General features: G+C 37.0%; 2 protein-coding genes across 5 annotated transcripts; one reads left to right on the forward strand and one right to left on the reverse strand.

Moving 5' to 3' along the window:
- The first annotated feature begins 13,055 nt into the window (after positions 1-13,055).
- On the forward strand, positions 13,056-53,700 carry PFKP (phosphofructokinase, platelet). Of its 4 annotated transcripts, none has more exons than XM_030446499.1 (23): positions 13,056-13,551; positions 21,963-22,036; positions 27,226-27,303; positions 28,494-28,683; positions 31,078-31,243; positions 31,843-31,887; positions 32,066-32,174; positions 32,604-32,699; positions 33,704-33,796; positions 34,062-34,187; positions 34,772-34,836; positions 35,502-35,571; positions 37,315-37,461; positions 38,224-38,294; positions 38,702-38,789; positions 39,716-39,868; positions 48,261-48,425; positions 49,488-49,549; positions 50,510-50,621; positions 51,751-51,850; positions 52,156-52,161; positions 52,473-52,578; positions 53,164-53,700. In XM_030446499.1, exons 1-23 carry the CDS (start codon positions 13,467-13,469, stop codon positions 53,315-53,317), a joined length of 2,361 nt encoding a protein of 786 aa, XP_030302359.1. In that variant the 5' UTR covers positions 13,056-13,466; the 3' UTR covers positions 53,318-53,700. The 4 variants fall into 4 exon arrangements, with proteins under 4 accessions (XP_030302359.1, XP_030302360.1, XP_008502095.1 ...); XM_030446500.1 differs by lacking the exon at positions 39,716-39,868 and adding an exon at positions 45,500-45,652; XM_008503873.2 differs by lacking the exon at positions 52,156-52,161.
- Positions 53,701-54,016: 316 nt separating this feature from the next.
- Positions 54,017-81,194, reverse strand: PITRM1 (pitrilysin metallopeptidase 1). The gene is made up of 27 exons (XM_030446498.1): positions 81,096-81,194; positions 80,655-80,757; positions 79,791-79,897; positions 78,709-78,860; positions 78,164-78,278; positions 77,972-78,068; positions 77,346-77,506; positions 75,839-75,965; positions 75,035-75,123; positions 74,338-74,466; positions 72,640-72,753; positions 72,119-72,215; positions 68,928-69,062; positions 66,915-67,053; positions 65,694-65,810; positions 64,390-64,522; positions 63,546-63,666; positions 62,657-62,733; positions 62,165-62,330; positions 61,939-62,039; positions 60,931-61,051; positions 60,063-60,134; positions 58,653-58,765; positions 57,987-58,112; positions 56,604-56,749; positions 55,011-55,113; positions 54,017-54,416 (listed from the first exon to the last, which is right to left on the reverse strand). Exons 1-27 carry the CDS (start codon positions 81,140-81,142, stop codon positions 54,323-54,325), a joined length of 3,102 nt encoding a protein of 1,033 aa, XP_030302358.1. The 5' UTR covers positions 81,143-81,194; the 3' UTR covers positions 54,017-54,322.
- Between the last annotated feature and the right edge of the window lie 62,985 nt (positions 81,195-144,179).

A 144,179-nucleotide genomic window follows, 5' to 3' on the forward strand; every position in this document is an offset into this window, starting at 1 on the left:
CTGTCTCATTTTCTTACCATTCTTGAACATAATTTTTTTAATGTTGTTTCAATCTTCACAGGCAGCCCAGCACCTCACTTCAATATGATTTTCCCAAATCCCCTCAACTTTCCTTTCAAAATGTCTCAGGATAAAAACCTTACATTTTACAAGGAAAAATGAGCTAACCAGGCAGTCAATAATAACCCATTTAGATCTACCACTTTGTAACCAAGTTTCAGAGCAAATACAGTTTTCTGGTTTGATAATTTTTCAGGCCTTCATGGTTACATTGCCTTGAATTGGCTCTTTGCCATTTGAACTGGAACCTATTCACTCAGCTGAGACCTGGGTCTCACATCAGAGTGCAAAGAGAGGGTTGACTCTTTAGTAGAAAAAAATAACCCCTTGAAGTTACACAGTAATTAATACAACAATCAAACTTTTTCAATGAATAAGCTTTGCTAAGACAAATAAGAAACTAAAACAATAAAGAAAATTCCCACATCTCTGAACTAAAGAAGTGCTATTGCACCTACCACATTGCAAGACAGATATTGAGATATATATATATGTTATTTACAGTTCCACCATAAAAGGTAAATTGTCAGTGTAAGCACAATGTATATACTGATACAGGCATTAAAAACCTAAAAAAAAAATTTAAAAATTGTCCTACCCTTACCTTTCCAGTGTGTTCCCTTGAAAATAGTTCAAATATATATAAATTTACACTATTTTATTCCTTAACATGTAGACATCTGTAAACTGAGTTAAGGTAGGATTATTATGCTAATACATTTGTCTGAAGTATTTTAACATTCATAATCTACTTTAATCAGATTAGCAAGGGCAATAATTATTTAAAATACTGCAGTAAACACAAGCATACAAAACCAACTTTGCAAAAATAAAGGAGCAAAGAGATGGCACTAGGCTTTACAGTTTCAGCTAGTGAATCATTTGATGAAAATATCATTTTACAATATCTATCTTAGTCTCCTGCCATAGAGAAAGATCTATTAGGATCTGTCAGTATTTAGTCCTCTAGCAGTGCTACTGTTGCGTTTCAAGGAAGAGATATAAAAATACAGAATGACCATGTTAAACAGCCTACACTTTCAGAAAGCTGTAGGTATAAGATTAAATATACATTCTTATTTATAAATTATTTATAAGGTTTTTTTACTTAAAATATTTCAGAATTTAAAATAAAGCAAGCAAACGGTAAACACTATGACACAGCACTTTTGGAATAGACTAAATTTATTTTTCTTCCTTTTGAAGTCATTAGTATGCAAGACCTTGAAAATATTGGTTTCTATCACAACTATTTGAGTCTGACAAACTTGACTTTATCTCCAAGTTTCATAATAGCAACATTTAACAATAATTAAACCAAAAAAGCATCTGTGTAAAATCTCATTCCTGTGCAGTAGCCTTGATAAATACAAGATGTGTGTGTGTGCATTCTAATATGTACTAAACACAATTTTTTAATTAAAAATCATACTTCAAGGAACAATACTGAGTCAGCATTTGTACTAAATAGCATTTTTACCAAGTCTGGATTTATTAATGAGTCTCCAATTTCAGCCTGTGGAAGAGGCAAGATAGCTGTAATTCTTCCCAGTACACATGCAGCTCCATGATGACCTTGAAGACTGTATGCTTGCATTTTTATTTTCATAGGCTTTCCCCAACACCATGCCATGTAATTGTATCTTAAATTGTTCCTCATTGTATATCAGATAACCAATACCACGTGAAAAGTCTAATGGAATACTCCTTATAGCCTGAACTGATTAATTTAGTGAAGCACATTACCTCACTGGGTTCGTCACTTGGATTCAGTGGGTGTATTTTAGAGTATCCAATTATGTTAAGAGTTTGTAGCTGTTCTTGATCCATCTATCAGGAGAAATGGACCTGGTGGCAGGCATACAGGAGCAGCAAGAATAGCAGGCACAAGTGAAAATCTTATTAGCATATGGCAAACAAAATACACACTAGTTATTTAAAGTTTGAGGTTTTCAAACATTCCATTTGCACAGAGGAGGATGCAAATTCCATTTGCATTTTCCTCAAGAGGGTTGTGGGAGAACATTATGAGGCCAAATCATGAATGGGAGACATTTTCCTATTGATAGTTTTATCTGGCTACAGCAACTAAGCTGTTTAGGTAGTATTAGGAAGACAGTTGTGTATCATCTTTTTAACATGAACTTACAGCTGAAAAGGAGAAATGAGCACCACAAACCCATTTCTATAATTTAATAAGAATGCATGGCTTTCTGTTTAAAGACCCATGTGATGCTGTGAGCATTCTGAGCTAACCACAGCATAAGAGGAAAGAAGTCCTACATTACCATTTTATGTGATCTTTACTCTGAAACATACTCACAAGAGAAAAAACAAAACCAAACAAACAACAAAAAAAACCCCCAAAAAACAAATAACAAAAACCCCAAACCAACTAAACTTGGTGTTGCAGGGACTGTCACAAACTTGGAAAGCAATTTGTAACTAGTAAGATAAAATTAGATGCTCTGTATAACACTCCAGAGAACCCTTCTTCTCTACCAGTCATAATGGAGAGCTTGTAATTTAGCTTAAGAAGTTTACATTTGTGTGAGTTGGATTCCACACTGCGTATCAGAACTCTAATATTCTATGGTAATTTGATGAAGGATAATTTTGTATTGTTTTATTGGACTTTGTTGATGATATGTTTTTGGGTAACTCTAAAAGATTTAGACAAAAAGATCTTAAAATTTTTATAACAAGCATGTTGCTCCTTCCAATTTACTTTTACGACTTGTAACTACTTTTACTACACTGTGATACTACATTACTAAATTTCCATTTCTTGAAACACCACTCAAGTTCAGTGCAAGTTCTGTTCCATGTAGCTAGTTTGGAATATCCAAGTGCTTCTTTTTAATGTAAACTGTGGGCAACACTGTTTCCAACAAAATTAGCATCAGTTCTGCAATAAGGAGGCTTACTTCATGGTAAAAACTCTTTCCTGTCTGGTTGTGTTTTTATCTTTTCACTCCATCTTTCTTCCTGCTTCACATATATTTTTCCCTGCATATACCACAACTGCATATCATAAAAACCTAGATAAGCCTAGCTTAGATATCAAATCTGTTTCCAAGCAAGGCTTTTCTTTCAAATACAACTTGAGAATGTGGTACTGCAACACTATTTCCATGTTTACATTTATATCTTATAAAGAAATAATTATAATCCTTGTCACATTTTATATACAATCAACACTACAAATTAACAAGGTGACTTAACAGGTCAACGAACCTGTCTTGGAGTGATTCTATAGGGTCAAGAACATGGATGACAGTCCTGGTTACTGACACAAAAATTAGAGAACAGAAGTGGACAAGTGTACTAGAAATAGTAAAAATAAATAAATAAACAAACAAAGCCCAGTATCACTAACTGGTTACAATACTACTAGCATTCACACACACCTTAAAATAACAGTAACTGACGGGTGGTGGTGGTGAAAGATTACTATCAGTTTTGATAGTCAGTTTCAATAGTTATGCTTGTTGATGGAATACTAAGTTACTAGAAGATAAAGTATAGAAAATAATTTTGCATTATGGTATCAGTTAGGTGGCCTAGCCAACCATTTCTACCCCAAACTTCTGTGATCCTGTTAAACTGTTCTATTATGGGTGGCAAAAAACCAAAACAAAAACCTGCCAGGTAACTGCTATCTCCTGCAAAGGAAGTTAAAGCCCTAAGCAACACCAGAGCAAAACCTAAGCTGCAAACACATCAACTCATTAGAAGGCTGTAATGGTTGTAAAACTGAATTAGGTCTATTACAAAGGTACAGAGTACAAATCTCCCCTATATGACCTCTTAATGTGATCCATGTGCTGGACACGTGCTCAGCTCTCTCTCCCTCCACCAGCCATTTTATGTATTTGCTATTAAGGACAGTTATTTCACTTTGTCCAAGTGTTGGCTGACTGACAGCTGCTCAAGGATACAATATTAGAAACTACTGCTCTAGACTTCTGCCTACTGTCAGACCTACTCTACAAATTAACTATCTTCAGTTCCATTTTTGCTAATGACCTGACTCCACAGCAATATCCTACCACTTGATCACATCATCTGTAACAGCACAGGCTGTGGCTTCTTGCTCTCTTGCATGGCTTTCGGGGAAGTTCTGGCCCTAACAATGACAAAGAAAATGTCTGTACTTTCACTTATTTTTGCCTCTCCATCCATCTAATGATTATTTACCCTTGACACCTAAGTACCCTCCTGGGTTTGACTTTCTTCAAACTATGAATTGCTTCCTGTTTGCTCATTAATCACAATCTTGCACTGACTCATGCTACTCACACTCTTAACTGCACAGTAAGAGCTTCCTCTCAGGATCCCAAGTTTATAAAACTACACTTGTTCTTTCTAAAAAACAAAAATATTTTCAGATCAGCTGCAACTTGGATGGTAGTCTAACAATATGTGTAACACCTTTCAGATGTTTTCAGACTGTGACACTCTTTCTTTTATCCGACATTATTCCATACCTAAAGCTACTCTCACATCCTACATTGGGACTTAGACTCTTAGAGGAAGAGGTCAGAGTCACAATTCCTTGAGAGAAAAAGCTGAAGATAGCTGTACTGTCACATTTGAAAGCAATGTTTTGAGATCTATGCCTTTCCTTCCTCACCCCTACACCCCAAAAACAAACAAAAAAACAAACAAACAAAAAAAAAATCAGAGCTTCAAATCTGTGGCACTGGCAGAGAAGCAACCTTTTTCTCTGTCATCCTAGAGGAGGCTACTCTGTGCTATGGTGTTGCAGCACAGGACCTGATCCATGGCACTCGACATCTCTGTTACTGAAAGTCACTAGAACTACGTTTGCACCTTTTACAGGCACAAAGCACTACTTATTTATCTTGTGTATAGGATTGGGGACTTGCTTCTGACAATAAACACCTACTGAAAATTTTCTGTGAAAGCACTGAGTCCAGTGACAGCTACAGACTCAAGACCTGCGAGAAAATAAAAAAAGAAAACTATTTTCAGAAGGAAAGTACAAATGACAAGCATCATAAAGAATATGACTATGAGCAGTAGTTTTTTTGGTTGTCTTGGAAAAATTAAGTGCAATACTGCTTTTTAGAGCTTGGAATTTCCTAGCAAAATAAAAGCCTTTTCCACTGGTGTTTTGTTCAGGCTTAGTGAGCATCACCTTGTGTCATTAAAATGAAACAAAGCTTCTCAGGAGCAGCCCCTGTCCTCACAGAGAAATTAGACTGACTAAGGACAAGTGTAGCAGAGAGGAAGACTAGAATATCTAAGACCATAGCTACACAGAAGTAGCTAAAATACTGCTAACCCTGTGGGGATCATCCTGCTCTTGATTCAATTAATGCCTTTCTAGCACACCACACATTATTTCCTGAACAACCAATGGCTTCTCCTGCTCCTGTCTACTCTTTAGAATCCATTCCAGCATGTCACAAAACTGAGCTAGCTGCTGCTGAGAGCTAACTAGCCTTTTTGGTTTTGATAATAAACTGTAATTTGATGAAGTTCTGAACTCATAAAAGCAATAATGAAGAATAAATACCATGACAAATAACCTCTTACATCATGTAATCAAAGAGTCAACTTATCATCACTTAGAGTATTCATTTTTCTTTTGCAGTAAGAAGAACTTTCTTTTTAATGTCTCCAGTGAGCTGCTGTTATTGCACCTGTTCTTTCAGAAGTTGTGGATTATTTTTGTGTGTGTGTGTGTGTGTGTGTGGTCTTTTATTCTCTTTTTTCCTTTCTTTTCTCCTGCCTTCTTTTCTTTTCTTTTCTTCTCTTTTCTTCTCTTTTCTTTTCGCTTCTTTTCGCTTCTTTTCGCTTCTTTTCTTTTCGCTTCTTTTCCTTTCGCTTCTTTTCGCTTCTTTTCTTTTCGCTTCTTTTTTAGAAGTAACCATTTAATACACAATATTAATATTTTAAAGGCCAGGTATTGTGTGAGGCATTCAGTCTCAGCAGCAAACAGAGGCATTCAACGTCAAAGAAACGCTGCCTTCATGGAAGGGACAGTATGAGCCCAAGGTAATCGACCATAAACACTAAACATGCTCCATCTTTATGTCTGATTACATCACCCTTCAATTTATCCACAACATACTGATTATTTTCACGTAATGGTCCTAAAGGCATTACTCAAACATATCATAAAAGGACTTTGCTCATCTGCATAAACAAAGATATAATTTTTTCTTTATTAGACTTCTAAGGAACTCCAATGAATTATAATGCATGTAGAGGAAAAAAAATGTATATCAGACAACAGATACATAATATTCTCTTAGCATTAGCATATATTCTCAAATACTACCCTTCATATAAATTTACAACATTATTAACTCTATAAATAAAAGGAAAAATAATCTGTTATTTTTTTTCTCAGCTCTTTTCCACAGTTTAAATATGTTACTAAAATATGTTACAGCTGTGCCTATCAAAGTATTTCTAAACTGTAAGTTTTGGTATACCCAGTTTGATTTTAGTTCAAGTTTGGGGTTTTTTTTTGTGTGCTGCAGAATGTGAGACCACGCTTCTGATGTCACTCTGAACAAAGGAAATCAAAATTAAATATATCTCTGCTAACAATTTAAATTTCACAGACCAGAATAAATTAAAATATATTATTAATTCCACTCACAGGAAGAAAACAGACCATATTGCATAATGCAACCAAGAGTGGCTTATTCTAAATGAAAATTACTCTGCTAGTCATTAAAGGCTATTTTTTAAATTCCATAACCAGAAACATTCTGTATTTTTCATCATCAATTATAAACTTAAATCAATGTCAAAAATATTCAAAGCAAGAATATAAAACTTGTACCAGTTAACTACTACAATACTAACAATGGGAGTGAATAAATTCTCTTGAGGATTAAGAAGAAAAGAAGAAAGAGATGGGAAGGAAGCTGCAAGTTGTGAAAGCATGACGGAGTAAAGGAAAATACATTGTAGAAAAATAAAGGACAAAAAAAGGGCTGGAATGAGGAGGAGAAAAAGAGAGAGAGCAAGCACATGGGAGGAAATAAATACTGAGTGACAAAGAAACAGTACAAGTGAAAATAAAGATGTTTTCTGGAAGAAGAAATCTTTGCTGTTATATATTAGCCACAATGCCATAACAACACAACAACAAAAAAATCAACAACAATAAAAAACCCCACAAAAAAAAACCAACCAAACAAACAAACAAAAAAAAACCCCAAAAACCCAAAGATAAAGACTGCTTCTTGAATTACTCAAACGAAATACCTATCTTTATTGTTTTCCTTGTTACTCGTAACCTCTCTTGGAAACTACTGACTGCTTACAGAGAAGCATTAATGATGTCCCCACTACCTGCTTTACTACCAAACTTGCTTTTCTAGACAACTTCAAGGCACTGTGCTTCCCAGATAGTTGAGGAGGAAACAGAGGTGGCTTGTACACTTTGGAATACCTTACGTTTTGACCAGTTATGCTCTCCTCCATCTCACAGTCCCCCAGTATTAATGTTTCCATTAGATCCAGGTATTTTGAACACTGAATCTGCTTCCATACCAATTGTAAGACCAATTGTAAGAGCAAGGGTCACAGAAGCTGCAATAAAAAGTCCAGACATATATCTTTCTATCTTTGTGAGCAATCTATCACTAATGGCTGCCTGGAGTGCCCACAGCCACCTAGATTATTTTAAGCATTGCTGGAGCTTCCATTTCTGGGCAAGCCACAAAAGTACAAAAAAGATATGCATAACCGCTACTGTAAAGAGTTAAATCTATCCTCTTTGGGAAAAAATCCCATAAGAAATATATATAAAATCCATAGCGTATCTCTACTAATAAAATTACTATAAATACTATAATTTAATGGGTGCGTGTCAAGAGGGTGAGGTCAATCTCTTTTTAGAGGTGCCCCATAATAGGACAAGGAATAATGGGTTTAAAAGAAATATAAGCAGTTCCACCTCAGTAACTTCTTTACTGTGAGGGTGACAGAGCACTGGAAAAGGCTGCCCAGAGGGTTGTGGTCTCCTCTGGCTTTCAAAACCCACCTTGATGCGTTCTTGTGTGGCCTGCCCTGGGGTATCCCCGGGGGGTTGGACTTGATCTCTAAAGGTCCCTTACAACTCCTACCATTCCATGATTTTATAATTTATTTTAAAAACATACAGTAAGTAGGAATTTAAGTATTTACCATGTAATGGAGATCAAGTTCACTTATTTAACTGTAATGTATTATGAAAGGTCTAAAGATTGCAAGTCATAAACAACAGTTGCAATTAGCTTAATTTTACATAAACTAAAATTATCCTAGATCACGGAAACCACTGAATATTTGGGGTAACTACTGCGCATGGAAATATCAGGGGGGCCCTATATTTTTAATTCATCCAATCAGCAACTGTGTAACTGCATTTATATTACCCTAATTATACAGTCATGTTAATTCCAGATTATAAAATTCAAGTCTTTGTAGAAGGCAACAACTATAGTGATGTTTATAGAACATCAGACCTTACACTTAGGAATGAAGTTCCACTTACCAATCAAATAGAATTAGGTTAGATCATCATTAGTGGTACCATTTGTTGAAGTATAATTAAAGGTAAACAATTTTAAGTTAAAAAAAAAAGTGCTTTTTCTTTTGTTTTTATTTTCCACATAAAAGTAATCTCTGAAGCCATAAAATAGAAGATGTTATTCTTTTCTTAAGCAACCCCAGTACACAAATCATACAAATTCTTCCTCGTTCTTCCAGGATTTTTTTCACTTGCATTTACTTGCATCAGTCTTGCTGAGGGAAAATGTCAGAGACTGCTTCAAGCCAAATTGTCCACTTGGCCCCAGTCCACATAAGCACTTAATTGATGTTTCCTGTATTCATGCCTTTTTGGAAGCAAAGGACTGAGCATTTTTCCAACCAAACTCTGCTGAGGAATACGATATAAAAAAATCTTCAGAGAACTCCTTATTATCATCCACACTTTAAAAGATGCAAACTTCATGTAAAATTCCACGCTGCTCACCTTTTATAAAATTACAATTACAGCACTCCTGAGACCAGGAGTGCCCAAGATTATTGAAGCCTTCTTCCATAATATGCCTTATCTGTCAGGAGAGTATTTTTCTGGACGAGGACACTACAATACTCCGGCTTAAGTTTTTACAAGGATTCAGTAGTCCAGAATTACCATACAAAGGATAGTACTACTTATTAATCAGGTAATTAGGGCACTTGTCTATCAGAAAGATGTTCTGCATTCTAGACAGTATTCTAAGGTTTTTGTTCATATTTTCATTCTAAGCATTGAAATAAACAAACATCCTTCACATCACATAATCAGTAAGAATTCTCTTCAATATCTTAAGATCATTTGTACTACTTAAGTGCAAGCTCCAAAAATACCACATTCTGAGAACACTAGGATTATTCTATATGCTTTTAATGCAGACTATGAACAAGTATACATGGCCATTCCCATTTCCCAACCAAGCATAGATCTTTTGTGGCTTATAGTACAGCGAGCCTACAAATGATCCTCTGGCGCCAAATGATGGCTCACAATGGAAGTTTTCTAGGTGAGAAAGCAAGGCTTACATATTCTTCACCCCCAAACCAGGAGAAACAACTAAGTCAATTGTATGATTCATTAACTGCTTAATTAGCACAATGTTTCCTTTTAACAAAGTGTCTTAGGCAGGTTTTTTTTGATTCCGAGTTTTTTAAACCTCTGAGCAATTGTGTTACATGCATGACTAGCATGGCTCAATTATTTAAACCTAGGATATCTGACACAACACATCTTTCACAGTAGCACAAATCCTCTTTGATCTGCAGTATTCTTGGGTGGTGCTTAGCTCAGTCATGAATTTTCCTACACATTAAAACAAGAAAAATATACTTAGAAACTGCAAAATGGACTCACGCCTAACCACAGAAAGATGCCTTTTTAGGGGCAAAGAACTTTTTTTTTCCCAAGAATTAAGGGTAGAAAATTAGATGGCCTAGAAATACTATGCTAAAATATATGGTGGTGGCACTGAAGAATGACCTTAGCAGCTGGCACCAGGAGGTATTAAAAAAAAAAACATATCATGAACCTGCTAAGCAAAAATTTTTTAAGAAAATTTATTATGTGTCATTTAAGAAGAGATACATGAATTTACCATGGAAGAAACAACTATCAGGCCTAAAGATCAAATTGACACATTTTCCATATTACTATTTATAGAAAATTTTCCACTAAGGTGTGGGGGCTTCAAATGTAGTAACAGCTGAGCAATATTTCACAATATTTCTTTGTCATTAGTAAATAAAAACACTCCCAGCCAAAATACTTTTACTATTTTTACTCATCTCATGTAAACTGATTCTATTTAGTATTACAGTAAGAGAACAATTAGAGCGCTTAAGGTAGTGTGCAAATTACCTGCTGAGGTTTTATTCAAATATGCAGTTTCTTTATTAGCATTCTCTGTGTATCTCAAAAGAGCCTACTAATATAGCATTGGTGTGATTTACACAGGTACCTAGCTGCATTGCATCTACATACCACAAGGTTAAATAAGACTTTCCTCCAACAATCTTCAATACTTAAGCCAAGAATTCACTCCTTTTAAGACTGTAGGCAATTATATTGATGAAAGATATGTAAGTATATGAAGACAGCTTCAGGACCAAACAGTTCCACATTCTTTCCTCTCTTCCCACCTCTACTTCAATGACATGACACAGACAATTACAATTCCTTCCTGAGAGCTCTGCTGAAGAACAATGAGTAGCTACAATAAATGATGGAAACAGTGAAATCACAAGCAACTTCCTAGTTAGACAAAGGTGGAAAAAAAGTAATTTGTAAGTTCATTATGTGCAATAAGGCAATTGGAGAAAAAGTACTTCCAGAAAATAATAGCTCCTTAACATCAAGGTGTAACTGGAAGCAAGAGAGGCAAGTCTGCTTCCAGGCAAAGTGAAGTGAATGCTTTAGCTACATTGAATAAAACAAATTAAGCCAGTTCTAGAGAATAGCTAAGTATCTGCACCAAACCAAACAGAACCAATGCAAAGCTTCCTTAAAATGTTATTCTGATGACAAATTATAATTGTTTCATGATCTTAAAAGTAGTCACAATAGATGATAGTAGCTGAAGACATGATCTGTTTTACAGGCTTTCAAGCTTCAGATCACTCAAAGAGTTCAATTTAGCTTTACCAGATCTATTCTCCAAGAAACTAGTAAGATTCAGATTTAAACCAGAACCCTTTGAAAAGAGCAGGACTTCACTGTAGTTTATATATTTCTGTAACAGAAGTTCACCTTTGTTATAAACTGTGATTCAGAGCTCTCTTCAGGAAATAATTCAGTAAATTCCTTGTAGAACCACTATTGCTGAGGGTATGCAAACTATTCGGTAATGTGTCTTTCCTGTTGTCTAACCACACTCATTTTAGCCTCGGAGCAGACTGGCAAACATGAGCTGCCCACCAGGTAGAGATAACCTATTTGCAGATACAGTTTCTTCAAAGATTTATCTGAGTAATTTTGACTTAACTACTCAAATGACTACTTCTGTGTCTGTGTGAAAGTCGACAGGATGAGCATGTGCATTTTTATAATGTGTTAAGTCTAGATGTGATGAAGTTGTTGAATAAAAACAATAATTACTACAACAAATAAAATTTAAGACTTGAGTCAGCATTTTGCTGCTCTTCCTGACTCTCCCTGACATGCTTTAGTTTCAGGCAAGTAATTTAGCCCTGATTATGCAAATACTTAGGGTAATTACCACAAAGAACTGTATATGGGATAATACAGCTTTTTTTTATTAAATGAACAAAATCCGGGTCGTAAGCTGTTTCTGTGATTACACACACTATTCCATTGGACTCCAAATGCAGTGTTATAATACAGAGAGTTCAAGAGAGCACTTCTCTACCAGTACAAAGCACTCCCTAAGAAAATGCATCAGTGTTCAACCAGAGAACAAAAAAGAAGGCAGAAAGACTGGGATTCCTACCTTGAGGATTCCCTCCCTCCTGCTTTACCTCTGTTGTTCCTTTAGATTCAACCTTCATCTCTAAGCCTTAAATACTTACAAGAAGTCACCTCCTTTTCCTACGTGAACCCGAACAGCCCCTAGGGTTTGGGGATGCCACACAAGGGTAAGACATACCTAAGAAGGAATAAGAGAAGCAAAAAGGGAATGAACGGAGCTCTAGGCCTTTGGGTTTCCCTGCCCGATAAGGCAGACGTGGACACAAGCCCTGCCAGACGTCGGCAGAATTAACTCTCTTGGTTTATTTCTGTATTCACAGCGGCGGCTGAGCTCTTCGCTCACTGACGCCGTTCTGAGCAACAGCTGAGCGCCAGGGCAGGCCAAGCCGCCTCACGGGCAGCGGGCAGTCAGAAGCCGACAGGCTGGAGACAGATTTCCTATTCCAGCCTTTGGCAGGGACGGGCGGTCCACGCCAGCCGCGCACCCCCCAGCCCCCTCCCAGGCCTGCAGCAGGTCAGGACTGCAGGGCCGAGCACAGGGCACACTCAAGCCCACAGTGGAACGCACAGCCCAGCAACACAGAACCTGACAGCAGCCCCCGCAAGGCTCTGGCGGCCGGAGAACTCCGGCGGGAAGGGCTGCCCGGGGAACGCTCTTCCGCCGCTCCACATGCCCGGCGGGGGCAGGCGGCGTTACTCAGCCGCTACCGCGGACATGATCAGATAGCTCTGCCCGACAGACCCCCTCCCCCTCCCCCTCCGCTGCCACCCTGCCAAGACGCCAGCCGTGCTCCCGCATCGCCCCCAGCTCCGGCGCCGCTGGGGGAAGGGCGCCGCGGGGACTCCCACTCCCGCTCCCGCTCCCGCCCCCACCTGGAGCCCCGCCCGCTCCGCCCGCCTCGCGCCACCTCTACCCCCTCCCCCCGCAAACTGCCTCAGAGTCGCCCTGCCCCGCACGCTGCAACGGCCGCCGCTCGAGGCCGCAGAGCGCTTTCTCATTGGCCGCGTGGCCCGCCCGTCAGCCGCCGCTCCCGCGGGGGCGTTGGAAGGCGGTTGCCGAGCCGCGGCGCCGGCGGTTGTCAGCGGGAGGAAACGGCGGCGGGCACGGCGGGGGTTTGGCTGCGATGTGAGAGCTGCAGCTCTCCTCCGCTCCTTTATCACTTTTTTTTGTTTGGATTTTTTTTTTTCTTTTCCACCCCCCCGCCCCTCCTGCTTTTCGTTAGAGCCGCCCCTTCCCTTCTTTTATTGTTTTTTTCTGTAGAAACACACCTGTCTCTAAATACACCCCCAGACTGGGTTTCTTCGGGATCTTTTTCTGCAGAGGCTAAATACTCCACCCAGCGGAGCGTGCCCCTCTAATAACTGGGCAGAGCCCCGTGGCCAGGGGCTTCCTAAGCGACCTCGCTCGTCTCGCCCTCACAGCGCCATGGATCACCAGCCGAAGTTTTTCGAGAACCTCTCGGGCACCGGGAAGGCCATCGGGGTGCTGACCAGCGGCGGCGATGCCCAAGGTAGCTGCTCACGCCGTTCTCTTCGGGAGCAGGGGGGAGGAGGCGGGGAGGGAGAGGCGGATGAAGGAAGAAGAGTGGGTAGGGGGGAGACTGCGACCACTATGGTGAATGGGGGCAGCGGAGAGGGTGAGGAGCCCCTCAGGGGGTGGTATGAGGGAAACAGGATGCAAAGGGCCTCAGGCAGGCAAGGCGCCCATGCGGGAGGCTAGGGAAGGAGCAGGTGGGAGTAGCAGTGCCTGGGAGGAGGGAGTAGGAAGCATGGGCTGGCTCTGGGCTGGCTGCAGAAAGCCTCACCGGCAGGGACACACTGGGAGTAGTGGAGGGAGAGAGCGGTTTGCGTGGGAGGCACGAGATTGCACGGTCCTTCGAGCTGTCTCGTACAACGACCGAGTTTTTTATTATTATTGTTTTTTTATTATTATTTTCCTTGCGCGCGGCCTGAGTGTCTGGGATGCATACACCCATCCTTCCTCTTCCCTCCCTTTCTCATCACGTTTCTTCTGAGCCTGCCTTGGAAGGGAAAGGGGTAGAAACGCCCCTATAACTTTTACCACCAAAATGTCTTCAGCCGTCGGGAGACGCTGGGGAGGGGAGTGAGGAGGGAGCGCGGGTGGCTGGTGTAAGAGGGGGAGGAGGTCGTGCTGCCTTGCACGGAGGGTGGGAGGCTGTCTGCGCTGCTTGGTCTCTGCCAGCCCTCGTTTCATCTGCTTTTCATTTCATCTTGGCACGAAGAACACGTTTGTGTTCTTACCCATGGTTTGGAAAGCTCACGTGGTAGTTCATTCTCTAGCCCCGTAGGAGTATGCTGGAAACGTGTTTCACCTCCTTAAAGCTCCTTAATGTAGGGGGGAGTCCTAGCTACGGTACACGGTGAACAAAAGACCTATAAACATAAAGAACGAAGGGAAAGAAACTGGATTGCGATGTACTTAGTAAAGAACACGTTCTCCTACACTTTCGTTTCCCCTTTTCTAGAAGATCTGCTCTTCTTTTGCAAGGAGAGCTGTTGAGTGATGATTGACTTCTGTTCGTTCCGTTAATTTACGAATTTTTTTGTCTAGAGTGTCTTGAAAGTACTTCACTTAAAGAAGAAACGACACTCTTACCCGTGTTTTCTAAGAGAATAGAAGCAGAGGGTGGGGGGAAAGCCGCTCTTCTCCTTTTTGCGTGAGCTCAGTAGTGTAATGACCATTACACGCCCTGCCCGCTTTCCTTGGGTGCGAGCGGCCACAGGCAGCCGCCTCTCCTCCCCTCCGGGTCCGGCTGCTCGGAGAGTCCATCAGGCGGCGGTTTGCGTGGACCGGTGTCTCACGCGTCCTCCCCACCCCCGGTGTGTACGTGCACCGCTGCGAGTCGCTGCAGATACCGCCTCTTTGCGTCATCGGGGCTGCGAGAAGCATCCTCCCTTCTTACTTCCTTTCCTCCTTCCTCTGAAGTAACGGGAAGCCCCCGGGTTTTCTTGATACTATCTGAAACTCTAATTAGGGGTGGAAGGTATTTGGTACCAGTCGGGGAGGAAAACGTTGCCGTTCTGGAGAAAAAGCAAACTGATGCCCTTAAATGGCTTCCCTTTTGCCCCCCGCCTCCGGTGGGGTTACACTCGTTCAAGTTTTATCCACACGGTGCTCGCGTGTCATCAGTTTCACTGTTAAATGATCCCAGGAGGGACTGTAAATCCAGGCACCTCTATTTCAACGGCCTGGTCGTCAAATCGCCATTTTAATATTGAAGTGTAGCAGGACATTGCCTCAAGCAGCAGCAGCGTGCTGAGCAGGATGCTGAGTCCTGCTACTTGCTTCCGCGTGGCTGGAGATTATATAATGCAGCAGCAGATGTACCTCTTTTTATAAAATATTAATCTGCACCAGCCACTATGTGAATTAAAGCATTTGAAGGACTTGCAGGATTCATCGTTGACTTTTAGACCCTTTTATCTGGCAGATTGCAACTGCAGCATATTTATATGGAGGGATAAAAAGTAACAGCCTTTGAAAGTTGCTGTCTGACCAGTGAGATTGTCACAAAGACCAAACAAAGTAAACTGGATGCTTTCCAAGCCATTTTGTAGGCAGTGTTGCTATCCTGGCTTGGAAGAACAAGAGGAAAAAATTCTTTAAGAACGTGATCATTTTAACTGAATCACACAATGCAGTTGAGGCTCATAACCCTTTCTGTCTCGGTAACAGTATTAGATGTGTAAAATGTGGAGCCTCACGTGTGTTTCTTTGCTATGTTGGGAGTTAAACAAGGGAAAGAATGAGTCATACCCTCTCAAGGTCACTTGCCCTCTGTAGGGTAAATGTCCACAAGAAAAGTAAAGTTGTGAAGCACAGGCAAAAAGAAGTATGCTGCTATTGCTGGACACCTGTTTGAAAATACCTGTTCAAGCAAATTGTATATGATGCAAAATCACTAATTCTGAAGTAGGAAAGAAGATTTAAAAGTTCCAGGCTCCTTTTTTGGTTGGATTTTGGTTGGTTGTTTTGTTTGTTTGTTTTTAATGCAAACTAAATTTGCATTAAAATTGAATTTTATAGAACTTGAGTGGAAAACAACAGCCATTAGTATTTCAGTAAAAATGTAATCCTATCCTTGATTTAAAATGGACTGTAAATCTTACCCTAGAACAAAATATGCTTGAAATTATTTTAAAGAACTTGCTGCCTTTGCTGTTATTTTACTCTTTAGTAAGTTAGAAGTAGCATTATATAAATTACACAATGCTTTGTATTTATAGGATGTGTTGTGTTTTAAATTACATCCCCACTTTTGTGATATTTCCCTGCAAGGTTTATGCTTTTTTGGTTTTGGTTGGTTGGTTTGGTTTCTTGTGGTGGTTTTTTGTTTGTTTGTTTGGTGTTTTTTTTTGGTTTTTTTGTTTGTTTGTTTGTTGTTTTTTGTTTTGTTTTGTTTTGTTTTTTGTTTTTTTTTTTATATTGCCTGTGGAATGCTGAAGACTATAGAAGGTGTAAATGTCATGCTGGAACTGTTATGATTTAGTCACTATATTTTAAACACAGCTATAGTATTTTTTTTGGTGGAATTAAAGATTTTATCAGTAATTTATTTCACAGGAAAAATATGTGTATTCTGTGCACTTAAGGTACATAAGTACTAAACTCACTTCAGCTAGCCAGCTCTTTAAGTCGCGAACTAAAGCAAGTGCTTTCCATCATAATAACAATTACCTTCAGAAGCAAAAGAAGTATAGGCAACTGATTCTCAAAATTTAAGTGTTAGTTCCGTTTCTGGACTACTTCTAAATTGTAGTTGTTGCAGCTCAGAAATATGAACTAACAAATGGGTTGTAAGAAGCTCTTTCTTGATTTTGTGGAGCTCTCTGGCTGTGGTCTGCTTCAGGGAGTGAAGTCTACTGCTTCATTTTACAGTGCTTACCAGTGGCTACCACAGACAATTTTGGCTACTGTAGGTCACTTGCAGTCGTGTAACCTCCAATCAGACTGCGTCTTTGGTGACTTAACAGCAGGAGCAATGTCATCCAAAGGCTCCTGATGAAAGTGTGTACTCCTGGGGAATGATGTATTTGTGGCTACTTTGAGCTGCTGCCCCACTTATTGACTTGAGATTATTGTCTTTGGATGTGACCACATTTTTGAGATAAACTCTCAAGATTTAGTGTTTTGGATTACATGGTCAGGAATATCATAGTGCATGAGCACTGGAGTAAAGCTTTACGTATGTCTATGTTTGAAACACGACAGGCTTCCCAACATCTCAAGGCATATTTTAAAAAGTAGTGCAGATGTACAGCTCTGATCTTGGTAATTTACAGTGGAAGAAGAAATTTTGCCTCTAAATAAATGAAAGAACTCCACTCTTGAATATTGATCTTAGAAACACCTAAATAAAATATTTATGGCCTCTTGGATTCCAGAGCTTTGGAATACTATAGACCATACCTGTGGAAGCAAAGATCTGTGTATTTCTACTTTTGAAGCATTACAGGCTTCAGAAGAACATCATGAGATATGTTTAATACAGTAGTGCAGATATACTGGTCTTGTCCTGGTGGCATGTACAAGAAAAAGAAATTTTGCCACTGAACAAATGAAATTAAACAAAACAAAAGGCAAGCAAAAGATTGTGTGTGTGTGTGTGTGTGTGTGTGTGAAGACAACAAACCCAATCCAAAACCACCTACACTCCTCTTATGGTGTCCAAATTACAGAGGTTATTTTTGTTAACACTTTTATAATCTGAAGATAGTCACAAGGAGTTTTTTAATTATAGCCCCCACCCCAAAGACACCTGTTATTGTAAATAGTGTGTGTATAGATGTATATAAAGTACATATATTTGTGTCCCACATATAAAATAATTATATTTATATATCAAATGTAAAATTAAGAGATGTAGGTAATAATAAATGACTATCTATTTAAATGCATTTAATATTTTGGAGGGACTGGTTCTGTAATTAGTTGATTCTATGATTGCAACTAGTCTCATAAGGTGGTTTTTAATTTTGAAGAAGGAGATATATATGTAGTCTAGATGTTATATATGTATTAGTGCACTAGAATGTTCTGATTTAATACAATGTCACTGTTTAAAAAAATTGTGTAGCAATTTTTTCAGTTATCTAGAAACATTATTGTGATTATATGCAATAAAATCTGTTATATAATTAGAAGTACGTGAAACAAAACTATGTAGTGTTCTTAATGATTTGTTCCGTTCTTGTATTTGGCTGCTGCTTCTCGTCTTTCCTATTGATGATTACAGGCTCTTACATCATTACGGATATATCCGTTTACATACTTGAAGTGTTTCTTCTGTTGGTGATGTTTAGACATTTTCCTTAGTTTCTGTGTTTTGCTATGTAGTCTTTTACGTCTGAATCTTTATTCAGGGTAACACTTAAGCATATATGCTAAGGTATTAAATGTGCATTAAAGCCAATGTTTATCTTTTTTAATTGGACAAGCATCAAGAAATACTTAAATACCAAGATGTATAGTTTTGATTTTTGTATGGTTATTTCAAGGCCTGTCTAGATGAGCAAAGTGAGAAAAACATGTCTTAAACACAAAATAGTATTTTAATTTTACTGAAAGCCCTCTGTTATAGTGATGCAAATGCATGTGGAACAGGATGTAGGCACTGGACAGAAATACTCTTTTTGGGGAAATGTAGTGCCTTTAAAGTAATTTAAAGGTTTATGCAGTACTGGCTGTAACTCTGCTGTGAAAATTATTGCTTTCAAAAACAATAGATTGAACAATATGAAGGACAGTGAATTATCAACTCTTAAATTTATGTAAAGCCATGTAAGTAGTTGCAGATTACCTAACCTTTGCTGAGTGCAAAAAGAGCAAAGTAAAGCTTTTCTACTGTCAAAGGCTTTAGTACAAAAGCAAGTAGAAATTTTGAAAGAGTTGAAATAATTCTCACATTATAAAAATACTTGTTTTACTCATGGCTTTCTTTTGAAGCTGGTATTCTAATTATGTATGTTTATCAGACTGTATTTACTATTCCGAACTAAATCCACGGTTAACCCAGTGAACCTCTTTTTCAGTAATAGGCATATAATCACATTTCATAGTTATTGTGGTAACTTGTAAGTACTACTCTAAGACTCCACAAATAATCAAATACAGCCATATTTTTTAAGACAAGTTCTACAGAGACTTTATGATATTGTCTTGAACAGATATCTTGACTACTTGAATCACTGTAAGCAGTGTATTCAGATTTAGATAGCCAACATGTAAAAGTATAGAGCTTCAGAGTTTTAACTGTATTTTGTATATATGAAATTGTAACATCCTTCAAGTCCTCAGCCTTTCTGAAATGCAAGGTACTTCATTAGGAGCTTACCAATAAGCACCCAAGTCCTTTTTCAGTATATAAAGAGATAAAATATCTATTTCCAAATAAAAATGTATGTTTCGTAATTTTGTAAAGTTACAGTGGTGGTACTGAGAAGAGGATTTCTGGACGTAATTGGAGGGGGGGGGGGCGGGCGGGCAGGCGGCAGTTTTCGAGCTTTTGCCTTGCCCGCAGCAGATAAATTATGAAATTTACCAACTTTTTATGTAAGACATACTGAAGCTGGAAAGTATTTACTAAGAAAGCATGTGGCTGTATTACGAACATACTAACAGAGGAATACATGGTTTGACATTTTAAGTAAATTTTACTCTGTTTAAGTATGAATGTTAAGCCAAATCAACATTTGTAGGCTAGTTTATCCATAACAAAGGGATGGCAGGTCTGGAGAGTTTGTAATAGGAACAGAGTTACTGACATACAGACACTTTTACTTTGTTCTAATTAGATACTTGGAATACAGAGACTATTGATGAATGAGACACCAGGGTCTTTTTAACTGAACATATGTTAGATACCTGAAACAGTCTTAGTATTTCTACTCAGGTGACAAAGTGGAAGCCTGCCAATGGGAGGTTCTTAAAATCAGTTCTGAGAAGTCATCATGCACTGAGGATTAACTTCTTCAATTCAGAAAATCAACCTTTTAGCCTCATTTCTAGTGTTCTGCAGACAAATGAGTAATATAAAAATCTGTTCCTTAAAATAATTCCCCTCCACAAACAAGTCCAAATGATCCACAAACAAGTCCAAATGAATAATGCCAACACCATCCCCCAAAAGCCAAAGATCCCAAGCTACCCAAAAGCCCTGCCTATGAACTACCAACAAAATCCCCCTGATTCTCATACATGTTGAGCATTAATAGTAGCCATCTGTCAGCTCTGACGGCAGGAGTAGCTTGTGCTACTCATAGAGAATGTCTAGGGTCTTTCCTGTTTGAGGAAAATGGCAGTTCTGTGAAGACCTGTCAGTTTTATAAAGTTAATAGTCTTTATTTCTACTTTGTGTGTGAGGGGGTTAACTTTCTGTTATTTTTACTGAGGTCATAATTGTGGTTTATGTAGTAGATCTGTTTTAATCGGAGGCTTAGCACACCAACTTCACTTTGAAAAGAGCTGGTGAGTTGAGACTATGCTTTTCTTTGACATCACTCAGTTCATTGTCCAAAGCCTTGCTTTTAGCTGCCTTGGCATTTGAGGACATTTTCCACCACTGCAACAAAGCTAACTCTGTCTGAGAAGTCTTGCTTTTGTTTCCTAATACATAATTGATGTGAAAAAAATGTCACTCGTGATTTTCATCTATATGAACAATAAAACAACTTCTGATTTTGACAGACACATTGGGCACTTTCAGGGACTTTCTGGTCTGTTTCTAAAAAATGTTTGCAAAATTAATTTTAATCTTTATTCAGTCAGATAAACTTTTATAACTCACAATTTTTTCTCATTATGGTGGATATTGGAGGAATATATCTACGGCTTACTGTGTTTCGGGTTCATATATCTAGTTAATCTAGTTACATCTCCAGGTAGGAGAGGAACACTTCACATCTATGTGAAATAGTAGAGCTGACCTATGACTTTGATATTTTGATATTAATTACATCAGCTATTGTGTAAATATATCAGAATTGGGGATAGTATTTTAGATTGTGGGGTTTCTGGCATTCCTTTTCACCTGTTGTGCTGAGGCTGTTTCATTCAAAGCTACATACTTCCTTGTGCTTTTTGCATAATCTTTTGTGTCTTAAGTGTTATAGACACAATTAGTTTATTATTTTTGGGAATTTACTGAATAATGAGTAAAGGTGTAAGGCAACACAGCATTGGAAGGTATGGGTTATAGCAGAAATTGATTTGACCCATGAAAGGGGACCAATGGAATTTAGACTTGCTCAGGAGATAAGGTGTTTGACCATTGGACTTAAATGGAAGATTTTACATTAGTATAATTTGTCACATGTGAGGAGAGAGTTCCAATGTGAGTCTGCAATTCCAGGAAGCCAAGTGGTGTTCAGGGACTTTTCTGTCACATGGTTTCATGCAGCATTTCTTTTGTTAAGTTACTGCTACTTCTATCTTCCTGCCCCTGTCAGGAGCTTTGGCTGTGCCAAAGTATACTGTCTATACATCTGTTACTTTGTAAAGCTCAGCAAATAGAATGGTTACAATATAATTTCTCCTTTAAGAACTGAATTTTTAATTAGCTGCATGTTTTGGGTTTCAGATGGAAAGCTAGATATCATTAGAGTGAAATGAATTTTCTTTTTTTTTTAGTACCTGTTACTTATACAATGGTGTTTTACAATCAACAGCAATTTGATGTCTGATTAACATACATACATCTGCATAATTATTGTAAGCAAATGGGTCTGCATTCTTAATATTCATTGGCTGATTGCACTGTCATTAAGCAAATTTCTATTTTACTAGATGCCAATAAATTTCTTTAGGAATGAATTAGTATTTCCTCTTTTGAGAGACTGATAATTTATAGCATACAAGAAATATTGGATAACCTGTAACAATGACTTTTCTTTTTCTTCTCAGGTATGAATGCTGCTGTGCGCGCAGTAGTACGCATGGGAATCTATGTAAAAGCCAAAGTGTATTTTATTTATGAGGTTAGTTTTTGTTTTATTCATTCTGTATTTGTCTTCTGAATTTCTGCTTGAAATTTTTGTGCAAACCTCATTAAGAGTGAACAGTATAAGTTAAATAGTACTGTAAATGTCATTCTTTTTCATTGAATCAATGATTGATTTAATATTTCTCTTTTTTGTGGAAAGTACTTTTTAAACATATATGCTAAAACTATTTATTTTAAAAGTTATTTTTATAATATATGGATTTCTCCATGTGCCAATGGAAGCTTGAAAATACTGAATAATCCAGAGATGGTTGTTACCCAGCAGTAAGCTGTGTATTTGTCTACTTGTTAGACGTCTAGCCTCAAATATTGTAATTTTGAAATACCTTCCTAAACCTAGTTACATTACTAATTTTTAGCTCTTTGACTTTCCCTTGGTCCATTTACCTTGGTTATGATAAAGATGTGAATAACTCATTTCACAGATTGCACAACTTTTTTTTTTATAAAGCCTACTGTTAGGCAAACAAAAAAGACCCCACCAAAAAAACCCTGTGCCATCAGTAGTGTTGTAGTGTTTCTAGATATCAGGATTTTATGGTGGAAGCTTGTGAATGAAAATTGTTAATTTCTGTAACAATTGTTTGAAACAAAAAAATGATGAGACCAATGTAAATGCCAAAAAATAATGCCAAATGTGTATGTTTTACTGGAAGACTAAGTTATGGTTACTTTTCCACATGAAGAGTACTTTCAATTTTTTTAAACACTTTTCAATTTTTATAAAACTTGTGAATTAAACATTATAGTAAATATCTTTATTAAGAATTCATTCTATTTACACTGAATTCCTGTATAACTCATTAGAAGTTTGATGTGATCACAAATCAGAATAAACTTCTGATGCGGGACAGAACTTAGGCAGTATTCTTGTTAAGATGTAATTCACTGTTTAACATAGAAGTACAGAGTACTAAAAATTGGTAGAAGTGCTAGGAAAGTACTTTGATTTTAGTTTTGTGCATGCAAAACAAACAATTTGGCTTTTAAAGGTAGCTGTTTATCCATTTTCTTTCTGTGTCTGCTTATTTCTATAGTTCATTTACTAAAGAGATGCGAAGTATATTGAAATGCAAATAAGCAGAGCACTGTGCTCCAAAATTCTTTTGTACTACAGCCCTTCAGCAAGTAGTTCTGAATACTTAGTGTGTGTTAATTACATGGCCAATATCTAGAATTCCTTCAGTATTCAGCTGTTTTGCAGGCTTGCTCAAATGGGTTGGGTACTGTTGAAATAAGGGGGTTTTGAGTGTCTATTTAAAGGCCAGAATATTGCATATATTACTGTAAGCATGGATAGTAGCACTGAAAGAGATCTTTTCTGTTAGATTCACCTCTTCAGTTCTACGTTTTGCTATTGAATGCTAAGTTATTTTCTTCTCTGACTCAGTATTAATTAAAATGTGAAGTCAGTTTTCTTTTACTGCAAGTTTAAGAACTTCAGAGAAATACTGTTGCAAGCCTTGAAATGAAACTATTTAACTTCAGAAGTTTGAAATAGGAAGCAGACAAGTGTAGTGGGAGGTAATAATCTTGGTATAAGACTTGTTGCTAATGATCCCTAATATAAGCAAGATGTATGAGGAAGAGATATTTTTGTATCTATACTTGATGTTATTTAATATTTTAGTAGGACCATTATGAATTAAAGTTTATCACATGTGGACTTCAGTATGTTAAGCAATTAAATTAGTAATTTTTTAGCCCACATTTTGAGTAGCCATTTTAACTAGATACATAAGTCAAAGTAAAGTGATACTTACTTATATTGAAGCTGCTCTGAAAAAGTGAAGAAAAAAACTTGAATCTGCAACAACTGAAAGGTGAAAAATGTTTTCTTAATTGGAGATGAAAACAAAGTTAGAGATTTCAGTCTTCTCAAGCCATTGCTGTAGTTGTCATATGGTCATTTTCTCTTGTAATTTTCTCTGTCATAAGAAATACTTTTGCACTTGTCAAGCTGTGTGTGTTATACAATGGTGGCCAAAATTAGTTCCATATTTTAAGCAAAACAATAATTTTATATTCCTTTCTTTCCCCTCTAGCTTAATTTTACTTCATTTTGTGATGTGAGAAAGATTACCAAGATAAAAAACTGGAAATTAACTCTATCTAAGTAATTTTCTAGACTTTTTTTAAACTAGGTTTACCCAAGCCCAGAGAAAGTAGTAGTTGGGTATTGGAATTCATGGGCTCTTTGGACATACTTTGATTCCCAAACAGAAAAAACCAAACCCTCATGTGAAAACAGAAAGTATAAGATAGTTGAGATTAAAGTGCAATTTATTATATTAAAATATAAATTCTGTAGTTTATAGATAAAACCCCTTGTATCTTAATTCACTGAAATTAAAAAATTTGAAAATGTTGCTATTCATTAGCAGCAACAATGTTTACTCTATACAGTTGCGCTAATTTAATATTTTATTCATGTTAACATCTTAATTAATTTTAGTATATAAGCAGTCTTTAGTCACTGACTAGCATCACATTATTCCTCAAATCTATCCCAATCTGAATTAAATTTTAATACTTGTGGGCTTATTTCACTCATGCTGGAAGTACATGTAAAAGAACCAGGCTGCTTTAGGAGTCTAGTTGAAATTTTTCACTACTTAGAGATTTCAGTTGGTGTTGATTTTGTTTGTTTGTTTTTTGTTTGGTTGGTTTGGTGGGGTTTTTTGTTTGTTTGTGTGTTGTTTTTTTTTTTGAGAATGTGAAGAAAAAGTGATGCCTCTCATTCATTTTAGAAACTGAGATCTTAAATATAATGCAAATAGCCTACCCTTTTTCCAGAACTGAAGCACATAGTTCCCAGTGGACACGTGCTCTTACTACTAAGTTATGGAACTTTTAGGTTCTCCATCTTGATTAAGAACCTTTTGCTCAAGAGACCAGCATTGGAAATGCAATGGTATTGCAGTCATGGACTTCTACGGGGAAAACTTCATGTCTTTTGTGGAGTGGTTTGTGTACTCAGTGATAACAGTTTTTACATTGTCGAGCAATAGTTAAAAAAGCTCAGGAAGTAAACTCAAATGACTGTTAAAGCCCATGGTAACTCAGAACACATCAGAAGATGGCTTGTTCTTCTACCAAAAGATTTTGTTTCTAGATTTAAGACTGAATCAAAGCTTCCTCCTCTACACGACCTAGGAGTTTCAGTGTATATATATGTACTTGTGGACATATGGCCCACAGAGATTTCCTCTTGTTCATAGATCTACTTTCCTTATTTTTCCTCTCATGCAAAAATGGAAGGTCAATGATTGGAGCAAATATATGAACTGTTTATGTATTGTCAGCATATTATGCTTAATAGTGCAAACTGAGTTAGGTTACAGCATCACACTATTCTTTCAGGATTTGCTGCCTATGTATCTTTGTGCTATTTTAGTTGGTAATAGGAGCACCAATAGGAAAAGCTTTACCAAGTGATATAAGTGATATAAGAAACATCAGGTTATTTGCTTTAAAAACAAAAAACAAGCAAAATTGTCATAAGTAAGTTTACTAATTTTGTAGCCTTCATCAAGAGTAATTTGATTCACTGGAATGTTTCTATCTGAAGAACTTTGTCACTTTATGTGCAAAAAAGTATATATATATATATATATTTAATTTATTTGTAGACAAAGCATTTCTGTTCCAACTTGCTTTGGTTTTCAAGGTATTGGGCAAATAATGTCTTACCTTCAAGTCATTATGTGTATACATTACTACACAAGGCAGTATGAATACATATTGGATACAAATCAAAGTTATCTGGAGTGCACAAGGTAGTAAAAGATCTGTTGAATACCAAATTAGAGGCATAGGTTCTTTTCCAGCTAATTGTTTCTTTACTATTACTTGATCATCTGATATGTGAAGTCATTGGCCAGGTCTCACTGGTGCAGAAACTTTTTTACTTTTCTGTACTAGAATGCTAGAAAGCTTAATTTAAGTAACTTGTACTTTTAATGAGTCAATGTTATCTTTATATTCTTAGTGTATTATGCTTGTGAGGGAGTCCAAGTGTAATACAGAATTCATATAATATATGTGGCTCTCTAAGCCAATGTAGGCATAGTACATGTCCAAGTTACTGCTTACTGGGTAAAATCACTTGTACTTTGAGTTGTGCCAAAGTAGGCATCTCCAGTGTACAATGGCAATTTTGCTGTCTTCTAAACTTCTTTCTATTTCTAGTTCCACTTGGTTTATTATTGAGAACTAAAACTAAATACGTACAGTATTGCAAGAACTGCATACAGAAGAAAGGTTAACTAATTATTCCTCTACATGATTATCTATGTGTACAAAAAATCTTAAAATTAAGACATAAACATTGTTATGTTTATTTTTATTTGGTGTTTTTTGTTTGTTTTGTGTAACCTAGGGTGTTTTTTGAATGGTTACTCCAGTTAGTTTTTCCATTAAAACAAATTATAATAAAACCCTTCAGCTGCTCACTGAATAGCTTTTCTTGTTTTAGCTAAATGTAGTGCTTTCTCTATTACAGCATGCATTCGTTTCTGGAGACCATTTAAGATATTAAGGATTTCTTAAATGCATCACTAAAAGTTATATTTCCTTTTTTAATTTCCTTCCTCTATGTAGTACGTAAATGCCTCCAGAAAAAGAATAAATATTATGTGACCTGATTTTTTCCTTCCTGTATGAAAAAGTTTTGGTTATTGCTCTTTGTTTGACTTATAACTGCTCTGGGATAAAGGTGTACAAAGTGTTACAAAGTAGAATTTTTATTTTTTTTTCCCTAAGATTATGACTTCAGGCAGGGGTTATGTTTTTAAGAAGCACATTTTATTTTTTTTTTCTAAGTTCTTCCATCTTTGTTTTAAAAATTATTAAAGATTTATTCCTAGAAAAGGAGAAATACATTGCCATTCTAGTTTATACGCTGTGTAATCTGTACTAATTTTTACTTTCTCATGAAATTGTCTTTGGAATTGATCTTTTAGGAAGAAGGTTGCTTGGTTTGGCTTGGTTTGGTTTTTTCCCTTTAATGTGATACCTGCTTGAATGTTGCTGCATTTGAGTTGAGTTATTTTTTTATGCAGTGTTTTTAATTACTTAAACTTGCATTAAAATTTAAGGGTGAGTATTGCTGTGGAAATGTTATACAATATTTCTAATCAAATTTCTGAAATACTTTTTTAGGGTTACCAGGGAATGGTTGATGGAGGTGATAATATTGTAGAAGTTTCATGGGAAAGTGTTTCAAGTATCCTGCAAGTGGTAAGTGTTAGGGGATGGGAGTGGGACACAAAACTTCTCACTCTAGAGAGGGAACCAAAATTCTAAATCCAGGCAGACAACTGTAATTATGTATTCAAATTCTGTGATGAGTGGATGACCAGCACATACCCCTTTTAGTAGAACCTGATGTCTACAGTATAGATGTTTGACACTTCCTAAAGATCTCTGTGTAGTCTTGTATTTCGTTGGCAGAAATAATCTTGAAGCCTTTGTCCTAAATTTTCAACATTACATTTTATTAGTCTCCTCAAGCCATAATGACAACCCGGTATTTAATAAGGAGGACATTATAGGGCCAAAATGTGAAGCAACTATTTTGTAAGTTTAGTGTTTTCTTACAAAATCTGTTGGCTTCCTACATAAGTGGGTTTAGAATTCTAGTAATGGGTGTAATTACAGGACAGCTCTCCATAGCTCAGATAATACCAGTGAATTTGTATTTATATTTATATTATATATATAAATATATATATTTATATTTGATTTATATTACAATTTCTTTTCTGGATTGACTGAACAACATAAACACAAGATGTGTAAAAAACTTGTTTTCAGCAACAATTTTCAGTGACAATCTGCTTCAGTATTTTTTGAAAACAATGATCTCCAATTTGGAGGAAGCTCTTTAAGTCGAATTTAGCAGATGAATTAATAAAATGGAAATGTAACATTAGCTTGAGCTATAAGACACTAAATGTGGATGCAATGCTTTTAGTAATTCTGTAGAATGAAAATAAGTGCTAATTTTGAGCTCTAGGGATACATGCTTTCTGTTATTGTTTATTTATTTCATATATACTCTGAGGCAAATTCATCTAAGTTCTTAGCTGCTTAGTATTGTATCACTATTATATCTATTGTCATCACAGGAAAATAACAATTAGGTAATTAATTTGAAAGCTACTGAAACAAATCCCAAATCATTTAATGACTTCCTTCAAGAGTAACTCTTTATCACAAATTTTGAGTGTTTTTCCATTTTCCATGGTATGTATCTGCTTTTGAGAACATAATTTTCTTATAGTTTGATAATTCTTTCTCTTTCATTCCTTCTTTTACTCACTCAAATCAGAAATGAAGGTTATGCTACAAAATAACCATTCAATCTTAATATATAAAAAAAAAAAAAAAGGCAGTAAAATACCATATTATAAACTTCCTTTTCCTAGGGTGGCACGGTTATTGGTAGTGCACGCTGCAAATCCTTTCGTACCCGGGAGGGCCGTCTGCAGGCAGCCTGCAACTTGGTTAAGAGAGGAATCACTAATCTTTGTGTGATTGGTGGAGATGGTAGTTTGACTGGTGCCAATCTGTTCCGTGAAGAATGGAGTGGACTTTTAGAAGAACTGGCAAAGAAAGGTAGGTTTGTATTTAGATCCCCTAGACTTCTGGTCCAATCTACAGGGAAGTTATCCACCTGAGCTACACATACACAAGACATATACAGAGGATATTTCTTAAGTTCAAAAGTTAAATGCATATGCTCTATGAAAATTACATGGCTCTTCATAAAGTAATAGTTTTTATTACAGTGTGTTGTCTCTTATATGACAAAGATTGAAAAAGGAAAAATAATCACTGGGTACCTTCTTGTGTCACATTTTCCTCCATTGTGAATCATATTAAGGGCCTGAATTTTGAACCTTCTGCTTGAAAAGCCTGTTGCCCTGAAATCCAAACTAAGATAGTAATTCCTTTCCTACAACAAGCCACATACTTTGTTGTTATTAAGTTATGATTCTTCCCTGCCTATACATCATTATTTGTTTAAGATCAAAACATTAAGTGACTGTTGCTAAAAGTACATCCAGCCCAGTAAGTCTTTGATTGCATCCAACAGAATGTAAGGAAAAAGGCAAATAACAGAACAAGCCTAGATAATGCTGTGTTGATGCTATAAGTTTTTCATAATGTATAAATACTGTAAGGTCTATCCATTTCTGTCTTTAAGACCTCTGAACCAAATGCTGTTAGTAGTCCTTAATGACTTTGTCTTCCATGAATGTATACATTACCTTTCAATGCATAAAAGTTTTTGCTGAAAAGCTGTGTAGCAAGGAGTTCTACAACTTCACAGAATGATGAAGATTGTGAAGAATCTTATTCTGTGTATTTTTATCCTGCTGGCTTTTAGTTTCATTTGATTTCCTGTAGTTTTTGTGTTAGAACAGTGAATGATCAATCCTGCTTCCTTTCTGCATGCCACTTGAGATTTTACAGCTGTCTTATTTTCCCTTCATCATCTCTTTTTCTAGATGGAAGAGTCCTAGTTTGCTTAGTTGTTCCTTATATGTAAGTTCTTTACCTTTGATCATCTTTGTTGCCCTTCTCTGAACCTTTTCCAGTTCTACCATGTCCTTTTTGAGGTGGGGAGGACCACAACTGCAGCCAGTATTCAAGATGAGGGCAAACCATGGATCTACACAGTAGTATAATGATCTTTGTTTTGTTCTCTATTCTTTTTCTAATATTTTCTAATTTTATTTTTTTTTTTACTGCTATTGAGCATTGAAGCTGAGTTATTAATGAGAACAGCTTTATTATATTATTATGCTGACAATAGCATTATTTTGGTTGTGACTTAAGGGTACACTTTTCATGTGTATTACTTTGTTTATCTACAATGAATTCCATCTTACACTTTACTGCTCAGTGTGTCTTGCTTCTTCCTTTCTTCTCAGACACCCCACACCTTTAAAGCCAAAATAATTCGGTTTGATCAGTAAACTTTGGCACCTTCCTGCTCATTCCCTTTTCTAGCTTATTGCTAAGTATGTTGAACAGTGTAGGTCCCTAGAGAACTCCACTGGCTACCTTCATCAGATACATGAACTTCCATTTACTACTGCCCTATTTCCTATATTTTACCCTCTGTTTCATATTATTTTATCTACGCAAAAGCCTTCACTCTTATGCTGTGGCTACTTAGTTTCCTCAAAATTCTTTGAGGGCAGACCTTGTCAGTGGCTTTTGGAAAGTAGAATGTGTCAACCAGATATCCCTTATTCATGTGGTTATTAAGTCACCTTTGGAACTCTAGAAAAGGTTTGTAATGCATGGTATACATTCATAGAAAACACTTTGATTCTTCAGAATGTTGTATATATGTTTGTGGACATAAGTTATAATTTTCATTATGGTTTTTCCTATTTTCTCTAATATGGACATTAAATACACTGACATATTTTTTGAATTCCATGTTTAAAATTTGGCATTATATTTACTACCATCCCATCTACAGATTCTGAGGTAGTTTTATGCTTTTCTATTCTATTTGCTTATTAATCATGAAATCAGAGACTTTCAGTGTTGCAGCAGTCTTCAAAAGTTTAAAACTGGATTTTCATTGTTTGCGTATGCCCATATTCACATCCAGTTTGTATCCTTTTACTTCTTCATTGCATGTCATACACTGAAACTATAATTTGAGTGTTTGTTATATAATTTGTCTTAAATCTGAACGATCAGTTTTAAGGTTGGTTAGAAAGTGATAATCTGTCAACACTCTGAAATGCACTGAAAAGCTCTTGTTTCCTTCCTTACTGTAAGGAATTCTGTTCAGGATTCTTTTGTTTGGTTGTTTGATTGGCTTTTGTGTGTAGCTTTGACTAACCCTGTTGCCTTAAAATATCTAAATATAATTTAATGTTTAGATATGTTTAATTGATGACACTAGAGCACCCAAGCAAACTGTCTAAAATATATTTAAAAAATAATGATCTTACAGCTCTTTCTTTGGATACTTTTTTACAGGAAAGATTGATCAAGAGGCTGTTAAGAAATATGCTTACCTTAACATTGTGGGAATGGTTGGATCTATAGACAATGACTTCTGTGGCACTGATATGACCATAGGTACTGATTCAGCCTTGCACAGAATCATTGAAGTTGTGGATGCCATCATGACCACTGCGCAAAGGTAAATTTTACATACTACAGAAAACTATAACAAATATACAGTTGCTTATGCTTGAAATTTCAAGTTTCCTATTGTCACAAAATAGTGGAGGATATAAATAAATTTCAAAGAAATGGTAAATTTTATGTGTAGTATTTCAAGGTAGGAATAAAAACTCTTTTTGGACTGCATAGTTTTCTAGAGAAGATCCAGACCAACCTTGAATAGTACAAAGTAGCATCTGCTTGTATATAAACTTTCTGGAGGTAAAATTTAGGCAATTCAATTTTTTTTTTTAATACAGATATATTATTACAGTTCTTTACTATAGGTATGCATAATTTATATTACTAGTACATTTTGACCTCTTTTAACTGTCCTTCCATGCTTTAGAAGAAAGTAACAGTGCAAATGAAATATGCACTGGAAAATATTTTAAATATGTTGGTTTATATGGCCTTCTGTTTTGCTTATAAATTCTGTGTTTGGTAAACATAAGTTTACCAAATATCATATATCAAGATATCATGATATCTTGATATCATACCAGTGATATCAAGAATTTGGACTGGATTTTTGCGTTGCAGTAATACAGTTAATTTGTTTTCTTAATTTTACAGCCACCAGAGGACATTTGTTCTAGAGGTTATGGGAAGACACTGTGGGTATGTGATGTCTTCAGCAGCATGCGTCTCATACAGATAAAATTGTTAATATGATTCAAAATGTTGACTTAAAATTATGAAGTATAATATGACTTATTTACAACAAATTATTATTTATATTTACAAAATATCAAGAAATCTGAACCATTAACATCTAATAATATTTTGTCTTTCCTAGGTATCTAGCTCTTGTTAGTGCCTTAGCCTGTGGTGCAGATTGGGTATTTATTCCTGAATACCCACCAGAAGAAGGATGGGAAGATATAATGTGTGTTAAGCTTTCAGAGGTAATCTACTACTATGTTTCAGAGTCTCCAATGTCTTTGCAGATGTTTGTTTGAAAACAATGATTTAAAACCCACTCCTCAGAACTTTCAGCAAGTCTTTGCTTCTGGTGTCACAAAAAGTATATTTGATCTTAAACAGTATTTTCCTTGCACTCTGAGATTGTTTTGAAAAATCACATGACCTACTCTAGGAATTACATAAAACTATTCATATACACATCCCGTGTGTAGCTTTGCTCAGTAATTTGATATGACATGTCACTTCATCACTGAAAACACCTGTTAAGATAAAATGTGTGAGAATTCTGAAGGTGTCAAGAAATACTTCCTCAAAGCCTAGCAGCTTAATGTATAGCAGTTGATTATAAAATTGTGTTGCAAATTTATTTCACTTTTTAATATGTGGATATGCTTTTATTTTTATTATAGAATCGTGCACGAAAGAAAAGGCTGAATATTATTATTGTAGCTGAAGGAGCTATTGATTGCCACAACAAACCTATAACATCAGAGAAGGTTAAGGAGGTAAGTGTTGACATCCTTATGATGTACTTTCTGTTTTGGTCTTAAGATGGGGCTTGTTTGTAACAATAATATTTCTATAAAGCATAGCTGTTCCTGTGAAGTAGCTTATGCCACTGTTTACTGGTTGCATTTTATATTTGTGCTTTATTATCTCAATCCGTAGCTCATGTAAGGTGGAATTATTTCAGTAGCTTTTAATGAGAATTTTCTCCTTGTAATATAAAACAACAGTCCAAAACACCATCTGTATGCTTGCCTTAATTGATAAAGAGTCTGAAATCAGCTCAAATTAATAAATCTTATTTTATATTTCTTATAAAATTCTAATTATGATCCATCTCCCATCAAAATAATACTGTGTACTTTGGAGAAAGTCTTAGCACTTTTTTCTAAACAGTTGCTTAGCATTTATTGAAGAAATGTTACTTGCTTGCTTTCAGCCAGTTAAAACCTACAAGAACTAAAAATATCAGGGACAGAACATTTTGTAAATAATTTATTTCTAATCTACATGCTCACTGAAAGTATATTAAAATGTGTTTGTGAGGTTTTTTTTATTTCCTGTTATGTATCAAATCTAAAGTCTGACAATGAAATAGTTTTGTTATTACAATTTTGACTGCACGTAGATGAAACAGAGTGAATAAAATACTCTAGCTTAACTTCTTTCAAGTGTTGTAATTATAATGATGAGACCTGGTTTTATAAAGCTGAGGACTGCACAATGCAGTCATAACTTCATTTAAAACGTTGGACTCTTAAGCCCCTCTTTTTGCCATTATTGAATAAAAAGTTCCTTTAGAATAGGAACTTGGAGTTTAGTTCTGGATAAGGAATAAGATAAATATTCACTTAACTTGAATAGTATTTTCATTACTGTTGGTTTATTAATATGTAGTATACTTAGGATTTTATTATTCCATTAGCACATAAATCAAAATAATGCTAACACTTGTGTATGTAGTGACAACAGCAACAAAAAAATATTTTTAAAATTTTGACAGCTTGTTGTTCAGCGGCTTGGTTTTGACACTCGCGTAACTATCTTGGGCCATGTGCAAAGAGGTGGAACCCCTTCAGCTTTTGACAGAATTTTGGTGAGTGAACCTAAAATAATTACGCATGGCACCACATAGTACAACTACATTTTGATTGTTTGTTTGAGGGTGTGGTTGTTCTTTATCTGATTACCGTGACAAAGCTGATTATTATCTCAGATTAACTGTCTGACTAGCTCAAATTCAGAACAGTGAAGCACTATGTGTAAAGAAATCTTGATTACACAGAAATCATGACCATCTGTGTGACTGGAAGCCTTTTGCTTTTAAATGCTCTTTTCAACATTCAATTATTTATTTTCAGGCAAGCCGCATGGGTGTTGAAGCTGTGCTTGCCCTTTTAGAAGGTACTCCAGCTACCCCTGCCTGTGTCGTGTCCCTGTCTGGAAACCAGTCTGTCCGCCTGCCATTGATGGAGTGTGTGCAAATGGTGAGTTTCTGGCAAAAAGCCAATTTATCATTATTCATTAACTACAACAGAGCACTGTGTACAATAATTGTCTGTTGTCATTAAAACACTGTCAGGAATGTGTGCAGCACTTTCCCACATTTTGGAAAAATGAACTTCATGTGTGTTCTCTATGGGTTACTACTTATTTGTGAAATTCCAATGAACAAGAAATCTATGTATTTTGCATTTACTTTAAAATTTCATCTCAGATCTTTCCTACAACAAATTCTTCAGATGCTTCCATCCGTTTACCTTTCTTAAACAGCAGTCAGGTTTCTCCTTCAAAAATGTTTAGCTTAAACTGCAAGAAAATGTAAAAGAGATATAAAGATTTTTTTTTTTTTTCCCCAGGATGGCTTTAGGTGAATGCTTCTACTTTGTATTTCTCCTGTCCACTGTATTTTAAGCTATGATAAGAGGTAGCTCATAAATGGAGGAAGTTGTTGGTCAATATCTTTTTTCACTTTAGAAAAATATTTAAGAATGGTCTATTTATTAGAATATAATAAATAACCAACTTCAGTGTGTTTTAAACGTTGAGTTATTGACTTTTTTTTTTTAAGACTCAACAAGTTCAGAAAGCAATGGATGAGGGAAGATTTATTGAGGCTGTGAGGCTTCGTGGAAGGTATGGCAAAAAACATGAATTTATTTGCTCTAGAAAAGTTGGATTGCTTTGCAGTTCTGCTGGGACTTGACATTTTATTATAATTTATTTAATATCCATATGTTTAAGGGTTGCTTCAGTAGAATAATTTAAATTCTTATATGCATAAAAACATGCCAAACAATACTGTAGTTCAGTCCTGAGTCAGACTAGTGACCGATACTGAGCTAACTATTTACAAAGAAAAGAGCTGTTATATTTTTTGAGGTGACTGGAACCAACCATATATTAGTTTATTCAAGATTTTGAGGCCAAACCTGTTCACTTTTTCTGTAAGTAGCTGACACCTTTCCAACAGTAATGGTGGAGGGAGACATTCTGCACTCTCATTTGTCAACAGAGCATTTTCTGTTTCAAGATATGATAATAAAATGCTTTATCCCTGATCTAAAAAATTAACTTGTCATCTATATAGTTAGTTTATATTTTCTTACTGTTGTTGTACAGGACTGAGTATTTTCTAGTGTTCTCTCATTTCCAGTTTTTATCACAGTTATTTTTGATAACTTTTAATAGTACCTGTTTTTAATAGTACCTGTTTTTAAAAGTTTCTGAAAAATTCCTTAAAAATACCTATAAGCTGAAAAATTTGCTATTTTATTTATCTTATTTACTTATCTATTTAGGAGCTTTGAAAACAACCTTAACACCTACAAATTGCTGTCTCAAAAAAAACCAGATGCTGAGCTTCCAAAGGTAAAGACATTATTTTGAGTATGCAATGCCTGTCTGCATTTGGGTCATCTTAACAAATGGTGATCTTCTTTCTTCCTCTGATCCTGCCTTAATACCCTTTTTTATAAAATTAGTTAAATATTATTATGAGAGAAAGATGCTTGTAACACACAACTTTATTCTAATAATAACTAATATTTCATCAAGTGAAATACCATTCTAACTGGAAAATTTCCTGCTAGACAGCTTCTCTCTTGAATTGTATAGATTGTCCTAATTGCTATAGTGTCTTGTTCTAATAGTTATGTCCTCTGTTCCTTACCATGGACAGAAGGAAGGGTATTGTAATCATGCTTAAGAGTCTAAAAATCTTGAGGTAAAGAAGGAAGATCCTGGCCTGAATCAGGAGCAGTGTGGCCAGCAGGTCCAAGGAAGAGATTCTGCCCCTGTACTCAGCACTGGTGAGGCCACACCTCGAATACTGTGTCCAGTTCTGGGCCCCTCAGTTTAGGAAGGATATCGAGGTCCTGGAGCAGGTCCAAAGGAGGGCAACCAGGCTGGTGAAAGGACTCCAGCACAGATCCTATGAGGAGAGGCTGAGGGAGCTGGAGCTGTTCAGCCTGGAGAAGAGGAGGCTCAGGGGAGACCTCATCGCTCTCTACAACTACCTGAAAGGAGGTTGTAGCCAGGTGGGGGTTGGTCTCTTTTCCCAGGCAACTCTCAGCAAGACAAGAGGGCACGGTCTTAAGTTGTGCCAGGGGAGGTTTAGGTTGGACATTAGAAAGAATTTCTTTACGGAAAGAGTGATCAGGCATTGGAATGGGCTTCCCAGGGAAGCAGTGTATTCTCCATCCCTGGAGATATTTAAAAAGAGACTGGATGTGGCACTCAGTGCCATGGTCTAGTAACTGCAGCAGTAGTGGATCAAGGGTTGGACTTGATGATCACTGAGGTACCTTCCAACCCAGACAATTCTATGATTCTATGATTCAATATAAAAGAATACTAGCCTTTTTTTTTGAAGGGCAGAACCAGTCAAGAACAGGGATAAGTATAGGAATTTGTGGGATGGAATAGTGAAGACAGATGCATCCCTTTCACCTGATCATTTTTCCATTTGAGTAGGTTATCTGCTTATCTGGGATACTTATTAAACTTCTGGAGATGTATAAGCACGGTTAGTTTGAGTTGTTAGGAAAGCTTTAAAAACTGACATAATCTGAAAATGTATGGTATTGTGAAAGATGCATAGTGCCCTATGTACTGCTAAAAACCTGGCCAGTACTTTAAAGTTGTTGTCTTCTGCTTTGCCTGGTATTGATGTTACACACCTAGCTGCTATGGTGCTAGAATCAGTTCCTACTCTTTTTTTGGCTATTCCAGATGCTTTTGTAAAGAACAAAAAAGCCCAACAAACAAAAAAACAAAAAAAACCCAGACAGAAAACCTAATTTGATAAGATGCATAGGGTTGAGTAATTCCCAGGGTATTTTGTTTCTTGCACCTAGTTTATATATATTCTATTTATATTCTAGTTTAGCTAGAATATAAAAACCTGAATAGCTTAACCTGCAAAGCAAATGAAAATGTGATAAAGTCTTAATTTAAAACATTCTTTTTAAAACTGTTTGTTTCTATTTGATAGTCTGCAAATGGAAAAGCATCTTTATGTATCTTCTAGTTAACTTACTAATTTTTGTATTTAGCAACTGGAAAAAAAAATGTGTACAAATTGAAGTGCTGATTAAACTTTTTCTCTTGCAGTCTAATTTTAATGTGGCAGTTTTAAACGTTGGTGCCCCTGCTGCTGGAATGAATGCTGCAGTTAGGGCTGCAGTGAGAGTTGGCATAACTGAAGGCCATAAAATGTTTGCTGTCATTGATGGATTTGAAGGTTTTGCTAAAGGGAAGGTCAGTATCACATGTGTGGACATCTATAGTAGTATGTATCCCATCCCACACCACAATATTTATGTTCTTAGAAGGCATGTTCTGTTTTAACTGTTGTGAGAATTGATTAATTTGTCTTGAGTATTGCTAATCACAGGCTGCATAGCTACACATTAGTTCAAATGAATCCTACCTTCATTAACCAGAATTTATTTTTCATATCGGTGGTTATTCACAAAATAAAAAGAATTGCTGATGCTGTGTTATGAATTGTTGCATCTGTATTCCTTTGCTATAAGAAATATTGAAATAATGTTTTTTGAGGGAGGAAGCTTTTTATTTTTTCCCCGAGGTTAGATTCTTCTATTCCCATGTTTTAAATGTCAAGTATCTGTTGGTATATTGAGGAGAAACTGCACACAGGACTTAAAATTTCTGTCCTCAGCTTAAACCACGAGTCCCCAAATTAAGTTCAGAGACCTAGTTTTACATTTTTGTGTTTCACATATAGTAGTGAGTCATATGAAAATAGCATCATGATATGAAACAGGAAGGCAGGGTTCATCCTAATCTGGAGGAAGAAATAAAATGGAAAGGGATTGTTAGAAATTCAAGAGAAATTAAGTTTATCTCTTGATGCTGTTTTCTTTCTTTGCTGAGTTAATTTTTGGTGCTTTTTGTGCCCAACAACTTGTTCCAAAAGCTTTACATGAAGTAGTAGCTGGTGTTTGCTGCATGTGAGCAGAAGAAATTGGATAATTCTGTTTTTTGCTCTTTTAAAAGATAAAGGAAATCACCTGGGGAGATGTTGGAGGCTGGACTGGTCAAGGAGGATCAATTCTTGGTACAAAACGGTAATGTCAATATTTTGCCACTTGATATAATGAATTCTAGTATTTTATATAACCAATTCCATGTTTTAAGTCCTCAATTTTTTTTTTTTTTAATTTTTTACATTTCAACTTGAATATTTTTGTACTTCTGTACTAGCTCTGAAGAGAGAATGAAAAGAGCAGTAGGGATATCAACTTAAAAATTTCCTGGCGTCATTAAACTTTAAAGGATTGCAAACCCACAGTTTCTTCACAACTTACATGATTCCTTACTGGTTGTCAGGAAAAGTTATTTGGATGAATAAATATGTAAACCAAGAAATATTGCATTGCCTGCTCATTTTAGTGTTTCAGCTTAGTAATTAGTTCTTACTGCTACAGATTATGTAAATTGTTTTTATTTTTATTTTTGATTTAATAACTTTTAGTACACTTCCTGCAAAATATTTGGAGAAGATTGCTGACCAGATGCGCACTAACAACATTAACGCCCTTATGGTTATTGGTGGATTTGAGGTACACTGAAATATCTAATTATGTCTTAAGTAGAATAGAATTCCTAACAAAAGGAATAGACCATTTTTACCCAATCTTCAAGTAAAGTGCATGTGGTATGTTTGATAGAACACATATCGTGCTTAGGATCAGAAGTACTGTCAATCGCTGATTCTGAGCAAAGCTGTCATTCAAGACAGTGTCTAGTTACTGCCAAACCATATGTGCTATATGGATAAACAAGGTCAGATAGCATTACAGTATTTTTAGCTTTAAAAAAAATGATGTCAGTAGTGAAACTTCCCGTCTATACTATATCTACTGCATTGTTGTCCTTTATTTAAGCCATTCTTTCTCATATAGAGCATTTCAAAATCTGTAATTTATCTAGAGATATATTTTCTGTTTTTTTCCATATTTCATGCTAATTTCACTATACAGAAATAATAAATTTTGAGATCTTTGAGTCAGGAAAGTAACTCAACAAGTTACCCAACTCCTTCCAGAGAAGAATGGGCGTATTGCTTCTTGATAAGAAGTGAATCATGCATTTTTTTCCAATTTGTTAGACATGGCCCTAGCTTAGGGAATATTAAGGATTTTAAGATTTTAAATATATTAAGATTTTAAATCAGAAGTAACAGTACCTGAAGACTGGGACTCTAGTTTGCAGTATTTTTGTGTTGTAGAAAAGCATTAATATACCTGAATTAGATATTCCCTTGAAAATTAATGTTATGCTTATTGTTTGTTTTCAAGTGTAGACCTGTTTTTAATACTTTCTTTTTTTTGTGTGTGCTAGGTTTTAGTGGTTCCTTAATGCTTTGACTTGCTGAAGTATGCTGTGGTAGAAATGGCTCCCCCTGTGGCCCTTTTTTTTTAATCACTCCCAACTTTTCCCTTATGTTTTTTGTCCTAATTTTTCACCCAATGCCTGTGCCCAACAGGCGTACCTCGGACTTCTGGAATTGTCAGCTGCCCGAGAGAAATATGACGAATTCTGTGTTCCAATGGTTATGGTTCCTGCAACTGTATCCAACAATGTACCGGGTTCAGATTTCAGCATTGGTGCAGATACTGCTTTGAACACTATAACTGATGTAAGTCTTTCCAGGTGTGCACACTTCCTATCAAAAAGTTATGCTTGAAACTGAATAAATTGGCTAAACTGGATGTTTTTATAGACCAGAACTTTGGAAACATAATCTGGAAAATAATAGTTAGCTGATATACCCACATTCATGATACGTATTTAAAAACAGAGGTGGTTTAGGATCCTAAATGCTTCCATTTACTAAAACTAAAACAAGTAATTACAGGTATCTGTAAATTTTTTAGCTACAAAATAAGATGGCATTTGTCTATTACATATGGAAGAAGGAAACCTAAAGCTAAGACTTGATCATTTAATGCACTGTAGAGGAAAAAAATCCCAACTATATGTATAGTATTGGTATATTCAGCTGTAAAAAACTTATGTTCTGTTCAGAATAAGAACCTTATTTACGTATGTAACTTTCTCTAATAAAGAATGTAAGATCCATATCTCTAATATATGGGAATTACATGTATTTACTAATAGAGATTTAACAAAAAAGATTCGAGACATATTATGAAGCAATTTTTAAAAAATCATGTAAATAAAATGTAAACAAATGTAAATGTATATAACGTAATATAAAAATGAAAATAAAATAAATATAATAATTAAATATAAATATAAAATATAAATATAGTATAAATAAAATATAAAAATAATAAAAATAATGTAATGAAAATAATATTCAGGTTGATAGAGCATTGTCAAACAGAACACAAATGAAGTTGTATGGCATGCACATTTACAGTTCATCAGAATCACTTAAGAAAGCATTAATCCTATCAATTCTGTTTCTCTATATGCTGACATAATTATTTCTGTTAAACAATGGCAGTAACATTGCACTCCTTTTGTTTTTTTTCTTTTTAGCACAATCTGCAGACATATTTCTACCGATACAGTTGCAGACTGTCCATGGTTTAAAACACAGTAAAAACCTAATCAAGCATTTGTTTTCAAAATTTAATTTTCACTTAAAGAAGACACAGAATTATTTCATTACTTGCTTACTGAATAACAAATTACCATACTATTTTACAGGTTCCACTTTCTAATTTTTGTGTCCAGCCATTTTGGAGCCAGAATGTAGATTTTTTTTTTCCACTGATTATACATAATAAGATAGGTTCTAAAAAGTGAAAAATATTGAGCATGAGGATCATGTGAAATGAGAAAGGAATTTAAAGTTGCTTTTAAAAATTAAGTGTCAGTTCTATAGTTTAGATATATTTGAAGATTTTAATAATTATATTATTTTCAGAAATCCAAAGGATTCTTCAAATGCCATCAACTTTGAGGGCACTAACATAATTTTTCATTTGTTTTGTTGCTTGTTTTTTTTACCATGCCAAAATAAATATCTTAATCTTCATCAAAATCAATTCTTCAGTTATTAAATTTCACAACTTGCTTTGAACAAAACTGTAAGCTAGCTAAAATTAATATTGAACGCATTCTTTATAGATAACTTAGGTTATAAATGTTGATGTTTCCAGTTCTGGTAAATAAAAATATCTCTCAAAAATTATTGGCCACAAATTAAGGTGAGTAAAATAATTGTGCAAAACACCTGATTTTCTTCTTTTCTTTTCTTCTTAAGCTTTGTTTACCTAACTGACTTCTTTTTATTGGTTATTTCTTGCAGAATGGGATGTAGTCTCTTGTTGTGAGAGTCAGTCTCTTGTTGTATTTTGCTTTATACTAGGTGTCTAGATATGATCCACCTTCATTAGGTAGTAACATATCAGTATCTCTATATTTTCAATGCACTAGTTGAAAACTTTTCAAACTAATATTTTTTACTAACAGCTTTTTTTGTGTGTGTGTTTTATTTTGCCTAAATTTTTCTCTGGAATAAATATGAAATGTAATGGCTTTGTAAGATTTAGATTCAGTCCAGTGGAAAATGGAGTTTTGTTCTTTTTTAGGAAGAAAGAGCAGACTTTTGTGTTGGGAAAACATTTCTGCTTGGTATCTGTTTTCTGCTGTGATTGTTTGAACATGATTCACTAGAACTGATATTGAAAAATGCACCCTTTTATTCCTGTATTGTATGGTCAGATGAGGTTCAGTGGTGATGAAAGTAGCAAAGGGACACGAATGCCTGTTGTGTCTAGTTTATTGCAGCTTTAGTCCTACTGCCACCATTAGGTGAATAAGTGCATCATAATTTTCTGTGCTCTCCGATTAGTACTACTTATAAACACTAGAATATCATCATCACACAGTTTTTTTGTGGTACTGTCCTTACTTATGTTCTTGACAATTTTTAGTAAGGTAAGTACATCTTTGTTTGGTAACGAGGCCTTGTTAATGTTTAACATTACTAGGTACTTGTCAATGTTAGATCCTCTGAAAGTTGTCAAGGCAAGTAAGTTTTACTTTATTTTGAAGATGTCTTAAGATGCGGCATTTAAAAAGAACAATAGTAAAAACCAGGCCAACAGATACATAACATCTGAATGACAGACTGAACAAGAACGTGATTTTTGCTAAGTCATGGATAGTGGGTGGTACATTTGTCAACAATTAGAATTTAGATTGTATAATGGATTCTATGAATCTCTTAAAATGCTCCATTTTTTCCATATTGTTTTTTTGGTTTTGTGTTTGTTTTTTTTTAATACAGGCTTGTAATTAGCTGAATATTAGAATTTGGATTGTCTTTTGAAAAGTGTTCCAAATCTTAACTCCTGCTGTATTTTTCCCCTCAGTTTTTAGAATATAGTGAGAACAGTTATCAATTAAAATTCCACAGTATAAGATAACCATGCAAATCTGGAGGTACCAGAAAAGGGTGTGCTTAAGGCTTGTATATCCAGATAGACAAAATAATTTATTTAGCATTGCAGAGTAAGAACACAAATTTTGACTTTTCTGTGAAAAGAATTCATGTTGCTAGTCCAGTGAAATGAGTATTATTTCAGACAGCAGACCTCTGGAGTGTGACAACAAAGAAGTGTTAGGTTTTTTCTACATAACCAAGAAGGATAGAAATTTCTTTTATTTAAAAGTGGAATTACTTAATATTGATCAAAAGGAGGCATTACCAATAAATTTTGCAGCTGAAACTAAAAGCAGAAACCTACTCTGTAATTAAATGGAACGAATAAAAAGTTAGACTCTTTCCACTACACAAAGCAGAAAAAAAAAGGACAGGATGAAATTGTTTTTTGAAAAAAAAGCCTACTATAGGAAACTGATTGATAGAGAAATAAACCAGAACAAATTGTAAGGATGAATATTCATTTTTATTTAGGAAATGTAGAAGTAAATGGTGAAATCTGGGGAGGAAAAAAAAAAGAAGTATCAGCTAGAGATGGAGAAAAACAGAACATGATAAAGGAAGATACTGAAATTCTGTAATGTTTTTCTTTGAGAATATGCCTTTTCCTTTCCTCTAATGGACAAAGGTACAAGTTGATCAGTTGGTTTTGTGACAAAAAGATCAGCAAACAGCCACAAGAAGACCCTTCTTAGCACTGGGGAGCAAATAAAACAAGTTAGATTGCCCTAATGCAGTCTCCATGCAGTTGCCTTGAAAAACAGGCTCCTGTACCCTCCAGTGTTGCTACTATCATATATGGCTCCACATTAGTATGAAGTAGGAGGCTGAAAATTAGCCTGGCCAAGCTAGCTAACTAATTAGATAATAATCTAGTTCAATTCTAGCAACAGCTGGAAATGGATCTAGGGCAGTGAATCCTTCCCTTTCAATGGCCTGTTTTTATAAAGCATCCTTGGTTATGGCAATACCCTTTTTAATAACACAAATATCATAAAAGGGTGTGAAATGATGGAACCATTTTATTGATATGGTACAGTATGCCTCTGTGATGTTACTGCAATACATATTAAAAAAAAATAAAGTAAAGCAATTATTAAAACCACTGATCATTTGTTTACCCTTTATAAATATTTAGTGACCTTTTACTGACAACAGTTTCATATTTTGCTGGGTTGATTTGAAGATGTTGCATACAGTAATCTAATGCTCATGCTTGGTGAAGGTAGTCTTTGGATATGTTTGCTGAAATCACTTGCATCAAATAAAATGGCAATATTTAATGCAAGTAAAACATATCTTAAATGCATCCTAACATATCATAAATGCAGACTAATCAATTGTGTTAGTTATTGCTCTAGATCTCCCTTCAACTTGGGTTTCCAAAAAGTCTCAATTTAAAACTTCTTGGAGAAACTCATGTTTTGCAGGGATGATGATGATGATAATGATAATAATAATAATAATAATAATAATAATAATAATAATAAAACACCCAAACCCATTTGTTTCTCATCTGGCTATGCTGCTTCTTAGACCTACAGGTCTGAAAGTGCAGTCTTCTAAACCAATTCATACTTGTATTGGAAATAAATCCTAGTACAGAGCTTAATTGAAAGTTGCACTTTAAAAAAACACCAGCAGAGACAGACTTCAGAAAGTCAGTTTGCACTTCAAGCACTTACTGCCATATGTCCTACTCTGTCTCTGGACAGGATCTGCCTTACCTAGGAAAAAATCTAGAGAGCAGAAATCTCTCACAAGTGATTTTTTTTTTCCCCCATCATTTTCTGTTATTACTTAAATCAGTCACTGTATAGATATTTGTGGAAACAGCTTGACAGCTGTTTAATAATTTGATCCACAATAGTTTGCTTCTCTAAACTGATTTGAGAACGTGAAAAGGTGAGACTCCTGTGAACATTAGTCCTATTAGGAGAGAATAACAAAAAGCATAACAATATGTTATCAGGCTTTCCTGTGCAAAGATAACACATAGACAATTGCCACACATCAGAGAAATGTTGATTAGTTTAGATTAGAAAGAACTGGTATAATGTAACTCAAAAAAATGTCATTATTGACATAAACCAGCTATACCATTTTAACCTTTAAGTATTATTTTGACATCTATTAGGAACACCTAATCCTTTTCACATGATGATTTATTTTGCAGTGTTTGCAATCTTCGCAAGAACCTATAGATGGTTTCCTGAGAATCTTTGAACTATACTTGCAAACTTTATTAAATCATCCATGTGTGCATGTTCTTGATTTTTTTTCCAGACCTATGTCCAGTCTTTGTGCATAGAGGTAGACGTGTTATGTTGATTGAGTCTTAGAAGGCCTAGGCAAAACTTCCTTTCTTGGTGGAAATAGATATCTTTTATGGAATAACATAGTTTCTTGAAAAGCAGCTTTCTTTAAACATTTCCTTCAAGTAGTACTACTAGTACTACTAGTTAACTTCCTAAACAACTTAACATGTATCAAACTTTGTTCTTTAAGTGGTTTCTTTTGGAATGATTTCCAGTCTACCTTTATGCTGTCTTTTTCTGCCTAATTGCTTTAGACCTTTCTGCTGTGCATACTTAACATTCACTCTGTACTAATTTGCACTAATCTGCATTTCTTCAAAGAGCATTCTGCCAATGCAACCCTAGTGCACTGTTGTGGTATGTACAGGATATCCACCCCAAATGATTTCACCAATTGTATTTACTTGGGCCAATGGACAGCCAAATTTACCATCACATGCAAGGAGCTACTAACAGAGCAGTATAAAGACAAGGAATGTATCACCCATACTCAAGGAATGTATCACTCATATTTGTACCACTGCTTCAGGCCTATGACAGTTGTGTGCACCTACACGAGGCACGTTCCCGCTATGTGGAGTTTTGCGTCCCTATCTGTGTGGTGCCTGCTACTATTAGCAACAATGTGCCAGGCACAGACATTAGCATTGGTTCTGACACTGCCTTGAATACTATTGTGGAGGTAAGACTTCATATCTTTTAAAAGTTAAGATAATAAAATACATAAGATGATACCTAAATACCTTCAAGTGTCTAGCTGTGAAATAATTCAGTTACTGTATTTTCTTAAGTTTTATAACTAAGAAGTTTTCCAAAACAGATTAAAATTAACCTCATAAAATAATTTATGTTACATGTTTAACTGTTGGGGACTTAGTTTAAAGAAGAAAGTATGTGTTTTATACATAAATGCCACTTTTATTCCATGGGCTAATGCCTTAGCTAAGTGCAGTAGAATATTTTAGGTACATGGTTAACACGAAACAAATTAATCCCATAGGCTGCATTAGGCTTAACAGATACTAGATGTATATAAGTACATGCAGTTACAAGCATGTACAAGCAGTTAAGTCCATCACTGATGCTAACTAAATAGTTTGAGACCATCTATGAGTGAGTTTTCCATTTCAGTCAGAACAATCGTAGCTTTTTGCCTCGTGTACAAGTGCTATATGAACTCTTTGAAGTTCTTTGCCATCCTATTGAGACTGCTGGACTCCCAGCAGAGAACTGAGTTGAGGTCTAGTGAAAACACATGAGTAAACCTCTGAACAGCTCTGGCTTTTATTAAACCCCACATCATCAACCCAGATAACTATGAAATAACAGCCAAAATGTCAGAGATCTAAGGGTTTCAGAAATGCAGATTGGTTGTCCTGCTCTTATACAGTTACTTATTTATACAGAGCAAAAAAGTTCCTGTAGATTATTTAAAAATTTGTGTCTTAATACATTAAGGCCTGGTCTTTGGCAGATGCAATGCATCAGCCCCGGGGGTGAAGATCACCTAAGGTGTAGGTGTGGGTAAATGATAACAACACATTCATAAGCAGGACACTGGTACTTTGAGCAGTCCATTAAGCTGCTTCCTCCTTACCTACTTCTATAAATGTCAGCCTAATCTGATAATTATGACTGATTGCACTTTAAACAGTGATGCACCTCTAAAAGCACAAATGTGAAAACACAGAAAAAAAAATCAGTATGAATATATATTGCTGCTTCCTCTTATTTCACTGTTTTTATTATTTGATTTAATTATTTTACTATTGATTTTAGTCACAATTCGTACAGCTTTCAGTAATTCAGTAAAATAAAAATGTTTGCATATGTTGAATTTCATTAAGGTAAAAATGTTCAGTTTCTGCTAAAATTAGAGCACTGTTAATTTGGTGAAATTTTTAATACTGGATTTTTCATGATGCTGGCATGGTTTATACGAAAGCTCAACTAGCAATAGAATTCCAAACAGTACTCCAAAAAGATTAACCATTGCTCACTGTTTAAAACTTCTGAAAACTGCATGAGACATTTGAGCTTTGACATTTCTAGCCTATGAAGTAGCATATGAATTGATGATTCCTTCAAATCTGTCTGTGCCATTCTTGTATTTGGGTAATTTTGTCACAGTTTTTCTGAGAGAGCCATAGCAGAAAGTTTCTGCTATGTCTCTTGTATAGTCAAGGATAGAAATCCTATATAAATCTAATATTTTAAATATAAATTTCTAATAAAATTATGTGCATATTTTGGTAACCAGGTCTGGTATAACATATTTATTTATTTTTAAAACCAAAGGAAAGTGTATCTTTGTTTCTTTTACTTGCTTTCTGAAAGAAGGATACATTGCCTGCTTACTTTAAAATAAATTTGAAGAGTAGAAAAAATCATTCTAGAAGTGAGTTTGCCAAATAGCTTTTTGAGTATTATTAAGAATGAGTATTATTAAAACCTGGAGATGCATAGTAACCCAGTTCCTAGGTTTCTATGTTTTCCAAAGTTTTCTAGGTCCTACCACACTGGAGATTTTCTGTTATTTTCTAAGTCTCTTAGGCAGCTCTAATAAATATTTATGTTGATTGGTGGCATGTAAGCAACAGATCTCTCATACAGAACATTTCTCATACTGGTCAGAGTAAGATGCAAGTGGAGATCACAGTCTTTTTACAGTAAGTATGTACCTATAAATAAAAAAACAAAGTATTTAAAAAAAAGCCTCCACTTGAAAGAATTTATGAAGATACCTTTCTTAGTAAGTAAACAGTAGAGCAGTTACATGCTCAGGACTGAAGTTCATGAACTTGTAACACGGGTAACCTGTAACATAAGTTTGGGAACACAGTGAATTTTAAAATTAATTCAAAGAAGAAATAAATTCTTTAGAAATTAATAGAGCAAGGAAGGCATGCTTGCTCATGCCAGAATTGATTAAAAAGCTGCATTATATCTCCTTAAATCCATGCTAAAAAAAATATCACAGCTTTTACTTCCATGCACAAACCAAAATTAGATCTTGTTTTAGTGTTTGCAGGAAGCAAAAAAGTAAGAGTTGATATTTGTAAAACACTTTATTTTGACCATGGTGTTCATGGTATGATTTAGAATAATTATTTTATTTGGTAATTATTATACATAAATTGATTCTGCAATGTTAGAAATTTTAAAGATGTTTTTGTATAAATTCTTTAAACTCTTTTACCAATAAGTGACACAAAATTTCACGACGTAAAAAAAAAATAGAAATTCACAATGTTATGAATTTAAACTTACAATATCTTGTCTTCAATTAGACGTGTGATCGCATCAAACAGTCAGCCAGTGGGACCAAGCGCCGTGTGTTCATCATTGAGACCATGGGTGGTTATTGTGGTTACCTGGCTAACATGGGGGCCCTTGCAGCAGGAGCTGATGCTGCTTATATCTTTGAAGAACAGTTTGATATTCGAGAGCTCCAGGTATGCAGCATTAGGAATGTTTTTCTCATCCTTAAGTAGATGCTGAAATTGTTATAAAGCATAGTGTTTATCTTTGAAGCAGATAGCTCATGCTACAAAAACCCCAAATGTTTAGATTGTGTCTGAAACCATAGCACTTTCAAATAATGGCAGTGATGCCATTTTATGTAAAGAAACAAATACACAGCTATCCTTGGCATCAGATTCTGTTAACTGATGATTTTAACTGACAAAATTACTGTATTAGTCACTGAACACCACCAGGTGAATTGGTTTTATTCCTCTGATTGAAATTCAAATTACATGTGAGTGGGTGGTTTTAAACAAAACAAAAATGGGGTAGGGGGAAAGAAATAAATTTTCCATAGTGTTAGGTATTCATGTCAGGAGCTGAACAGTTTGTAAGATGTGTTAGATACTGACTTTGTTACCACAGCTATTCAGAGCATGTCTGGAAGTGTTACTAAAATAAAGGTCTTGGGCTTTAAGGATTACAGATTAGGGTGTAAGCTGATATGGAACTTGTCTGCGACGAGGATTTAAAACTTCTGAGGTAGTTGGTACTAGCTGTGGTCATAGACAAATACAAAGTTAAGCAGATAGAAATTTCCTAAAAGGAAAAGAAGTATGAAATGAATTTTTCTGTACTCTTTATGTCATACAGGCATACCATCAGAGTAGTACACTACTGTAGCTGTAACAGGACTTTTGCAAGGAATTGGGAGGAAGGGGAAAATTCCAATCTTTTGTGGCAATTTTTTAAATTTTATGTATATAGCCATTGTCCAACTTGGTGCCACATCAGTATTGCATACAAAGAAGCAACTTTATGTTGCTATGAAAATCTGTTACTTGTTATGTGGAGGAAGAAGTTAGTTTTAACTCAAGATGAGTATCCATACACAGTATATTAGCCTGGATCTCCAAAAACCCTCTGATGGTTTAAATTTGCACATAATGCTTAATGTGGAATACTTCCCAGAAGTTCTTAGGATATGTAGGCTCATTGAAGTTGGTTTTGAGTTCTGTATGGGTTGTTAGAAATATTTTTATTGTTTGCAGGCTAATGTAGAACACTTGACTGAAAAAATGAAAACCAGTATCCAGCGTGGTCTAGTGCTGAGGTAAGTAAAAGTAGCTTTAATAGACATAAGTGATGCTGAGCACCTTGCACCAAGTAGGCTGTCTGGCCATGTGCAAAGACACTTGATCCTTTAGTGTGAGATTTTTATGAGGCAGGTCTGGGAGCTGTCTGGATGTTCAAATCCAAAACATACTTGTGTGTAAGTATGTTTGCTCTAATATTTCATCCTATGTTTGGCCTATTTTCTCATTGGCTTTAGTAAGAAAGTATCAACAATAAATGATAGTAAAAACTAGCATGCATGTATACAGATATAATATGGCCTTCACTATAAAAATCCTATGTAGATTTTAGGAGAAAATACAGAATAAAATACCTTTCAAAAATAAAAACATTTAAACATGTTGGTTAGTATCTTTTAAAATGGTACCTTCTTAGCCAGCACGAATCAGGCTGTAGCTTCTTTCTTGAGCACTTATTTTCAGTATATGAAGTAGCAAAGGTCTGAAAAATGAAAGCCATGGTAAATTGCATGAGGATGCCATTGTATTTGTTCAGATTCTACTGGTTGCATGACTAGGATGAAAAAATATCCTACATTTACAATATTGGCTAAGGAACCAATATACAGTATTGGTTAAGCAACCAATATTGTAGGCATGGCCTAAAGTACTAGCCGTGCTTTTATAAAAAGCAAAATTGACATGGATTGTTCTAATGCAAATTACCTCTGCATAATGAACTTGTTAGACCTAAAATTATATTTTTTCATTACCTTAATCAACAATGGATTTCAAATGACCTGCCAGTGATGTCAATGTAGTAAAAGTAATGCAGACCAAAGTCGTGAACATATTATGTGAAAAGTGAACATCTGTGATTGAAAATATGGAAGCCAGGAGTATTTGTGTCAGAAAAAAAATCTGTCATTCAGTATCTGTAAAGACATACACAACTTAATAGTAAATTTGATAGTGATATATGGCCTTCATTGTTACAGAAATGAGAACTGCAATGAGAACTACACAACTGACTTCATTTACCAGCTGTATTCTGAAGAAGGAAAAGGAGTGTTTGACTGTCGAAAAAATGTATTGGGCCACATGCAGCAGGTACAAATAACCTTTAAATTACAGACAAGCATAACTTCATATGAACAAAGAGCATCAAGCAGTTCAAGCAAGCCTGACTCCAGATTACAGAAAAGTGGATTTAAGTTTGTAAAGTGGATTAAAGTGTGTGGATTTTTGTTTGTAGGTAACTAAGAAGCTTTTGTTAGCATTATATTTTATTGAAATTCCTTCTTAAAAATTGAGGGGAAAAAGCCACGTAACAGTCTTAATGATTTTTATTTCTTTCTATATTAATAAAAAATTATACTTCTTTTATAGGTATTGGAGCTATCTTAGCATTACTGTAATACACCCTTAGAACACACTTACTTGTCCATCTAAAATGTATCTGGCTTCTGAAACCTGTGAGTTAAGAGATTTCTCTAAGAGACTACAGATAGGTTATTCTTGTACAAGAGGTGATAGTGAGCTACTCTTCATACCTTGCATTTTTTCATTTCACTTGTCAGTGGGCAAATACTAAGTTTCTAATTTTGGCTATGCTAATAATAAAGACTGAGGTAAACTTAAAAAACAAACAAACACATGGAGAGCCAAATTTCTCAAGTACTTGTAGCAAAACAACTGTCTCTTTTTAAGTAATTTTGAGTTGTAATCCCCTTCACTCATATATTTTTAAATTATTCAATGCTGAGGTTGAAAAAATACAAAGGTGATTACTAGCATAGGAAGTCCTAACAGTTGTTTCATCCTGCTGTTACATACTCAGTATTAAAGCTTTCCTCTTTCTGGCTGCAGTAGAGTTTCCAGTCTGTTTCTGAGACATCCTAGATGACAGGGTCAGCACTTGGTTTTTTAGGCTCCTTCTGATGCCTTTCCTTCAACTGCTGCCTCCTTTACATCATGCTGAAACCACATTGTTGGGTGGCTGTGTAATAGCTGGGCAAAGCTTAATGATCAGCACAAAGGGGAAGTGGAAGGAAGGGAGAACAGTGCCCTCCATCCACACAAGTGAAAAGTATTGATTGAATGAGAATTGTACAGCTGCTTGAAGCTGTACAATTTTAAAGGTAAAGAGAGGTAGAACAGGCCATTAGGAGAGTTTAATGATAAAATAAAAAGACTATTACTGATTTGATAACTAACCCATGCTTGAATCTTCACACAGGGTGGTGCACCTTCACCATTTGACAGAAATTTTGGGACAAAAATTTCTGCAAAAGCTATGCAGTGGATCTCCAAAAAACTGGTGGAAACCTACCGAAAAGGTGCAAAAATATTTGGTCCCCTTTTGTTACTGACAGTTACTATCAGTGCACAAGATTACTTTGGAATCATATGAATGGGTATTTGTTAGTCAACAGAATATACTCCTTTCCTCTTCATTATGTTTTTATTTTTCAGTCCTGCTGTGACATTTCACCTCAAGTGAGGTCAATAATTCAGATAGCTGTTTCCTAATCTTTCTTTAAAATGCTAGTGTGATTGCAGTTTTTCATGCATGAAGGAATTGCTGGTTATATAGTTACATCTGTTCTTCCTTTTTGTTTCATGGTGCCTACATGGGAGACAGAAGAAGGTAATATGTCTTCTTTGGGAATTTTTGTAAAAGCACTGTTTACTAAAATCTAATTTAAAAGTGGATGTTAAAATTCAATCTTACTGTTGTTTAATTTCACTGCATTACCTTTGCTAATCACCAAAGCCTAAATTTAAAAAATTAAGATTTCCTAACCCTAATAAAGTACTAATTAATCTTTTATCATCACATTAAGTATTCAGTAATGGGAATTAAGCTAATGTAACCTTCCTGTTCAATTTAACTACAGAAAAAGGGTATTTTCCCTTACAACTGTAAGAAAGACCCTAAATTATTTCATTCCTTTTTAGGACGAGTATTTGCCAATACCGATGACTCAGTTTGCTTGCTGGGAATGCGCAGACGCACCCTTCTTTTCCAACCTGTGGCTGAGCTAAAGAATGAAACAGACTTTGTGTATGTATACACTGCTTACATTTTAAACATCTCAACACAGGCTTCCTTTCACCACATCAAATGAACAACTTCTCCCCAGTGCTGACACATAGCAATTGTCAACCATTTTACTCCACTCTTGTCTTTGGTTTATATTCAGCCAGTGGTTCACTTTGATTGTCCACTTGTCTTTTCTAACACCTCTCTTCATTCTTTCTCTACACCTTCCTTATACTTAGAGGTCTCTCGTTATGAATTCTGGGACTCCACTGTCCTTTCAAATAACTCATAACTGTCTTTGCTCCAATGCCTACAATTACTTTACTTCTGGTACAGTTTAGTGGGCAGCATTTTTTGTGCCAAATTTGATGTACTTACTTACAAAAAGCAACCTTATGGTAAAATCTTATTTGTTCCTTCAGTATTTTGTCATTTCTCCTCGTTCTGGGTCTATTTACAGCCCACCCTAAATATCAGTATCTCATCCTATGTATGAGGAAAGACACTACTGTCAGCATAGGTGAAATGACCTACAAAATGTACTTGTCTTAATTACCAAGTAAATCACTTTATCCTTTTTTTCTCCCTACCACATCTCTTACATAGACACAGAATTCCCAAGGAGCAATGGTGGCTGAAGCTGCGACCACTGATGAAAATCCTGGCCAAGTACAAGACGAGTTATGATGTTTCAGATTCAGGCCAGCTGGAGCATGTTGCTATGCACAGCCCAAAGGAAGCAGAAACCGGAACCATCTAAAGACATCACTTTCAGATTATTGTAATAGATGCACACTGTGCGTAACAATGCTTTAGAATCATTACAGCTTTGTTTTGTAACATTTAAATTATTGTACCAGCACTTTATGTGAAACAAGGCATCCAGATGTCACACAGATTTTGTCCTGTATTTGTGTTATGTTGACGTAAACCCTAGCATCTAATGGATAGGCACCATTTATTGATACTACCCTTTAACAATAAGTGCAACACTGTTCTATGCACTCTGTAAGTTACTCATCTACTGCACTTTGTTTCAGAGTACTTACACACAAAAAATAAGTGTAGATGGCTAGCTTTGTGTTGAGTTACAGGATGTGCTTAATGTATCTGAAGTGAAATAAAATACTGTTGCAAACATGACAAGTGAAGTGTCAGAAATTGTATTCACCTGCTTTTAAATAACTGGAATAATGCTTCACGATTTCTCTGTCTGCGCTGGTAAAGGAAAAAAGCAACTGCCCTTTCCTTTCTCTGTCTAGTATCAAATTATGACAATGTTGACCAAACTCAAAAAGCTTAACTTGAAATATGCTGTACACTGATTCAGTAGTGATTTGCTACTACACTTACAAGTCACTACTTCGTGCAAGGTGGAATGTACTGTCACAAAGCTCCTCTCTATCTGTAGGTGGCTTATGTAATGGAAGTTGGAATTATCACACCAAAGAATGGAATCTGCTAGTATTAGAGACAGTTTTTATATATCCAACATAGACATAATTTCAAACAAACACCATTTAAAACTATGGAATTTTACACATACAAAAATAATTAATTTCTATAGTATTCATATGCAATTGGAGGAGTGAGTCTTCAGTAAAATATTATGGTCTGGCTTTGCTGTAACAGAGCAAATCATTCTTGCTCTCAATACTGTATGGTTAGAAAATTCATCACATAGTTATTTCAACAAGGACTGCTTTTAACTAGTTTGTTGGACACTTAAAAGCAGCGATGAATATTTAAGATGTTCAGCAGCAATTCATCGTTTGACCCATGAAGGATCCTTTGTGATATCTGCATTTTCTGGGCCGAGTACAGCTTGACCACGAGTGCTCTTCCCAACTGCAAGATACCTGCAAGAATTAAACAAACAAATGAGAAGCCTCTGATTTCAGTTATTGGTAACTGCTAAACAAGTTAAGAATTTTCCCATCCCAGGAAAAAGTATTGTTTGATACATATCCCTTGTTTGCTTTTAAGCATCTTTCAGATTTAGTGTTTTTCTCCCCCTGTCATCACTACAAGTATTTAAAGTCATTGCCCTTACTAGCCGAACTTCTTAGCCTTGTTTTCTTCAGTAGGGGAATTCTGAAGTCTGTACCAGCACAAAATGTTACGAGTCTGGAAGAACCAGCTCATTTGGCCAGGAACGGGATGTCTGAGTGAACTTGTTACCTAGAAAGTTTCTGGATCCTTCAAAAGTAAAACAATCTCCCACACACCCAGATCGCAGAAGGAATTTACCTCTGCTAAAATGGTATAAGCAGGATATAATTAACATTTCTGTCTCTAGGTTTCAAAATCAAATAGAGAAAGTAGTACAAAAGGCAAAGGGGTGAAAGCCCAGAACTTTATTATGGTAACTTTCACAAACTGTTTTCTTCTTCAGATTAGGTATTTGTTCTATTTTTCAAGTAAACATTTTCTTAAATTGAGCTCAGACTTACCTGTTTGATACATCAACTAGGTTATCACTGTTGACAGCAAAAAGTTGTTCTCTGTGTGACTGCTTCATTTCATCTGAAATCCCATATAAGAAATGATCCATTCCTAAGAAAAACAGAAACAAAAAGCCCTAGAAAATCACATCTGGATGGGTGTACCGGAATCTCAGTTACTGCTAAGTATGTGAACAAGTGCAAATTAAGATAGGTATGTTTGCTGCAAGGGAAGGACACAGACTATTGTTCTGAGACAGTATTTAACTAAATCAAATATCCAAGGTTGAAACTAAGTAATTTTCTGAGGTAGTAATAAGTTTTCTATTTAGGAAGAGACTAATGATATTCTATATCAGTCCTAATACACATGAAAGACAAAGGTTTGATAACCTTTTTGTACTGCACACAGAGATCTACATGCAAATGCTTTAGTGCTTTTTTAGAACACTTGCCTGCAGTATTTTAATACTAAACCTAATACCATGGAGCCATAAGCAACTAGAGAACTCCAAAACAATAATAAAGCTGCTTTTTTAATGCAAACAATTACCAGGGGAAAAAAGGCTTGGGAGGACAGCTGTCAATTAGTTCCATCTCCAGCCTAAATTCGGGCTGACTTTCAAGGTTAGATAAGGTTCTTCAAGTCCTTATGCAAGGCCCAATGATCAAAATAACAGTAATGTGAAGGGACAGGCATTTCTCTCTGCAACAGCTTCCAGAGCTACTGAACAATGTTCTGTTCATTCACTAGATTTGCTACAGCTCCATTTACATGTGTGTTCAAATATCAAAGAATATAAATCATTACTCTCACAAAACGCAAGTCAATATGTATGCATTTCACTTGCACTGGCACCTAAAATTGACTACTTTTGTTTTTAATTGCCCAGAAGAAAACCAAGTTCCATCAGCTGAAGTCAGCATCATTTTCAGTTTTCTTGTTTAATAATAAGTTAGTGTCAATACAATTCACTTATCCATGAGAGGAATGTATTCTAGTTTAGTAAACTTTGGACTGAAGGTAAGATGAGAATGGAGGAGGCGGGGGTAAATGTAAGGAAAGGAAAGCAAAGCAACGTGTGAGCAAACAGAAAAGATGTGAAGATACTACCAAGCCATCATAAGTATGCAGATATGTAAAGAAGATAACACCCTCCACCACAGTAGACAGACTTCTATGCTTTAACTTTTTCAAAAGCACACACTAGGGGTTAGACACCTTCACAGGCAGTATGCATACTTGTGTCCAGAACATGCCACTTAAACATTTTTTCAATCAGAAGACCAGTATTTCTTTTTATTTGCTTGCATCTAATGCCCTTTTGAAGACTAAAATTGTTTCTTTAATCCACCTTCATCTTCAGATGCGTTCAACAGACACGCAGGAACAGTATGAATACAAAAACTTCAGCAGAGAGACTGAATGTATGTGGTATTTCTGAAAGGGAGGGGAATTGACTCAAACTACAATGGTCATACATCTGCAAGGTACAAATATCCTATCCTGCAGCTAATCAAACTTTTTCTGTTATTTATGAACTATTTTTTCCCTTTAAACTTATAAATACTGGCAATGCTGGGAGGCTGGCAAGAATATACCTTTATCTGAAGGAGCTATTGGTGCATCTACAGCAGCAAATACTGCTAGCTTAGCTTCATCAATATCTTGCTCTGTGAATTCTCCAGACTTGGCCCATTCAACTGCTTTCTCAAACGTTTTCAAGGTGGCCAACGAATTTGGGTCTCTTGAAAGAAAGGAAGAAAGAAAGAAAAAAAAAAATTAATAACTAGTTTTACAAAATGAAATAATGCAATTGCTTTGTTCTCCTTTCATTTGTAACTTACTATGTGTCACACAAATATACACACATACATGGGGATTAAACCAAATGATAAACTTATTTTTGCTTGCAAAAAAGTGGTTTGGGGTTTTTTTTTTGTTTTCAGAAGAAAGAAGTTTTATGAACCAGGCACATTTGGAATTTTAGATACACCGAGTTCTGTTGCCTAAAAGTAATTATGAGGCAACGTGCAGAGAATTGGTATTTTAAAAAGATGGTAAACAGCACTATTTACAATAAAGCACCAGTTTACTGCAACAGTCTAGTAAGCATAACTGCCATTAAATATCAACAACAGTAATATTTATGATATGCTTTATCTTCTCCAAGTTGTTTTTCCCGCTACTCTTGTTTTTGCTCTCTGTAAAACAGGTGCAGCAGGTTAACAACTACTGAAATACTAAGCAAAACAAGCCCTACCATGTTTAAGTTTTACAGAGAGGCAAGGCTGCTCAAATTTTATCTAGGAATCCCAACCAAGCATTGTGCTGCACTATCTTTAGTCTACCAAAATGATTTAAGCTGGGACTCTAGACACATGACATTTTTAGTGGGGATTATAGCTAGTTTTTAATAACTGCAGCTGAAATTTCACCTGAAAGAAAATGGTAAGCATCAGTCTTTGGTAAGACCAATACCAGGTACCTGTTCTGGACTGGCAAAAAAAAAGAAAAGACAAAATAGCAATTCTAGCTTATCACCAGCAGCACTTTCTCCTGAATCTCTGATAATTTCACCCAGTCACCAAATGACCTTAGAGAACATTATTCTATTTACTGATCTCAAATTTAGAATAGGCTTGAATTCCCTTTTTTAAGGCCTCCTCAATCCAGGAAGAAACAAGAGAAAGGCAGTTTTGCACAACTCTGGTACTGGATAGTAAACACCTAAGTACAAAGGCACAACAGTTGCTACCAGCAGAGATGTCAGGCTTTCCCAAGGAAAGGTTGATCAACAAAACTGATAAAATTTAAGCAACTAATATGAACATCATTAGCACTGAATCACTTTTTTGTTATTCAACAGTCTTTTTATCTCACCTGATCTTGAAAGAGAGCTACAACTAATGCAAAAGCAGAGAAACTACGTGCAGTCAGTGGTCCTCTCTGTCATGAGAGGGAAAGAATTAACCTACAATTACCTGTAGGAGTAGAAAGTGAATATGCCATTGTGACTAAGTTTAGCACCTCCACCATAAGCCCCTCCTTTCTCTCTGATTTCTCTGTGTAAGAATTTAGCTGTCATCAATCGTGCAAGAATTCGAAGGCTGTAATGAGACAAATACAAACAGCAGAGATGTTACATGAACTAGACAACAGTAATACTCTCAGCCTTATAGGAAAGTCAGAAAAGATCTCCATTTGCAATTCATTGCTTCTCATAATCTACAACAGTAACAATACTCAGATATTTGATAACAGCTGAATAATGTGACACCATTTAAGAATGAAACTGCTTTGGAAAATTCCTTGACTATTGCCATTATTTCACTGTAATGACATACAAAAGCAGTCTCCTCAACTTTGTTATGTGCAATAGGATTGCCAGCTCAGACACATCCAAGTAGGCAGGGCTCTTTATGCAGAAGATAGGAGACAGCATCCCTTTGCTACTTAATCTCACATTTTCTGAAACAGGGCATTTCTGGACATAGCCATGCAAAAGTTGGTCTGTAAAGATTTTTTGACAAAAGCACAGCAGAGCATTTTCTACTGACAGTCAGTTTTCTGTGGTCATTCTCAGATTTTTCCATTTTAGTTGTGCTATGCAATGCATACAGAAGCTCCCTGCTGATTCTGTTTCCCACCTTGCGTAGTCGGCAGCCGTGTAGGGAACTGTTCGAATACATTCTCCAATATAGTTCACTGGGAAGGGAAGCACAAAATGGGTCTTCATCTGGCATGGTTTGAAAGTAGGATCCTAAGAGAAAAATGAATTGTTTTCACAGTTAGCAGAGATGAGACAATTTGTTCATCTGAGAATTCTGTCTTATTTGAGAACTGTGAAAATCTACCAAACATACAGACACACAAATGCTAAAGCTGCCACTTGACCTGCACTGCTATTACTGACATTTTACTTGTGCCCATGCTGCAAATCAGCATGTAGAATTGCCCTGGGCAACTAAAATACAGGGACACTGTACATCAGCTACCCACCCTCGCATAGCAGCTTCTCAATTGTGCAGCCCTTCTACAATTGCCAAAGACTTGCTCAGCATTCTTTCCCTGCCACGTCCTTACTTTGATTGAAACAAGTGTTCATAACTCTCCACTTGTATGTACATGTAAGTGTATGCTCATTGCACCATATTTCACTCCATCTAGTCAATTTTAGATATTGAAAACAGACTCAGAAATTAACTCAAAAAAAGTGCAAACTTTTTATGGACAGCAGTATCTACAAGAATTTCTGCTCAAACATCCCTGCAATAAACTTGATTTTTCCTTACAACTTCACTTCAAAACTTCCAGACTTCTTCATGTGTCCAGGCCTCTGCAGCATTTGCATCTGCATTTCTTCCACACACACAACACCTGCTTGTATGCTTATTTAAGCATGATCAGATCCTTAGATACCTCCATAGCTTTTAGGAGCCCATTTCAAAACTCCCAAGTCTTTCTAAACTTCAGAGACCAAGCCCCTTGCCCCTTGCTCAATTCCAGATGATTGGGCCAAGTGCAGCAGTGTAAACATTGCTGGTCAGCAAGCAAAAATGTGGGCTGAGCTCTCCCTGCTTTCTCAAAGGAGAGCTCAGAGTATGCTAAGCTGTTCTTATCTCCTTTGGCCTAACAGATTTTCATTTCTGTGTCACTGATGCTCTCCTGTCAAGTGTCATTCACATTCAGAGTAATTTAGGGAGGAGAGAAAGGAAATGAAGGGGCTAACTGGAAGTGACACTTCATGACCCTGGTTCTGAATTAAAAAACAAAGTAAGCATCACTTAGAAGAGACAGCACAAGAGAGTATCTACCTCCATGCATGACTGTGGAGTTAGCTACACTACCTTCATGCCAGAACTTAAGGGAAGATAACAAAAAGGGTGACAAAAGTTTGATTGCCAGTTTAAAGAAACAAAAGGGTGAAAGTGAAGGGCAAGTTAGGTTTCAGTGGTGTGCTTCTGAGTAGTAAGAGAATCTGTAACAGCTTAAGATGGTCCATTAGTGATCAGTAACAGCCCTGTAATACCAATATCCCCAACCACTAATGTACTTACATTCACTAGTTTCCTTGTGATCTGCAAACCAGTAGGCATTTCACTTCCCACAGGTTTGACTTCTGAAGATTTCTGCAAGAGATCCAGTCTTCATATTAAAAGATGATTTAACAAGTTAGACCAAGAATACTACAAATGCAACCCCTACCACTCAAACCTGTTTGAAAATATCAGACCATGTCTTCACAAATACTAGCAAATTACTCAATTAACATTTTATATTTTAATTTCTAAGCAAATGCCAAATGAACCTTCTTTCAAGAGTAAATTGGCATGGAATGACACCAAGAAACAGATTAAATGAGGCCCAGAAATTTTCTAACTACCATTTCCCTCAAGGGTAGGGAATTAGGAGCTTATTTCAGTCTCAACAGAAATTAAGTCAGATACACATACTGACAGAGTAAATCCTTTGTCAACTCTATTGAGCCAAGTACATTTTGTGCCAAATGTCCTGAACACTCAGATAATGAAATAAATTCCTATACAACTGAGAAATTGCACGCTATGCCCTACTTCCTTTTGGCCAACATTTCAAGTAAAGCTTAGCTAAAAAAGAAATTCTGATTTTATGCAACCAAGAAATGAAAAATTTCTTTTCCACATCCCATACAAAAGCAGTAACCTTAGGGCAAGGCTCAACAGCTGATCTACAGGATTACTATTTATTGTCTGTTGCACTGAGGTGATGACAGCCACTCTGGAAACACACATCACTTATGACAGAGCTGACTTGCAAATTTCTTCAGACATCTTTGTATGGGCATAGTATCCAAGTCCAAATGATCTCCCAATTGCACAGTGGTCTTTTACACAAGATCAAACCATTTTTATTTGATCCCTAATCACAAATGAAGTAATCTCTTACCTCAATCACGTGAGGACGAACAGGTTTTCTCTCCTTTTTACTTCTAGATATGCCCTTTAGAAATTTCTCTACTTCTTTAGATGCTTCTGATATCTGTTGAGGTGCTGCATTCACTGAGCATCTGTTAAAATACATAAAGTCTTTCAATATCTTGCTGTGTTTTCAGACAGTCCTTTGTAATTTTACCACTTTGTCTTTACAAACATTTTCTGCTAAATCATCAGAATATTAGCTCTGCAGTCAATGATAATCGTTATCACAGAAAAAGCCAAATACTCATAATCTAGTATTTGATATGAAAAAAAAAAGTAAAAAAAAAAATAAAAGGCCTAGTCCAATTGCTTTTCTTTTGCTTGTCCAAAACCCCTTTCAGATCTAAACCACAGCACTAGCTGTTAAACCACTTCTGTAACAGGACAGGGCTACATCAGAAGTTTTAAGAAGAAGCTAACTTTCACTGTACTCTTTCCTTACAGGCAGAATTGCCAAGGATTTGAAACAGTAATGACTTCCCTGATTTTATTAATCATTTTATGCTTTGTAAACAAAATTTTGGAACTTCTGTGACTTCAAATTGACATTTTTGGAACTAGTGCATCAGAAAATTAACACCATTACATGCGAAAAGACTTCAGAATTTTGCCTTCTTCCTTTTAGGAGAAAAAATTCCCAAACAAACTGGATTCTACTGTTACAATACAATATAATAGTATCTGTCTAATGGTCTTCTTTAAGGAAAGAGACAGATTTTTGAAGCCATTTACACACTTTGGCACAACAGTTGTGTATGAAACTTGCCAAAGGTTTCTCCTATGTGTTAAAAAATTAACAAAATATGCTATAGCTACCACTCTGTAAGCAAGGAGAATTTAAACTAATAACATTTGTGTAGTTTTTCCACAGACCTCCCATTTCATTAAGCCCCAGCACTTGAAGCACATGAAGAAACTCAGAGGCCGTGGCCTTTCTTTAACCAAAACGCTGTTTTTCTTTGTAGCTGGAACTTACCTGATGTTGTCACTATTTAATAAATACTTCTTAATGCGTGGCAGTTTGCGTAGTATTGGTTTAATATCAGACATTTCTGCTATTCTCTTCATCAACTTCACCTGTGCAGGAAATTAAGGCAGAAAGACAACAGATAAAGCCAACACAATGAATCAGTGAAAACAAGCACTGTGATTCCAAAGTCAAAAGTTTTGGGCCATGCTGCAGGATGCCATTAACTTCTCACCTGATCCATCCCACTGAACATTTCTTGCAGTTCTCCAGAAGGTGTAAGGTTTTTGCTGGCTCTGATAGAGGCATATAAGTGCCCACAGTCTGGAACCCCATTTGACAGCTCCTGGGCAGTCTTCTTAACCAACACTCTAAAATGTTCTTCCTCCTCAAATCGGGGGCTGAAAAACAGTAGAATCAGGTCTGCAGGTCTTATGCAAAAGCACACCAGTGGAATTTATAATACTGAATCATTCAACATTCCAAGTTCAAGAAAGAGCTTTTAGAGCTTTTAGCTTTGCTAGTTCTCCATTTAATCCACTACATAATCAAGTAAATGATCTAATACATAGGCTTAGAAACTGAGGATCATTCAAACTTATAGTAAAAGGAAATCCTGAAGTAGAATCTCTAAGAAATCGGTTTGAGGAAAAGGGGGGAAAAAAAAAAAAGAGAACCCCAAAACACATGCAAGAAAACCAAACAAATGAAACCAAATGTACTGTACTTGTTAAATATTTCACTCCATAAATGCATCATGTCTGGAAGATTTCTATCCAAGCAGAGAGATGAAAAGAGCACACCCTAAAGATAAAAACAAAACACACACAAAAATACCTTCACATAAGACAACCAAAGCAATAGCCTGAGAAACGAACAATTACTGCTTATGAAAGCAATGTGATGATGCCTCCTACATATCACAAACCCACTGTGATGCAGGAAATGACACTAAAATCAGAGTGGGCATGAAATATGATTCTTCTTCACAGAAAAAAAAAAAAAAGCCTGTTGATTCTTTCTTCTAAACAGCCAGCAGCAGTTCAGAAACAGAACTTCTTATTTTAAAAAATTAAATACAAATAAAACTGTCCTGGGGGTGCACCTTTCTGGAAAAGTCTCCATAATTCAATTCTATGATCCATGGGGAGCAAACCACAACAGCAGGCCCTAGCAAGTCTGAAATAATCTTGAAGAGAATCTTGCTAGGACTGGTATGCCCAATACTAAGAACTAATGATCTTGCAAACCTTCTGTGTTTCTGAAACACCTTAACAGTGACACACACACATTTACAGTAACCTGTATGTACAGCACTATACCATTCTGTACTCTACCTTTGCTACCAAAAATTTTTACAGCATTTAAAACTATGGTGACAGATGCTAGTGAAGTACTGCCTTAAAATGGATAACTACATCAAGCACTCCCCTTAAAGCAAAGTACTAAGTTACAGTAATTGTCAAATTTATCTATTACACAAAAAGGCACAAGTCCTGTTATAAACAAGGTTTTCAATGTACATTAGCTGACCCTCTACCTGGAAGCCCTGACTGACCCTTAAGTACAGAGTTGTTATTTCAAGTCTAATGTCTTGAAGTTTATTATTAATTTACCTGTTCATACACATCCAGGTGTGAATCATCTGGAATTATATGTGGGCTGACAGACATCCCACCAGTTTTTAGCTCTATTTTCTGGGCTTGCTCCCTGTAATCAAGGGCTCCACATCCCATCCTGGGGAAGAAAAAAGAAAAAAAAGGAGATTTATTTTTATTTGCAGTGTATGCGAAAACCAGGATTCATATGCCACTTGCAAATGAGACGATTCAGGCCAGTACTAATTCATCAGCTAAAAAACTTGGGACATAATCAAGCAGACATAGTTCTTCACATCTTAAAAAAGAAAATAATAATACACCAAAATTTTCAATTAATGCATTCTGGTAATTCAAAGTTACGTATTAAAATAGTGTGCTTTGTGTACAGCCTTGCTACCAACATCCATGTGGAACTAGGGCAGCAAGACAAAGTCAGTTTTTATCAATACAACAGAACAGATTCTTCCCAGCCCAGGTGACTTGTTCTGCCCTATGCAGCTTTTTTCCCCTATGATGAGGTCAGTGTTCCTGTGACTATGTGGTGAAATTAGACAGAAAAATCTATCCAAGTGAAAAAATAAATTTCTGCTTGACTATTTTTCATTTATACCAATTCTCCAAATCTGTTCAGGAAATGCCTGTGTTTACACTAGGGAACAAGACAATGCAGAGATTGGTGGGAAGAGGCAAGGAGTTGGCAACTCAGTGGGGAGAGAGAGGACAACTGCTTTTGCAGGACACCAACTAAAAAGCATTTCCCTTCTATAATAAGAACAGTTTAAGTTATTAAAAGCAGTATTATTTCAGTAAGCTGTATTACATCTTATTGCTTTAACTTCTAAGAAAGTAAACCTCTTACTTTGTAATGACATTGCAAAAGAGTGGCACATATGGTTTGAGCTCTTCAGGAAGTGTGTTCAAGCTGGAAACAGCTCTGAAATAAACCACCCCATTGGTTGGCTGAGCACAGTACTGGACAGGAATTTCATCAGCTAGGGATAAAAAAACCAAAAACAAACAAAAGCAAAGAATAACTAACAGCTTTCTACATAAACATATAAAAATGAAAATTTATTACAAGAACTTCATATTAGGAGTTATTTTTTGCTGGCACTTCAGAGCCACTTCTTGTTTAAACCCTGCACACTGTACTCAAAGCTGGACTGAAAGGTTTCTGTTATTTCTGTCTACAGTAAGGTAATGGATTCTTGGACAATTTTGAGAGAATTCTGTTGACAGAGGCCAACAGAAGGTAACATTCAGAGGTATTCAAATAGAGGAATGGTCATTTGTTTCTGATTAACTCAATTTTTCTCCCTTATTTTTTGCCTTCATCACCTCAAAAATTGCTGAAAGTCAGTTTCTGCACTGTACATGCTCTTCTAAGCTAGAATATATACACAGAATACATACATTAGAATTTTCACAAAACCAGGTAATTTTATTATCAAAATGATGTAGTACTTGACATTTGCTGGCAGATTTTGCAGGAAAGTGTCTGTTAGAAATACACTGCAGAACACTATTGCCTGCAAGAGTTTCACAGTAACAAAACCAGGATCTACAATTGCTTGTTTCTTATTAATCCAACAGCAAGGGGCCAAGGAGGGAGAAACTTGCACTGAAGTTATGAAGAAGGACAAGTTATTTGTTTAGGCTTGTTCTTGTTTTCCATGGCTCCTGTACATCATATTGTGATGGGTAGGGAGGGAGAGCAGAAAGGAAAGCTCACTGCACAAGCTGCCAGTAGTGCTGCACCCTGGTAAGTTTTTGGAAAGTGGGGAGATTGCTCAAGAGCAGCAAAGCATGCAACCCAGAGACTCCTCCTACTGTAAGGCAGGGCAGGCAGTGAGTAAGCAGGCAGGGAGCTGGCATCAGGAGAGCTACTACCAGACCCCTGGGAAGGGCAGGTGGCTCCTTTGAGCTGAGAACAGCCCCACAGTGCCCCTCAGAGGTGATGGCAAGAAGCATAAGTAGATACACTGCAAACCATCTACTGCAGACATGGAAGACAATGCAAAAAGCACCATAATGTATCTATGCACAGCAAACAGGGAGTACACGTGCTTTGTAGGGAGCAAAAAAAGAGCAATAGCTGGGCAAGCAGCCAGATAACAATCCAGCAGGTTGCTCTTTTGAGGTTGAAACAGTGGTTACACCAACCTGCAAGTGTTGTCTCCAGAACAGTGAATGGGATTTTGGGCTCAATATCAGACACTTTCAGAGCAGGGAGACAGGAGGTATCCTGAGGTTTGCTTTGGAGAGCAATTAATTCCAAACCTAGTAAGAAGAGAAGAACACCAGCTTGTCATTTTCATCTTTTAGTGAAAATACTGTCAAAACCTACTGAGGTGATGCAGACCAGAAAAACACTAAAGTCTGAAGTTTAGAATTTCAATGGATCTTTGAAATATTTTACTAAAACAAATGCTTCTAATTAATTATGTTGAAACAGCAAACAGAAAATTGTATGGTTGTAAATTCTCCTTCCAATCCCCCTTCCCATTCTTTTTACAATAACATGCAATTTAAACCCAGAAGAAGGGACATCTGCTAGCCTGCCCTGCAATCCAGCTCTGCAAACACCTACCCAGGCAACCCAAACCTTGCAGGTAAAAAGCTTCCTTCTAACCCACTGCCCTGACTTCTTACTCCAAGTGCTTTGTCAGTACCCTGATACAGCGAAATTGTTGTGTTTAATTTTACATTTCAGCCTCTTTCAGATTCTAGATGGTCACCTCGAAGTGCTCTCCAATTTATCTTTATAAGTAGAAAGTCCCACCAGATTTTCCATTCCCCTACCCTCCATCTAGTACCAAGTCTTCAGAAGATTAATGCCACCTTTTGGGCAATTTCTGTGACTCATTCACTGTTCTTACAAAATTAGATGACTGCCCAGAGTTTCCAAGTCTAAGTTATTGCCCAGAATAAATTAAATACAGCATTATATTTATAGTTAGAAAGGTTAAATACAAAATATTTTATAGAAGCATGGAGTAGACATCCTATGCTAAATAACAAACAGCTTCAAGGTAAATGGTGGAAAACCATCTATTATTTAGTGCAAGTTAACATGAGAAAAAATAAGCAGATCAATATTTTAATACTGTTTCCTTTCTTCTGCACTACTGAAGACATTGAACATGCTGGTTTTGAGTAATGGAATATACTAGCCACATGCTGTAGTGTAAAATCTGCAGTGTGTAGCCCCATAACACACACACACACACACACACACACACACACACAAACTTCCAACAAAAAATCCCTTTCAGAGCAGATGATGGAAAGTGTCTGAGAATGCAAGATATTCTACAGAATAGGATCTAAAAACCTGCATTTTTAAGCAGTTAACCAAATAAAAATATGAAAAAATATGATAACCTTTTTCAAATATTTCTTTTTTTTCTGCTTCAGAAAGAGCATTGACCTTTTTTTCCAACTTTTCTGCTTCCATTTTTGCTTGCTTATCATGGTAGTCTTCCTCTGGAGTCATTGACAGAGTCAGTCTATGTGGATTATCCTGCAGAAATATATCCCAAAACAAAGCATTATTAATTTTGAGGCCAACTTCCTCCTATTTTGTTTCAGATTACTGATTCATCAACAGAAGATAAAAAACTGTGCATCACTTGGCTGGCATATTACCAATGGTATCACAAACAGGCAATTTAAACTCTTCACTTCATAAGGAACAATCTGCTGCAAGGGTGGGGAAGAGAGGCAGCTTACCACAAGAACAAGAATGAACAACCTTCTGTAAAACTTTATTGGTATAGAGTCAGAATCCCTTAGTAGCCCATAGTACTTATTAGTTTAATTAAACCAAGGTTAAACAACTGTATATAAGGCTATAGGGCAGCAATGCCATAAGTCTTATCTGGAGAATGTTCTAAGATTGGCAACCTGGTTAAATGCAGGAGAGTTTCATTAAATACCTCTTTCAACCTGCCCAAGCTTGAGTGCATAAAGTGAATATATGATGCAAAACGTGCGTGCCTTGTCCTGCCCAGAGATGCTTTACATTAGTCTTGCTGCCAGAGATACCCAAGCATTAGGCAAGTGTCACGACTGCTGTTGAATTTCTCTGTTTATAACAGACTGTGGAACCTTAGTAACAAAATTATGCAAGCAGTTTCTATTTTATGTAACACAGGGAGATTACTAAAAAAATAGTGACCTCAAAAATTGCCCATTTCAAAGCAGGAGTCAAACAGCAACATCTGCCACTGACAGATACTGCCAAGAATTTGGACAATGTAACCGGATTCTGGTTTATGAGTTTATCTCCCTTGTACTTATGTGGAAAGACAATGAAAGCCTGATTGACTACAGAGTTAAAGAGGGAAATGCAAAATTAACCAGGCAGAGTAAAATGGACAGAATTCCCAGCCTGGCTTCCAGCCTTCCTGCTTTATTAATCTCCAGGCACGACGTACAACAGTGCATAATCTTACATTGTAAGAACTTCCAACTGTTCTCAGTACTTCCTCTTCTGTCATGTTTTTGCCACAGTCCCTCAGCAGAACTGCATAGTAAAGAAAATCCTAAAAAATACTGCACCCTTATTTCTTCCCTGCCAAAACCTTAGCAACTCCCCAATGCCTTTAGGGAAACAGATTTCAATTGATGTCACTGTTTCTTGTTGCCTGTCAGTACATGAGAACCAGCATTTTCTCACTATTAAACAGGTTGGTAGATACCTGTAATAGAACTGCCTTTCAAAACAACTTGGAACAATTTGATGGGAAAACAAAAACCCAACAAAATAAGCAAACAAAACAAAGACATTTTTGCACTGCTATCATTGGATTTTTTCTTTCTGGCATTAGCTAATTCAGGGCATTGCAACTATTCAGTGTTCTAATGCTTTTACCCATTTTAATTTTTCAAGTCCAGTAGAACGTATGGAGAGCCAAACAAGAGAAGAAAGCAATTAGCACTGACAGCAAAATTCAGACAACAGTTCAGTAAACATGAGGAACAGCAGAACAATCTTACTTAAAACCAAAGCCTTTTCAAAGAAAAAAAAAAAAAAGAGAAATCTTACTATGCCAATACTAAGGAATACATAACTAGGCCTATAATTCTCTTCACATCTGAACTTTTAATTAGGAAGTACCTACGTGTCTTTCTATAAGATCAGGCACCATAATTCAATTAAAAGGTAACATTTCATCAATGTTCTAATACGTGGGTTTCTAAATGTCCAATCACACAGCTTCTCATTCCACAAAGTTTTTACTTAAATCATTTAAAGTTAATACGCTTCATTCAAAAGCGCTGCTGTTCACTTACACTTAAAAAGTTATAAAAGATTAGCCTTCAGTTTAATTTTAAATATAAAATAGTGATTTAAAAATTAATACTGCAGATTTTTTCCATAGATTTTCCTACCTTAAAGTAAGTTTTAACTTTTTCCTGAAGAAATGTGGGATTTTCTTTAAGGCACTGCCTGAACCAAGAGACTTTATCTGCAATCTTGAGAAGTTCCACTGGATCCCCATCTTGATTCCAGCAGGAAGCTATATACTGCAATGGGAAAGAATAATTAGGCAAGTGGTACTATCCACTTGCATTTGTGTAGATGACAGCATCTAAGTTCCAAAACCACTTATCATTTATATTTGAATAGCAGACATATAATGAGTAGTTCTTATATATTCGGAGGGGATAAAACAAGCAGAAATCTTTGTTCATATTAAAACACTATTCTATCACAATCCTTCTCCTCTTCTCTCCATTTTTCTTTTAACTTTCTTTTACCAAACCACCTTTTATTTTTTTTCTGTATATCTTAATATTGTATTCTGGAAATCTACTGAACATTTTTTACTCACTCCCATTCAGCATAAAATAATTTTTCAGTCTAGGAAGAAAGGAAAAAAGTACCAGGCAGTAGAAACAAAGTAGCACCTAAATATTACAGTCTACCCATTTATTGTATCAGATGAGATGATGTATAATAAAATGACTCCAGTATGTAACACAAATGGGTCTCTGGAGAAAGAACATACTAAATAACCAGAAATACCTGCAGGATATTTCTTTTGGAACATTTCTTATTATAGTTTTATTCCCTAGTTTGAGACTATTGTTTGCTTAGATCCCTACTGAAAGCTCTTCAAATGCACCACAGGGCAAGAGATTAAAACTTTCTCCATTTCTACTCTGTATAAATGGGGAAAAATGAAAAAAGTAAAAGAAAAAAATCCCAAGATATTTGAAAGAAAAGGGTTTTAAAAGCATAAAGAAAACACATTCACTGAAACTGTCAAAACCATCTTCTCTCTTCTTACCTTTTTAATTACAAGCAGGTATCAAAAGCCTTCCAGACTTTTTCAGTAATAACTATTATATATTCTGTGGAAACTCTACAATATGCTTTAAGGAACAGTGTTATTTTAGAATATGCTTGAGTTAAGACTCTTGAGATAGGGGTAGCCACTCCTTATATGAGGCTTCCACCAGGTCATTACAACTCACTGCTGGTTCTCCATAAGCAACTTATCAAAGAGTGTTGTCCAAATGCTTCTTGAATACTGACAGGCTTAGGGCCACAACCACTTCCTTGGTGTCATGATTTAACCCCAGCCCCACACAGCCACTTGCTCACTCCCCTCACAGTGGGATGTGCCCAAGTGAGAAAAAACATGGGTTGAAATGGAGTTTAATACGTAAAGAAAAAGCTACACATGGAAGCAAAGCAAAATAAGGAATTACAGAACCATAGAATTATTGATGCTGAAAAAGACCTCTGAGATCATCAAGTCCAGCCTATGACCTAACAATTCCACATCAGATAGACCATGGCACCAAGTGCCACATCCAGACTTCCTTTAAACACCTCCTGGGACAGTGACTCCACCGCTTCCCTGAGGAGTCCATTCCAATGCCTGTTCACCCTCTCCATGAGGAAGTGCTTTCCTGATATCCAACCTAAACCTCTCCTGGTGCAGCTTCAGTCCATGCCCTCTCATCCTTTCACTAGTTGCCTAGGAGAAGAGCCTGACCCCTACCTGACTACAACTTCCCTTCAGGTAGTTTAGAGAGTGATAAGGTTCCCTCTGAGTTTCTTCTCCAGGATAAACAATCCCAGTTCCCAGTCTCACTCCCAGTCTACTTGCTGGTGAGGTGAGAAGCACTCTGTAAGCGCTACTCAGCAACAGCTTCAACATCCCTCTTGTTATCAGCACTCTTACCAGAACAAATCCAAAACATAGTCCCATACCAGCTACTGCATAGAAACTTAAATCTCTCCCAGCAAAAAAAAAAAAACAACAAAAAAACCCAACCAGAAAATCCTTGTCACTAAATTAGAGAGAGATGGTTTATCAATGGACTGCTTGATGGATAAGGAACTGGCTGGATGGAGGCATGCAATCAGTTGCCTTCAATGGCTCAACATCCTAATGGAAATCAGTAACAAGTGGTATCTGTCCCTCAGTTGTCTGAATTGGAGTCTGTATTGGGACCCATACTGTTCAACACCTTTATTAATGACATAGTAGGACTGAGTGCACACTCAGCAAGACTGCAGATATTGTTGATATGCTTGAGGTAAGGGAATGTTATCTGCATCTTGGTATGCATGAGAACCCGTGTCAACCTCATGAAGTCCAGCAAGGCCAAGTGCAAGGTTCTGCACAGGGGCCCATTGCCCCTGGGCTGGGGCAATGACCAGTAATCAGTACAAGCTGAGTGATGAATGAGCTGAAAGCAGCCATATAACTACGTCCCTTTCAGGCCCTTTTCAAGGTCAATTTCTAAAACATGACCTCAGGGAAGTGAACTGAAATATAACCCTCCTATATGAGGGTATTAATACCAAATACTGCATGGCTGGTCTGTAAAAGCATGAACTGTTTAAGAGCTTTCCGTTCTAGAATTAGGTCCTACCAGCTGACTCAACTTCAAGACCTGAAAATATTGAATGACTGAGATTACGTGCAAATATTTCATCAGACAGAATTAGTCACACAATCTGAAGACATGCTAGAGAGTATTGGCCATGTATGTCAGGTACATTTTGCCAGACCCTACTATGGAACAAATATGCAAATTTGTCTGTTTCACTGTATGGCAATCTGACTGGAAATCCCTCTTAGTTGTGCTTCTCCCAATTACAGGTCTTGCATTACCCCAGGGCTCTGCTTCTTTACCTAACTTTGTATGTCAAAGGAATGAATGCCTATTTGTGCTGATGAAGACAGAACACCTGAGAAAGTAAAATTGCTGCTTAGCAACTGAAGTTACTGTAGAGCAGAAAAAAAACAGAGGACAATGGAGAATGGGTGGCAGCAGGTGGCTCTAATTTATAAACTGACTGGACACTGCAGATAATGTGCCCAAACAATTTGCTGAATTCTCAAAGACATCGTGTTCTGCTGTGGAACATTTTCTGTACCAGCTTTTTTTTGATACAGCTTTGGTATCAAGAAAATCTTCAGGCCAAGCACTGAATTAGTATACATTTTCCTGAAATTAAATTACAGCAGTACAACCCTAACACAGGCAGTACAACACAGACAGTAGTTTCCTTATCCATCCCTAAAAAACGTCACACATGGGCACACATACAGACTTACAGATGTCAGGGCAAGTCCAAAACTTGTAGACTGATGCTTCAGCTGGATCTCAATTTTATGAAGTAGAGCTTCAATCCTATCTTCCTCAAATCCTTTCCTTTGGGAAGAAGTGATGAGAGAAGGAAACCATATCCATAAACACTAATTACTTTAAATGAAGTTATGAAATGAATTATAACACCAATAAAGGAAGCTCTATAACACAAGGTCTTACACAGAATTAAAATTGATATAAAATAATTTTATCAAGCTGTATCATTTAGTAAAACTGCAAATATCACCAAATGCCTGAAGGCCACACTGATGAATATGCTACAATAGAGGGAGTAGCAGATGCAAGTTTTAGGAGTATTGAATGATATTGCTCGTCTTTAGTGCATGCACTTTAACGCAATTAATTTTTAAGGCATGTTATTAAGTAGACACCTGTATTATGATGTGCCTATGTATTATTAATATTAAATTGTAAAAGACTGTATGAAAACAATGAACAGTATTCTCAAAAATTCACCATTACTCACTCAATAACTTCATCAACTGTTCTAGCAATTATCTGCTTCACAGTACCGATGTCTTTTTCAGCAATGCCCTGAAGACCCACACTGAAATAAGCTTCTCTTGTTGAGCCATTAAACCTAGAATAAAACATTCAACTCAGTGACAATTACTAGAACCTAAGCATTCAACCTGCCAGCAAAGGCAGAAGGGGGGAACATCCATTATTTACCACAGAGTTAAGAAACGGAACTTATAACCAATTTTTTGTTCAATTTCTGTAGTAGTAGACACTGTTAAAAAAGCATGACACATGGTACTAGAGAAAGGAAAACAGTCACAGAAAAAAAAAGAAAAAACAATGGTATTTTCTGTTAATCTTCCCATTCATCTATTAGTACTTTCAGGTAAGGAAGTCTGTTTTCTCAAGGTGAAAATATTTTGTGCCTGTAACATCAAGCACATGCATTCTATTTAAGCCAATGAATGGAAGTTTACTTTTAAATGTTTCCATTTAAAGCAGTACTTGTAAAGTAAGCCATGAAGGTGAAGTGTTCCATGCTTGTGGCATTTTCCAACAGTATTTAAAAAAAAAAAAAAAAAAGATAATTTTGTTCAACCTGTCAGGCAGGGTTATTTGAAATAGGTCATCTTTAGAGAGAAAAACTGACACTTGCAGAAATATAGAAAACCTAACAGTTTGAACCAATGCCAACAAACAGAAAACAATAGGTGCCCATCACCCCTAAATATCCTCTATTCCATGTCTAAAAATCACAGAACAATTAAATGGCAGACTCAGGTGTTGGAGTGCTGGAATACCAGTGTGTGGACTCAAACCTTCTTCTAGATTGATTCATCAGCACAGTCACTAAGGCAAATTATAGCTAAATTAACTTTACAGTTTAACACAGTCAACCTGGAGAAGGCTCGGCAGATAAAACATAGAACATCTGAAACAGAACTGTGTCTAAATATGGGTTTTTACTGCCTGCCCTGTGATAGTAAGATGTTCCCATGGCACTGGCACGCACAACAGGACTTGCAGGGAGCCTGTGCCTTCACACAGAGACAGCTGAAGCCAGGCAGAGCACCCTAAGGCATTAAAAACAGAGCAGTACATTAAGGTTTCCGACTCAAACATTCGAGACAGTCAATGGAGACAAAGGCACAGTTTATGTCATCCTCAAGTCTAAAATCAGGTGAATCATGTCCTAAAGTGCTTTCTTTCTGCTGACATTACGACACTATGATGAGCACTTGAGCCTAAAGCTGGGAGAAGAGAATCCACCCACCCTTAGTCTGCAGTGCAGAGCAAGCTCAGGAGACTGGCTGCAAAAGCTATAGTCTGAAAAAGGGTTGGCACACACACCCTTCTGAACTGAGGCAATGACAAATTAATAGCAGTTAATGGCAAAAAAAAACCCAAACCCACAAAATCACATGAATTAAGGTAATGAGGGTGTTTTAATTTACTCATCTTTCATTCTGATAAGCTTTAAACAGCACAACTTTGTTTAAAAATAGCTTCTGTCAAATTATTTTGACAAGTAAAAAATTACACTTGAGAATGCTTCACAGTTTATCAGTAGAAACTTCAATGTTAAAATAAGATTATTTTGGTATGAATTGCCTGTATGAAAGAGGATTTCCCATAACTTAATAGTAGCTTGTAACTTTTCCAATACTGGTTATAGGGATGAAACGTAAATTGCAACACTTACCCAACATCAGGAGAAAAATCTGTACCAACACCAGACTCAATTAAGGCTTTGTAAAAAGGAGAATTTGGCCCATCAACCAACAGTGAAGACAACAGGCTTAATGTGAATGTTTCAAATGTGTCTGTAATACTGAAAAAAAATAGTTGTTCTTAAAAAACACAAAGCTGTCAATACCTGACATCTAACATTACTGAGTTCACTTTAGAAGAATTACTGCTACATGAAGGGGCAAAGGAGAAATAATTGCCAATTATGAACAACACTGCACCAAACCTTAGGGAGCTAAGAGTTCTGGGTCTTTCACTTATTATAACTCGCAGTAGAACAAGTTAAATTAGGCTGCAAGGATAGATAAAGTTAGCAGTAGGGTCATACAAAAAAGCTGGCACATAGCAGGAAATTGAAGACAGGAAGCCAGCACCCCAAAAGCCTAATCCACTGAACAGTTCTGTAAGATAACAGCTGATTTTCATTATGTCTATCTGGTAAAGAGAATGACTTTAAAAAACCCAAAAACCCTCTGCTTATTAATTAACCTTTCATTTGCTAAAGGAGGCTTTGTCTAGCTTTCCCATGGTATTATTTAACTTAAAGTTAACATTTATGAAGAGGGATTAGGGGACATGATATTCACCTGTGTCTTGCTTAAAGTTCTAAAACAATTTTTTGATTCAGAACTTAATTGTGATACACTCACTCTGTTAACAAGTAGCTGATGCTGATAGTCGTCTGCTTGGAAGGATCAGCAGCAAATGAGTCTAAGCCACATGTGACACTGTGTTCTCTCTGTAAAGTATAATAAATTCTTTCATGAAGATTAAACTCAGAGAAGAAGTTACAAATAAAAAAATTAATGCCTGCATCTTCATAGAATCTTACTTCCAATGACATGGAATAGTTTTACATACTGGTGGTTAAGTTCAATATTCCTAAGTAAATACACAAATGTGGGATATTGAGAAAAACATGAGTGGTATCTCAATTTTTACAGGTTGAGGAACAGAGGAGCTGATGAGCAAAAAATGGCCATGATTAACTCTCTAAGCTGGATTTCATAGAAATGCTTGACCTTCAGGGCAAGCAAGAACAGGAAGCTGGGAGTGGGTAGGAAGAAGGGGTTGGAGAATGAAAAGAGTAATTTTTGACACCAGTCTGGAAGTTTAGGAACCATTAGATGGTATACCAATACTTGTATAAGTAGCTCTAAATGCTTTCCATTAATAAATGCCTCATTGCTCCAAATGCTAATGAACTTGGAAACTAGGAATAAGAAAACCAAACAAATGCACACCATCACCACATTATTGAAACTCACAAGTAAATGTAGTTTTTCCCTAGTTTTAATGACAAAACAAAATTACTTCATCTCATTTACACACAATTCTTAACAAAATAACTATCAGGCTGGGCTAAAATGTTACCCTATTACATTCAGCTTCTGCAGTTCCAAGATTGGACGTGCACTGTTTGTCTTTATTTTAATTTATTATTTTTTACTTACAGGCTTTTCCCAGAGTTTCTGTTTTGGGATGTCAGTATTTGATTCAATTCTTTCAAATTTTACCAACGCTTCCTCATGTATTTGTTTCAAATGCTGCTCCAACGGAAAATTACCGTAAGTGAAAAATCTGCATTTCAAATGAAAGATTGGGATTAAGTGTCAGATTTTACATGAAATTTACAGTAATTTACAGAAACTTCATGTGATTTCTAGTGATTCATTTCTATATAGGAGGAAACATGCAGTTTTCCATATATTAAAAACCCTTGGATCTGCTGGTAAAATTACTCAATATTTTTCAACATGTTTTGTGCTTTGGAGCCTAGAAAAAATAGAACTTGTTTAGTTGAAGCAATATACACTGGTCCAAAAAAAGAAATTTAGTAATTGATGCTAGAATCCCTATGGTTTAAAGTTTCAGAAGACAAAATTCTTAACGTCCACATAATGTATAAATATGATGATCTCCTGAGATCTATGAGCACAGCTGGGTTCTGAGGGTCAGCCTACCAAAGCACACTCCCATACCTAGAAGAAACTCTGCTGATTTCCACTGGACTGAATCATCTCAGGTAAATGTTAATCCCCAACTAAAATTTAAATGCAGGTTCAACAGAATCCTTGGGATTATTAAAAAAACAAAAGATGGTAAACTCACTATCACAACAGGAGTTATGTTCCATAAGTGAATAATTAGATTAATGGATTCACCACAAAAATCTGTTTAAAGGAACCAATGACACTATAGATTTTCCTCCATATAATCTTCAAGTAAGGTTTTCAAGCAAGCAAGCTGACTTTTAGCTTTTTTTAAGATGACTTTAAGATAAAAGACCTTATTAGTATCAACAGAATTAGTATCTGCCTTGGCAGTTCGGAAGGGACCTTAAATATAATCCATTTCCAAACCCTGTGCATGGGCACGGACACCTCCCTCTATGCCAGGTTGCCCAAAGTCCTGTCCAATCTGGTCTTGAACAATTCCAGGGATGGGGCATCCACAGCTTCTCTAGGCAACCTGTTCCAGTATCTCACCTGATACAGTAATGCGAGATGCAGAAGCCATTCAGATGTAACTTCTTTTTATAACTTTAATCTGTGTTGACTTCAAGAAGAATAGGAATCCCTAAGCTCATCTGCATTAACACCCTGGATGCTATTGCCAAATGCTTATTACTATATTCTACTTCCTCGTAATCCAGATGAGTTCAAGGTGAATCATATGTAAACAAATATCTCCCAAACAAATCCCCATAATCAAGGAGCAACACATGCTCTAAAATTCACCCATCTCTCAGTAGACCCTGCTTCCAATTCACCTTTTGCTTCTCTCCCTAAAGCAAATTCCTTGCTTCAATGCTGTCCCCTAGCTGCTGGAGAGCATAGGTTATTGAAGTTGCCAGTCATACCTATGGGAACACCAGATTACAGGTTTTCCCTCACAAAATCATAATCAGAGTGCTAACCCACTATATAATCAAGTAAGGTATTCAGAAATTTCAGATACCTGGAATTGCTTGGATGATAATGTGTGGCATGAAACTGTTTCAGCTGCTCCCAGGTAAGATCAGGAATACATAATGGATCTCCACCAGACACTACACTGTAAGTGTGATCAGGAAGGATTTTATTCTGCAGGTGTTGTGCATATATCCTCTCATTATCTGTCTTAAGAGGAAAACATCACATTTCATTAAAAGTCATCAAAACACATTTTAAAAATAAAAGGTGCTGAATAATAAAATCTTAGAGACTTAACTTACACAAGAGCTCCTCATCATATAAACATTTTCTTCTGTGGCCCTATGTATTTGGATAAAACTTGCTACACTATCATGTCAATTTAAAGAAAATTCTACAGTGAAATACACTAGCAAGGTGCTCTTTTATAAGTAAACAAACTTTCAACAAGCTAACTTTAAGAATAACAATGTAACACTCTTCCACCTCCATGACTTCTGATTCAAAGACCTGAAACAACACTTCTGGAAGTCAAATTCTCATCTTTATGGAAGTCTTAATTTTTGTAACAGAGGAATGGAAATGCCTGGTGCAATAATGCCATTGATAACCTCACACTTTAAGTCACTTTACCACATGTAAGATCCTAAAATAAAAATTCACTAAACTTACAAATGCTCCTTTCATTTCATTAAAAACAACTCCTTTGAAGACTAGAGGTGTCTGAGGATCAGCTGGGTTCTCATGTTCTAACCGCCAACCTTCTTGCCTGAAAAAATTGATAATAAAAGCATTGGGAGATTGAGGGTTTGTTTGTGTTCTCTAATTTGAGGTTTGCATAATCTCAACCCAAACACATCTTACCAGAAATCTAGTTGACGCAAACATGGAAAGAAAGCTGCATCCAAGTACACGGACAGGAGATTCTGAAAGTCCTTGGGATTTTGTGTTGAAAATGGATAAAGTGTATAATCACTAGCTGCATATAAATAAACATTAAAAGATCAGAATTTTAGAAAGTCTGAGATGCATCTTGACTTCATTTACATTTAATCTTTCATCTCTATAAGTAACTGGAAGAGAAGAAACATATATGACATTTTTACTAAGGAATACACATAAGTCCCATGCTACAATTATTTAACCATGAAAACTCTGCTTTTGCAATATATAAATAATTAAAGGTATGGTTGTATACAATTAAGATACATTTCCAGTGGGGCTTTCTAACTGACAAATGAACAAGATCTATTTTGTTGCCTTTCCTTGTTAGTTCTTTAAACTCTCACTCACAACATTCACACTTAATAATAATGTCTCTCCACAGGAAAATTAAGGAGAGCTAACAAACAGCTCTACTGCAATAAAATCTCATGCATTTCAAGTGGTATTATTTACTTTGGACTCACCTGTGAATGCATTCATGAAAGTAGACAGTGATCTGTTTAACATTTTAAAGAATGGATCTCTGCAAGGATACTTTTGAGACCCACATAACACAGTGTGCTCAAGGATATGTGGGACCCCAGTGCTGTCCATTGGAGTGGTTCGGAACTGTATACTGCAAGGCAGAGAACACAAGAGAGGACAAGGACTGCTGTTATTGCTGATGAGAATTCCCCCCACCTCCTGTCTACTCCTCCTATCTATGGGAACATTATCACTGTCCAGAAATTCACAGCATACAGCAGGATGCAGCATTATCAAGTTTTTAAGACTTGAGTGCTCAGCCATATCTGCAAAAACAACCTATACATTTCTGTATCTGGAGGCAAGACAAATGTTTTCATGATGTAACTGCACACATTTCTTTTTTAGCCAAAAGGTTCAGAAAAACTTCATGGAAGATTATGGTTAAAACAATTGTTTTATGTCTTGTAACTATAAGGTAATTTATCGGAAAGTCTCATTTTCAACTCATTAATGGAGAAGAGATGATGATAAATTTGTAGTTTAGTGGAGAATCATAGATATGGTCATGGGCTGAAGCAAATGCCAGTGAAAAGAGGCTGAGGAAATTTAGCTTCTTTAGCCTGGAGAAGGAAAGGCATTGAGTGGACTCAATAGCTGCCTTCCAAAACCTACAAGGAGCTTGTTATGAAGACAGGTTCTTTGTAATGTGCACGATGGAAAGACATAAGACAATGTTCACAAATTGAACCAAAGAAGTTCCAATTTATTATTAAAGAAAAATTAAAAATAAAATACCATTGAGAGAGTCATACATCAGGAAGAGGTTGCCAAAAGAGGTTGCAGAATTTTCACATGGATAAATATCTGAGGAACCCCATCTGAATTAAGTGCTAACCCTGTTCTGGGCAGCAGACTAAAGAGACCTCGCAACATCTATTTCCAACCTGAAATGAGGAAGTCCCACAAAGGAAGCACTGTTAGCTTTGGTATCACAGAAAAATCAAGTTACAAAGCTGGACTACAATTTAGAAACCACAAGGTCAAGATAGAATGTGCTATACAGGTATTAATGTTTTACCTGAACAGATTATTGGAGTCCTCCCGAGCCACATGTAAATATCTGGCTCCTGTACTGTCATGACTAAGCTTCACTGCAGTCAGAAACAGCTCAGGAACAGCAGTCACCTGCATTGGAAGAAAACATTTGTGTTACGGTGCGACTGCAACAAATAAGTGATGGATGATCAGGTTTTTTTGTTTGGTTTTGTGTTGGGTTTTTTTGGGGGGGGAGAAAGAAGTATATAAATGGAAAATAAAGATTAAAAAAACAATTAAAACACAGTACAACCAAAGAACTATGCTTTTCTAGATATCAACACCAGAACAATTCAATGAGAAGCATAAAGAAAATGCATGTACTCAAATGTCTGTGGTTAGGGCACCAAAAGAAAATTCAAGGAGCACATTTCTACCACTAGCTCTGTCACTAACACTTTTTGCAAATTATCTTTACTTTCTGCTTTTGCCTTTACAAAGTAAAAAGATGTTCTGCATATTTCAACTTCAGGTTCTTAAAGGCATTAAAAGCAGCTTAGGAAGTAAAATATTAGTTTAATGTCTTTCATAAAAAAGCACAAACTGAAGTTCAGTTACTTATCAGGACTTTTAGAAGACCACTCTGAATGATCCACAACTGCAGCAAAAACACAGGGGTGTTTTATTTACTCTAGAGAGGTTGTCTCAACAGGAACGTGTTAATGTTACCTAATCAATATGGTTGCAGAGTTACAAGTAACTACTGTACCATTTTTTAACTGAGAACCCAGAGCACCTGGGCAAATACTTAGCCTGTAAACTCCTAGCCTGACTAAGGCACGTTTGCAGCTCAGGAAAAACAGATCTATAGAAACCAACGGAGACAGGAACGGGGGGCGATGCTTACCTGCTCTACAGTGAACCCATGGATGCGCTCGCCTACCCTGTACTGCAGCGCTCTCTCATTAGCGGGAACGCTCTTCCACCTCCACGACTTCTGATTCCAAGACCTGAAACAACACTTCTCTAAACAAACGCGTCCTCACCAGCGCTGCTACAGCGCCGGGACGGGGCAGCCGCCCAGCCCCGTGTCCCGCCGGCCTCCGCAGCGAAGAGCTGCCCTTGGGCTAAAGGGGCACCCCGCCAGCCGGCACAGGGCCGCCTGGTCCCTGTCAGGGACACGGCACAGCCTTCCCCGTCCTCCGAGGGAGCCGGTAGCTACGTCGAGCCCGCCCAGGCCCGCGGCGGGTCACCTCCCCGGAGGAGTGCCGGCAGCAGGGCTGAGACCCCGCAGGGCTGAGGAAGGTCTACCCCACTCGCCCACCTTCAGCTCCCTCCCCGTGCTTACCGGCCGCGGCCCAGCAGCCCCCCGGCCGCTCGGTAGCGGCTCCACATGGCTCGGTGCCTCAGCAGCGGGCAGCGCCGGGCCGCACACCCCAGCCGGCGCAGGCGCCGTACCTCCGACCCGCATTGGCAGCGGTAGAAGGCTCCGCCCGCTCTGTGTCACCGGCCCGCCCAGCGCTGCGGTGGCCGAGAGGAAAAGCGGGGCCGTGGCTGGGACGCTCCGGGTGGGTGCATTCCCCCCCTCCCCGGGCCGCGGAGCACCCCGTCTGTAGAGCTCCGGGGTGTGAGGAGGCGGTGTGTCTCTGTGTGTCTCTGTGTGTCTCTGTGTGTCTCTGTGTGTCTCTGTGTGTCTGTCTGTGTCTGTGTGTCTGTGTGTCTCTGTGTCTCTGTGTGTGTTTGTGTCTGGGTGTTTGTCTGTGTGTCTGTGTCTCTGTCTGTCTGTCTGGGTCTGTGTGTGTCTGAGTCTGAGTCTGTGCGTGCGTGTGTGTGTGCGTGAGGGGGTGGGGGAGTGCTCAGCCCCTCGGTCCCTGGAGGGAGAGGCCTTGGGGGCCTCGTGTCCCAGAGCGGGACGCGGGGGGAAGCCGGGGCGAATTTTGGCGAGGATTGACCTGGTGGAGAGGGGAGGGGAACCTTTTAGAAGTATTTTTGCTTGTTGAGGAAGTTCCCATGAAAGTCAGACGCTGTGTTGGTTGTAAAGGGAGTGACGTCTGAGGAGCGCGGGTTTCGTTTCTCAAATCAGAAATTAAAAAACCCAAAACAACACAGAACTCCAATGATACTGATGTGTTTCAAAGGCTACATCCCTCCTTGGCAACATCATGCTGATGCATTTAATAGCGCAGATCTATTAAATTTGATTTATTGTAGTTTTAGTTAATAGTTTTTATTAACATTTTGCATTTTATGCAGAGATTTCGTGAGGAAAATGACCAAAGTAAATACGAGTAAGTAGGAAGCTAAACCTGTCTTTAATCCTGCGGTTGTGCCTGTGTGCAGAGCCTTTTATTTCCTGCAGAAGGTCTGTGTCTTACAGGGACCACATGGGTGCGATAAACCAGCACAGACAAGGAGAGCAGTGAAGATTACCAGGATGTTGTCGTACCCACCAGTAAAGTGCTACTACGTGGGGCTTTTGTACATAGACTTTTATTCCTTACATTTTGCGAAGAAATGAGATCTTTAGGTAGTAACTTGATAATGAATTTCACATGACATGTTCATGAAGTTTCCCTGAAGGCCAGCATCTGCCAAGTACGGCCACTAAATGACCAGTCACACGTTTCTGAATGCAACAGCCCAATTACCTATTTAGACATCAGAGGCCTGAAGCCAAAATGGAAGCTACGTGGGATTTTAAGCAAAAGCAAAGTCAATAACAGGTGCTTAGCACCTTCAGAGCCTGAGCTCTGATGATAACTGTAAAAAAAAAAAAAAAAAAAAAGGAATCTAAAGTATTAGAGAATGTCTGTCTCTACCATCTCTGACCTCTTCCTCCTCTTCGCTGCCTAGCATTCAGTTATCTGCCTCCTGCTGCTGCCTGTGATCTGTCACATTACAGATTTTATCAGCCACATCCTTGTGTGACTCAGCCCTCTCCCTGCCCTTCTGCCCTCCCTGTCCCTGCTGCTCTAACCCACATCCTCCATCTCCCCACTAGCTGCTCGGTTCCAGTTTGCTCCAGCACCTTTAATTTCCTCTCTTTTTCTTGTTTGTGTTTTCCATGTAATTTTCCCATTTCATTAGTTTTTAAATTAAATGAAAAAGCCATGAAATGAAAACTACTTGGTGTAGTTAAAATCAGGATGATGTGCATTAACCTATATAATCATTCATCTATCTTAATTACATATTTTTTCCTTCTTTTTAAAGAGTAGTGGAAAGATTGAGTAACTTTCATGTAAACTTAGGTGCAGTGTGCTAGTGAATGCAATTCATTTGATCCTAATTTTCATTATTCCTGATTGCCTCCCTACCTTCTATCATTTCCCCTCCTGTGTTTTTTTGTCCCTTTTTGTCTATATTTGTTCAAATTAGATTCAAGTCACAACATTTTTATAAGAGCTGCTTCCAGTACATGTTTATATTTGGTATATATGTTTCCAGAGCCAATGTGTTTCTAACACCATGAAGAATCAGCCTTGGCAGGAACTTTACAAATTTTCCAAGCTAAAAACGATTACATATACATACAAAGAACAACTCTCTCAAAAGAATTAACATATAAAAAGAAGTATTTCTGCGATTCACATAGAGGGAGTCTAAACTGCATGGTGCAATTTAAAAATATTTCTAATTATTTTCATATGCTTTATAGTTGGTCACAACAAGGTTAACTTGCAGCAAGTTTCACTTGAAAAGACTATGCTGGTTTTTTTCTGTTGACTGTTCAGTTCCCTGGTTTTACTAACAGTTTCCTAATATGACCATAAGCTACTGTCTCTTTTTTACAGATTTCTTGTCATCAGTATTTAGTTTGCTTTATGGTTTATAGCATTCATCTTAATGGAACATCAGGCTGGCATTCTGCTGCAGACATTTATTTATTTTTAGTTGATGTTTATATTGGAAAGATGATTTACTGGCTGTCTGTTTTCATATCACTGACACAGCATTTGACAGGCAACCTTTCACAAGCTTAACCAATCTGAGTGGGCAGAGTTTCAAAATATATCAAACATAATTCCCGAAAAAATTTAATCACAAAATGAACGTCTTTATACTACTCCTTAGACAACTTTAGAATATTTTTTTCTTTCTCCTGTTATTGTCTTTGATGTATTTTGTATATCAGAGCTTTTCTTATTGGGAATGGAATAGAATCTGATCTGTTACACTTTGTTTTTTCCTAAATTTTCTCACTGTATGAGATTACTGCTGCACTGGTAATGTAAGAGTTGTACTTTATATTATTTTGCAAATATACAGGCACACCCATACAGTTATATATTCTATAATCTTGTAAACATGAATTTTATGTCTTAAAAAAGGATAATTGAGAAAAACATCACTGCTATGTAAAACTTAACAGGCATAAAATTATCTTGGTCTACTTGCCTTCATAAATCACATAAAACTGTTTGGATTACCATGACCAGGTTTTGCTTTCAGTTATTTAATGATAAATTCTGTGTAACTGTGATTACTTCAAAGATCTTTTCCACTGATGAAAAATAGTTGGCAACTTAAAACCCAGTGTTTGGCTAGAGAGATACCTTTCCCGAGTGCTTTTTTGCTTTCAAGAGATTTTATTTTCAATCATTTGTGACTTTATCTAAATTAAATATTTGGGCTAAAGATTCCCATGTCTGCACAAGCTGCTTCATTAAAAAAACTCAATTAAAACCGTTCAGCAATCAAAAAACTATTTGTGTTTAACAAGAAGTTTCATTTATTATCCTCTGGTGTAGAGGTCAGTCCCTCTCACTTGTCAAGGGTGCATGCTTCAATCTCAGCATTTTTGCTGCACAGAGTGTAGACTGTGCCTGCACCTTTGTTCTAGGGTTTTCTCAGGGTTAAAGTTAATAAAAATTATTTCCTCTGTGGCTGCTTCACCCTCCCAAGAGAGAGACCAGTGCACAGTCCTTTACTACTTGTCAAAAGCAGCATAAAACTCCTTATGAAATCAGCAAAAGTTACAGGACAGAAGGCTGTGCTCAAGGTCTACTGAAAGATATTTAAAGGGGATACAGCTGGGATGTCAGAAATTGTGCTTTGTCAGTAGAGAAAATAATGAGGAGACTATCTGCCTGTCAATCTTTTTCTGAAGGCCATGAATAGAGTCTCTGTGAAGGGGGTTCATGACAAACGTGTAGCAGCCAGTGGGTTCAGAGGGATGCACTTCTGCATTCCAGATTCTGGCCCTTGTCTTCCCCAGTTCCCTGAGTGCATTGAACAACATCTTCCTGAGAGAGGGTGTGCTGAGAATAGGTCTTTGAGAGAATGTGAGCACAACCCCAGCTTCAGCTGTTCTCTTGAACACCACTGAACCCTACCAGTTTGCTTGTGTATCAGTTTTGTTTCCAAATTTATTTGCCTTCCTTTTAAAAAATGTATTCTCTTCAATTGCAAAAGTTTAGCAAATCAAGAGGTCTGCACTACAGATGTCAGCCAACATCCATCAGAATTTTACAAAGCGATATGGAGAGAAATGTTTGCCAGGTCTCAACACACTTCCTAATTTATTCTGTTCATGTTTTCTTCCAGACAAGATTGCAAGTAAGAGGCAGAGACAGAAGTTGATGGTTCTGCTGTTGCTGTTTTTCTGCTTCCTTCCTACCTTTGCAAGCATCTGCTCAGCCTGAAACTTAGGACTTGGGGGTATTCCAGAGCCTGTCTGCCTGTTAACACAAATCCTGGCAGTGGCAGGTGGAAACTTATTAAATACATACATGGTAGTGTGAAAGAAAGGAAAATGTTCCCCACAAAGATTTTGCAGTAGAAAATGGAATGAAAATGGAGTGCAATGTTAATTGTGGTACATTCTGGACAATTTCTCTCAAAGAGATCCCACAAAGTGGAAAAAGGCTCTCTACCTGGCTGTGTGACCCCAGGCAGGACTGAGGTTGGCAAGTGCAGATGCTGCTTTGTATTGTACTGTCAGCAGGATACCTCCCATTGCTGTGGTGCAAGGAGCAGGTTTATTCACAGACAGTGATTTGAGAAAAAGAAACAAGGAAAGTTGTAAGTCTTGCTAAAAGCCTGGGCTGATGTAGGGTATTAGAAGTGCTTGTCTGTTTTAGGATTATTTTAGCCAGACCAGAATACCCGGTTACAGTCATGATGAATGCCTTGCTTAACAGTTTACATTTTTAAAAATTTTAATACCTCTGCCATCTGCTCCATTCTTGATACTGCAGAATGGCCCACACTTTATGAATTTTCTTTTAGCCTTATTTGGGTTATATATAATTTCTTAGCTTCTTTTTTGCACTGGAGTGAGAGAAGCCAGAATGGCGATAAATGCTATGCAGAAGTAGTTTCTGACATAGTTCTCACAAGGTATTTCTGCCTTTCTCTTGTCACCCTGTTGACAGCTTTTATTAATCCTTGACAGTGCAGATACATGTATAGCACAAATACAGGCCAGACCATACTCTTTGTGAATGGGAATACCAACATCTGTGTAAAGGAATTGTGGAGTTTATGCAGAGTTAAAGATTTCATTCAACTCTGCCAGTATCTGCAAAAATGTGTTAGATCCTGTGGACCTGCAATATTGGAAAAACACTAAATGTTTGCCTTGATTTAGGACAAGTGAAGCGTATTTTGAGAAGAGGACAGTCAAGTCCATGTCTGATGCTGTCCAAAGTACTTGGAAAATTGCTTTACATCTGTTTACCTTTCAGCTGCCACACACTACAAAGAGTTTTTCTTGTTATCTCCCATTTTGAAGGGAGGAGGGAAAGGAGAGGAAAAATATTTAACTCAGATTTATTTCCATTTTTTTCCATAATTAGGTGTCAGTAAGAGGACATCCCTATGGGAAAAAAAAAAAAAAAAAAAGCATCTTCTAACTGCAAAGCCAGAGAGGGTCCATAAAAATTAAAGTCCAGTCTTGGCCCTTGGTCTTTTCTGGTCCTTATATGCCCCTAAGACATAGCTGAAGGGAGGGGAAATTAATTTTAAATTAATTGAAGTAGTGAGAGAACAGTAATGCAGTTTAATATAGGAGTAGTTTCATAACATAAAACTGTGGAGTATCCTTCCACATATGGGAAAAGGGCTTTGAAGAAATCTGAGGGTGCAAAGCCCCAGGATTAAGTCAGAGGGTTGTATAAGATGATGGCAGCCTAACCTGATAAACTCTTCATCCAATTGCCTTTTCGAAGAGGTCTTTGAGAAAATTGTCTCTGTAATCTCACCAGCTTTTGTTTCAGGACACGGTTATTAGCTCCAAAAGAGTTCCTGAGAGTGAATTAATGTTTATGTGATCTGAACCATCAGGAGATGGTGTAGCCAGAGTTTATTCTCCAATAGCTACAGAAGCAGTTCTTTATTTTTGACTTTCCTTATTCAAACACTTATTTGAACACTCAGTGTACTCACCTGGATGTATTCTGGCATGCAGAAGAAGTAGTGTAGTATTTGGATCTGTGACTACTTTAGGCATCAGAAGTTTGTTATATGAAGAAGTAGATGTTTAGAAAAGCTGCTTTATGATCTAAATACTGTTTTTTATTGGCTCCATCCATTACATTGAAGTAAAGCAATTCCCCAATTTCTGTCCCTGTATTACAATGCCCTTAGGAACCTCTCATCCCTACTGTGATTTTGCATTGCCCATGCCAGCAGTGTAAAATCATACACTGTAATTGATTTGGAGTGATGCACAGACAGATTGCTCAGCAAACTGAACATAAAATGGATGAGTTCTTCCTGCTTTTCTCTCATTTGAGCACTTAAGTTTTTGTGCTTCTCATCTGTCTCTTTTAACAAAACATGGAATTTAATATCCCTGAGACTTCTGCGCTTGTCAGATTCCTTTGCAATTAGTCACTTGGTAGAGGAGAGTGGAACTCGATGATAGACAGGAAAAGCGTGAGCTGCAAGTCTAATTTTCTTAGAAAACCAAGATGCACAAGTGATATCAAGCTAAAATAATCAAAACATTCTCCAGTTCACTGACTGTTCCTGAGAAAAGCAAAGCAGTGTTATATTTTTAAGTTGTATTTGGTTTTATATTTTGCACTGGCTCTTACACAGCTGTTTAAAATGCATCACAAAATGCATCTTGACTTACACTTTATTATTACAAACAAATGCTAAGCAGGAACCATCTGTATCTTCCACTGTTAATGTCTACAGGATGCTGCAGTTAGCCAGCTCTTATAATCACATTCTAAACATCAGACACAATTTTAAGACTTGTTAAATGTCTGTATTTCGTGCCATCATTTTGTAATGTTGAAGTTAAGCTTTAAAATATGGGTCATTGTTATGAAGATTTAGAGTCAAAACACTTCAGAAATGCTGAAGATGGTGCATAATTTTTTAATTTTCTCAGCAACCTTGTTTTCAGTTAATTTAAGTCTCGTGGGTCAAACTGCCTGCTAACTTACATATGGCGTAGTCAGTCACACTGAAGTAAATAGCATTTCATGAAGTAAACATCAGTGAAGGGTTGCCCCATGGCTTTTGTTTTTTCAGGTGCTTTCTACTTATCTATATATATAATGCTGGCCATCTGGAAGGCACACAGGTACCGTTCCCACCACGCTGAACTCAAAGGCAGAAGCTGCCACTTGTTCAACCAGTGTGTTTGGGCCAGGGTACTGGAAGCTTTCATTCTTGCAGCTGTGGGTTTCTGCTGTGTGTCCCTGGGAGATATACCTTAAGTAAGGCTGCAGAACTGAGCCAAGGTTTTTATCATGCACATTTTACTTTTACTTACAGTTTTCAGGACATGTTAAGTCTCTCTCCTTTGAATAATCCATGAAGTCTTCAAATGGGTAGTGTGACCTAATCTGCTGAATGATCTCATGCTTTGTCAGATGTAAAATATTATCCAAAGTGAATGAAATGAGATGGTTTGAAGTTTTGAAAGGACGTCTTTGGAATGTATGAACATATTTGTTTCATCTTCCACATGTAACCCAAATAAAGAGCCTATTACGATGTACTCCCCATAGCATACAGTTCATTATGTTCAGCAACATGTCTCTCCCTTCTTGTATGAAAGCAAAGTATTCTCTTTCATCTCTGTTCCTGATAAAGACCTGCCACCTTTACTGCTTAATAATTGAAGGCAACCTACTACAGAAGCTTAGTGTTGGATGGCTGCCTGCACCAATAATATGAAAAAGAATCGAGTTATTATTTTTGAAGGCTTTAGTAGTTATTAAAGCTGAAGTGTGTATGTCATGACTACAGGAATCTTTCAATGCTACCACTGACTAAATGAAACTCTGGCCTTGTTAAGGTTAATAGGGACTTCTGTATCACTAGAATCTTCGGTCAACAAGTCTCTCAGTTTCACAGTTTCTAAAGGAAATAATGAGTTAGATTGCTATTATTATCCATCTTACAGATAAGTTAATAGAATTACATTAATTAATCAATAGGATTCCAGAACAATATTAATGTCATTGTCAGAATCTCTGTGCTAATATATGTGGGTGAAACTTCTTCTGGAGTTCCTGTAAATTTGCTCACTTTTTTACAGATATGCAAATTTATTTGTATAGATTTGAAATTCAAATATGTATCTATGCTAATTCTGCATTATTATTTTCAAAATGAGTTAATTTCCAGAAATATTTTTTTTTCATAAATGGATTTTCTGAACAAATGGATCTAGTATGAACAAAGAATTCTCAGTCACCTGTGTGTTGGTTTTACTTACATATTTTGATAAATATATTTTTTTAAAGTTAGTTGACCTGGAAGCTAATTCAGGGGTAAATCTGTTACAGGACAAGCAAATTCTCTAGAGCTTGCTTTTGATTTTCTTAAACAAAATCATAGCAAAACCTGTGAAAAAAAAAAAACCCTCATGAAATTAGCATTGTAGCTTCAGTCTTCTACATTCTTAAAACCCAACCAACCAAGCATCCAACCAGTATTTCTGTATGGCTTGCATATATATATGTGGAATATATGTGTCACTCTGCTTTTTATCTATTTGGAAGGTCATTTCATATGTCTTCCACAAACAAATGGAGAATGAAGAGGATGTGAAAATAGCTGATCAGATCAAGAACTACTCTGCAAATAGGATCAGCACTGGAAGGTTTTGTATGCTGGCATATGCTTTCATTTTATCAGGAGAATTTATACCCAGAACTGGAATTTACTGCGACAATGGAGTACATAGTCACACATAGAAAAACTTCAGCATGTTGTTGTGAGGCTGTGAAAAAAGGGAATTAAAAAAATAGAGGAAGAGTTTAATTGAAAACGGGTAGCTATGCATATTGAGTCTTTGAAACTTCCAACACTTATTGTAATAATATACATATAATATTTTTAATTTTACCCATACTATATATTTCACATTTCTGTACTTAGCAAGTCTTGAAAGAGACCCTTTGTATCTGGAGCATCAAATGCTGTTTTTCGATGCACCCTATAAAATGAATTCCTAATAAAAAAATCAAGGCCAAGCAGCATGTAAATGGCAGAAGAGTATCCCTGGAGGCACAGCTGAGCATAAAAGTGAATGTGATAATAACTTTGGCTTATTCAACTCTTAAACATAACTTAGGGTGCAATTCCATTCAGATGAGATAATGTCTAACCTTGGCATACAGGGGAGCTGCCGTGGGCTGAAGCTTTTGCCCTCTTGCAGTTTATATGCAGTTATTATGATAAGCTTTTCTATTGTGATAACTCAAGTGAGTGCAGTTTGCCATTCAAAACAGAACCAACAAAGCTTTCAATAAATGGAATACTGGCTATGCTGAATGTCAGATACAACATAAATCATTAGAAAAATCACTGTATATGCAAAAATTATTGAATGATCATGCCCCAGGCCTGCTTACAAATATCTTTCTTTCAATAGTGTATCCATTGATAATAGAGCTCACTAAACACACATTTCACCTTCAGATAACCATATTTGACAAAGATAAAATATTTAGCTGTGTGCCATGTAATGTATCAAGCACCCATGTTAATACCACATATATGCAAGCAATTTCAATAGAATACCACACATGCAAAGAAATCATCCAGTACATAACAAAAAGGGCTGCATTAGTTTAAAAATTATTTTTGCTGACCCTGCTTAACACATTGTTTGAAATTGAAGATATTAAATTAATCTAGGAAATCAAATGTATTTTCATTTAACAAAAAAATTACACAAATAGACTTTGGAATAATATCTCATGGGTAAGCTTGTTTTAAGAGACGACTAATTGGAAGGTTACATAATGTTGTTAGTAAGCAATTAAAATTCAACTAAGCCTTAAAATTTAGGCCTCAGGGAACCCTGGTTGAATTTACGCATATTTAAAAAATAAAGTACAAACTGCTTTCAAAATGCCATTAGATGCCATGAATATATAAGAGTTTTCTCTTAAATGATCCATTTAGCCTTGCTTAAAGGATCTGGAGAAGTTGACTTTGGAACTGTAAAAAACTGCTTTGCCTTTTTGGTTTTATTATACCCAGTGCATTCCTCAGATGGCAAATTTTGCTTTCTTCACATGTATTAGTGGTTCACTTTTTAGGGTACTCATATTGGCAGTGGAGAATTTTAGGTCACCATGATGGTAGGTATTGAATTAGTGAAAAATTAAAAACTCCCCATCTTATAGTCCTTTTGGGATTGTGGAGAAGCTGGAAGGAAAACTATAGATTATAAGAGAAAGCTGGTAGAAACTTGTGCCTCTGGTGGCAAAGTAGAAGCTGACCAGGTAAGGGGCAAGAGAAGAGGAAAATGGAGGCTATGTAATAGGAAATTATGGTAACAGCAGTTTTAAGTGAGATTGAGGAGAATGGCAGAGTTGTTGCTCAAGAAGCAGTATTGGAAAGAGATACCTGCACTGATTTTTTTCCAGGAAAGTCACAATCTGCCAGTTTATAGCTCCAGAAATATGATTCATCTTCCAGATAGCTTTAGTGGTTAGACCGATAGTTTTTCCCATGACAGCTTCTGGGAAAGCAGATCGTGTTTAGCCACCTCCTCTCTGGCTTCTCCACAGCCCTGGGAGCACAGCAGGGCTGATGCCAGGGAGGAGGCAGGCAGAGGGGATTTCGGTAACTTGAACCCTTTCGCACCATTCTCAAGCTGCAATGAAGAATCTGCGAGTTTGGAACAGCAAGAGCTGCTGTTGGTCTTCAACCTCTAGAGGGCGAGTGATCCCTGTTAAACCCTCCTGGAAGCAGGATTTTGTCCCGTGTTACACTATTGCTTCTACTGTTGTCGCGTTTAAAACTATTATCACCTCTTCTTATTGCAAAGCCTCACCCTAACCCTTTCTTCCTGCTCACGCTGCTGTTTTTAGCTTCCTTTCTTTTACCACTACTTTTTTACCACTTCCTTTCTTTTACCCCTTACTGGTTGTGCTGCCGGCCAAAAGGAGCTCTCTGCTGGCACAGGAGGCAGTGGGACAAGCAATGCACTCAGGGCTCATTATATAGGTGTGAGTATATTATAAAGCTAAAATCTGACATTTCAGCAAAATGATAGAACTCCTCCAATGCTCTTCACTGTCTCTCTGGGCAGTAAGTGCAGTTATTGCATCTACAATTTATAATCTATTTAAACAATCAGGGTTGAGATGTGGATTCCCACTGAAATCAATGCAGGATTTGTAATACGTGGTCTAGGTTGGTTTTCTGTTGTTTTCCACCAAACTGATTATGCCATGACAAAGCTTTGAAATTAGGTTATTTTAACTTGAAAATGAAAGCAAAATCTTGTGATTTTGCAAATGTAGCCAAAAGAAGCTATACTCTAAAGTGCTGCGAAAGTGCTGGCTGGTCTGAAAAGTCAGGCTGAAGCTATTTCAATTGAAACAAAAATGGAAAGACTTTTTCCTAGTCTAGGAAGAACAATGCCTACAGTTTCACAGCATAATGGAGATAAGGCCATGTCTGTATGATACAAGACAGAGTTGTTTTCCAGATACCTTTTCTATCTTCAAGTACTTGGTAGAGCTAAACCGCAGAGTGCATCCCCTGTGTAGAGTCTTGCCTGAGTTATAGAAACAGTGTTATTCACAGACCATGGCAAAAGCATCTCCACAGGACAAGATGTAATGTGACACTGATGCACTTCAAATGTTTCTAGTTTTGTGTCTAGCTTATCCAGCACTCCACTAGTGCAGACACACCTAGAATTAATGAGTATTTGTGGAAAATTGATCTGTGACTATGAAGATTAGCATGCAAAAACCTATGAAGAGTAGAATGATCCTAGCTACCCTCATGGCTTTAAACAGAGAACACTTATTAAAATCACAAGGCTAAATCACATGAGATTTACTAGAAATACCAGTTTACTGTGTACTATCCATTTTGGGCGCTAAACAATACTGTGAACAAAATAGCATATCATCAAAGACAGTATTCATTAGTTAATTAGCTAACAATCTCCAGTCTCTTTTCATTTTCTGTGTCCTTGGTTTTGTGTACCAGTTCACAATCTCATCTTAGTTTTGTGAAATACAATGCAAAGATAGGTATCTAGTTAGTATTTCTATAAAGTCTAGGAGAAATGCTCCTCTCAGTCTGGGAAAGAGGCAATTTCAGAAGGAGAATGACTTGGTTCTGGAGAAACAACCTGAAGAAATCAGAGCCAAAACTGCAGAGGCTCAGTAAAGCCACTCACTTTGGCTGTTACAGATCTGAAAAGAACAAGAAACCAGAAGAGACTGGAGGCCTCTTGACTTCAGATGTAAGAAGACAGAGTTTAAGTGTTCACTGATTCATTAATACTGCCAGTACAAAAAATCACTTTAATTAAAACTCATCCTGTCTGCCAAGGGAGAGGGCACCATGTGGTTGAGCTGGCAGCTGACTTTAGCAAATAGATTGTAGGATTCTATATACAGTATTTTCTTGAAGAACTAGAACATCATTGTTGAATTAATGTTTCTGTCCTTTGCATCCCTTAACAAAGGGAATGCTGATTTTTCTCTAAAGCAATGGTCAATGAGGTTTTCCCATGTACATTCAAGCTCTTGCACATCTTCACAGAATTAAAAGTTTAATTTATAGTTAAATATATACGTGTAGGTAAACTGTGTATTTATTAATTTTAGTTGTGGTTAAAGGTCATGATTAAAGGTGAAAATCTTCTTGCCTGAGGACTTCACATGGAAATGAAAGGACAATATTTGTCCTGAGACTGTCCAAGTGAAATCGGATGAAAATATTTGCTGATGATGAATGGGAAATATGATTTAGAAATGCCTTGAAATAAGCATAGTGAAAACATTATCCATAATTTTCAGTTGTGGTTTTCCAATTAAATCAGAGCATAACCTATTTGACAATTAGCATGCAATGATGCCTGTCCCTAGTGGTAAATAAATATCAGTTTGACCTTAGTATGATAAAAGCTTTTTATTTTTTAACTCTTGTGGAATGCACATGTTTGGAACCAGGCTGACACCAAATACTTCTTACTGAAATATATATCCCACTCACTGAGTGGAAATGTGATGTGGAGTGTTTACTGTGGGTGAAGTTCAACACAAAGGAAAGGGAAATGAGGCCAGTATTGTCAGAGATTTCAGCTGCACAGAAAATACTCTGTGTCAGCAGCAGAAAGTGCAAGGCAGAGTGCTGCATGACACAGGATGGCAGCACAGATCAGCAATACTGACTTCAGCCCGTTGAAAGGATAATAAACCCTGTGTTCTCCTTACAGAAATTTGTGATTTTTGTTGGGGCTATTTTGTTCACGGCATATTGTGAACATGTGACTGTTCTCCTTAAAGGTCATCCACCTTCAACTGGACTGAAGTCAAGCTCATCTCCTATGGCTTGGTCTAACTCTAAATGAAAACACTCATGGGTGAAGAAACAAGCTCCTAGAGAATGTATGTTCTTGAGTGGATAAAGTTAGATGTCCCAGAACAATTCCTGGCATTGTTGAAATTAAATGAGTGGTTTGCTATCAGCTTTAATGGGACCAGAATTTCAATGCTAGGCTAGGATCTTCAATAGATCAAAGGAAAAGATAGTGAGATTCAGGCATTTAAATTGTTGAGTCACTTGGGTTTGAAAGCAGTATTGCAGAGGAGTGATATAACCTGTTTGAAAATCTTAATCCCAAATCCACATCCAATCACTTGCCTAACAGACCTAATTCATGGACATTTTGCACATTTGAAATCTCTTATTTAATGCAAATTTCTCGAGGAAGTGTGTAACCTTGCCTTTAGGCAACGTTATTACAGGGATTTCTATACTTTAAAGGGTTTCAGTTTGCAAATTTCATATATTGTTTTATTCTCCTTGAATTTCTGTTGTGTAAGGACATCCACAAGGTAAAATTCATCTATCATTTCCAACAGAAGAAAACTTTGTCTTTCCATAGATTGTACATAGCAGTTCAGGTTAATTTCTGCATTCCTATCAGCTCTCTTGTGTGTCTGGGTTTCCATTCCACAAATGCAGCTTCTCAACTTTAAGCGTGCCAGTTTTTCTTTTACATTCACATGAAATTGCTTCCATGTTTAAAGTGCACGTTAGCAGAATCAAAGACCTTCGGTAATACACTGTGAGATAGTGCGTGTTCTCTAAATTCTGTGACTCAGTGGGGTGTAATAAATGAATAATGACCTTGCATTTTCATGTCACAATTACAGCATTTCTTTAATTTAATCCATTGCATTTATTTTTCCAGGAAAAAAATCTCATTTAATAGTAATCTTGAAAAAGGAAAAAAAAAAGGGAATTTTCTTTCGTTCACTAAGTCATTTGTTCTTCTTTTATGTGCATTCAGCTCTTGTCCCTCCTGAAAGACTCTATGGTAACTGGAGATAAAATGAAGTTATGACATCTCATGAGAAAAGAGGCTGAAATCTGAACAAATGAGAGAAGAAAGGGTTTTTAGCCACTGTTCTTTTCACTCGTTTTGACTGACATTTACTGAGCAGCAGTATCTACTAAACACTATATTAGAAAATAGGTTTTACTTTCTTGATATAGCTAGCACTGAAATAGGTACTTTTTAACACATTTCATTTCTTGTCTTTTTAATTAAAAACCAAAACTCTTCACCTGTCCTTTAAATGCTGCAGTGAAGACAAAGGTCAGATTCTTTATCTTCATATAAAGATGATTACAATAATCTCCTTACACATTCCCTTCAAAAAGCTGACTTTTCAGTGCCCTCCATATCTTCCTTGCAGTCCTTCTTTGCTTCTGGACATCCTTGTTTCATTCCCATTTACTAGCAATGCACATAAGCACACAGATTTGGTGCAAAAATGACTGCACATTGTGCCCACTATCATTAGATACAGTGAAGATAATAAATGAAAAAGAAGTTAGCTATAAGCAGGAAGAATTCTGCAATGAGTTGAGACAATCTGTGTCAATGTCAAAAGGAGGAAGGACATTTGCACAGCATATATTATGCAGCTCTAAACATTTTCTTGAATATACATTCTGAGCACATAGCCCTTATGATAGAGGTTGTAAAGGAATTTTTAACTTTTAATCCTCAGGGCTCCATCCTGCAATGCGCTGTTGAAAGCCTGAAACACCTTCTGAAATCATGAAAGTGGTGGCAAAATATTAGCTGATTTAAATTATCATATATCCATTGAAGTCTTTCTCCTCATTTCAGTAACATTTTACACCAGCAAAAATCCTAGTCCTCAGAAAACAGAATATAGCACTTCTGGAAATTATTCAGCCCTTTACAAGGTCAGATTAGCAGACATGAACAGCACCATGAAACATATTCCCAAGGAACACCTGGGATTTCATATATCTTGTGTCTCCATAGGAATTTTGGTGCTAAGAAAGCAATCTGCATAATTTGAAGAGGGGAGGTGTGGGGCAGGGGGGAACTGAGCAGTAACTATTTACTAGTAATAATAAGGTGGCAGTAAAGTGGCAAAAATTCTAATCCTGTCATATTCTGATACTCTCAGATTAGACAGTAAGTTAATTTTTAAAACAGCCAAGATGACTAGAGATAATCAAGTTGTCCTCAGTATTTATTTTTTTTTTAAGAATTGTTGATAATTTAAAAATTACCTGGAATAGATCCGGCTGTAATTTCTTAACTCCAAGTAAAAGCAGCCAAGATTACTCCAACAGTACATCTGAGCACTGAGAATTTATATGGATACATGAGGTATAATGGATAATCTGACAAATGTAACTATTATGGTTTGAACACACCACCAAAATAACTCCCTGCCTTCTGGAAAGTAACAGTACGTTTTAGAATAGCCTAGACTCAATTCATATTGATCCACACAAAGAATAATGACCAACCACACTGTTTCAGTAGAATTAATCCAATCTCTTTCCCTAGTTCCCTTGTTGAACCCTCAAGAGAGAATTATAGATTTCTTATACTGTTATGCTCATTCACTTTGTGGCAATGACCTACTTTCTGTTTAACACAGTGAACATGGGACTCTGTGTGAACATACAGCATTAGGCTTATACATATAGTGTAGTGTTTGTCAGAGATAAAATCTGACATCCCATAAATCTTTGATCTTGAAAGGAAATGGGGCTTATTTGCATTTAAGTACTTGCAAGCAATTGCAGGTAATCCAAATCAAAGACAGGAGAAGCTTTTTATGAGTAATTCACATTTAAAAATTCTAGGCAAAAACCATTTTGGGTTTTATTTGCTCAGAGAAGCATCAGCACTGAATTTACACAAGTTTATGAGAATATCTTCTTTCTGACTCCCTGTGACTTTGCCTTTGGTCATTGCAAAAGAAATGCTAATTAATGGAGCATAAAGTGGTATTTATTTGTTTCTTGTAAGTCTCTTACTTGAAAAGATGCAACCTGGAGGGGATGCTGATATCAGTTATTACATAAAGCAAGTAACATATCTCCTCAAATGCTGCATTTTTGCACATGTACCGTAAAGAATGGAAAGTCAGGTAATGAATAAATAACAGAAAGGTTTGGCTCAAACGAGTGTGATCTGCAATATAAAGACTTTACCTGAGAATTACAAGCACAAAAGTAATATGGTTGGCACGTGGTATGCTGGGCCTTATGTCATGGCTGCTTTGGTACAGGGCGAAGCTGTGATAATCCTGCATGGTTTTATGCCAGGGAGAAAATGGATGTGCTTGAAGTGTGGAAAATTTGATGATCCCGTTGTCAATGAGTGATGTCTTTTGTATGAAGTCAGAAAGGATCAAAAAATGAAAAACAGATTTTTGTGGTTTGAAAATTTGGCTTGACTAGAAGAAAAATTCAATGGCAAAAATTCTCTGCAAATAGAATTTTCACTAGATTATTATTATTGGAGAGTTTTTTGTTTTGTTTTGTTTTGTTTTGTTTTGTTTTAAATGACAGACTGGCTTTTTTTAAGGTCACTTTAAAATAAATCAGTATTTTTGCTCAGCAGCACTAGGCAATATTTTGTGACATGGATAGGACTTTAAGTTGTCTTCTAATTCAGAGTCCTCAAAATGAATGCAGACTGTTGTACATACAGATTTTCATGGAATTCATAGTGCAGGGCAGGTTTTTATATTGTTCTTTTCAGTCAGCATTCTTCCAGTGTCTTCCTAAGAGTTGTGGTGAAACTGGGTGTTGATGCTCACTATAGATAAAGATATCAGTATCTGGGTGAGTAGTTAGGACTTATCTACATAAGAACATTTAGCCAAAGATAGAGTTTAGCTACTTGGTCTAGTGTGCATGGCCTAGTTTTCTGCTGGTGTATGCTTGTGAATCATGGCTGCTTGACTGAGGGTGTATATAAAAAATGTATGACAGAAGCTACTCTATTTTTTACTGCAACTCTATGAGAAATATAACTTATTTTCATCTATGCAAAAAGAAAGATACAATGAAAATTAAAAATACCACTTTGTTTCTTATACAGTCTTATCATAAAATATCACCAAAAAACATTTTTACAAATTCTGGAATATTTTTAAAATCAATGTTTTTTTCTTTAAATTCTGCCCTTTCTCATGTTTAACAAAAATATTTTTTTCATTTGAAAATGAAAAAAACTCCATAATAAATGAAAATCAATGCTGCCAAAGGACATTATCAGTGATAGACCCTTAGGTTTACTTTTTATGTGCCTATATGACCACACACTTTTTTTAAAGTTTAGAGCAGTGCTTCTGTAACTGCTACTTGTCCTATGTTATTTGACAACCAAACCTTTTACAGTGAATCAAAGAACATGATGAGTAGTCATTACTGACATGCCAAGTTTCAAATACAAGTTTATCTGGTTTTTGAGTGATCGCTCTGGGGGAAAAGTGCTCATATCACTATTTTTCACAGTTCAGGAAAAGCATAGTTTTTCACCTTCTCATAATTTGAAATACCTAACCAACTTTACCTATGCTGTAAAAGTTAATTAGTAGCTATTATAGCATTCCTTTTACTTTTTGACAAGCCGTATGTATATAATTATGGTTTTACATCCTTTCATTCCGTGCATTGCATCATCTGAACCTGCATGGTAAATGAGAATTATTGTCTCTGTGTTTTCTAGCGATATTAATGTTCAAAGTCAGAGTGAAATGTCCTTCATGTAAAGGAGTTTAATCCTGGAGTAATTATGTTCTTCTTTCATCTTCACTCACAAGATGGAAAAGAGAAAAAAAAAATCCAAGCCACTAAAAACATACTGTCGTTGAATAAGTCTTTTCATGATGACTGTAAGGGAATAGATAGACCGCAAACTTTTTCAAACAGTCAAAAGAAATCCTTTCATGTGGTTTGGATCTCAGAAACCATGTTTGAAAATATGTCATGTATGAAATGAATAATGTTGGAAGTAGTACTGCTATGCTCCAGCAGCTTTGTTCGTAGTGCTTTCTAAGTTGATTGAAAACAATCAGCTGGAAAGACCTGGATACACAGGGAAGTGGCCCTTATGAAGATATGCAATTTCCCTCTTATTATGATAATTAAAGAAAATTGCCTTCAATAATACAAAATGATATATCTATATTGGTTCAATTTAACTAATGTTCCATAGCTGCACAGGCAATCCATGAAAGCAAATAAAAAGATATTCAGCTAGAATTTATGGAGAGTGTTCAAGAAACTCTCCAAAAGGTGGACTGAGGATTACAGTTTCCCCACAAAGATCCCGCTTTATGCTGCTCAAGAGATTTTCTACATTCTTTTTATACATTTATAATGTAACAGTTACTGACTCTCCTGATAAATCTGATTTGGTGGAGACAACATTGCAAAGTGACAAATGCTGTTGTTTTCCTTTGACAAAGAGAAAGTCTGTATTTTTTTTTCAGTTACGTAATTTCACTTACGAAGAACAAGAATAAATAAAAGAGAAATCTCTTTTAAGTTTTTCCCAAGCTACTCAAGGTTCAATTGATATCTTTTAAGTTAACATTAATAGAATTTCAATCTAAGCTGCCTTCTCCCTGATTTAAAGTGAGTAAAGTTATGTTGCAACTACATTATGCAATGTGGAAAATATAAAAGCTGTGGTCAGAACCATAGTTTTATGTTTCCTGATTTATTTCCAAACTATTACTATATCTTTGTGATACACTTTTCATTTCCATTTTCTTTAGGAGATGAGAAAACAGAGAAAAACATATGGATACTGAAGTGTTCCCATTTATTTTGAGCACAGAATCATTCTTTAAGTGAAATGTAACTTTATTGATTGCAGTGATCACAGTTTATGTTCTAGCAGTAACTATGAGAAATCAACATTTTCCAAATGCTACTGAAGAATACAACCCTTTTTTCTCTAAATGTAGGGGATCATGAACTTGCACAAAAAAATGTGAGAACTTCAAGTTTGTTGATTCTGTTGACCCAGTAACTATTGCAGTGTGATTTGCCTATCTACAGGCATGCTAATATAGGTCTATTAAGTCTGGCATCCATAAAGCTTTTATCATTTGAAGGAGGACCCGATTTTCCTAGCACTTTGTGCAGGAGCCTTAAAACACACCTACTGCCAGCTAATGAACTACAGTGATGAAGTAATGACACAATTGTAACTTACATTTGTTAGCAGAGCAACTGCCAAGCTTTATCTTGTGAACTGAAGCTCTAGTGGGAAGTGGAAGGACTCTCAGTGATTTCAGTTTAGGAGCTGAGGCTGTCATCTACAGCAGCAGAATGACCTTGTGCACACTTTGACACTTGCAAAAGATTGGTTTTCCAAGCCTTTTAAATCTTAACTTGTTCTGCTTAGATTGCCAACCAGTCTGCCAGTAAGTGCCAGTTACAAAGTGGTTTCCTGCTCAAGGATGAGGTGCAAGGTTGAGTCTCATGACCAGCCCATGAGGGGTTACACTTAGAATAGATTTTAACCAGTAATCAAAGTTGGAAGATTCTGACTAATTGCTAGTTTCCTAAATCATTAAAGCTCACAACTTTGATCTAAACTTATCAACAATTTGAATTTAAATTTAAATGAATATTTGGAAACTTACTTTAAAGCAAAGTGGTAGCAGGATGAATGAATTACTTTGTTTTGTAGTGTTGGCAGAAAAACGGGCACTGGACAAAGTAAAATATTTCAGCTGTGCTGGCAAGACATTTGCAATGGAAGACTGTTTTATAGTAGTCTGGCTTTTAAATAATGCATGTAAGCTGTATGTTGGGTTCAGTGGTTCATCTGTTTCTTCAAGTGAAAGGGTTTTGTGTAAAATCTCCAATTTTTTCATAAGTAGCTGGAACTCACCCTTTGTCTTCTGACTATAAGCTTTATATGTCTATACCTCTACACCAACACTTATGGGGTTTTTTTGCTTGGTTTGTTGGTTGTTTTTTGTGATCATGGCATCTAAACATGCTACAAGGTTTTATTATACACCTAGAATGCTTCTATTAGGATTTTTTTCCACCAGGATTTTGCTGACATGTTACAGAATAAAAATTCTTCGAGGTCACACATGTTGTGAAACCTTAAGTTTCAAAGAGCATATATCACCTGCCACTCCCTGCCTACGTCATTCCTACATCAAGTCATTTATTGATTTTGGTTCTTCATTTTTTTCTTTCCCTGATGCAACATTAAAAACCTTTTAGAAATTAGTGATGGACCAACAGCTTTTCTTTCTTGCTCTATTTACTTATAATCAGAAGAGAGAAGAAGAGAGCAAAAGACCCAAATACCAGAACCAAGAAGACTGCTGCCAGATTTTCTAAGCTCAGAAGAATGGTCAGATGCACAGTAAAAATCAAAGGGCTGGAAGGCAGACAATGGGGATCAATCTCATGCCCAGAATGCCTAGATGGCAATGCACAGGGGTGTGTGGGCTGAAGGTCTTTACCTTGGACCACAATAGTGGATCCAAACTTCTGTTATGCTGGTACACCCTGCCCAGTCAACTCTACATACTGGTAGCAGATGTTCTCTTTTGGAAACAAGTAACTGTTATGCTCCAGTTTCTTCATTGTATTAGCCCTATCTTGGCCCAATCCATTCAGACTGCCTTGGAGAAACATTTTGCATCACATGTATTCATGTTGTTTGTTTTTGCAGCACGCCAGACATCCAGCTATCCTTGTGGGCTGATGTGTAGTGAACATTGGATCAAGGCCACACTGATCTGGCCATATAGATGACTGAGATGGGAGGGAGGAACAGAGGCACAGACTGTAGCCACCTTACTGAACTGTTGTGTAGCTCTCTGGGAAAAAGCTAAGCCCTGGGGACAGATGGAACATGAACAGTTCTTTTCACAAATCCTCAAAAATGAGTGTGCTTACATGTGTATTTCACTGGGGAAAATCTTGGTCTTTGTATGTGGTCAGACCTGTAAGGCTCGGACCAGGAGATATGAACAAGGCCATGAGCATGCAGCATCTCCAATTACAAGTTAAAGGGAATCAGTGAGAATAAAGTTCATGTTCATGATATAGAGTATAGTAATGCCATTTTTCCATAATCTCTGGAATTGATTCTACTCCTCATATTATAAATTCTGACAAAAATAAGTGGTTTGATTAGAGAAAAATAAAAAAATATGCAGAAATTAAAAGCAAGGAAGAAAAGATTTTCAAGGGGTCATTCTGTGCTGAGAAAAGTAAATTTTTTTATAGTGACTTTTAGGTCAAATTGTGCAAGCTTACCAGTGTTTCCCTCTGAAGAGATCACCCAATCTCTTGAAAAATCTATTTTTAATATTTCTTAGGCAAGGTCTTTTTAACGTCACTTACTGTAAAAACTAGTTCTGATTGATACGTGAAGACAAAGAGATATCAAGAGAGAAAAACCTGTGCTCTTTAGTGAGATGATAGAAATTCATTATTCACAGCTGCATACACACACGATTTTGAGTTCTAACTGCCAGCAATTAGTTTAAACAGTAATACCACCAAGGGAAGCATAACTTAGTTAAAATTTACATTTAAATGAGATCATTTGGAGAAATCAAATGCAGAGCAATCTGTTATTTTTATATAACATTTCATAGTAGATTTTCTTAGTAAGGTATTCCTCACAATATAGTTTTATTACTTGCTGATCTGAAGTTACCATGATACATTTGTACGTATAGGGAAAAAAACACCTCACTTGCCATTTGTTCGTTAACAACCTGATGCAGAGAATTATCACTGTTCAGGAAAGCATATTAACCAAATTTAACTTAAACTCATGCTTGCCCCTGTTGAAAGCTAAGCACATACTTAAGTGTTCAGAATTGAAATTCTAAATGCATTTACTTGCTTTCTTCAATCATATTCTCAACCGACAGTGGTAGAAACTGTTTCTGTTAGGAAACCCTTTGATTTTTTTTGGCTATTTTAAATTCTTGTAACCAGCTGAAAAACAGTGATATATGATCCTATAGTAAGACTTTGTCGAGACTTCATGCCAGACAGAAATCTCTCGAGATTTAATTGTGAACTTCAAAATGAGAACAAAATGAAAATAAGCTCTTCCTTCTTCTGGAAAGCTCCTGTATTTCAGCCTTTTTAAAAATCTGATATTTTTTTACATTATTTTGTTTAAATTTTTCCACATAATATTAATTTTATAAATAATTCTTTTGCTTGAAATTCTTAATTAAAAATAAGTTAATTCAGTTTTGTTTTGATGTACCATTAAATGGCATCTGCCAATGCAGAAGGAATATTTTATTGGGTTTCTGGAATCTCTTTACCCCATTTACCTCCATAGTTAGGTTTCCTGTCTGGATATTTAATTTTTAAGAAGACTGGAGAGTCCTTTTGTCTGTGACACAACAAATTCCCATCTATTAGCTTAGATACAATCCAGGCAAGGAGCAGGAGAAAGCATTAGGGGTGTAGCACTCTTCAAAAATACCTTCCACAAAGACTGGCAGAATTACACCCTTAACTCTGAGCTACCTAGGGAGCACTGCCATCCAGCCTGGGGAAATAAGCATGTTTCTGGACTGGGGACTGTTTATTGAAGTATCTGCAGAATTTTTTGCCTGGGCTGACAGGCAGCAAGGGCAGCCTGCAGGTAGCAGGCAGAGGCACCAACAGGTTTGTGAAGTTTATTGTCAGCCAGGGCTGTATCTCCTACTGGAAGGGCTGCAAGGGTGCTGTATTTATGTCCATGGTCCACTTTTCTGTTTTGGGTAATTGTATGTGAGAGTAGACCAAAAGCACGTAATGGGTCTCTTCATTATCCATTTAGCATGCAAAATAAGTGTTTCACATAGGGTGCAGAGTGAGATGGATCTGTGACAGGAAGCATTTGAATGGACATGACAGAACAAATAATAATGAAAAACAGTTGCATACAAAGAATAAGAAGGCCCAGAACAGGTATCTGAACTGAATTTATATTAATAGTGTAGAGCTCTGTAATCTGTTCATTATGGATGAATCTCTTCCTTCATTTATTATTTTTTTATCACTATTATTTCTTGTTTTCCTTCCTTTTTTTGTTCCACTGACATACTGCAGTGGTTTTTAATACATCAGTGGCATGGCATTCTCTGACTAAAGGCTAAACTGGGCTCTCTGAGCTTTCCTTTCCCTACTAGACAATGCTAATAAAACCTCTTTTGAAAAGCATGAGGTAAACCTATTTTGAGATGGGTAGTTGGATGGGGGTCAATCAGGACTGTGCCAGCAAAGATGTTAAAATACATAACAGTGTATGGTCAAGGCCAAAAATGATGTAAATTAATGAAAACTTGGCCATCCTCAAACCTGAAACCCAGACTCATCACTCATTCCAGATCACTGCTGCAAGCTCCAGTGTAATAAAACAGAGTTTTAAACAGTCTCATTTTGACATGTTTATGCATTTGTGATGCACTCTTGTCTCTATCTCAAAATGACCCTCTGGCAATGTCAGCAGACAGAGAGGACAAGAGTAGGAAGGCATGGAGGCTCTCATCTCTAATGATCATTTGCTTGCCCTGGTCAAGAGTGAGTGGGGCACTGGAGGGAGCCAGCTCTAATACTGATTGTACTGGCCTTGTACTTTGGTCTCCTGTGTACCCAGCCTTGACACTTACAGAAAGCACTAAAATTCACAGTTAAAAATGCCCCTATGAGGAATTTAAGCCACTGACAATAAAGCTCAAAATTATATAATTTGTTGAATTGAGAAATTTCTTTTTATTGCGAAGTCAATCTTTGTTGCAACTTCTGAAACATACGATTTCAATGTTTTATTCCTCTTTTGCACAGGTCCTTGCATAGAATCATATTGCTGTTTCTCTCTCCATTGTAGGTAGAGTGGCATCTTGTCAAGTTTTATTATAAGACTTACCAACAATTCCAAGAGTTACTGGAAATCTGAACATGAATAACTTCCCAGGCTTTAGCATTTTCTTTGTGCAGCACAGACATGTTATGGAGCCAAGTGGTCAGGCTGGGTGGAGTTCTATGTGATAAATATTTGGCTACTTGTCTTGTTCAGTTGATACCAACTCAGCAAATTTGTAAGTGTGAAAATGTTGCAGGACAGATGATTCATTTTCTTCTGGAGCTTGCAGGCCTCCTGGCTTTAGCAGGCTTTGGATCAGATCCTGAGCTTCCAGCAGACCTTCAGATAGCACTCTGCTGAGCACCTGTGAAAGGTAGTGGAGGAGTGAAATTAGAATTAAGTCCTTGCCATGAGAGCATTTTACCACACATTGTCTATATAAGAAAAAAGAAAAAAAAAAAAAAAAAAAAAAAAAAAAAGATGGCTTTTTAGTGTCAAGCTTTCTTTGTTATGTCACATGCGAAAAAGTAGTCTTTCTGCTGTTGCAGCTGGCAAGCACCTTAACCAGATCCTAACCAGAATCTGTAGTCACCAAATCTTCAAACAAGGATCCATCTGACCATCTTCAGCTTCTCCCATACTGAAGTGTATTGGCACCACCTGGCTTTGAGAGAAAACTGAGCTTTGCAGAATGTGCAGACACTATTTCCTTGCTCACAGACACCTGCTTTCCTTGCACAAGCAGGAGTATTTGGCTTTATAAGAACAGTGGGTAAGGCAAATACAAATATAGGCTAGACAAGAAATTCATATCAATCAAAGTTGATGTCGTATCAAGCTACATTTGAAGCATTGCTCTTGATTTTGGTAATGTGACCATTGCTGGCTGTAACGTGTTCATCAGTAGTTTCATCTCCAGAATTGGACTTCAATTTTTCAGCCATTAAAAAAAAATAAAATAGTGAAACTGCAGAAGGAATCACTGTTAGGCTATCTCCCCTTATGCAGAACTTTCAAAAATAAAAGTATCCTGCTGTAACATATGTTTTTTTTTAATTGAACTAGCTGTCTTCTGTTTTTTAACTGGAGAGTTAAATTTGTACAGCCATTTTATCGTTAAAAAGTGCCAAAATTTTTACTTCATCATCTGTAATGGAAAGGAAAATCTTCAGGTCTCAACTGGAACTCTTAATAATTTGTACAGTATTGACTTTTTTTCCTTTCAGCGTCTCTCGTCTCAGTATGCATTACATCAGACTTTGGAAAATGAGATAGGCATGTCAAGGAAATGCCATTGCAATGCAGAAAGGTACCAGTTTTCCACTGTTCTCAGCTAACAGTTTTGAGAATTTGTTGGCCTTATTGCTACTGTCACTGGGTGTGAGAAGATCATGTTTATTCTTTCCCAGTCAAAGCTGTTGCACTGCAATACTGCCTGGACAGACACTGGGTAGGTGCTGCTAATTAATCCAACTTTGCTGACTGTAGCGCAGGTCAACAGACCAGGAAAGAAAAGATTTTTTCTTCTCTGGGAAATGCTGCCCTGACTTCGTCAGATTACAAGAGTATTCATGTCCTCTTCATGGGGGGATGACCAAATGTCTCAGAAGTGAAAAGAAATAAGCAGAAGGCATTGATCTGTCATTTGGTTTAGACAAGTTGGTGAATAAATGCAAATATGGTCTTCACCTGTCCTCTTTAAGGGAGCTTTGTTCTATCTGAGCTCTCCCAGGGTTGTGTGGGAACACCATGATCAATGCCAGGCTGTGTACTCACAGCAGTTGCCGAGCTCATTTCTGCTTCAGCAAACAAGAAGTTGGTGCAACGCGGCGGATGGTCTGACACGGGGTGTGCTGCTGAATGGTAATGGAAACTCAGATTAACTCATGTGAGATTATGTTTCTCACTCCTGGTTTTGCTTCTATCTGTTTGAAGTGTAAAATAAACTGGACATGTTCATAAAAAGTTTCAGCAAATGTTTGTTATATCTTGGCTCTCATTCTGGGTGCATGTTGATCAAATATAGACAGATGGAAGCTACTGGTGATTTAGGACTTTAATACAGCCAAGGGCTGTGCCATCACTCTAAACCATATTGTAACCCATGTTTTATATAGATGCTGAGATTCTAGACTGAATGACAGTTTTTCTGTTCAAATACAGGGCATTCACTGTCATGTATAACATAAAGAATGAGAAAATAAATAAATATATGATATTACTTGTAGCAAACTAGAATATCTATTCCAGCTCAAAAAGGTGTCTCAGGCTGTGATTTAGGATGGAAATGATTGCAATAAGTCAAATCAAGCAGGGGCTTAGATTAAACATAAGAAAGCTAACATAGCCAAGATAAATGCATTTGGGTATAGTTACTTACTTGTGGCATTTGCAAAACTGGGCTCAGCAGCTGGTGTACGATGAGTCCTTAATTTTCCTGGTAGCAGAACAGATTTATAGGAACTATGTTTCTTGCTCTATAATGCTGCGAACATTGTATTTTAACTAGAATGCTGTCATAATAATGTCAATTCTGGTAAAAATATCTGGCAAATCAGTTTCAGTATCTGGAATGTGCTGAGATGTAGCATAAACTTGCAAATTTTTGTAGCCACAATTCAAACTCAATTGTTCCATTTATCTATGGCCACAGGCCTTACAATGCCCCTGGATAGGTCAAATATATTGTATGGATGTGTATTTCGACATATTGAGATCCATGTATGTAAATGGTTTTTTATATTATCTGTATTTCTATGTTAAATAACAATAATGTTTATTTTTAACCTATCAATTTTGTTTACTGAGGCTTTTGTCTCAAAGAACATTTTTTGTTACTAATATTTTCTGTCCTTGATCTCACTTAAGACTGTGGGTTGTGGTGTATTTTTATTTTTGAAAAAAGCAAACAAAAAAGTTTATAATTTTGTTTTTTGTAAACTTCATCCTTTTTATCTGATTTAAGTACTTTAAAATTATTTCATTTTTCATCTTTGGGTATACAATGAATAGAGCAGTGGAGAAACTCATAACAGAAATTGAAAACAGTGGTATAAAAAAGATAAATAAGGGAATGTGATAAAAATACTCAAAATAATAAACAGTATTGAAGAGGTAGATCAGGAGCATCTATTCTCCCTGCCTCATAACACAAGAATGTGGGGACTTTAATGAAATCAAAAAGTGGTAAATACAAAGTAGATAAAAATAAAAATATTGTTGTGCAGAGCAGGTAAATATTGACACTTCTTGAAAAGAATGCTGTTAAGGCTGAAGACAGTAAGATTAAAAGGTAGCAGGAATGCGCTATACTTCCCAAGAATATCCCCATTTACAATAGTGAATGATAATATAAATTCCAGAAGATTTAATAAGATTCATGCCAAGGTTTTATAATAATCTTTATCTGTCATGACACTGGACTCCTTCTGGCAGGGATTATGATGTTTCTCTTATGTTCACCTACTTTTGGTGATTCCCTGGGAAAGGACTGCAAATAAGGCTCATGTTCCTATGAGAAGAAATTCTCTTTCCTTACAATATTGATATTCAAAATATTTACTTTTATTCCTCAGAGAACCTAAGTATAAAAATGTAAAGTTTTACAAAACTCGTGGGCTGTGACTACAGGTGGGTATGGAGTCTGAGGGAGCCCCTACCTTTACATGCAATACTGGTTCCTCTTCCCTGAGGAGCTGGGTGAGCAGTCAAGTAGAATGGGTGTTCCCAGGGAGGTGATTGTAGCTGATATCATGACTGACTCATGATCAAGAGTCTTGTGGTACAGCTGAGATTGTGACGACTTGCAATATAGCAGAAGAATAGATTTACTTGGGCACCCTTGAAACAGGAAGACTGAAATGTAGAATGTAAAGTATGTTAACTCTTAGAAATATTGTGAAATACTCATATCACGAATCAGACATTTTAAAAGATATGGCCAGCTAAAAAAATTAGTCACTGTGGATTAGGAAAAAAAATAAGTAAAAGGACTTCTGGATCCATAAAATTATGAACATGTAACAGTGGGAGGAAATGGAGGTTTGGATTCATGAAGCAGTGCAGAGGGATTGGTCATACTAATCATACTAATTTTATTACACATTATTTTTTGCCCTCTCTTATCAGCAATAAGGTGTAGATGGCATTTTAAATGGTCAGTCTATACTACTCCAGCCCTGGCAGCATTCCTCTTGCCTCTGGGCACTTGGCTGATTGCTGTGCCTGGGCCTCACTCACTTGGCTAACACGCATTAAGCATCTTGAATGGGTTTCATCTGACTAGATGTAAGCACCAACCTTGGACATAAACAGTATGGATATTGACAGGTAGAAGGACATAAAGCATAGCTTCTCAATATGAATCTGCTCCAGCACTCACTGGCCTTTTTGACACATGACTTTGGGAAATGCTCACTGTGTGCTATTTCTTCACTATTTGCAAGCACCATTCCCAAACCAGTCATCCATAACTTTTGCCTAGAGCAATAAAACACTTCTGAGAATTTTCTTGCCTTATTGCACAGACCTGTGTTTAAGCTTTTGAACAATACATAGAGAGACTTTCAGGAGCCTATGAATCACTTAAAAGTATTCCTCTTCTGCACATTGTGGTCTCTTCCTCTTTATCCTTCCCTCTTTACTAAATGCTGAACTACCAACTTCCCTTTGACAATCTTTTTCCTGTCCTGTCCTGTCCTGTCCTGTCCTGTCCTGTCCTCTCCTCTCCTCTCCTCTCCTCTCCTCTCCTCTCCTCTCCTCTCCTCTCTCCTCCCAGCCCAATTGTACTGTAAAGTAAGTTACCATCACTTGGTCACAGTGATTTCCTAAGCAGTAGGTATCACCACTTGTTAATCTAAGCCAAGTCTTCCAACTTGAAATATTGGCACATCCCAGTCTGTAGTCACTGCTTTGTCCCAAAATGTTTGTTTTAAACAGATGATAATTAAGATTCAGATGATAATTAAGGTTTAATGACCATTCATTATAATCCACGTGCCAGATGCAAATTTACTTCCAGTGGAGTGAAGTCAATATAGAGTGAAAGGCAGTAGGGATGCTAAACAAGCATTGCATTTATCATGACATAGTGAAAAATCCCCAGTATCAAGTCACACATAGTGAGGTTCTTCAAACACACAGTTGGTCATGATTCACATTATCGATATGGATTAGTTGTCATTTATTACTCCCTTGTTTGACTAACCTGTGAGCAAATAACTGCAGGCCTGACATTATACATAGACTATTATTTGAGATCTTTTATCAGTTCTCTGTGTTCATGATTTGTCTCCACTTTTCTTAATTTTGAAAAGCCATTGATATCTACCTAGTTTAACAATATCTACAATTCAACAATTTCACTCAAGGACCTAGCAAAACCTGCTTGACTTTTGCAGGGATGTTCATCCTGCAGAAGGACCTTGTTTTTTACAAATAGTAAAACTAGCCTTCAAACCTTTTATTCTTCAGGTAATATATTCCTTAACATACTCAGAATCCTTGCTGAACATCTCGGTTCACTTCCTGAGATTTGACCAGAGACCTTCCCTTACTTATTCAAGTAAATTAATTCTTTTTTTAACCAAAATTCTTGGAGATCAAGTCTCCAGATAGAGTTCATGTGTGGAGTGATGGTACTTCAGTAGAGTATGCCTGTTAAGTGAGTGAAATTCTGTCACAGAGCCAATAAAATAAGCCTAGTTCTGTATATATTTCATGACATCTAAATCCAAGAATGATACTCCAAATGCTAAGAGCATTTTCCTACAAATTAAACAAGACTGCTGACTACAAAGAAAAAAAAAATAATAAAAAAAGAAAATAGTGACTGCAGCCTGAGAGAAAATGTGAAAAATCAAATGGGATGTAATAGCCTAACACCAAGGAACATAAAAGGGATGGAAATGTGTGGGTTTTTTTTTAATAAAAAAGCCTTGGCCTTTTTAGGAGGATAAATGTTTACATGGGTGTTGGGTTCTTGCTTAAATTGCTGCAAGAATTGCTTTCCCACAGCATCTATAATTGGCAACCTGAATGAAAAGGGAGAATTAAAAGGACACATTTGGTTTCAGAAAGTATGTCTGTCCTGGAGAAACATACCATGCCTACAAATGTGGCAATGCATTTCAAGTACAGGATAAACGAAGGATAACCCTGTTCTAGTGAACAACTGCTTCACTTTTAACTCTACATCTACTCCTGGATTTAACTGCACTCTACTACCTTAGAGATGTATAGATTATAGAAGCCTAAAGGTACTTAGCAGCAAATTAGTTAAAAGGTGTTTATGGCTTTTCTACATTGAAACAATTTCCTGTCATAACAAGGCCAAGGGGCTTTGAAGTGGAAAAACTCACCCTTTATTCTCTGAATGAAGAGAGAACATAACTATTACTTCAATGGAATATAAGTTTTCAAGAAGGAATGTTTATATAGCCATTGCATGCCTTCAGGTTTATTCCAGTCTGTCCTATAAGTTCACATTGAAATGAGTCACTTATAAGTTACTGTGTTTTCCTCAGGTATTTTAAAGCAATGAGGCTGTTTCTTGCTCATTAGCATGCAATGGCCATGTTCTAAATTATTATAAAAGTGCTAAAATAATTATTCCATTTTACAAGCTTAGGTTCACCTTAATTAATATTTTAAAACACTCAGAGGATGAGATAACATTTGGTTACCATCCAATCTCTCTTGCCCTTCAGAGTATGGCCAGATATTGTATACATGTCACGGATCAGAAACAAAACGTGGTTTTTTAGCTCTTAAATGCATGTGAAAGTCTTTCTTTTTTTAATAGCAATCCTTAAATATTTTTGGTTTGATTTTAAAGGCAAACATGTGTGTCTGAGTAATGACTGTAATAAATTCAGAAAGATATTTCCTTTTTCTTTGTAAGTAGAAGGTAGGTGAGAGTTTAGTCATCGTCTCAGATGATCTGACCAAGGAAACAGTGACTTAGTAGTCTGTGCAATTATTCTTAGTGGAAAATTTCCAGGTTTGAGGATATCTGGCAGTGGGAGGCAGACAGAGTTTTATACTGATGATCAAACGTGGCAGAGGTTCTGGTCCTCATAAATTCCAGTCACATTATCTCTCTCTGAAAAATGATGACTTGCTGTGACAGTATGTCATTAAATACATGCCTCCTAAGTTAGGAACCTGAACTCTGGAGGAGTGAATTTGGGATGGGGAACTGAGGAATGTTAAAGTCTTAACTCTACTTTGCTACTGACCTGTTCTGTGTCCAGGGGCAACGTCATCAGCTCTCAACTTTTACCCCCTTCCAAATGTTCACTAGTGGTATAAACTAAATATTTATCATGGCTAATGAAAATCATCTCATAGCAGGGTGCTATGAGAACAGTTTCAGAGTTCTTTCACTGTAGAAAAAGCATGCATTGCCAGATAATAATTTCTGCCCGGTTTCTTTGAAGTCAGTGGGTCTCTATTTCTTTTTATTTGTGTATTTACATTGGAATAATAAAATTAATATGGTTTTGTTGTTGTTGTTGTTATTTGCAAACCGATCTTTAATCTTAGTTAAAGAGTTAAATAGTCTGTTGATGCATAAAGTGCCCAAGTATAATTTCTGATATATCAGTTATTCTTGTTACATCAAATTCTATCCTCTTCTGTATTTTTGAAAGGTTTTGTGAGATTTCTGGGTCAGATCCTCAGCTGGTTGCAACTGTCATAGCTCCAATGAAGTCAGTGACAATGTCTTTTAAATTAGACCTGCAGGGCCCAAGGATGTCTGCAGCCAACTGCATCAAGCTGTCATACTTCACATCACTCTGTATCAAAGCTAAATGCAAATACTGCTCTTGCACATGATACAGTGCACGGGAGTCAATCAAACCCAGACAATTTACATTAGCAGATTAGCTTGCCTGCTTTGTACAACCAAACACCCAGCATTTGTAAAAACCTCCAAGAAAGGAGAAAAAGATGAATGCAATGGACAGTGAGAGCAGTGAGCAGAGGCACAGGCTGGCCTGGCATTTGGCTGCAGCATTTTGGGCAGTGGGGCAAGAGGGACTCCTGGGGTTCAGCTCTATTGCTGTCACTGATTTATTGAGTGACCTTGGAAAAGTCTTTGTGACTTAGTGACCATCTGCAGCACCACTTAAATACCTTACAAGTTTAATTGCTGATACTAAAGCATCATAAGACCCTTTGGTAAAAGACACTATGTCTGTTTAATGTCACGTTGCTTTATTTGAGACCTGGAAATATTCAGAATATGAAATGCTGAATGTAAAGCTATTCAAAACCATATGTCTTGTCTCAGTAGTTCACTGTAAGTCCCTAGGGGAAACACTGTGCAATAAAATCCCATGTTACCCTTCCTCAGATACTGTAGTTGTAAGTTATCCCAGACATCTGTAGATTTAAATTTGAGCTCTTGTCTCATATTCCCCTTGCTTTTGTAATCTGAAATTAAGAATCTCTTCAAGCTCCTACTTGAATTAAAGGAAGGCCTTTCACTGACTTTACAGGATGCTGGAAATGGCCTAGACAGAGTATTTGAGAAGCACAGCCATTAAGAGGCGTTCATGCAATGCCATCATGTTTCACAACAGAGAAGAGATACACAATCTGTCCTGAGTCAGTGGCACTCAGCTTTTAATGGCAATTAAAATGTGTTCTCTGTAGAACAACTAAAGGTAGAGAGAAATAAAAAAAATATTATTTACACTATGTCGTGAGAAGAGATTCACAGTTAATTTTTATGGCGAACAGTGTAGCATATGATGCCATATATCAGCTTGTTATGATAGGAAACCCAATGGTTGGTTTGTTACAGTGAGTCAGTATTAGAAAGTGTGGATCCAATTTACTTTTCCATCTAAGTACAAAGAAACCTGCTCAACCTCTCACAGTGTTCCTGTCAAATGTCAGAATAAAACTCTGCTTTTTACAGTATGTTTTATTTATATATGGGGGTATGTTCCTAATTACAGTAGAGGGTGCAATTTGTTGAGGGTATGTGATTTGGAGAATTGAGCTTTTCTTTCTGTTAACAGAAATATTTGCAAGTGGATGCTGATGTCCTATAATGTCTGCTCTGAAGTTTGTTTGGTCTATCTCTCTTCCGGGCACTTCCAGGCTCTGTCTGTGGGTTCTCTCAATGGACATGTTACCTTGTTAGAAGCAGTAAAAAGCATAGTGCTCTGGTTTTGTCCAACAAAAAAATCTCATGGAGACATAGTTTCACCAATAATCACGAACAACCTCTGCCCCCCAAATGATAATGAAATTGCAAGGAGATGGTGGGAAGCCATTGTTAACTCTTCAAATATTTTGAATTTAGTGTTCTGGTACATAAGATGCAGAAGTCACTTTGGAGCTCAGGGTAAACTATATCTTTACCTAGTGATCCCCTGCTGAGTCTTTCTGTGCATTGAAAGAACAAGAGCAAAAAAATGTCTGTGGCACTCACCAATGTGAAACTTATGCATGATGAAATAATTTGAGGATTTGCAAATTTATGACACTTGTCCCTTTGTATCTCTTAATTTTGCCTAGCCTTCTTCTTTCAGGAAAAAAATATGTTCAGCTTCTCCATGCTATAGCTGAGCTGTTGCTAAGATCCTAGTGCTGTCATATTTGCCTAAACAGTTGTAATAAACAGCATTATTAATCACTACTTTATAGAGCATTTTTAAACCCTATGTTTAGAGAAAAACAGTCTATAAAATTCTGCATATTTCTATTTGCAATATATTGCCCTCCTGCAGTGTGTGAATTACTTACTGTTCTGGAATTGCACCTAACAGCCTCTGGAAGATACAGAGTGACCCAATGCTCTGCTTTTCAGGTTATGTCCAAATCACCTCAGCTTAGACTGACAAAGGGCAAACGAGTAGTCTTAACAAGGTTTCTTTTTGCCGTCTTAAAGGTATAAAAAGGCTTTAAAGAAGGCATAAGTGGCCTCCAGAGGATATTTTATGAGAGGTTAGGCACAAAGAGCCTTACAGCCTGACTCAGCACTTCAGGGCTGTTTTAGGGTGTTTGAGGTACATTACTGAACACTGAAAGTTGCTGACCCCCCTGCTCTTTAGGGGTCAAAGAAAGGATGCCTGTCTTCTACTAAGAGCTGGACAGACTCTCATACAGCCCCTGCATTTGGGCAGTGAATATAAAGCTGCAGCTTGTCCTTGCCCTCTTCCCTTGCCAAAAGTCACAGAGACCCAGCTCAAGAAATATGCCATCAGATCCTTAGAAAAGGAACTGTGCTGTCTACTGACAGCACTGGAACTAGGTAAGGATTGGAAAGTGTACTCCAAAGTACAGTATATGTCCTTATCTTCCCACTAATTATTCTTCTTGGTGATTTATTAAATCTGAGGTTATTTTAGGCAAATCCATCTTGTAATCCCAGATCTGTCAGAAGGCTCCTGTCTGGAAGAAGCAGAGGCCAGAAGTAAGTGCTACTTAAGACTACTGGTAGGAGTAATTTCCCTTTTAATATCATATTATAAATCGGGTGCCTGCTATGCCTCAATAATAAAAAAGCTGGAGTAATCAAATTTAAAATAGGATGAAAGCAAAACATTTTACTTTGTTCTGCCACATGCTGTTTTTATCCTATATACAAAGGAAGCAAGCATCCAAAGTTGGAGTACACTACATTAAATTTTATTTAACATTAGCCTGCAATGGATTTTCATTTAGAGATCTAGAGAAAGTCTCCTAGCCATTCATGTGTATATCATTTATTTACAGTGCTGTGAATGACACCTATATAAGAGAACATATTTTCTAAACAGATGCAAAGGTGATGCTTTTAGTTGCCTAAAGATCACAACAGCAATATAGTCCCAGACTTTGCCTACTGGATTTCTTTAACTTGTCTATATTTTTTTTTTAAATTAATTTTTAAAAATTATTTTTATTGTTGTTCAAAAGGCATAGCAGCAGGGACTAAAGCAGCCTGGCTGACAGGGGGCTGCAGAGCTGCCGGTGCTTGCTGGTGCCGTCTGGCTGCGGGAGTGCTCCGCTAGGTGACAGTGTGGCCCTCGGAATCGCTTCTGCCGCCTGGGAAGTGATGGGAGGCATTGAACCTTGTTAGGACTGTAATCATCATTTGAAGAAAAATGTCCCCCAGAATAATAACTAGGAAAACTGCATACAAATTACATTGTCTTTTCAGGAAAAAAAAAATCCCCTATGAGTTTAAAATGCGCTAAATATAGAACTTGAATACATATAAGGAACGCACTGGTTATTATGTCCTCACCTCAGGAGATCTATGCAGTTAACTGAGGCTTGGAACAGAATTCAGATTAAAAGACTATTAAAAGAAACCAGGATTTATCTAGACATTTTGTAGGATAAGATGCTTGAGATGAAGGGACAGGGGTGGGGAAAAAATCCTTCCACCCTCGCTAGTGGAAAGAAGATAAAATGAAATAAAATGTAAGTACACCTATCTTCAGAGAATCATAGAATCATAGAATTGGCTGGGTTGGAAGGGACCTCAGAGATCATCAAGTCCAACCCTTGATCCACTACTGCTGCAATTACTAGACTATGGCACTGAGTGCCACATCCAGTTTCTTTTTAAATATCTCCAGGGATGGAGAATCCACTACTTCCCGAGCAGCCCATTCAAATACCTAAATCTTGGGTAACATCAGAAGACAGTTACAGGGAGAGATGTACCTTGTTGGTGTCCTGTAAAACAAGGTGGCCAGACTAGAGGGGAGGAAAGGGTAATGAGGAATTACAGGTTCAAAATTCAAAATTTCCCTTACATCCAAAGAAACAAGTTGCAAAATTAGCACAATTCTGCACAATTCTCCATCCATCTTCTGCAAATCAGAAGGAAGGTTCAAATAAGCAAGCTGATCGTGGAAATCAACTTAGAAGGAATCAGGGTGGTGTACTTCAGGATCAAAGTATAGGAAAATAAAACAATGTGACTCAAATCCGGAAGGCATTTTCACTCTGAAGTGTTGATGGAGATGAGTTGTGCTTTTGCTTTCAGCAAGGCCACATGCACTGAAATACCTGACTGAATCAGAGCAAGTGACAGAAGTAACGTAACAGGAAAAAGAACAGCCTGAGATCCTGCAATCTCCTGGAACTTGCACATGCCCTGGGAATTATTCATCACCTGAATGAAAGGGTGTCATAAAAATAGCCTTTCTTTACATTAGTCTACAGGGTGATTTCTTCTATGGTGACTTAATAACATTAATAACATTTCTTACATTTCACGTCATCCTATGGCTTCATCAATATCAGCGTTTTCTCGTCAGTAATTGTGGTCATAGCTTTTTATGCTGGGGTTTTTTTTGTTTGTTTTTTTTTCCCTTTTTGGCTGCTGATGTGAGTGTTCTGGGTATGGATGCAATATTCGGGAAGTTGTGCATGTGCAGTGTGATTGCTGATATCAAGTGAGCTTCCCAAAAGCACCAGATTTGGTTCTAAATCAAGCTGAGCCTCCAAGCTTTGGGAAGTGGCTGATAGCACAGAGCCTCAGGAAGACTGTAAAGAAGGATGTTGCCAAATGGCACACATCCAATTAACTTCCTCAGTGGCATATTTAAGACAATTAGGGGAGATTTGTGAATATGGGATACTTGTGGATGTGTATTCCTTTTTGTTTTCTTTTTTTGTATCTAAGAAAATGTACAACAAGCTATATGTTCTGGTAAAGTTATATGTTCTGATAGCCATTTTACCTCAAATAGCATTGTGTTGACTCTAGATAGTGTAGTGGTGTTACATTCCTAAGAATCAAAGGCACAATATAATTAGGAAAGGTATTATTTTGTGTTTAGCAGAGCACTAAATTAATGATATATGGGCGTGATTCCTCTGGTGCACATCCCTGTTACTATGGCAACAATATTATGTCATGTGAGTCTGTCCTTGGTGTTACTTAGAGCAGCAAGGTCTCAGCAAGCTCCTCATTTATTTCAAAATCCTAAATAGAGGCTTTCTCTGTGTGTGGAATGAAATAAGTTTCATTATAGCTACAAATGTTATATATTCCATTAATTGCTTCTCTTATGTTATCGTGTTAATTTACTTACATAGAGCATTAGCATTAACATAAAACAGATAATTAGTGAACTGCAAATGACTAATGTACCCATATTGTGCAAATTTCTCTTTTCATATTCAAAGCACTACCATGTGCTCCAACTTCTTCAGCCCCAACTATTAACCTCAGTGGTTTGCAGACCAAAAAAGGAGATGGAATCAGTCCAAGAGGAAACATTCCCATCTCCAGAAGCACTATCTGCTGATTCACAAAGAAAGAATTTCAGAAATCCAGCCTCTCTCCTTCCCCCATCACTTCTCCTCCCAGTTTCTAAATAAAAAGAACCAGCAGATTTTGGAAAAATATTTGCTAGGGGCACGTGGTGTCAGGTTCAGCCCTCTGTTGTCCTGCACTTAAACCAAAGATCTTTGATCAGAGTCCCTGAGACCACCGAAACCCTGACAAGGAATTGCGGTGTGAATAGGGACATATTAAGACTGTAACCAGATTAGATTTTGATCATTTTGATTTATTGTTCTGTTTTTCCAAATGTACTTTGATTTGCAATAGTAAGCTCTGAAATGTCTGAATCAATGTCACTGTACAGCACACTTCTCTCAGGTTAATGCAATTGCCTTAGCTAATGAGATCATTTTGGGAAGCAGCAGCCAGCAGCCAGCAGCTTGCCTGAGACTGCTTCAGCCAATAACTTTTTTATAAAATATGGGAAAATAAACCAAAGATACATCATCTACTGTGTGTGTACTGAGAGGCGGGGAGGAGAGGAGATGTTTTGCAAGTCAGAATCTACAACTAAAGGAAAAAGCTTTTTTTTTTCTTTTTTTTTTTTTTTTTTTTTCCATAACCTAGATACCTTAATCAGATTTGTTTTCTTATCAGACATTTTTGTACTAAGTAATTCTGAATTATGCTTAAAACAAAATTATTTTCCCTTCCCCCTCCTCCACTTCAAGCTTTGGATACTTCAGAGAAATACTGTATCTCCAAAGTACCAGCTGGCCAATCAGTTTATCTTGACATTTACAGCTGGGAAGTTCATCTATTAATGAGAGATGCATCATGTACCAAAAGGCAATTAATAATAACCACATATTAATATACAGACTGTACATGAAGCCATATTCCTCCTCCTAAGAAAAGAGAATAGAGCATAAGAATGGTAATACAAAATTTTGAGTCATCCACTGTTTATGATTTCCTGGAAATACAGGGCAAAAGACTCAGCCTGTGTAAATCAATGTATCTCTGATGAAGGCAGCTGGAATGATAGTGATTTAGATCAACAGAAAATGTGACTCATGGGCTTATCTGCAGTTTTTCTTATTGTTACATCTCTCTCCCTGGAGTCCTTTGCTTTCCAAAAAATTCAGTATCGCCCACTGCTAAAAAGGATCATGAAAGTAAGGTAAAGAAAGGGGGGTTTTATACACATTAAAGATAGACATCTTTTTATAGTTTCTGAGAAGACCTGTGTCCTTGCTTAGTCATTTCCCCATTTTGTGTCACTGCAGAAGATTAACACCTTCTGCACAGGAAGCTTTCTGCATACCAGAGCTGTCCTTAGTCACAGGAAACAAGAAATCAGTGAAAATGGAGGATTTGATGAGTATTACTGCAAATGAACACTTACTTTATCTATATCTTTTCACTGTGCCTGACTCAGGTACTGAAACGATGGTATAGAAATGCAGAGAAATACAACAGTATTCTGAGAAACAAGCCTACTTACCCCTCCCCCATCCCCTTTTATCCTTCAATCATCCTTCAGCCTGATTTGATGCTTGCTAAGGTCAATGGCAAAACACTGTTGACTTACGGCTGAAAATTGGGATCTAAAAGAATGTTTTATCCAAGGTGCTTTTCTCCCATCCTCCTTTATTATTTTCTACTACCATATCCTCTTGTATTACATTATAATAGCCCCCGAGACTACCTCCATTTTACTGTCAATCAAGTATCCCTCATTCCTGAAATGTTAATGTATAACAAGGAAGGAGATTACTTGCATGACTCCCTGAAGAACATACATCTGTGTACAGTATCTGTGCCACATAATGTAAGCTTAATTCATACAAATGGTCCCATTGATTTTATTTGGGTTACTCAAGCTTTTGCAGTCCAGGCTTTTCAGTGCTAATGCAATAAGAGCTGTATGACCAATAAACCTTTTTGTTTCCTTCCCTCTAGTTCATCTCCTTTACTCTTTTAAATCTCTCTTTAAAACTTTTTTGCCTGATGTCAATTAAATGTCCCTTGACAGAAACTGATGCTGTCACATTGGTTCCATCATTCCATTGCCGTTTGTCTGATAGAAAGTGAAATATCAGTTCTGGCTGCATACACAGCATAAAAAAAACATGCTCTTAATAAACAAACAGAAAAATAAGGAGTTCAGTGTTCATATTGCACCTTTATTTGTTTTCTCTTCCTTCTTTCCTTCTCCAAATAAAATAGATTGATGTGTGATTTGGTGAAATTGTTAAAGGGCAAATTACCAATCCCATAGGTAACACTCAGAATAAAGAATAAATGGCAATAACAAAAAATCACGTTCCCTTAAGCAAGCTTTCTAAAATTAAATCCTTAGCATGTCTGCCTTTCTGCTTTTCTTTTCTCACTGAGGAAAGTTAAACATTGTATTATTTAGTTAAATCATTTTAGTTAGGCCATTACTGCAGGCGACACAGGTTAGATGGTTATGAGTTTCCTTTTGTAGATTTGCTGTTCCTTTTTAGTTACTACTGACAGTTCCACCATTACCACAGGGCACATTCTCATTGGAAGGTTGGTTGTGCAGTGGATTTTATTAATGGTCTTAATATGCTGTCATGTCAGTTAATGCATTCACCAAGTGGTGTGACAAGGGTTGACTGAATCTTACAGTGCGTATGGGAGTGTGAAATATGTGTGTGAGGTAACCACTCCCCCATAAAGGCTGTTTTTTGTAGAAAATATTAGGGAAATCCCACAGACACTTGAGACCAGTGGGAGCCTACATAAATTACCCTTAAATCTTTAAATCTGTGAGCTTTGAGAACCTTTTTCGGTTAATATTGTTGCTAATAGGCTATTTCCCATAAATTTTATTACCTTGTTTTAAATATAACCTAAGACAGAAAAGGCCTAATACAGCAAGTCTTTTCATCCAGTGCTTGGCTTCATGAAAATTTAACAGGAAAAATTTAACTTTAAAAATTAAAGAGATACCTAACTCAGCTTTAGTTGACTAATACCTTTTAAAATACTCACCCAACATACAATTGCCTATAAAGTTCCTATGAAATAGCAAGATTTGTACCTTGAATTCCAAAGGGTCAAGGCAGTTCTTCTGCTTTGACATGATCCTATGCTGATTTTTCTGTTAAATAAATCATAAATTATGAGTGTTAAGAGGAAAAGTGCTGGTCAGATTACATTACTGTGCCTCAGAAACACTGTTCATAGCCTATTCTTCTTAAGAGTGTATTTCTATTGATTTCAAAGCTTCAAAGGACAAGAAGAATTGCCTTTTTGAAAAAAAGATAGGATGTGGGACAGGTAGGCAGGCCTAAGGCAGCTAATATGAAGAATATTTAAGACTATAAAGAAAATTCTGAACTGGAAGCTGATCTACTTGTGCAGAGGTCTGCTTGGCTTGGAAGTTCTTAACATTTCCTCATAAAGATTTGCTGCAAAAGATTGATTGCCATTGTTTTTCTCAAAGGAATAATATTTTACCTAAAGTATTGTGTCTGCTTCTCAAAAAATATTCCTTACGTAACTCCAAAAACCCCACAATTAATCACCAATGTATCACAGCATTTTAAAGGGAAGGTGGGAATTATTTACATGTCTTTCATCTGGGGTGATTTACAGTAGAAGCATCTAGACATAAGCAAATTAATATAATTTGGAATTGGAGCAGAGAATAATATCAACCCTTCTATTGTGAAAACAGAGCACAGGTATTTAAAAAGAAAATTATGAACTCTTAGTCTGGAAAATTCCTGACACATTCTCATCTTAGTGGGAGGACAGTTTTATGCTCAGTCAGTTGTTGACATCTTCTGAAACATCAAAAAAGAGGATGCCATAAAACTGTGAACATGGTTGTTTCAGCAGGGTCACCAGTTTCATACAAACTGATGTCAGGACACCAGATTCATCTCTGGATGGCCACCGTGACAGTAACAAAAGACTGTCTTTGTCCACAAGCACTAAAGTCTGCTGGATGCAGCAGTCTTGGAGATATTTTTTAAGCGATTTCGTCACTTTGTTTTTATTGTTCTTCATAATCATTTAAATGCCATTGTTTTTGAGTCATTATTTCTTTCATTTATTTCTTTGCCAGAGTCTCCCTTGCTGCTCTGCCAAAGACTCAAGGGGTTTCTGGACTGTTGTATGGCAGGCATGACAGAAGGTTAATAATAAAAATAACCCACCTTGGCAAAATATCAAATTAGATGAAAGGAACCGCCTAAATCCATGCACTTGCCAAATAAGCTGGCAGAGAACCAGGTTGAATGGTTACAACTGGTATTATTATTTCTTGAAGAAAATAGTACAGCTGAAGAAGATTGAGAGGTCCTCTGAGCCTTGGGAAGATGTATTTAGGATTTACAATCCATTTCAAGAGAAAAATGAAAGAGATTTCACTAATGATGGATAGAATTAAAACAGCAAACGGGGGACACTGCTGAATTTACCAAGTCCTGCTTTGCTGCAGTGAAGGCACTGAAAATTCTTACTGCTCAAGTAGATGTTCCTCCAACATCCATCACAAAACCTAGGAGAAAGGGCAGTCTCTTTTTTTCTCTCTCCAACAATTCCAGTGTTGGAATTGGTGTTAGCAGTTGCAGTATAAGGCCAGTATAAAGAGGTCTGAATGAGAGCCTGAGGCTCTGATACGTCTCACACTTGACAAAACTCAGATACCGTGCTGGACTTTTGATTTCAAAAGAAGCTGTAGAAGGACCACTCAAAACCTGCAAGGTGTCCAGGTTAAGGCCACCCAGTATTTACTACAAGGGTTCTGAAGAGAAACAGAGGTCTACATGCCTTAAATATCCTTAATATTTTTCTAAATTATAGTAGCCTCTGAAGACTGTCAGTGGATTATTATGCAGACTATCATCTAAATAATTTTTCTTACATGGTCTTATGCCAGGGCTGTAAAGGCAACACTTTCTGGTAGCTTTGTTGTTTTCTCTAAGTAGCTTTTTGAAGGAGGACAAGAGAGTGGATTAGATACTAGTTGTTTGGACTAATTTTGTGAAGAATTTATTGAATGAGGTGTGAAAAGCTGAGTGACAGCTTAAATTTTACTTAGCCCTACCCTATACATACTTCTAAAATTAAGTCAGTGGGTGGGAGTATACTTGCATTCTTCATTGAAAATCACCTGATATTTAAGCAGAGATTAGATTACTTAGGAAGAGAAAACAATTTGATGTAGAGCAGCAATATTGACATAAGTCTGCAGAAGATATAGACCTTGGGTAAAACCATGGGAATACACAACCAGCTTCATCACATAACCTACTCTGGCTAAACACAATGGAGTAAGATGCTGACAGTGCTCTTGCAAGTTGCAGTGAAGCCTCTAAAAACCAGTTGTGGATTGTTCACAGACTTCTGTGCTCCAGATCTGTGCTCAGTAACAGGCCTGGGGTAGAACTGCTCTTTCTAAAAAAGTGCCACCTAGTCATCCTGCTGCACAGAATATACTACACAGTCTTGAAGAAGACCACGTACTGAGGTCATCACCATTTTGATATTAAAACCACATTTATTTGAATTTGCTATACTAAAACTGACATATTTGTACTGATTTTTTAACAACCCAGGGAAATGTGAATGCTTTCTGTGTCACTTGGCTATTTTGAACTAACAAAAATGTTTAGTAACTTCTAAATCTGATCTGGTCCATTGAGCATGAGGCAACATGCTCTATTTTTATATCACTGACACTATTCAGTAAGCATTAAATTTGTTTCACCACCTAACACATGGTCTGTATTTATGAATCTAACCTCCTTTTAAGGATAACTTGCTTTTTGGCTGAGCTGCCCTCCTTTTCTATTATTATTACTTGCTTTACAGTTTCACCTACATGTTTTCCTGTTGAGAACATAGCATAAAAATTCAGTAAGAAATTAAAAATCAAGATGTGTAAAGCTATATGGACAAGAAAATTGCAGTAACTTCCATGTAGCACATTAAGTCTGTTCATCAGTGACCTTGACAATGGGATAAAACATAACCCCAGCAAAGTGTTCATTTGGCACCAAAGCAGACAGAATTGATAACACAGAAAAGGGATCACAATCAGCAAGAGAACTAAGTAAATACAGAATTAATAAAGTCCAACAAAGAACAGTGAGATGGAAAGAACCTGAGATGGAAAAAACCTTGCAGTGGTCTGGATTGGGAACTGACTGTCCAAGTGGCAGCTCTGCAAAGAGGGCTTGGGAGTCCTCATAAATAATCACCTGGGAATGAATTAGCAGTGTGCTCTTGCAGCCATGAAGGCTAGCAGCATGTTGGATTGTATTAGCAAAAAAGTAGCTATCAGGTTGAAGGAAGATGTTTTTTTTTTCCTCTAAACAACACTTGGAAGGCCACCGCAGGAGCAGGGTGCCATGTTGAAGTAAGTTCAGCAGAAGCCACCACTATGGACAAAAGGCTGCAACATTTGCTGTGCTGAGCAACCAAGAGAGCAGAGTTTTTTCAGTCTGGAGAAGCAAAAGCTCTACTAGCTCTCTTCCAGTGTCCTGGTTAGTGGTTGTATGCTAGACAGAGCCTCATTCTTCACAAAGGTGTATGGCAAAAGGAAAAATGGCAATGGTCACAGAAGGAGAAACTCTGACCAGATATAGGGAGAAGATAACAGTGGGAGGGGTTGAGCACTGGAAGCATATTGTTCAGACAGGCTGTGGGATTTCCATCTTCAGAGATACTAAAAACTTGTTGTGGTCTTGAGAAACCTGGGCTAACTTTTAAGTAACCTCTGCTTTTAGTACAGGGCTGGACCAGGGGACCTTCATGGGTCCCTACCAAGATACATTATTCTATTGTCTATGACTTTATATTATTTCATGAGATCAAGGAAAAGTCTAGTTAGTACCTTAATGGCAAAAAGACCAAGCCTCTTCTGGAAGCAGGATATTAATCTATTATTAACAGAAACTGCTATTTCAGTATTAATGACTGGCAGAACAGGCATTTCCTGGCATTTAATGACCTGTTGAGTGCCTGAGAAGTAGATGAAAGCCCTTTGCTTGGCTTGTCATTAGTTGACAGAAAATGACCAACTTGGAGAGCACTAACACTATTGTAGGCACTGAGAACATTTGAAAGAAAAAAAATACATTAATTGGACTAAATTCTTTTCTCAGTTAGATAATGTCAAGAGGGTTGAATGTGTGTTACCAAGAGCAGATTTGGGGCCACAATCCTTTTTCAAATATTTTTTATTTGTTGAATAACTGAAGTAGATCCTCACATTGCTATGGCTACTGTGTTTCTAATAGACAGCCACTTTCCTTGCTGATGAAAATCTATTGAGTATGTCCTGTAATTGCTAAGGGCTGATGTTGTAAGGAGCAGGATGGCAGGATTCCATTCTCATTATCACGCCTCTTGTACAACATTGTACTTTCCCTTCGACCACCCATTACATGTCTCATTCTTCTGTTCTACATAGAAAAGATATAGCTTTTCCATGGTAATTACTTTATTTGAGTGCATAATCAGTGCAGCTCACAAACATTCATTGCTTTCTTTCTTTATTTTAAGTAAGAATGGCAGTAATCTAGCATGTGGCTATCAGCAATTGTCTTTTTCTGGGGCTGAGCTCTGCACTTTGAGCACTCTGTTTTGAGTGTCACCCAGGAGAGGACTGGAAAAAGTGAGAGGGCTGTAGGTGTGGTCCTTGGATGCAAAACATAAAGGTACTGATCTGAATTCAGGGCTGTTGGGCCAGTCTGCTGTTCCAAAAACTTTTTTACAGGTATTGCTGCTATTCAAAACAAACAAAAAACAAGAAAAGAGAGAGAGAGACCTGTGCTATAGCATACACAAGATGAACAGATAACAGTTATTTACTTTTTTTCTGAAATAACTGGGTGGTATTGAATGAAACTAACATGCATGAGGTTCAAAGCAAGCAAAACTGTTACATATGCAGATACAGCTAAGCTCTGAAGTTCCTGGCAACAGAATGATGTGGATGCTGAAAGTCCCATAGTCCACAGGGTTAAGTGGATGGGTTAGTGGAAGAGAAATTAATCTGGGACTACCGGACAAAAAGTTGAATTGTTTTATAATCTGTACCTAGCTAGTGGCCAGGAGACATGTCTGGGGAAGTGAACAGTTCGCTCTTCCTCTAGAACTGTGTGATTGCCTGGATATTTGCTTTTGAGCATCAGCAGAAATAACTGGGATCAGTGTACCTGACACAGGTATATTGACTTTTGTTTGACACAGTATGCCCACTTCTGTAGCTGTTTCCTGGAAGCAGAATATTGCATATAAAAGGGAAGACTGTTTACTTATAAGGTTCACCTGAGTCACTTCAAATTAACAGCATCTAGTTGGAAACAGTTCTAAACACAGAAATCTCATTCAGGACTACAAACAAGCAGTGCTTATTCTGGAGAAACAGTATGGCACACAATAAAAGGAAACAAAAAGCTATATTCATCTGTGAGACTGGTACAGCATTCTCTCTGAATTGACAGGATCTATGTGTGCATCAAATCCAAGGAAAAAGTAGGTAAGTAGTAAAAATAGATCCAGACACCCATGAGAGGAGAATGATCTTACTCACAGGAAAAGCTGAGGTGTTTGTTGCCTATTCAGTCCTTTGTCACAGATTCCTGAAGGACAGATGGATACATCCCCATATCTAGTCAGAATTGAAGGGTAATAATGGATCATATAAACACAGAGTGGTAGGGGTTGGAAGATAACTCTGGAGATCATCGGATCAGATCCCCCTGCCAAAGCAGGATCACCTAGGGCAGGTCCCATAGAACCGTGTCCAGAAGGGTCTTGAAATCCTCTAGAGAAGGAGACTCCACAGTCTTTCTAGGCAGCCTGTTCCACTGCTCCACCACCCTTATAGTAAAGAAGTTTTTCATTCTACTGAGGTGGAACTTCTTGCATTCCAGTTCTTGTCCATTGCTTCTCATCCTATCACAGGGTATCACTGAAAAAAAAGACTGACTGGATGCTTTTACATTTAGAAGTACTCTGGATTATTTAGATTCAGAATGATTAGTTTGTGACCTCTCAGCTACTCATCATGTACAGAATTCATCTGCCACTGACACTGAGAACATATGATAGGTAGCATAAAATATTACAATATTACAATATTACAATATTCTTACAATACTAAGAATTTTCTGAAGTGAACTTTTAGGGTACAGGTGCATAGTGGAAAGAATGTGGCCCTAGTAATTTTTACTTGCCTGAAGTGTTTCTTTCTGAAGTACAGGTAGTTCCATGTTAAAATTCCAAGATGATTTCCAGTCATGCCACAGCAGTCTTTCTAGAAGTTTTTTGCATATCAATTCCTTGTCCTTGTGGCAGTCTGCTATATAATCCCTATGCTCCTTTTTCTGTCCTAATGTGCAATCTTTCCTGATGTTCATTACCAGGAAGGAATTGTGATATAAAAATTAATTCCTGGGCCCCTTACAGGAAAAGCCCCAAAAGTATTAACCTTAAGAACAACTCATTGGGCTCATTTATTTTCATGTTATTTGGAGAGGGAGTGGAGAGAAGCAGGTAGGAATTATAGATGGGAATATAGGACTTTAATTTTGTAGTGGGTAGTGCAGATGATTTATTGGCTGTGTTTGTGGGTCAGGTTTTATCTGGGTGAGTTTATACAGGAATTGCATTAGGCACTCTGGAAGGTAAAAATTAAGAAGAATGCAAAAACCAAAAAATGCTGGAGGACTTTGGGGAAACAATCCAAAGGCAGATGATACAAAAAATGTCAAATTAAACATCTGAATTTGTTTTTTGTTCATTTTAATAGTCCTCTACGTCATGAATTACAAAAGTAATAGAATATTATTTAAGACAACTTAAAAGCTTCCCTGTAAAGGAATTTGAAGATCATTATTTTCAACATTACATTCTTTCTCAGGTACAGTTTCTGATATTATACACCACTCAAAACCCTAAGCCATCATAATCTGTAACTCAATTTCCATTTATACCTGAAAAGCTTCTGACATCTGTTTAAACACCAATATCTTCACAAGTGCATAGAAATTTTACTCGTGCTGGGTATTAAGTGAAAGAATCTGAAGTTTAAAATTACACTAAGCTTAACAAGCAGCTCCTAGTGATTTTCTGCTGATGTTGGTATTTAAATGGATTTTCCCTTCAATATTTCCTGTTTTTTCAGTGGCCTTAGATTCGTACTGAGATCTTTCAAATCGACACACAATCTCTTGATACTGCATATTGAAATAATTTGATTAAACTTTTCAGCCTTTTTCGTTGTAATTAGTTATCACAGGCACAGGGCTTCCTTTTCAATGATTCATCAGATCTCATAAACAAACAGCATCAGCAAAGCAGGAAAGATGAGCTCTGAGACTAATAAATGGACTAAGTAAACGAAATTTTAAAAATCCAACCTCTTCCTCTCTTTGGCAGTTGTGCCTCATCTTTTACATGTACAGTTTGTATTTGTTTCCTTGGCTTGTGGGCAACAGTGCAGTAGAAATAAATACATTCATACATATGATAGAGTCAAGTAATTTACTCAAATAATATAAATTTAATCACAGCTGAAATTCTGTGCCCAGACTATGAATTTCCATCCTCCCCCACTGAGCAGAATGGTTTACAGCAGTTACAGTGTCCATTTTACCACAAATCCAGGAGCTATACAGTCTGCCTTGTAAGCCATAACATTTGATCTTGAAGATCAGTCTGTTGAGCTGTACCAGTATGCCAGCTCTGAGATATCTGGCTGGTTTCTTTCTTCTTTTCAAATTATTTTAGGATCCTAGAAAGGAGCTGTGGAGGTTAAATTTGGGCCAGATACAGGAGTCAGCAAGGCAATATTGATTTCAGATGTTTATCCAGTTAATAATTCTATTTTTCTAACAATATTAGTAATTAATTTATTAATTTAACTCAAAAGGTACTTATCTTGACATGCCTATGCTTACAGTCAGATGTCACATCTGCTTTTTGGTACAGAGATGATAACTGGTTCTTAACTGAAGGTCAAGATTATCCTTGTTATAGTCTGCATATTATTTCATTGTGGTCAAAATCAAAGGTGAGGGATTAGTGGAAGCATGGCATTTTAAAGCTCCCTGACAACTGCTCTTTCTGCATGCGATATTATTATCATTTTTTTCCATTACTATTGTTAGGATGTCAACATATCGTGTTCACTTTGTCCACTTGGTCACCTTAACAAGCAAAGGTTGTATTAGGATGTAATTCTACTTGATCCCAACCTGGAAAAATGTTTTTTTATGTTGATCAGGAAATAAGAAAAATATTATGTCTTCTACAGTCACATTTGCAAAGATTTGTTATTGTGATGCAGCCAGTTTGACTTTTCTTGAAGAAAGAGTTGACAGCAAGGGTACTGTAGCCTGCTTCTCAGACTGACTCAGTTGTATCCAGAGAAGCCCACTTTGCCTCTGAAAGAAGATGCATCTGTGGAAAGCTAAATTTCCCTGCCTCTATTTTTTCTTGAGTCCTGAACTCATGATCTGCAAAGATGATGTGGAAACTCAAGATTTAAAATCTGAGCCCTTTGCCAGGGGTTCCCCTTTCCCAGCCTCAAGGCTGCAATTGCTCAGCCTGCAACTTAGGAAGGCAAAGCTCAATTTACTTCAGAGTTTGTGGTTTCACATTTGAGTTCTGAAAAACTGAAGTCATCCAATAAAATCCCTGTCATCACCCTGCCTCAGCAGAAGCTGCATTTAAATATTCCTTTTGTTTTGTTTCAAAGAATTAAAATCTTTCATGGGAGTCCTTTTTCTTCTTTTCCTCTTTCTCACATATTTAGATCTCATCACAGCTTCTTGACTGGGAGACATGGACCTGAAGCTTTCTGAACCTTCACGTAGCATGCTGAACTGAGCACATGGAAAAGAAGGTCAGCCTCTGTCCCTAGGGTTTTATTTTGCCATGCCCATATTAACTTTACTATTGGCTTAAAGAGAAAACTTGGCACCTGGACTGCTTCTCTAGTTCAGCAGAACAAAACACTGCCTTCTCAGCTAGCTCAAACGTGTCTTTGGTTCTTTCTTTATATGGAAAATAATTCTCACTGCAAACGAGAATACTGATCCCTAGCATTTAAATAGCACATAATAGCTAAGTTCACAGTACCTCATAAACAAAAAACCCCAAGCATTAAATAAATAAATAAATAAATATATTTATATGTGTGTGCATATACATATATATATATTATTTTTGGTAAAATGGGGGCAGAGAATGTGGAATGGGATTTGCTCAGTGTTATCCAGCAAGTCAAGGATGCAGCTAGGGTAGAATCTGATCCCCTGAGGCTCAGTGCCTCAGACACCAGGGCAGCACTCAGCTCATAAACAAGAAGCTGAACAGTGAAGAGACCACAGCAAGAGCTGCTTCTCACAGCCTGTTTACCACCTTCCTTCGTTTCTGTTGTTTTCAGTCTTTCCATATCACTCTCACTTTTGCATGGTGAGGAATTTAATGAGAAATCAGTTGAAAATGCAGGAGGGTCCATTCAGAGTGAGGGGGAGCTGACTTTCCAGATTTAGAAGGAATTGCAAGTTTAGCACGGCAGAGCAGCCTCGCAGCTCCTTCATTCAGCTGATTCTGCTCCACTTCTCATGCTCAGGTAATGATGCAATTGTTGTGGAGCTATCAATATAGTTATCTCACTCTGTTTTTAGGGATGAAGGATAAAAGTGCCTTGGCTCATCAGAATTCATTCATTCCTTCAGAAGTTCAAAGCTGGGTCAGCAGAAACCAGATCTTCGGCTTGGAAGCATTTAAGCTCCCCTCCCCCACCCCTTATTTTTTATTCTTTTTTTAAAAATCTTGCATTAGTACCATGTTTAACTATGTCCCCACAGAAAAGCTTTTTGGCACAGGAAATCCTCCATTCAAATCATTCTCCTTCTTGTCACCAATTAATCAGACCATTAACTAGGAAGCAAACTAGCTAATCATTTGTCCATATGTGGCCTGCATGTGTAGCAAGCTTGTAGGCTTATAAATGCAGTTGGCTAACAAAGAAACCACTGGCATTTCATTACATTTTTGTGTGTCTCAGCACTTTCTGATGCTGCACAAAAAAAAATGAAAAGCCAAAGCACAGCCTGTCTTTACAGTAATTCCTACCAATGCAATCAGAAACAGAAAAGCTCATCATCTGACATTTCTAGTCCAATTTTCAGAGTTCAGCTCTTTTTAGTAAGTGAACAGTCTCCTGGTCCAAACTTGAGCTCATTTCTTTCAACCTGCTGTTTTCAAAACTCTATGATGATTGTTAAGTTCCTATTGTGAATAAAAGCAGATGGAATTTGGATAAGTAATCAGGGAAAGTTGCAAGTTAGAACCTTATTCTGTTGTTGTAATCTCAGTCTGTCACTTTCAAACTTTTATTACACACTATGCTTTATTGAAGTCTCTGAGCTTTTCCCCATCAAATCCCAATTTAATCAAAACTTTTATTTTGGCTAATTCTCCCCCAGTATTTTCATAGTTTGAGTCTATAATCACTATTCAATAGTTTTAATTATAGCTGCTGCTCAGGAGACCTGAATGATAGCTTTTGATATATTTATGAGATACTTGCATGGAGTTTAGAAGATATCATAATTTAAATTATGTTAGAAAAGCTTTGCATGAAGTGGAAATGAGGCCTGGACCACAGTGAAGACCCATTAATAGCTTCAGGATTTTATTGCTTTGTGCTTGGTTCACATAGCTGTTACAGATTTAACAGGTGGAGGGTTCACATACAACTACAGAACTTTGTGTGGGATTTTGGAACACAACTCTTCAGTTAAATTACTGCTCCATTTTATTTCCTCAAGATTTTCCCATTTTGAGGATTTTTTTCCCCTCTTTTGTTGGTATCACAAAGCTCACAAAGAATCACTGTGTCTAACCTGCCCTCTGCCACAGGACTTTTGGCTGCAGAAACAAAAATGCTGATTAGGTTTCCCTGGAAGGAGTAGACAATCAGCTTATCTTGAGCCTAGTTAACCAGTCAAATCTTCTGTTACAAATAAGGCATATTTTTTCCTAGCAGTGCCTTTCAAAATATCCAGAATCAGATATTCAAGCTTGGCATTATTAAAGTCATGCAATACCTGGAACTACACAAAAGGCAATAAAATTGCTCACAGACACCTCTAGTGACAACTCTTGTATTATTTTATATATATATGTGTGTGTGTGTGTGTGTGTGTGTATGTGTGTGTTGAACTCTTTTATCTGTCTGCCTTCTTGTGTGCTCCTGGATTGGCTTCATCACTTCATTTGAAGGTGATAATTTTTTATTTTGTCTCACTTTTTAGCTCCTCATTTCCTTTCAGTGCTATTCTACCTCCAGACTAATGGTTTTCAGCATCATATCTAATCCTCCAAAACTGAATTCTCCACCTTTTTGGTTTTTATTTTCATTTTCCAAGGCAAAGGAGTGTCTATAATCTTTATTGGAATGAAAGCAGTGGAGACTGAAAACTATATTTATCTGCTAAGGGACATCAGAATCGCAAAGTTTACTGTAATGCATTTGGCATGAAGCTTCTGTATTTTCATCTGTGGATAATTGTTTCTGTGATCAGCAAAGAAAAGTTGAACTAAGAACAGTTCTGCCTGAAAACAAACTACTTGATTATCAGGCTGTGGGAAAAGTGGTCAGAAAAAGGCATTATATTGGTTTGTAGAAATTTCTCTAGCATATGGAAGGAAGAGTCACAGGATTCTGTAAGGATCCCACTTTAATCTGCAGGGTGTTATGAGCCTCGTTTGTTTTCAAAAGCAAAAAACAATTAAGAGAAGAGAGAGAAAGGAACACTGAAGAGGTAGAAAATATTTATCTGGAGAAAAATACACTAATTTTTGAGATAGGTCCATTGCTGGTTACTGAAAGCATCTGTCTGATGCAACATCTGACTGAGGGTGTGCATGACCGAAGAAAGATTACTCTGTATTTACCCTTCTTCTTTGGTCCTAATAAGTTTCTATACTCCTCTTTCAGAGGAAGGACAGATGGCTTGAGCTGACAATGTAGCTCTTCTTGAGGTCAGTATGTCTTGAAAGAGGAAGGGGGGACAGAAAGCAGTAGAGAGTAGAGCTGTGTCAGAATTAGCAAAACTATGGAAGAAAAGTTAGATCAATCAACTCACTGCTGTTTTTCTTTGAAGATATGTTTCCTCAAAAACTGTTTTGTTCTTGGTAAATAATGCTACACTGTAAGGAGGCTTTTGCCAAAAGGAACAAGAACTGCAAGACCTGGTCTCAAGTCAGGACTTCTGCAGTAAATCTTTTTTTTTTCAGTATGGGAGCTGTGTTGGATATCCAGACTGAAATAGTAAAAATGTTCTGGCATTAACCTAAGAGGCAACTCTGACGGTTAGAGAACTGAGCAGTAGAGGGGAGTGTGGTCAGAGATAAGAAAATGTCAGAGGTACAGTTTTCTCAGAGACTAGAAGAATCAGTGATAAACATAAGAAGGCACTTAACACACAGATCTTTAAAATACCTTTAAGAATCCAGGTCTTAGTCCCCAGGATTATCCAGGCTTTTGATTCTGATAAGATCATTTATAAAGGTGCCAATAAGTAGTGCTTATAGGAGTGCAATTTGTGATGTTTTCATTCAAAGCCATGAGTTCAGAATGTGGGACATGCTGTAGAGATAATTTGCAATTGTATAATCTGTTTTTGAAAACTCCGTGCATATAAGTATGATGTGAACTTAAATCCAACTGGAACTCCCTCTGGTACTTCTGTACTACTTACTAAATTTCTTGTTTTTACTGACTGTTACAAAATAATATACCTTCAAAAATCCTTAGCTTTAGCAATATCCTTCTGTATCTCTGTCTGTTATGAGGAAGAATGGCCTGGTGGACAGAAAAGATTTGCTGCCTCCAGTCATGGGATCTCTTACTGTAGTGTTCTGTTACTGCACCACTGTCATCATGCCATCTCTTACATGAGTACAGAATATAAGATACTTGAATTACATTCCCCTAGCTTTGTATTGGAGAGTGGCAAGTAGCATATGACATGGAAATGGACAGAGCTTTAGAAGTTCCAGCAGCATGATGTGCAGGGATTCTGTATCTGAGTTTCCATCAGTTTATCTCTAGCCATGCTGCCAGTATTAGATCTGAGCCCTTTTAATACTTAGTAAAGCCCTTTTCACCACTGCTATATTGTTTCTCACCTCAGTGCCAAACCATGAGCTTTTATTTAGAGCTGTGAAGTAGTTAGTAGAGATATCCTTGTGCTGGAACCAGGTCTTTAGCCAGATAATGTTTTATGAAAAAAAAAATTAAACAGGAACTTTAGCATAAACAATCTCATTTCCCTTTTCTCTTTTGTTGCAGTTTCAGTCAGCTCAAAACTCCTTTACCTATGAATAAGATATTAGTTATGCTGAGCAGAAACTCAAGTCACACTGAATGTAGTTCTGCTACATTTAGTTACAGGAAGGTTAAGTGTAGTTAGATCATTTTAATTATAATAGATGATTTTTTTTTGGCTCAGGGATATTTATACAAAATTAATTGAAGCCCAGAAAATATATTTAAGCTGGTCTAGTGTGCATGCAACACCAATCTGGTTCTATTATTCTCTTGGCTCATCAAAGAATGATGGTGGAGAGTTTTCCCTAGCTCCACATCACAGGCTTAGAAACACTCGATAAAGCGAGAACACAGCTGCAGAAGGAATTTCCTGGCCTGAAGTAGAGGGGAGAAGCGTATAGGAATTTTTCAGTTTTGTTTTGCTTCTTTTTCTAAGACATACTTAAATCCTGATATCCTCCATCCCATGGTGTCATAAAGTTGCTGAACCAGAAAGGCGAGAAAAATGCTGAGGCAGAATATAGTAACAGATCTGCTTGCCACATGTCATTATAAAAGAAGTACAGCAGGTTAGGGAGAACATTTCAAATCTCACATTTAAATTCTCAGTCCAAGTCAGCAAAAGGTTATAATGCAGGTACAACAGTAGGCTAATTTCATAATCCATTTTCTACTTGCTCATCAAAATATTTTCTTTCTATTTTTCAGTTTCTTTTACAACCTTCCCTTGTCTTTGTAAGCTCCTGGGCAGACAGGCTACTCACAGAAGAACTTTTTATTTCATTTCTGTAAATTCCAAGTCTTCCTAGGCTTCCATGATACATAAATAGACTAAAATACACCCATGAAAATAGAGTTTTACTCCAGCCTACAGAACATACTCAACTCTCTACTTCCCTCCCTGTACTCTGCTTCTCCACCTCTGGGTTCTGCACTACCCATCCATACGTCCTCATTCCATTTCATTTAAGCCCCTTCTGCTCTATAGCTAACATGCCTGAAAGAGCATGTCCTTTTTATTAAAGGCAAGGCTAATCTGAAAATATTTTTACTCTCCAATTATATGATTAGTAATGGGAGTTTCATACAATGGATCTCACTTTACTCCCACTCATAGCTCCATTTCACTGCAATATAATCCTGTCAACTAAAGTGGTGTTTTTGTATTGGTACCAGCAAGAAAAGGGAAATGGTCAGAAACCTCTGTAAAGCAAGTTCCCTTTCAGATTGCCATGTTGAGCTCCTCTTTGTGAAGAGCCTCTTTGAATGTGGATATTCAGATTTCAAGACAAAAAAAATCACAGCTGATTTCTTTGCTTAATAATAATGATGATTAATAATAACAGTAACTCTGGTAAACTGCTTTTCAGTGAGCTGTGTTCCTGGGAAGAAGCCCTCTGGAGAGAGGTGTGAGGCACATCGGGGGTGGGAAAGAGTGTGTCAGGGCTGTTTTTCCCTCCCTGTCCTCGCAGAGCCCACTGGGCCAGGAAATCAGTAGGGGAGCAAGCAGTGCCAAAACACTCATCACAGCAGTGTCTGACAAGGGAGCTCAAATGAAAATTGTGATATTATAATAAAAGACTTTGGATAAAAATAATACCATAATACACAACAATGACCTAATAATTTGTAACAGGTTTATTCACGAGTCCTCATTTAGTGTCCACTTAGGTAAAACTCCAGTTAATTTATCAGCTAGTTAATGAAAAAGCAAAATATTTTGTCAAATGTTTAAGAATAAGAAGCCATCTGACTTCAACAAAGGAACATTTGCCCCAACCAGCTGTTGTTTTTATAGAGTTTTCTATAGCCATTTATGGTGTTTCTTTTCTCTTCTGCTCCTATGGGTTTTTTTCTCTTACGCAATGAATTGTGAAAGTAAGATGAACTAGGAAATAAAGTCACCATGTGATTTTTCTTTATTTGTTCTGGAAAGCTTGTAGCTCATTTTATACAAATGTATAAATGGCAGTAAAATAATTGGCTTCAGAGGGAGCTTTATTTGGGTAATTTCTACATAAGGATTTCAGTCTGGGGCTCCCACTGTTTCAAGCCGTTCCAACATACTAAGATATCTTTTTTCACATTGATACAATATCTAATGTTTATTTCATATCTCTACAGACTTGGGGTATTTGGGCAAAAAAAGAGAAGCAAAATGAAAGTACCAAGTGAATGAATTTTAGGAATGCATAATGTTGTATTGTCTTTCTTCAGAGCTTTACTTGTGATTTTAATTTAAAATAATGTGTGGAAGCACCTAGTAGTTCTGATATTTCAATTTTTAGTCCCCAAGCAAAGATAACTTAAAGTGACCTTTCATTCTGAAATTTAATAACCAATATTTTTAAATATCTTAACCTACATACCCAGTACTATTCATACATAAAAATCCCTGTCTCAAGGGAGGATGTGGACAGAGGTGAGGTGACAGAAACTGCAGGAGCTTTGTCCCTGTGGTGGTACAAGAACATAGAAGATTTTGCGACCACAGCTCTAGAATGGTCATTTAGAAGCCTGTGCTCCATTGGTACTGAGGGATACAGCAGACTGATTTTTCCCTAGCACAGCATTCAGCCCTTGGCTGGGTCTAAGACTTTACGTTAATTTCTTATTGCTTTTGTAGAGGAGCAAACAGTCCAGATAAGGACTTCACCAAGGAGCCAAAATGAAGCCTCTTTATCTGCCTGAGTCAGAGAAGAACAAAATCTATGAGGCAGCTAACCCTCACAGCCTGAGAACTGATTTTTTGTAGAGTCTATTCTTTTATGTAAATAATAACTTTTCCAAGAGTAACACTGAATTGTTCTTTTAAATATTTAAACTCTTAAAGAGATTTGGCTTAGCCACTAGAAGAAATATTGGACCAAATATACATCAATCCCACACATTTTATATTATAGTCCCTTCTTCCTACAGTGTTAAGCAGCTAATTTCACAGAAATATGAATAATTACATTGCTGTAATTTACCTGATTCTGCATAGTAAAGTAGAACCAAGGAAGTAGCTAAAGGTGCTAATAAAGAGCAATCAGGAGAAACACTAATTATTTATAGATACAAATGATATGAAATTGGGATGCCATGTGGCATTGCTTTGAAATAATAGTGACTTTCTAATAGCTGTTTTATTTCAGTTGAGCTGTTTTGCTAAGATATTTAAGATCATGTCTTAGAGATTCCTCTTTGGTGAGAGATTGTTATGCTTTACTTGCCTTGAAATTCAGCATTTCTCTCTTGCTACTGTGACTGCCTTTCTAACAGGTGTGGAGATTAAAAGCAAAAAGACGACAAACCCAGAGGAAGAAAATGTTAAAGAATAAGTAGTTCTGTAAAACTTCTTGTGCTCTTCCTCCAGCTCTCACATCAAGAGGCACTCAGGACCCAACTGCAGCAATTGCAATAAATGCCCGTCAGAAAAGTACTTGTTCTCTTCTGTAAAAAGTGATACTGAAGTGCCATTATAGAGACCTAGCTTTTACCTAAATACCACATAAGATGATAAACTAATTCCCCTTGGGCAATTAAGTCCAGATGAAGGGCTCCCATTTTGCAACAAGGAAGACTTTGAGGTTTTGATAGTGGATATTTATATAACTAAAGTACAAGCATCTGAAGTATAAGCACCTAAGCAACAAAGACACAGCTTTTGTGAAAAAGAATGGGAAGTACTGTGAGGGAGGAGAGGCTGACAGTGGTGTGGCCATTTCCTCACCCTCTGAAAGTGTACATACTGGTGAAGACAAAGGAGGAAGCAATAGATTTCTGCCCAAATAGTAAATCTGCCCAATGTATACAATAGCTAGAAGTGATTCTGAAACAACCAGTATGCTTTGTAGAGATTGAAAACTGTATTCACCAGGGCCTCTATCTAGCTAACAGCTTGGAATCAAACCTGTGCCTCCAAATAGGCCAGCTGAGACTACTGGATTTCTAGGACCCTCAGCATACTGGTGAGAGATGTATAAGCACTAACATTATACTTTCTTAAAAAGTAGTGTATCGTGTGCAAGGTAGCCCATGTACAGAATAGACATTCCACTTTAATTTAGAGAGACTAAATTACTGGAGTACTATAAAATAAAAACAGGTTATAAAACATGCAGGAAAAGGAGAACAAGTTGTACTGCCAGCTCCAGCACAGATGCATATGCACAACACTGAGAAAATAAGCTGTCTTTCCTAGCCTCGGTGACAGTAAATAAAGAGCGATGGCTAACAAAAACAATGTGATAAAGGCTGGGTTGTGTGAGTTGCTCTTTTGAAGGAAATCCATAATACAGCATATTCATTAGTCATATTATTGCTAACTGGGCTTTATGTATAGCTCCCTGTTCACCCAAATGAAAGCACAGAATGTACTGTATACTTCTTCTGATGCACTGGTAGCAGTCAAATCTAAACTGGCTGTAGTGTAAGCCAGAAAGGAAAATAAGAGCAGCAGTTTTTAGAAGTGGAGGGAAAAGGAAAGCAAAGGATCAGTAAGGACACATTCACTTAAAGGGATGTGAAAGATGAGGGTACATACCACATCAGAGAAGAAAAAAAGTATGGGAAGTGCTATTCTACAAGTACTAGACAAAATCTATAGCAATTGGCAGTGATTTACATTAGTGTATTATGTTCCCTGGCTCAGCTGCTGCCACTGGTGGTGTATATTAGAATATTTCCTGTACTACAAAGAACCAAAAAGAGCTGGAAACCTATAGAGATGGTAATGTGCTTTACATTGAGAGTAGAGGTAGGAGGACTAATACAGACAATAGAATAACAATTTTCTCACTGGAACAAAAGGACTTTTGATGGTTTTAATCCAGAAGGAAGATGTCAGGTGTCTGATATGCCTGGAGTGTTTTCTGGTTTTATGAGCCTCTGAAGAAGTCACTATTGAAAGGCCTTACAGGGCGTGAGGGCATCCAGCTGCTCAGTGTTTGCTCATCAGCCCCAGCAAGAGGAGTCAGAGGACTTGGCTATGAACACCTACTAGCATTAAATCTTCAATACCTTTAAGAAATTCCCTCATTTCCCAACTTCTTCTTTCAAGTTTGAGAGCTGAAGAGACACTGATGTGGCAGAGTCAGATGTTTAGTTGTTACTTCAAAGGAACAGGTTGCCATGCATCAAAGCCCTGGCAAATGTTCTTGTGAGTGCTCATAGCCAAAGGCATATGTCAGATGAGTTGAGACAATTTAGTCCACAGTGGAAAAGATAAGTGCATCTAAGTCACCATGAACACTGCTTTGGAGCCAACGTTATCTCACTTGTCAGTACTACTCCAATACCTGAATGTTGTCACACACAGAAGCAGAAACATTTGCCATTTTCTCCTTGTACCTCATGTCACCTCCAGGACTGTGTATAAACCATATTTCCATGAAGAGAGATTGTCAAGGAGCCTAAGGAGGTAAAAAGACCTGAAGTCCACAGAAGTTTAGTGCAGACTGAATATTTAACAGATTAAAAGTCCAATTATCAAGGACTCAGAGAAAAAAAATCCCAGATATTGCTGTAATAAATTCAAATAATTGAATAGCACCAAGTCCCATCCTAATGTCACCTAAAATCTCATTTTATTCAGTAAAGCATATAGTTTACCTAAGACTTTAAAAGAAATCCATTTCTCTTGACAGATAGGGTGCTACATTATTTTCCTACATTTGCATTGTCATCAGTGATCAAGTCAGAGTTAACCCAAACTAATTCTATAAAGCATTTATAATATTCTCCCCTGGAAAAAGAAGCACTTAATCCTCATTCCAGTTGACTTTTCTTTAGGTATGAAAACAAGAAAACCCAACAGAATGAAACCAAATATTTGCACCTGCTATTGCACAGGACACAGTTTTATCCTAAATGAATATGACTTGTCCAAAACAATTAATTCAGAGATTCTGTGGTTGTTCATGATGGTTTGGAAGGCAGGCTCACTGCAAAGATTTGTGACATCTACACTGACTTTCTGCAGATCACCCCCTTGAACCAAGGGTTGGCATTGGAGCCATTCCTTGTTAATTATTCAACCAGTGGTGCTTCCACAGCACTTATCGACTAGTAAATTGTTATTCAAAATATGTATATTCCTGAGGTTGTATTCTGGCCTAACTGATCTGCTTGGTGACATGGCTCCAAGCAGCATGCAAAGTTTTTCAGTTTTCTTTGCTCTGGAGACCAGAGAATTCAGTGCTGAGACAGACTTTGATGGAGGCTTACACTATCCATCAGAGGCTTTATTGGCCAAAGGAGAGTCAAGGATTAGAGACTTAATCCTTGAAGCAAATTTTATTTTCTAACTTTGATTCTCCTTACAAAACAAAGTCCCTATAAACCCAGCTGTAGGATTTACTGGGTGCATTTTTCCATCTTGAAAGCAAATCTTTTACTCTTTATCCTGCATTTTATGAGACAGTGTGAGCTCATCAGAGTCCTTCAGTATCAGCCTGAGCTTCATCTTCTTTTGCCTTTGAGCTGCCTTGGCCAAAGAGTCCCACAGGCACAGACAGCAGGAATGGTGGGACTGAGAGAGGTAAAGAAATGGATAGCAAATATTGTCAGATCAGAAATAAAAGTCTGATTGCTATTATTTACAATTATACTTATCAAGCATTCTGTCTCAAGCTACAGTGAAGCACTGAAGAACTGTTTTTTGACATTAAATGTTGCTAAGTGCCCTGCCCATTATGTTGTTTTTTTTTTTTCTTGTAATATATAGTTTTGTACACTGAATGAAATTTACAAGCCAGTAACTCTTTGAAGATAAGAAGAGTTCTTCATCCTGCCCCAAATGGGGACCATTTTGCTGGAACAAGAGTACAGGAGAGCAGAATTTACCCTGTAAATAAACAAACCAGCCTTCAAAAAGCCCGGAAACTGTATGTTAGCAGATCAAGATTTAAAAAGTCAGGTAACACAATGAAACTGAAGATGTATAAAGCCTCCAGCCCTCCAGCTTAGGTGGCAGCCTTCTTTAAAATGTGGACATTAGTGTTAGTGTCAGGTAGAGCATGAAAGGCAGTGTCAGGAAAGACAGAAAAGTTAAACATGCCAGAATTAATTCACATGGTGATGCATCAAAACATTTGGAAGTGTTGCAATGGCACTTCATTCTTTAGACATGCAAAGAGGTGTCAGTAAGCAAAAATTTAGGGAAATCTCATTTTTTTGGGTGTATCCAAGTTAAGATCAATGGAACTTTTACTCACTATGACTGCTGGCACAGAAATGCTCCTGAAATTAAATATTTGGTAGCAAACAGGATCTTAAGAAAACAGTGTAATCAAGTCTTTTCCTAAGTCAAAAAAAATAAAGGGGAGGTATAGAAGCTAGATAGATGCAATGTAATTTTTGCACTGCTTTCTGCCAGGTCTTCTAAAAAAAAGTTTTTAAAAATGAAAAAGAATATTTTTGAAAGGATGATTGGACGGGACTCAAAGGGGAAAAAGGAGAGAAATTCTGCAGTCTTCCAGGGGAAAAACCAGCTGCTCTCTGTGGCTATCCACAGGAAATACAAGTAGAGCAGTGGAAGATGTGCTTTTGCAGTTACTGAGGGTTTCAGTGTAGAACTGACTGCATGTCCTATACCAGCTAGCACAAACTGTACTGTAAACTGGGAATGACAGGCAAGCACTTTCACCCCGTCTATAGCACATTATGGGAACAACAGCACAGCCCAGGGTTGCCTTGACCTAAAGAAAAGCCAAATAGTTTGGCAGAACACACTGGTGGTTCTTCCAAATATGGAAGTTTCTTCTGATCTCTGGGCATATTTCAGCAGAACTATTTTTAAACATAATGTTCACGCTTTTCAAGTACTTTTCTTTGATTGAGAAGCAGAAAATATGGACAGAGTGGAGTAATTCCCATTGTTTCCTTCCATTTTTTGAACAGTATGTTCCTGGTGCCAGGACTAGCAAATAACACTAATGCCTGTATACAACTGAGAGGTAATAACCATGTTCCTTAGCTCACTACAGATGCTGAATTTTGAAAAAAATAAGGAGAATAAAAGGCTAGGATTTTTTAGCTCCCCTCCTCCAACTCAATAACAGAAATTATCATAACTTTGTCGGGCAAAACCAGTGGATATAATACAGCATTACTACCCTTCACTGTTCTTCAGCTCTCTGGGAACCCACATATGAGTTTCTGCAGCAAGATGATAAATGCAGCACCTGGAGCCCCACAGTGGTATTCAAACAGTGTTTTGTCATCTTTTTGTATACGTGAGTATCTCAGATTTCACTGAAAGTATGAGTACATCATCTGAGTGCTCCTGTGTAAGAGAAGTATCCATGACTATGAAAAATGGAACTGGACATTATTACTGACACTGGTTAATTATCACTGTGAGCACTGTTGCAGGCTTGTCAACAGTCAACAGGGCCAATTACAAGTCATGCCAAGCCACTCCTAGATAGGATCCTTGAATATTCGACAAAGGAAAAATCCTGTGACTAGGAACACTTATATTTTTTTATCCCATAGCTCACAAAGATACCTGGCCCAGAAAGGACAGATCTTTTTCTTTCCCATTTTAATTCACACCCTGGTGCTGGTAATGATTAGACTTTTCTTTGGGTTAAGATCATCCTCAACAGTTGGCACAGGACAAGGGACACTCCCAGTGGATAATCTGCATGCCTTAACTCTGCTTTCAGCAGCTATAATAGTTCAGCTCTATGGATGGTGGCCATGTCAAGCCACATGGCTTCAGTCATGAAGATGTTCTGTTCAAAGACATTGTCTGGTCACTTTAATTACTAGAACAGACACAGCTGTTGATGGTGCACAGCTGTTATGGAGAACTTGATTCCACTTCTTTTGCTGGCCAGATCAATTAAAATTTCTTTTGAGTCCTTTTCTTGCTTATTTAATGTAACATAAGACCATAAAAAGTCTTTTCTCAGTTATATTAAAGGTTTATTTAGTCCAAAATCTTTCTCTGAGATAGAGATAAAGCCTACAGATGAGTTTAAGAACAGGGAAAATATAGCAGAACTTGCCAAGAATTCTCTCCAGTTCCAGTGATTTTGGGTTCAGGAACTGCCCAAGGCAGCAGCACTGTCTTGGTATGTATAGCCCTCTGACAGATTTCTGTCAGCATGAATTTGGCAAACCTTTGGATTCCCTCAGTGTCTGGCAGCAGCTAGGTCCATGTATTACCTTCACTTTATGTGAGAACTAAATCCTTTTTTTTTTTTCCTTTGGTCTCCCAGCTGCTAGTTTGATT

The sequence above is a fragment of the Calypte anna genome, chromosome 2 (assembly GCF_003957555.1).
Source record: "Calypte anna isolate BGI_N300 chromosome 2, bCalAnn1_v1.p, whole genome shotgun sequence".
Lineage (NCBI taxonomy): Eukaryota > Metazoa > Chordata > Aves > Apodiformes > Trochilidae > Calypte > Calypte anna.

What these genes read in the sequence shown, in the direction of transcription:
- PFKP (XM_030446499.1), top strand. Translation starts at nt 13,467, where the DNA reads ATGGATCACCAGCCGAAGTTTTTCGAGAACCTCTCGGGCACCGGGAAG. An exon ending in CTTTGAACACTATAACTGAT is followed by an intron (nt 39,869 to 48,260) that starts GTAAGTCTTTCC and finishes GTCTTCAATTAG; the next exon opens with ACGTGTGATCGCATCAAACA. An exon ending in AAGAATGAAACAGACTTTGT is followed by an intron (nt 52,579 to 53,163) that starts GTATGTATACAC and finishes TCTCTTACATAG; the next exon opens with ACACAGAATTCCCAAGGAGC.
- PITRM1 (XM_030446498.1), bottom strand. Translation starts at nt 81,142, where the DNA reads ATGTGGAGCCGCTACCGAGCGGCCGGGGGGCTGCTGGGCCGCGGCCG. An exon ending in ATCAGCTACTTGTTAACAGA is followed by an intron (nt 74,467 to 75,034) that starts GTGAGTGTATCA and finishes ATTTTTTTTCAG; the next exon opens with TATTACAGACACATTTGAAA. An exon ending in GATTTTTCTCCTGATGTTGG is followed by an intron (nt 72,754 to 74,337) that starts GTAAGTGTTGCA and finishes GTTTTATTCTAG; the next exon opens with GTTTAATGGCTCAACAAGAG.